This window comes from Natator depressus, chromosome 1, assembly GCF_965152275.1.
Source record: "Natator depressus isolate rNatDep1 chromosome 1, rNatDep2.hap1, whole genome shotgun sequence".
NCBI classification, from domain to species: domain Eukaryota; kingdom Metazoa; phylum Chordata; order Testudines; family Cheloniidae; genus Natator; species Natator depressus.
In genome coordinates, this window is record NC_134234.1 from 15,278,655 (window position 1) to 15,407,902 (window position 129,248).

General features: G+C 47.0%; 1 long non-coding RNA gene across 1 annotated transcript; it reads left to right on the forward strand.

Annotated features, from left to right (window-relative positions):
* The first annotated feature begins 65,373 nt into the window (after positions 1–65,373).
* Positions 65,374–121,405, forward strand: LOC141981292 (uncharacterized). Its single transcript, XR_012637721.1, has 4 exons — positions 65,374–65,469; positions 93,123–93,251; positions 98,256–98,362; positions 121,129–121,405. It is a non-coding gene; the product is annotated as an uncharacterized LOC141981292 (long non-coding RNA).
* The last annotated feature ends 7,843 nt before the right edge of the window (positions 121,406–129,248 follow it).

Consider the following 129,248-nt stretch of genomic DNA (forward strand, 5'->3'; position numbering starts at 1 on the left):
GACAATAAAACCTAGCAACAGCAACACTTCTCTTTTCTTTCTTTGCTTCCCCCCCGCCACACCTCCCCATAGATTACTAGGACATGCCAGGAGTTATAACAAAGAGATTTATGATGAACTAATTTACAGTATGATGAATTCTTACACTTAACCCCCTTAGAGCTGGGATACAGTGCATACACCGGAGCCTGGGGGAATTCAGATGCTACGGTGTCCTTGATATTATCTATATGGATCTTGGAGTCACCAGGAGCAACAAATCTGGGGGGTTTCAGCTCCATACTGCATGGCAGGTCCCCTAAGTGGTCTGTACCTGAAGATCCATTCTTGTCCTTGCAGACGATGTGGGTGCACTGGTGGGCTCCAGCTTCTGTCGCTGAGGCACTACTCCACCTCCTCTTTTCTTCTGGCTTTTACCTTTTTCTGGGATTTTGCCTAGTCTGTGTTCTAGCAAGTGGCCTGTGGGGACCAGCTGAGCTATAATAGGTGATGCAGGCGAAGTCAGGTCTAACACCACATCATGCATGGTACTAGTTTTGTTGACAGAGAGCCGTGCCTTCGTCTGCAATAGCTTGAGGCAGTTGTCTTCTGCTGCCTTGATTATGAGTGTTTTGAGGGAGCTGGTAAAGGACCCCTGGAATCTTAGACGAAGAGGAATACTAACCAGTTCTGCTGCTGCCACCGCTCATCGTCTCCAAACTCTGCAATAGCCAGCACATTGCAAAAGAAGAATTAGGTACCAATCAGGTGCCTCAGCATCTATTCTCCACCTCACCTGTCCAGAGCCATCAGTAATCATGTCCACTTACAACAGGTAACCCTCTAAAGGGTCGAAGTTCTAATTTGTTTTGGGCTAATTGAAAGTCAGATGCCATTACCCTTGCTCATCCTGAATAATACCTCACCCCACGCATAGTCCCATTACCTTCAGTGGGGCACTTCCTGAGTAAGGCGCTGTTCAACGTGAGGAAGGATTTCAGAATCTGGCCCCCCTTCTGCAAAATTGGACGGTAAATCATCCAAGAACAGGATCCTGAGAGTGATGATGCTTCCAACTTCCAGTCACACCTGGAAATTCTGGGCCAACCCCTGAAGACCTTATTTGGTTTTTACTCAGATCCTTACTCAGTTAAAACACCCAATGACTTCAGTAAGGCAGGACTGGATTAAGACATAGACACTATAGGTCCATGCCTAGGGCCCAAGCTCCTGGAGTCATGTGATGGGCCAAAAGAAATCTGATGAGGTTCAATAAGGATAAGTGCAGGGTCCTGCACTTAGGATGGAAGAATCCAATGCACCGCTACAGACTAGGGACCGAATGGCTAGGCAGCAGTTCTGCGGAAAAGGACCTAGGGGTGACAGTGGACGAGAAGCTGGATATGAGTCAACAGTGTGCCCTTGTTGCCAAGAAGGCCAATGGCATTTTGGGATGTATAAGTAGGGGCATAGCCAGCAGATCGAGGGATGTGATCGTTCCCCTCTATTCGACACTGGTGAGGCCTCATCTGGAGTACTGTGTCCAGTTTTGGGCCCCACACTACAAGAAGGATGTGGATAAATTGGAGAGAGTCCAGCGAAGGGCAACAAAAATGATTAGGGGTCTAGAGCACATGACTTATGAGGAGAGGCTGAAGGAGCTGGGATTGTTTAGTCTGCAGAAGAGAAGAATGAGGGGGGATTTGATAGCTGCTTTCAACTACCTGAAAGGGGGTTCCAAAGAGGATGGCTCTAGACTGTTCTCAATGGTAGCAGATGACAGAACGAGGAGTAATGGTCTCAAGTTGCAATGGGGGAGGTTTAGATTGGATATTAGGAAAAACTTTTTCACTAAGAGGGTGGTGAAACACTGGAATGCGTTACCTAGGGAGGTGGTAGAATCTCCTTCCTTAGAGGTTTTTAAGGTCAGGCTTGACAAAGCCCTGGCTGGGATGATTTAACTGGGAATTGGTCCTGCTTCGAGCAGGGGGTTGGACTAGATGACCTTCTGGGGTCCCTTCCAACCCTGATATTCTATGATTCTATGATTCTATGATTACATCAGAATGTCAGGGGTTGTCTACATTAGCAAGTTTTGCCATTTGAATGATACTGCTAAAGCAGCAAATCCTCCTTCGTGCGGACATAGCTATATGGGTATGAAAGCACAGGCACTGAGTTTCTAATCCACGGGGAGGTGTTCCCCCCCAGGCCCCTCCCCCACTCCACCCCTTCCCCCAATAACCCATCCTGGCTCTTCCTGCCCCCTCCCTGCCCAGTTCCTCCCCTCTTTCCCCTCCCCCCAGCACCTCCTGATGCCACAAAACAGCTGTTTCGTGGCAGGCAGGAGGCTCTGGGAGGGAGGGAGGGGAAGGCGCTGATTGGCGGGGCCCACTGGGGGGCAGGAGGCCCTGGGGGAGGGAGAGACATTGATGGGGGGGGCTGCCAGTGGGTGCTCAGTATCCACCATTTTTTTTCCATCAGTGCTCCAGCCCCAGGGAGTCGACACCTATGTTTGAAAGTGCTTATCCAATGTAGCTTAATCCTAGTTCTGGAAGCAGAAGCTATACCAGTATAAGTCACATTTATTCGAGTGGGCACGTGTCCACACTAGGGCTTATACTGGTAAAACGACATCAGTAACTGATCGCACCCCTAACCAATATCATTTTTTTCTAGTGTAGACCAGGGCCTCAGCTTTAAGTTCCCAACCCTCATGGCTGTAAAGAAGAGCTTGAAAACGTGATCCAAGTGTAACCAATGCAGTGGTGTCTGCCTGAATTTGCAGACAGCCTGAAATAATAGCTTGGAGAGGTATGAACAGTCTTTGTGTGTCTCAGCGGGGGTTGACTCCAAGACCCAGTGCTCTAGAGGGCCCCATCAGCACTACTCCGGCAGAGGAGTCTGTGTCTGGCAGGTGGAGAGGCGTGCAGTGGGTCCATGCAGCAGGGCTGGGTAAAAGCAGAGCATGGACTTCAGGATTTGACCCGCTCTCAGGGTGCCATTTCTTGTGGCAATGCTGCACTTTGTGCTTGGGTTCGCGGTCAGGAGGCATGAGGGAGAAAGAAAACCCCCATGTTCTGAACAGTTCAGAACTTTTAAGACAAGTTCCATTTGGCTCTGGTTCTGGAGACGGATGTTGATTTGGACGTGTTTCAGGCACCCATAGGTTGTAAGGCCAGGAGTGACCCTTAGATCATTGAGTCTGGCCTCCTGCAGAAAACAGGCCAGAGAATTTCACCCAGTTACTCCCACATTGTTTGTTCCTAACCCACTGGCCCCATCCTGGACTGCCCACCTGCTCCATACTCCTCCGTGGACTCGGTGAAACAGCAGCAGCTGCTGGGTCCTTGTCCCTGCCCATACAGAACTGTGAGAATTGTCCAAACGGAGAAACTGCTCCACACAAATCATGCCATAAACACTTTCGGGACTCTCCGTGATGCTATTAGAAGACTCTTCAGGAGTAAATTGAGACCAGGCAGCTACTGTTGGATCCTCTTTCTCTCCCCCACCCCCGTTTTCCTTCCAGTGGTCTTTGGTTAGTGCACTGTGTGCACGACTGTGCTGGGACACTCCGCTTGCTCCTTTGCTGTCCGACTCGCCCCGTGAAATAAGGTGGTCTTCCCTGCTGATTCCAGCCAGCGGTTGCCAACTCCACAGACCCCAGTGGTTAAAGCCAATTCTTCTGCAGCCAGCTCCCGCAAAGCATCGCTCTACATGGCACAGGGCAGGGCAAGAGGCAGGCTCTCATCTACCTGTGTGACTGGCACATGCGACCGAGCCATGTGGTGTCTGTTCCTTTGACCACATGACTCGGTTCCCCAGTGAGCTGTGTGGAAAGGCTGTGGGCCATAGCTAGGGCACGGGAGGCCACAGAGGTCCCTCGGGGCGCTGTTGGGAATGAGATCAAAAGCTGAGTGCCTCCGAATGGGGCAGAGGTGGCAAATTTTCAAAACTGGCAGCAAAACTCCTTCCCAGACAGAGGCCCTCTGAGGGGAAAAGCCTGCCAGGAAGGGAGGATGTGTGGTGCAAAGCGGCCACAGCCTCCTTTATATCCAGGGAAGCCGGCACTGTCTCAGACGTGGGAGGCGTTGGCTCAGAAGGGGGTATTGCCAGGAGTCCCTGCCTTCCATGACTGCTACTGTGAACAACCCCTGCGTATGGGCAGAGGGCATGGGGCCAGGATTCAGCCCAGAGCCAGCCACACAGGGGCTCTCGGGGGTGAAGTTATCGTTAAAAGGAGCTGCTAGCTCTGTAAAAAGAAAAAAAATGCACAGGCATGATAGGTGCCTCTGTCTTTCACCCTCCCACCTCTATGCCCTTTCTCCTGCTGCTGCCCCCTGAGTGGTGGGGCTGTAATATCAGAGGTAGGCTCAGTGATGCAGGGAGGGGTGTGCTTTTGTGTGGAACGGCCAAAGAGAAATAGACAAAGAAGGTATTATATGATTATATATTGTGAAGGCAATATAGTATATCACTTAGACTGTGAGGTCTTTGGGGTGGAGGCTATCTTTTGGTTGCATGTTTGCAAGGTGCCTAGAACAATGGGGTCCTGGTCCATGACTAGGTCTCCTAGGCACTACTGCAATACAAATAATCAATACATTATATATTGTATTGTATTACTACTGTGAATGCAGAGCAAAGCCTGTAGTTAAGGTTGCCTGACACATCCGACTAAGTGCCTGTTTTTAACCATCCTACTTTAACCATTTGGGCTGAAATTTTCACTGTCGAATCTCAGCCTCAGACTGAATTTTATTTTATTTTTTTTATTAAGTTTCAGCAAAAAGAATAAAGGTTTCAGAACAAGCAACTTCACTTCTGGCTTTTCCAGACTCCTGAATGTATGTTTGGCTTTGCAACATTAATGTCTTTTAATATTCTGTTTTTGTAGGAAACATTGATTAGGTTAGATCAATCCCTGCATACATAGTCTTAGTAATACACAGAGACAATAAACATTGATTGTATGGAAGACTAATGAATTACCAAAATCTAGAGTGGTCACTTCAAGGTATAACAAATGCGTGCAGTTACACAATTGGGTCTCAGATTACAGACTGAGGAAAATCTCTCTGCTTTCACAAAAAGAAAAGGAATACTTGTGGCACTGTATTTTCCACTGCATGCATCCGATGAAGTGAGCTGTAGCTCACAAAAGCTTATGCTCAAATAAATGTGTTAGTCTCTAAGCTGCCACAAGACCTCCTTTTCTTTTTGCGGATACAGACTAACACGGCTGCTACTCTGATCTCTGCTTTCAGGTTTCAAAAATCTTTCACTGACTCTACAACAGGATTTTAATGACTTGGAATAAATCTCTTTATGATTAAATCGAGAGAATGGAATTCAGAGCTTTGAATGTGAGAGATTTATTTCAGTTTTGTTCAGTTCCCATCCATCTCTGGAATGTCCCTGAATCTGCACTGCTAAGAAGAGCAGCTACATCTCCCACTAATTCTTCTTGACAAATGGTAAATTGCTTGAAGGGCTCAGAAGGTGGAGGAGATTATAAAAGTCCTTCTTGTTTGAATTAAGAGTGGAGCTGTGTGATCAATTATTATTATTAATAATGCTTTACATTTCTAAAGCACCTTCAATCCTGCTGAGCTTTAGAATCTGAAACTGACCTACCTGAAGAAATCCCCTCACCCAGCAATGAAATATAGCCCCGGCTAGCATAACATATTTGTTTTGCTAGATACATAAGAACGAAGGATGGTCTAGGAGTTAGAGTGCTAGCCTGGCACTCAGGAAACCCGTGTTCCTATCCCTGCTCTACAACAGACTTCAGCAAATCATTAAGCCTCTCCGTGCCTCAGTTTACCCCTCTGTAAAAGGGAGAGAGTAGCACTTCCCTACCTCACAGGGGTGCTATGAGTAAGGCTGCGAGTCTGTCACGGAGGTCACAGATTCCGTGACTTTCCAGGACCTCCGTGGCTTCCGTAGCTGCAGCAGCCGGGGGCCAACTGCTGGGGAGGTCCCAGGGTCAGCCATTGGGGCAGCTGCTGGAGCAGCAGAGCCCGGGGCCAGCCACACTGGCCACTGCTGGAGTGGCGGACCCTGGGGCCAGGTACTGAGTAAGCTGCTGGGGCAGAGGATCTCGGGACCAGCCGCTGGGGCAGGCTGCTGGAGTGGCCTCAGGCAGCTGGCCCCAGGGCCGACCGAGCAGCAGAGGCCCCAGGGGACACCCCAGAGGCCTTTGAAGCAGCGGTCCCCAGGGCCTCAGAGCAGTGCAGGGGCTAGCTGTTGGCGCCCGGGGACCCTCCAGAGCAGCGGTGTCCCGGCCCCGCCCCCCCAGAGCAGTAGCACCCCCAGGCCCTAGGAGCTGCTAAGTTTTAGTCAGGGGTATTTATATAATAAAAGTCATGGACAGGTCACGGGCCGTGAATTTTTGTTTATTGCCCGTGACCTGTCCATGACTTTTACTAAAAATACCCGGGACTAAATCTTAGCCTTAGTTATGAGAAATTAAAAGAGTGTGAGGTGCTCAGAAACTTCAGTAATGAGGGCTTTATGAGTACCTTAGATAAGAATTGCCATTTCAGATCAGACCAGGGATCTGGTCCAGTAGTCTATCTTTGACTGTGGCCAGTACCCGCTGCTTCAGAAGACGAAGCAAGAATCTTTGGAATTGTCAGATAGGGAATAGTCTGTCCAAAGGGGCCTGGTTTATTTCTGATTTCCAAAAATCAAGCAGTGGCAGCAGCAAATACATATCACCTTACCTAGACACCTGTGAATCAATTATTATGAATAATAATTGCATCCCAAAAGCAATGTTAGAAGAATGTGAAGGTTGCAAAGTCAAGCACTCAAAAGTTAGGAAATGCCAGAAGTAAAGTTGCCCGTACAACCAAACTCATGATTTCTGGGGGCATGACTCATGAAGGGTCAGAAATACTGGTTATTTCTTTAAGTCCCTGGAAAATGTCTATGGTCTGTGAGTTCCCTTGCTAGGTACTCACCCATCAACCTCATATCCCTTGCCACCTGCTACAGATTATCTCTGCATGTCAGAGACAACTCTATCCCTCTTCTTCTCTCCATGTCAAGGCCAACACAGACTGAAGGCCAACGCAGTGGCAATCTAAATTGCAGGCTACCAGTGGAGAGTCCAGCCTAGCATCCCACAGTCGTTCCCCTGAGGGAACATTCACGTGACTCACTGTGTATCCCTCACAAATCACATGTACACAGAACAGTGCTGCAATATGCTAATACTGTGCCCTTGCTTTCTTGAGAGGAATGAGTCTTCTGAATAAGGCACTGGCATAAGATGCAGGAGAGCTGGGTTGTGTTTCCTGCTGCACCACAGATTTCTTGTGTGGGCAGGTCACTTAATCTCTATGTGCAGGAATAATAACGATATTGTCTCTGTATGTCTTGTATATTTAGCCTGTAACCTCTTTAGTGCAGGGACTGTACCTACTGTACAGTGCCTCGTGCAATGCGGGATCTCAGCTGTAGTTCCTAAGCGCTAATGGAATAGAAACAATAAATAATTCCCTCTTTTTAAACAATGTTGAAAGATATTAAGATCACTGCAGTAACAAAAATGTTTAAAAGAACCAGGGAATACATTATTTTTTGTTTGTCTTTTTGAAAGCCTAACTCTTCAGTTAATATATATGATCTGCATTAAACATGAAATCTCAGAACAAAAGTGAATCCTCTTGGCTGAACTCTGGAACAGCTTTACATTCATCAACCATGTCATGTTTAAATAGACAACATGGGCAAATACAATAAGAGGCTATTATTTACCAGTATAGTAAATTTACTCCCTTCTATTGTCCACATGTGGTGGTTTTCTCTTGGGAAAAGTTCCCTTGACTCTCTTTGATCCTGATCTCCAAACCAGCCCAGACGCTGTGTAAATCCATGCTCCAAAATAGTGAACTTTCAACTCTTTTAAAGGGAGGCATAGGGTCAGTTCTGAACAGCTCTGTTTTCACTAGTCGGAATAAGGGATGATATAAGTGGAGTATTAATGATTTGGATGAAGTCTCAAGCCCAGTAATAAATTACTGAGATGTTAACTCTTCATGTGGGTCTTTAGAGCTCATTGCTCGCAGAAAGTTGGCAGAATGGCTTGTCACAGAGCGACCTCATGTCAAGTTGGATGGAGACTTGACAACACCTGGGACTTTCTACACAGTCAAGGTCCCATGAGCAGAGCTGGTCAAATAGTATGCGGTGAATACATTATTCAAAGGATTTCACCATTTTCCAGTGAGTAATTTATTCACTGAATCTTCTTTTGCTTTATTTGTCGAGCTTTTCCCATGACTCCAGCTTGCTCTTCCTCCCATTACGCACCAGAATTCTGCAGCAAGCATCTTTCTAGAATTCAGAACTGCCCAGTTCTTTTTTGGCAGAGTTGGGCTTAAGCCACAAAGTTCACATCTGAATCTGCCCATAGTTCAAGGAACTAGGATCCATCTTGCAGAAATGGACCTGAGTCACAAAACACAAACCAAGGTCCCGATCCTGCAAACATCTTGGTGTGTGCTTAATGTGACTATTCCCATCCAGTTAAATGGGACTGTTCAGAGGTGTAAAGTCACTCAGGGTAGGTCTACGCTGCAATGTAAGCCAACGGTTAGCAGAACTCGAGTTAGCACACTCTGGATTTATTAACCTAGGGCTTGAGCATCTTCACTCATTTGTAACCCCAGTGAGGAATTGTTGAACCCTGGGTCCCAACCTGGGGTGCCAGCATCTGGACTCAGGCCCTCATGATGCTATGTAATCACCCATATCCCCAACTTCCTAGCACCCTCCCAAAATGTGGCCTCTCTTGCCCTTTGTTCAGTGCTGCAGTGCGGAGAGGCTTGACTGCCCACCAAACCTGACTGTCCAGAGGATAAAGAAAGTCTGTCCATGGGATTGTGGGGTACTTTTGGCAGACGCTCAGATCATAAGTCTAATGGGGCTGCATCTAAACTGCAAAGAAATAAGGCTTGACTCAGTCAAGTCCCAGCTTGACTCAGGCTTGGACCCTCCAGTCCTGTGGGGTCTTGGGACCCTGGGTCAGAGTCCTGTGTTAGTGTGATTTGTGTGTAGATGGAAGGGGAATTAGGCTTGAGCCCTGGGCTTACATTGCAGTGTAGACATACCCTCATGGGTTTAAGAGCTTCAGGGGATTAGGGCCCAGACAATCTTTTACAAAGTCTGAGGGAATTTGGATCTAGTGTCCCAATCTGGGCCCATCTCTGCTTTTTTGTTGCTGTTGTATGTTGTGGGGCTGTTTATTTACTGCATGTTAGAGATGAGATGTGGGCATGTTACAACTGCTGCACTTGAATTTACACGGGCAAGTCACTCACTTGTGAGTGGCAAAGGAAGGCCACAAAAAAGGAGCTCCAGAGAGGGGAATGAGTTACGTGAGAGAAGTGTGGGGTAGACGGAGCAGTAACAAAAGAAACATGAGACAGAGGAAGGAAAGGGAGAATACGCATACAAAGCACAGCGGTTGGCATGTGTTCTCTAAGTAGTACCCAGATACTGGATAGCTGAGATGCGGTCATAACACACGCTAACAGCGTGTGGCTCTGTGTTGCTCCCTAGTGGCTCGACTGTGCATAGCAGACTGCTGCTGCTTCCAAGCTAATGGCCTTGTTGCTGTAGCTCAGAAAGTCAGCTTGATGCAGAGGTCCTGGGTTCGATTCTTGCTTGATGATCAACTGGGGCATTGCTACATTTGTAAAAGTACACACCAGAACCACCGTGACAACGGTACCAGCGGTCTATGACCATTTCGGAGGGTACATGTTTTTCATTAAGGTGCAGACAGAGAGGACAGGAACAGACTGATTCAAAAAGATCTCCTGTGAGTTTATTATCCTTGAGCTGCCTGTACCAGTTTGGCTAAGGAAAAGAATTGCCTTCAGCAGAGTTACATGTTCTGCTTTGTTTTCTTTTACTTGTGTGTAAAACTAAAATGTAACGTAGATCCAGAAGAATGTGATACATTCACGTGTTAAGGGAAGGAAAGAAACACCCAGAGATGATAATTCTTTTAACATCAAGGAGAACAAAAATCCCCAGGAAGGCGCCTACCATCCTGAAATGATATATGGCCTTTTAAATTAAGCATCCTTTTCCTTGGATAAATGCAGGTTTCGGAGTGGTTTCTCTCTGTGAATGCTGGTGTTTTTCCAATCCTTAATTCACACTCACCTCTCCGCCCCCACCATCACTTCCTTTGTCTTGACTCATCAACAGCTGTTGCCATTCCAATGAGCAATGGGATTCTACCATGAATAGCAAGAGTTGTTGAGCCAATGCGCTGCTCCCTGAAAACTCATGCAAGAGGTGTGAGATATTGCTACTAACTCACAACAGGTTCTAATATACTGGTGCTCCATCACATCTGACATAGTCAGTTATTAATTATTGTCCATTCTGTGGCCAGCTTGGCACCTGATCCAAAGCCCGTTTGGTGTCAGTGGGAGTCTCTCTCTTTGTCAAAGACTCTTTGATCCGATCCTGCTGTGTTGCGTACAGAACATTCTTTTCTCCTAAAAAGACTTTCATCCTTTTAATTTAATGCATTGTAAAATTGACTTATGAATTCTGATTTTTTTCAGAGAAATGCTATGAAATGTTTGCAAGTCATCTAGTCAAGACACAAACCATGTGGTTTTTAAAATAAGTTTTTACCTGTGTTAATAATAACTCTGTTAGGGCCAGAGCGTGAACCCCTTACTCCCAACTGTTAGCATTTACCCACATGAGTAAGCCCAGGGAAGTTGGTGGAGCTGTTTATGTGATTAACTGCTCACCAGTGGGAGTCAGGAGTTTGCTATCTGGCCTTAAATGATCAAAGCTAATTTAAAAAAGAAAAAGAATAATCTAGGGTATGATTCTGCAAACCTTGGTCATATGAAATTAGCTTGATTCACACAAGTAGTCCCAGTGCCTCCAGTGGGACTATTTATGTGACTAAGAATTACTCATATGAGTAAAGTTTACAGTATTAGACCCATTGTTTGCTTTTCACCATGTATGTTGTTTACAGTTTGTGTTTCATTCAGCATGGACACTGGCATGACTAGGGCCTAGCTGTACCTCTATCCCCTTTCGGGTCTCCCCTGTTGCTTACCCCCTCTGCCCCTTGCTTTTACTTGTCTCAGAATGGAATCTTGCAATTCTTAGACCGGGATCCGAGTACACTACCCCACGTACCAACTGCTTATCACCCTGCAAGTATGACTGAGTTTCAGGCACGTGTGTTTCCCCCCTTGGGGAACCTGTGAACAGAGCATTTTTATTTCTCAGTTGGAACAAAGCATTAGCACAAAAAGGATTTTAAAATAACAGACAGCCTATGTTACATGTAGTCTCACCTAATCTGACACTTCACCACAGTTAGGTTGGCTTTTCTCTTAAGACACGGGAACAGAACGGAACAGACCCAGGTCATATTGCTTTAGAAAGCAAAGATCCCCCTTTGTGCATGTGGGTCTCTCTGTCTGGCTCTCTTTGGTGCCCCTTCAGAGAATCTGTGTTCTTATATCAGTCACGCACCAATCTCTTTGTCCTCCTGGGTTCTTTCTCAAGTTTTAGAACATAAGAATGGCCATACTGGGTCAGACCAAAGGTCCATCCAGCCCAGTACCTTGTCTACCGATAGTGGCCAATGCCAGGTGCCCCAGAGGGAGTGAACCTAAAAGGTAATGATCAGGTGATCTCTCTCCTGCCATCCATCTCCACCCTCTGACAAAAAGAGGCTAGGGACACCATTCCTTACCCATCCTGGCTAATAGCCATTAATGGACTTAACCTCCATGAATTTATCCAGTTCTCTTTCAAATCCTGTTATGGTCCTCGCCTTCACAACCTCCTCAGGCAAGGAGTTCCAAAGGTTGACTGTGCGCTGTGTGAAGAAGAACTTCCTCTTATTTGTTTTAAACCTGCTGCCCATTAATTTCATTTGGTGGCCCCTAGTTCTTATATTATGGGAACAAGTAAATAACTTTTCCATATTCACTTTCTCCACACCACTCATGATTTTATATACCTCTATCATATCCCCCCTTAGTCTCCTCTTTTCCAAGCTGAAAAGTCCCAGTCTCATTAATCTCTCCTCATATGGGACCCATTCCAAACCCCTAATCATTTTAGTTGTCCTTTTCTGAACCTTTTCGAATGCCAGTATATCTTTTTTGAGATGAGGGGACCACATCTGTACGCAGTATTCAAGATGTGGGAGCACCTTGGATTTATGTAAGGGCAATAAGATATTCTCCATCTTATTCTCTATCCCTTTTTTAATGATTCCTAACATCCTGTTCGCTTTTTTGACTGCTGCTGCACAGTGCGTGGCCTTCTTCAGAGAGCTATCCACGATGACTCCAAGATCTTTTTCCTGATCAGTTGTAGCTAAATTAGCCCCCATCATATTGTATGTATGATTGGGGTTATTTTTTCCAATGTGCATTACTTTACATTTATCCACATTAAATTTAATTTGCCATTTTGCTGCCCAATCACTTAGTTTTGTGAGATCTTTTTGAAGTTCTTCACACTCTGCTTTGGTCTTAACTATCTTGAGCAGTTTAGTATCATCTTAGTATCATTTTATGCAGGTTCTGACCCCCCCCCACCACCACCACCCCAGTTCAAACTGGTTTGGGGGCTGCCCATAAGATCAGGTTAGAGGCACTTAGATCACTGACTCTAATATTGTCTCTTAATGACAGGGCCATAACCAGGGCGAGGCGAATGGGGCAGCCACCCAGGGTGCAAAGCCATTAGGGAGGAAAAATGGGGAGGAGAAATTAAGAGAAAAACACGGTAGGGGATGCAAATATACTTGCTCACCCCAGGCGCTAAATGCTCTAGTTATGGCTCTGCTTAATGACCTTTAAGTGGAAGCTGTTAGGGGAGGGCCTTCTCCCACTCTTGCCTGAGGTGGGTAGGTTCTTGTGCTGGAATGTCCATCCCACACAAGGCCAGGAGTGGTTAAAATGGTTGAGGCCAATTAACTAGTCAGGCTGCACCTGGAGAAGGAGACAGGAAGCTGGCAACAGAAGAAGGCAGAGATAGGTAGTCAGCAGTCACTCCCTGGCAGAAGGCAGGTGGGCTTGGGGCTGAAGGCAAATAGCCCACAGATACTCCCTGAGAGGAGGGAGTTTAGGACTGGCAAGCCCAGAGGAGTGAGGAGAGCCGGGAGGTAGGAGAAGGCTGAGGGGGAAAGCAGTGGGGAATAGGTAGTGCAGACTTTGGCTGCTGACTAGAGGGTCCGTGAGCTGAGCTGGGCCCAGAGTAGAGGGCAGGCCTGGTTCCCCCGACCAACCACTGGAGGAGTGGCATGGTGGGAGCAGTAAAGGGAAGACTGCCATTTTGTATGGAGGGACTTTGATACATCCCCCCCAGAAGGGGAAACCCATGTGGTGACCTGGCCAGAGGGAGCCCCCTGAGTGTCAGATGGTGAGAGAACAGTGGGAGAGATACTGCGGGAGGAGGGCACAATGCCTGGCCAGAGCTAATCTCCAGGATGGCCAGGAGGAGGTGCCATTAGCAGGGAGTGCACCACATCACAGCTGTTCTATCCAGTGAAATCCCTAGCGTGAACCATCCATCCCATACAGAGTACAGAAACATCATGCTAGTGACAGATCCAGACACTACTAATGATTAGTAAAACGCACCCCCACATTCATCACACACTCAGTGACTCCAAATGATTCCTCATGTAACTCCACTAACTTCACCAGGGGTGAATTTGATCCAAAGAATCCAGATCAGGTTTTGTTTTTGTTTTTTTAAACTGCTTTCACTTGTTTCTTCTGTATTAGTGGCACAGGTGCTGTGTTTGAAATGCTGCATGGCAGAGAAATGGAGACATTTTCTCCCGAGTTTAAAGAACTGTTTACAAAGGGAAGCCTCTCAGGTTCCCCCACTATGCCACAGAATATTAGATTTTTTTTTATAACTGTATGTGTTTGCGTGCACGCGCGCACACCCACACCCACACCCACACACACCCCTAGGGGCAGAACCCTACATTTTTGGAACTAAACTATTGGACAGTGCCTCGTTAAGTTGTTTACCTTTTTACACAGACACATGTTGTGTGTGTATATATATAAATTGCACACACATACATGGGTGTTTAGGTCTACAGATATGAGTGCAGGATTGAGAACCAAGAACACCTGAATATAGCCTTAAGTAAATCACTTAACTGCTCCCCTTCTGAAATATGGGGATAATGATATTTAATTGCTTGAGGATTAAATGTTTGGAAGTGTCTTATATAAGTGCTAAAGGTTATCATATATATAAACATACTGTGTGTATATATATGAACATAATGTATATATTCCCCTAAATATTAAATTTTAACAGAAATGTTAGCTTTGGGTGAGAAAAGACAATCACTATTATTTCCTCTTGGGGTGACTACCTGGGAGACAGTCAAAATGTGTATAAGCTATAGATCATAAAGATACTCTTGCTAATTTATATTGTTTACATTTACAGTTCAGCTGTGTTTTGCAAAGTGCATTGCAACATTTTGAGTGAAGCATTTGATAAACTAGATCGTGGATCTGCCATTAATGGCAATGATGTCACTGCTTGTGAGGCTCAGTAGACCATGAAGCCTTCAGTGGACCAAATCTGATAACATCCGATTCAGATTTACTCACTGTCTCCTCTTATGCTGTGACACAGGGCAGGGGTAACAGGGAACACAAAAGAAATTAAATCCTGCAATCTAACCTCTTGCATATTTCCTCTCGACAGCTCTCTATTTTACATTGATAAGAGAAGACTTCTGGCTATGTCTGCCTGGCAAAAAAACAACACACAACTGTTTCAAATTTAAGACATACTGGCCAATAGGTGGGAGAGGGGTAAATGAACTAGTGTTTAGCATATAGGACTGGAATTCAAGTTCAGGCTACCTATGAGCGCTCTGAAATTAAGTCTGGCCTATTCTCTGCTTCAATCCCCATGGAACATAGTCTACATTATCAAACCACCTCACACAGTTTGGCACAGCTGAGCAGTGCTGTTAATCTCCATTCCTCTCTCGGCATCCAGGCCTGAATTTGTGTCTGTTTTCTGGAATGGAACAGGAGATGTGATCTGGTCCTGATCCAAATCTGGTTGGGAGCCGAGGGGTCAGTAGGACATGTGGAGGGAGTGGGAGATCTATCTTGTCTTTTAATTTGAGTCAATTCACCCCTCCCCTCCACTTCACACTCTGATTCTTTTGCACCAGGAGAGTCATAAGGCAATGTGTGTTGGTGAAGGCAGGTTTACGACACTGGGTGTGGGGGGGATTTAATGACAAAAACAAGCTGTTCGAGGCTGAGGTGAGTGAGTGGAGGCAAGATGCTTTAGGAATGAAGGCTCCCAGATCCTGGATCTAGGAAATGGGTTTTAAAAACTGAGCTTGAGCAGTTACCAAAGCCATTTGGCCTAGGAGAAAATGAAGCTAATAAGACTCAAGAACCTCTCACCTCTGGAGAATGAACTTGGGGCTTATATAACATGCTCATTAACAATATGGGCGGGAGGGAAGCAGCACATTAATTACGTTCACAGATGTTACTAAATCAGGAAGTGCTGCAAACACAAGTGAGAGCAGAGGATTAATAGAAAGGTTAGAAAAATGGGCAGAAAAACAGCAAAATGAGATTCCACCTGGACAACATGCAAGCTAAGCCCCCGGGGCCCATCGTACAGGCCTTACACAGGCAAAACTCCTTTTCACTACGATGAGAGTGAAGGGTAAGTGAGATCAAGCTTCTCTTAAGAGGGAGACGTTAATAATGACAGAAGTGCTGGGGACAGTGGTCACGAACATCACATCAGACATGAATTTGCAATGCGGATGAGAGCAAATTAAAGCCCATGCAATGCTCAGCTGCATAGGCCAAGGCTTCACACAGAACAGAGAGGGGTCAGTCCCTCTTGGGCTTAATCTGCCTCCATTAGTCATGTCAAGAGGTACCACCCTCCACAATATTGCAACAGCAATGTACTAGGCCCCCAGAAGAGAGATTTTTATCTAGGTTTTTAATATGAGGAGAATGCCCTCAGATATACCTCAGAGGGGCAAGGTTTTCTTCGCGGGTGGTCATTGGCTGAAAAGGCCCCTGCTAATCATTAGCCCTACCTTTACCACCTTTAGTTCATGATGGAAGACTCATCTGTGAGTGAGTATCTTCCACTAAGAGTAGTACAGTCTCCAGGCAATGTTCTCCATCTGAACCAGACCCCTTTAAAAAAGCAGCTATGACTAAGGAAGTGGAAAAAAGTGTTTCCCATTCACAAAACCCTGGTCTCCAATCTGTGGATAGGATGCCCGGATTCTCTGGTGATGGACCCGTGCCACAGATAGCCAAAGATAACAACATACCTATGCAAACTGCAGGGCACAGGAATGCAAGTGAGCTCCTCCAGAAAACAACCCACTCATATGTTTTTCAAAGCACATTTGCCCTTCATGTCCATACTCTAGGAAGGAGAAATTATCTGGGGGAGTATCAACAGGAATGAAGCTGATTCTCTGCCCTCGAATACCTAATAATCTGCCTAATGGCTGAAAGTAGCCCAGTAGACTGAATGCACCATAGAAGGTTCTGTCTACAAAATCGTGAATGGATTTGCCCTTCTGAAAGGACATATGGTACATGCATTTAAATGTGGTACAAGCTCTCTACAAGGCCATGCCTTGGAGGAGCAGTTTACACTCATACAGATGGCATGTTTATCAGCTGCCCGGGCAATCCTCCCCATGGCTCGTTCTTTCAGAAATTTCTGTTTTCTAACCTATGAAGATTTCGAGTTATGAGCTATACTATTTGAGGACTTCTGTTGGGTACAGCAAAGCCACCCCTGTGCCCTTTAAATACACAGATTTCATTTGCATTACAGGACGACAGTCATTCTGGGTAAACTTTGGAAATATTATGATTATTGCTGATTTACAAACAGTCTTTCCCATGCATCTCGGAGCTGAACAGCAAATAGGACAGCAACATGGCTAACATGAAAAAACCCCATCAAGTCAGATTTGAAAACGATGAAGTGACTCATTGGCACAGAGATCAAATGGAAGGGCACGGCACCAGCTTGGAGCCAGACGTCAAGTAGCTCTTTCCCTGCAAATAGCTCAATACACGGCAGGTACCAGAAGCTGAGACCTATAAATCAGATGCAAGTGACATGGGAAAGAGGAAGCTGAAGACCTTTGGATGTAATCTTGGTCCTGTTGAAGACAATGGCCAGACTCCCTTTGACTGAAGCCAGGATTTGAGAGGAACTGGTAACATTCTGCGTTGCATCCCCAGGCAAATGTACAGCCAGTGGTAAGCATAACTCATAGCAATCCTTGCTAGACAGACCCTTCTACAGGGTGCTGAATGCCCTCAGCTTCAATTGACTTCAGTAGGAGTTGAGGGCACCCAGGATCTTGTTGGCCCTACATTTACATGACCTACTATTTCACTGTGGTTAAATACTTAAACAGTGATCGGGCAAGAAAGAGGAAATGATTCTGCTGACCAGTGGTGAAGGCACCAATCACTCATCATTTATACAGCATGCAACAGCTGTAACAGGAGAAATTGAGGGAGGTTCCACATCAGAATATCCCATTGCTCAGTGGTTAGAGTTCTCTTGCGCCTGAGAGGCATAAGATCCCTGCTCAAATAAGAATTGAACCTGGATCTCCCACATCCCAGCTAAGTGCACTAACCTGGGCTACAAGTGATAGGGTAGGTGATGGCACCTCCCATTGGCTAGCTGAGGCAGCTCCCCGCCCCCAGGATGCTGGCTTTTGTGGATCACATCCTTAGATGCCGGTCTCTCCCCACTCATTGTACAGGGGCCGTAGGTGCCTAACTCAGCCTTGTAGATCGCAGTGCTGTTCCTGTGATTCTCTGGGCACTGACACTCAGCCTTGCCACACCTACATCCCTTTGGGGATCCCACCCAATGTATTACATCTAATACAAATATGCTTTCTTTCCCTTTGACCTGTTCCTATTTCCAGCCAGGCTGGCTCAGTGTCCACAAGTGGCCTCCTCCCAGGCACCCCTGCAAACAGCCCTTTGCCTTAGTTTCCACTCTGAGTTCCTTGGTAAACTGAAAAAGAGGCTTTTACAAGTCCAGCACCAACACCCCTCCTTAGGGTCTGATCTATGAAGTTCACAAATGAACACAAAAGACCTCTTTCCAGCCTTAAGCTGGGCACAGCCCCAAACTCCCTGGTGATTTAGGCTGTTCCCAGCCCTTCCTAGCCGTGGCAACTCCACAGGTCTTCCCTGCATAAGCCTGGCTCCCTCTCTACAGTTCAGTGTTTCTCTCCTTGAAGCAGGCATTTGGCCTCCCAGTCCCAGGCCAGGGTTCCTCTCTGTGAGCCCAGAGCCCCCCCCTTCCCAGCACTGCATTCACTTCCTTTGTTCCCTGCCAGACACTTTCTCAGTCTCTCTACAGTCCCCTAAATGCCCTCCTGCAATGTCATGCTGCCTTTTATAGGGGAATCAGCTTCTCCATACCCAGCTGGTTCTAATAAAGGCCCACACCTCATCCCAGGTGTGGCAAGCAGGGCTAACTGTACAGGGCTGGCCAGCTCCAGGTCTTTAGCCTTTAAAGGCTGTGACAATTACCTGCACAGTTCTCTTAAACCTCCTGCTAGCTAGCAGCTCCCAGTGCTGGTTAAAACTGTGATGTGCTTCACTGCTCTACACCAGTGCGACTGAAGGCCTGAGCTAATGTTCACTGACATCAGTGGGAGTCGTTCCGTTGACTTCAGTGGGCTTTCGCTCAACCCCTAGATCTCTGACCCCTTCCCCTATCGTTCTCAGTGTATATCACCCGTTCTTCTCCTGAAGGACTGCGCTGTAGCTGTCTTGGCCCCTTGAATCCAACTATAGGGAAGACACCCAAATTATTACGGTCTCATCCAGGCTACCTGATGAGTGGCTGAGCCGTGGCTATCTATCCAGGACCTTGCTTTCTTTCCAATAGCCATTTTCTTAGCAAAACATGTTCTAAGCTGCCTCTATCCCCCTGGAAGAAGGATAGTTCTTCCAGCAGCTTGGTGGCTCTGTCTTGCTTTCCTTCCAAAACTCTCTTACCCACCTGTTTGTCTGCCTTTTCCACAAGCAAACAATCAGTAGGCTTTTCCGAGACCCGCATGAAGGCCAGGAGGGAAGGGAGAAGGTAAGAACGGAATAGTGGAAGAAAGGGGACTACCATGGCCATGGATGTGACCGACAGACAGATAAAGAGAGGGAGAGAAGACTGCAATCATGCTAGCACTCCATCAATCCCTCAAAAAAACTGATGTATCTTAGTCAAATCTGTGCCCTCTCTTCAGCCTGGGTCTGTATAAATGTGGTTTATAGAATCTTGTCCCTCTGGTTTGCAGTGGACACAAGGCTAAAATCTTAGAAGGAAGTCTGAGAGTACAGATATTTGTTTCAACTGAAATTCTAACAACCCCCCCTGTCATCTGTGCCGCTTTTGTTGTGGGAACTCGGCGGCTTTGGAACCAGTTTTGAAGAACCAGAGTAGTAAAAGTTTGTTGTTCTCACAGGGCTGCTGTTGCTGCTTGCGGGCTAATCCCAGGGACGCCTTAGATCTTCAGACCGTCCAGTCCAGGGAAAGTCATGACCCGCTGTGGCTTTCATTTCTGTCCTGATGTACTTTGCATATTTGTCTTTGTTCCATTTGGGTGTAATCCAGGCACACATCCTCAATGCTAAACAAGCCAATGCCTTATGAATGCCCCTCTCGCCTTGGCTGGGCCATGTTAGTCTGTGCCGCTCAGTGTGCTGTTTCAAAAAACGTTCAAAGATTTCTAACGTCTTTAGAGCTCAAAGTGGGTATTAAAAAAAAAAGCAGGAGTGAATGGAATCTGTTTGAAGAAGATGCCAGCTTTGCTCTCCTTAGCAAACACATTGCTCTCAGCCATGAAGTGAGCCCAGTGTTACAATTCCAGCTAAGCTGGGTGGGCCTGGCTCTACGGGCCTGCTAGAACGCTAAAATGGACCTTTTATCCACCTACTGAAAAACCTCTGAGCCATGTGTGAGATGCTGGAGAAAAGTTAAGTGTCAGATAGTCTGATGGGAATTTGCATACAAATTATATAGGGCTGCTGATGGTGAAGGGATTGAAAAGCCAGTTGGCAGCTATTAATAATTTGTGGCAGAAGTTTACTTGCAGCAAATGTGTACCTGCCATGCCAAATGCTGTGACTTATGGACTCCTGGTGCGGCAGCGTTTCAAACTTCAAACATCCATCCACATCACACAAACACCACAGCTGCTGGCACTGACTGTCCCCGTCAGAGAGGCCAAGGCCTGAATATTTCATGGAGACAGAACACCCTTCTCATCACTTGCAGGTTCAAGAAGAAGGCCTGGTCCAACCTTCTAAGTTGTTGTTTATTTGCAGTGTGCCTTCTAGGGGATAGGTGCCTCCTTCACCAAAGAGCTCACAAGCCTGAGAACAGACGGACAAGGAGACAGAGGTATGGGAAAGGGGAATAACAACAGGCCATTTATGAGTCTACTCATAAAGTTCACTGTAGGCAACACAGCAATGTCACTCTTTAGGAGGGGACTGAAACATGGGCAGGTGAGGGGCTATGCAGATGAACTCAGGGGCCTGTGACATGCACGGGGGCCATGTGGAAGAGGGCACAGAGGTGATTGTGTCCAAAAGCCAACAAAGAGGCAAGCAAGGCTAGGGACACTGACTGTGCAGAGGAGATGGGAAGCAGCATGAAGCTTATCAAGGGAGGATTAGCAAATTATTTCCATTACATTGGAAAGCCCACACCTCCACCCCAAACCTCAGTGTTCTAGGCTCCCAAGGAAAAGGGCATCCCAGGATCTGGATCTGGAGCTCTGTAACTGCAGCCAATTATTCTTATTTCTAACAGTTCTGCAGCTATTAAAGTCCATGCTTGGTGGGCAGCTTTCCTAGTGGCGACATTTGCTTTTAATTAAAGGAGGCTATGTGAGCACTACTAGAAATTTAATCCGAAGGCCAGTAGAAAGCGGTTACAGTATAAAGTATTGTAATGCTATCCCAGTGATCCTCCCCGCCGATAACATTCTCTCACTAACATTATGTGCCACAGGGAAGCATGTTCCTTCCAAGTAAACCCTTCCCCCTCCTTTGCAGCTGGAAAGCACCCCAGGACAATTACCTGTAGGATGTCTGCACCCTTGGCACAAGCTTACAACACCACAGTGGGGGTTCACAGCACCATAGCACCCATGAATGTGTTAGGGGTGGCATGGGGCAGGGAAAGAGGGGGGGATGAGGCCAGTGGATCTGTAGCTACATCCATCCACCAACAGAAGGGGCAGGGTACAAGTACTGAGACGCACCTGCAACTCTGAGATGGCTGTGCTTATCACAAAGCAGCTCCTTCTCCACCTCCTGCCGCCCTGGGGCAGCAAATATCACACCAGCATTTCAGCCTGTCCCTGCTGAGATGGGCGGGGATCCCTATGAACTGGAGCTTCCTGTGGCTGCAGATTTAGCACTATGGTCTCAAAAGGCTCTGAGAAGAGGTGGATGCGTGGGGAACGTGCTGAAGCATAGCCCAGATTCTGCCACCTTGGCTCACGCTGAGCAGCTCATGAGCTAGTCACGCTGAGTTCAGTGTTTAGCAGGACACTTCCAGCCACTGTTTCCCTGACTCCCACCACAAATTCACATACCAGCCCTTGACACATTCCCTCTCCTCCACCCCAAAGGTCTAACCCTCCCTGACACCTGGCTGGCATGGCTTGGCGGAGCAGGAGGGTGGGCAAGGACAGAATGCTGAGTCCCAACTGAACAGGTTACCAGGGCCCCGGGGACTGACTCCTTTGGCAGGTCTAAGAAATGCAGACACCACAGGATTTCTGGCTACCACCTGCCATAACAGTCCCCAGTTTTCTCTGCTGGTGACATCACCCCCACAGTGCTCAGTGCTGATGGAGTAATATGCCATTGGCAAGGAGGGACTTTGTTTTTTCCCTTCTGGTTTGTGGTGGTTTATTTTGGAATAGACTATTAATGGTGACGCTTGGAAGAGTGTTTCAGTTGGCACTTTGGCATCTAGTGCTGGTGAAGACCATGTTGCTGACAGCGGGGTAAGAACTGGAAAGGAATAGAAGTATCGTTTGTGAAATAAGCAATACGGGAGAAGCTGTGATGCACGTTTTCATCCTCATGTATTGCTGGTTAATTAATCAGAATCACAATGTGGGGAGAAGAGAACATGGCAGGAATGGAATGGGCTCGTCTCAGCCTCTCTGGCCTGTAGTCATTGCAATTTATGCAGCACTGGAAATGTACAATGCACTTCACGAGACAAGTGCGTTGCGGACCCTGGGCTGGATTGTGTCCTCCTGATCTGTGCACAGAGGAGACACCGCACACCTGGATTCTGCCACTCCTGCACCCCTCCTTCTACAGCCCCCCTGGAAAACATCACACTTGCATAAGTGCTGTGGGCCGTAGGCTCATAAGTGCAATGAAGGGAAAGGGAGCAGAAAATGTCAGGAGCTCATTCAAAATACAGAAGATAGGGGATTCGTAGCATTCAAAGCCCATAGGAAGCACGTTATCTTAAGTTACAAAATTCCAATAGCAGCTTCATAAGAAAGATACCCAGTTCTAACCCCTCTTTAAGACACAGAAGCTTTCCCCAAAACCTACCAGCCCTGAGTCCTAGTCCGGGCTGAACTCCTGACCCAAACTAAACTTCTGAAACTAAACTTCTGGCCTCAGGGCCAGATTAGACTCTTAGTGCTAGAACAAGTCCTACGCTAAGCTCCCAGACCGGAGTGAGCCTCCGAGCTATGTTAAACCCCACACAGGGAATGAGCTTCTCAGAGCCATAGCATGCGTCCAACTAGATGGGGGCTTCCAAATTGGAGTGGGCTCCTTAGACACAGAGACTATCTTTATAGTCCCTTAACCCCGCCCCTAATAACAAGCTGTGGCCAACTAGCACCCTTCACCTGACCTACAATGGGATCTGACAGCCAGCAGCAAATTCCCCAGCTTCTCCCAGCTCTAGAGTAAGGTCCAGCAACTTATTACCCCAAGGTAAAAATGCCCAAGTGTCTGAATTTGCAAGATAAGGGGAAGGAGAAAGCAGCTCTGCAGTGTACACCCTGCTGTTGGGGTCCTAGTTTCCTATCTCGCCAAGGAATTCAATCCAGAATACTGGTCATTGTGCCGTCTGTGAGCTCCTCTGTGCCCAACGAACAGAAGGTTTAGGTCTATTACAGTTCCCAGCTACAGCACCAGGCTGTTTAGCTTAAGTAGTAGAAACTTGTGCTTTTACCTCTGGAGGTCCTTGCTGTGTGAGCAAAAATAGAGGCTGTCACACGTGCACAACGGCTCAAGCAGCCTGACACAGGAGGGGGTAGCTCTCACTGCTCCAGCTGGGAAGCTTTAGGGTAGCACTGCTAACCCAAGGCAGGGAGAAGAGCAGGAGCTCTGGGCATGCCACAGTACTGGAGACGGGCCGGAGCTACCAAGTTTGGATTCAAATTGGAACTTCCCCAACGTGAGGTGGTTGTTTGCATTCAGGATTTCAGCTTGGCCCATTGAAGAGATGGGGCTAATCATTACCTTTGAATCTAGTTCTTCCGAAGCAGGAAGCTGTATGGCTCCATGGGTTTGATTCAGCACCCCTGGCTTCCCTCTCCCCTCATCCACATCGCATTTATCCCTCCCTGTTGTTCCCTCCGCAGAATGCACTTCACTGTGTGGCTGGCAAAACATCAAAGAGACAGCTCTGGATTTGAAGTAAAAAGAATGGGATACGACTGGATTTAAAACAACACAAGCGCTCTTATAGCCTGAAATCCCTCTCCCGGCATTAATGAGCTCTTTGAGGGGGTTACTGGAGAGGTAATCTATCTATACGTTAGGATTGGGGGCGATGGGGACGGAGCTAATCTCCAAAACAGCCAAAGTGAAGCTAATTGTTTAGAGCTTGTAGTAATTACCTGCTGGCAAACTGGGAGAAATGCTGAGGACAGTGGGAAAACACGGGCATGTTTTCCACTCAGCCCCGAGGGGCTTGTAGTATTTCACATTTCCTAGGGCCAGCTTTTCAACATGGTGAATTTTCATTGGGCTGCTGGTGTCCCAGAGCCTTTAGAAGAGGGGATTACTGGAGTGGATAAGGCTGCCTGCTTCTTTGATATGGTATATCTAGAGATAAGCACTCATTCCAGTTCCAATTTTAAACTGCCCTGGTGCCCTTTACTCATATGAGCTTTGTACTGATTTGTCCAGCCTTGATCTCACAGCTAGAGATGGACTAACGGGCTGAGGAAAGCTAAGAATCCTCCCCTCCCATTCCCCATAGAACCCCACATCTACTTCTAGTACCAGACTCAAACTGAAGCCATGTCTACGCTACGGTGGCACAGCTATGGGACTCAGCCATGCCGCTGTAATGCTGTAGAGCAGATACTCTCTGCGTCGATGGAAAGGGTTTTTCCATTGATGCAGTTCACCCACCTTTTGAAGAGGTGGTGGTTAGATCAACGGAAGAATTCTTCTGTCGACCTAGCTGTGTCTACAGTGGGGGTTAGAGCAACCTAACTATGTAGTCCAGGGTGTGAAATTTTTTACAGCCCTGAGCATTGTAGCTAGGTCAGTCTAATTTTTAGGGGTAGACCAAGCCTCAATCACTAGGCTAGGAAAGGTTGTGATATGTGTGTCCCTTCTTTTTCACAACTGGAATTAGAAGAGCTGGAAATCCCCTGACAGAGCCTTTTCTCATGAGGCTTCTAGCCCTGCTTTCTAAACACAAGAGTTTTGGATCGTTTCCATGGGGCTCCAAATTGCCGGACGCTTCACTGAAACACCCCACATCTTTCCACCACCGCCGCCCCATGAGCTTGTATCACAGGGTGGCAGTCAGGATATGTTGATCCTTCTCCAGTGTCTGAATGCAAGAAGGTAGCACAGAACAGTAAGTCAGGTGCTCAGGGCTCTATTCCTGGCTGGCTCGTCCTCAGATGATGACATAAGTTATTTTGGAGATCCATATATCTGCTGTGCACGTTTGCAAAAATCACAGGTCATAGGGTTGGAAGGAGCACCCTGGTCATCTACCAAAACCTGAGCAGGGAGAATCCCTTTGCCATAAACATATCTAACCTTGCTTTTAATGCCTCTAATGACTGCTCCAAGGTTGTCTCACTCGGCAAACCATTCCACACTCTGGTCATCTTAAGACCCAAAAAAGACTTACCCTGATACCTGAGTCCTATCATAAGCCCCAACCCTGCACTTAAATACATGTATAACTGGGAGCCCCTGCCTGGTTCTTGGGAAAAGCATGTTAACGAGGGGTATGGAAATTCACTTAGGTCGGAATGATGAGGAAGTCAGGGTGGCAAGTCACAATGACGAAGTTGAGGGTGGGGAGGGGGAATTGGATACTTTCTGTTTTAAAGTATAAACAAAATGAATAGCAAAGCAGTGCTGAGCCTGTGAATCGCTGTGGTACTGGAGGGGCCGCTGAGACGTGGTAGGCGCAGGGCTGCTGTGCCGCAGCAGGAGTCTAGCTACACCCTACTCATCGCCTGCCTTTATACAGCGCCTTCCACCCAATGCATCGCAGAGCACAAATTTAACAACCTGAGATACAAACTATATACTCGGTACAGGAATCGCTTCACACATCGTTGAAACGCAGCCGACATCTGGAATGGGGAGGTGGCAGCTGGCTTAACAGCAATGCAGCCTGGAACAGTTTAGGATGGGGATTGAAGAATATTTTATCCAGCTCCATTGGCAGGGGCAATATTTTATAGCTTACAGAACATGGCTGGAATTCAGCAGGATATACTGGGATTCACAACCCTGTGGTGGTCAAGACCTCAGCTTGACATGACATTTGAGATGGCACTTCCCCCAGTCCAGTGCTCCCCAGCACCAGCGAGGACCTTGGTGAAGTACTGACTCAGACTGGCTTGTACTAGATACTGACCCACCATTTTAACCACTTTGGTGTTCTTGGGGGAGAGTTTCCCATCCAAATACTTACCTGGCCCAACCTTGTTTAGCTGGTAAGAGTAAAGATTTGTTGATACAGGAAACTTTTCCAGTTATACCACGATAATTAAACTACTTCCTGAGTGACATAAGCTAACCAGGGGAACGACCCTCTTTTACTAGAATGAGAGTGGCCACACAGGCAGTTACACCAGTATAACTCCAGCGCTTCAAATCCACACCTTCGCTTATTCCAGTGTAACTTTCCTGTGTGTAGACACACCCTTAGAAAAGAGCACGGCCCAAGCTGTTTGGGCTGTAGAGAGGGATACGCCTTTCAAGTGCTGGATAGGCACCCAAAAGTTTGACTGCCTCTCTAAGGCTACAGCTACACTGTGCACCTTACAAGGGTGTGGCTGAGCCAGTACAGCTGTGCTGTTGTGAGGTGCACAGCGTAGCTGCTCTTTGTCACCAGGAGAGAGCTCTCCTGAGGACAAAATAAAACCACCCCCAATGAGAGGCACTCTCCACACCGGTGCTTGTCAGCGCTAAAACTGTAGAGGGCCGATCACGTGACATTTCTTTGAAAAAGTAAGTGTAAATCCGGGTTCTCCTAACCATATTACATTCTTGGTAGTTACATTCTGCCTACCTGAATTCATCCTGCAGTATTCTCCTTCTCCTCTTATTATGAGCTGTTAAATAGCCCCCATGTTTCACCTAAGAGGTGGCTGCATTTCAGTGGTGAATGAAGTGATCTGGGGTTGTAAATAGATTGCATTGGTAAAGTGATTTGGGAAGCTTCAGAGTAAAGGATGCCATATAAAAGTAAAGACTTAATTATTATTTAGTATTATAGGGCCAAATCCTGAAGTCCCTTCTCAGTCTCTGGTTTCCCCTCCCACCGTTTATCTTGTCTATTTAGATTGCAAGCTTTTTGTTTCTCACTCTGTGTTTGTACAGCTCCTAGCACGATGGGGTTCGCTGGAGCCTCTCAGGGCTACTGTAATACAAATAACAACAGCTTAACAGCCAAATCCCCACCTGAGAACCAAGCACAAGAAGCCAGGTTTGACACTGGAGGTTCAACAGGGATGGGGGAAGGAATTCTTCCCCGTTGGCGGTAGAATCTCTTCACACCCACCACTACGCTCCCACATCATGGGTAGCAATGGCTGGTAAATCCAGGTAGATACAGATCTACAAACTGTATCCCCCCAAACTGTACTGTGAAGAAGCACAGAATGGGGCACAGGTGGTACGGACCCTGCTATATGCAGTAGAAATACACTAGTTCCTCGTCAGGCAGGGTCCTGGGAGGCCATCAGGAGAGAATAGGATGTGCTCCTAAAAGCAGAGTGCTTCTCCCTGCTTTAATTCACTGTAAGGCTCTCCTGCAATACCATCCCTTCAGATACAGTAACAACACCAGAGTCATTTCCTATCCAGAGGAGGCATCATGCCTAAACGTCAGGTAACAGACCAATCAGCACATCATTTGTCAATTGCCAATTTCTGACACCTGTCCTTGTTTACAGATGTTACCTCATGCTCCTTCTAACCCGGCTTTGCACCCACTGTGTTTGCGTTGGTGGCGTCCTACCATCTTAGGGAGAAATGTTCATTTCCTCCCATCAATACAGGTCGCTTCCTGGCTGTGGTTGCTATTTCGCTTTCTACAGTTTAAAATCTTGTGAGATTTCACCAGTTGCTGCTACTTGTAACACTGTTCATTATGACCAGTGTCTCAACAATGAATAGCCAAATGCAGAATTTTATCTCCCTTGTTCAAACCCACCCCAGTGAGGCAACCTTGGGTTTTAAGGTGGGGAAGCTAAGATTATGTTTCTTTCCACACCTGGAGAACTCAGTTGTTTTCCCAGCTGCTGCGTGAATCAGGGCTTGTCCAGCTGAGAAAGAGACGAGGACAAGGGTAGCTGAAAAGAGCACCCCAAGAAGGGAAGTGGGGAAAACCACATTGCTTGAGACATTTAAAACTGGACTGGAAAATGCAATAGAAAATATACAGCAGGGAACAATCTTGCACCAGCAAGAGAAATCAACTAGAAGATCCAATAGGTTCTAACTGCTGTGAATCGATGGACAATGGACCAGATCCTCAACTGGTTTATACTGGCATAGCTCCATTGACCTTAATGGAGCTACCTCAATTGACACTAGCTGAAGATCTGGCCCAGAGAGCTAAAATTCACCCTTGGGAACAAAGAGTGCAACACCATTGCAATCAACTGACTTGTGTCTACTTATGCCAGGGCTGAATTTGGCCCATTGCTTGTGTCGCTTCAAAGGGTCACAAACAGGAATCAGAAGAAGGAGGGGGTGAGTAATTGTTATATTTTATTTGGAATAAAAGACCAGTAAAGCTTTGCTAGCTACTTAGTTTCCCCATCCTGCGCCTCTTGTACCACTTCCAGTACCTGCCAGGATGGTGCTCTCATCCAGCCTGTCCCGCTGCAGCCGTAGCATAACAAGATATTTTGGGATGATTGTGAAGACAGAGTCTGATTCTCCTTTCATTTAAATCACGTTTACACTTCTCTAGCTCCGCTGGCTTCAGTGGAGTTATTCCTGATTTACACTGATTTAAGGGAGAGGCATATCAGGCCCACAGGATACAAGCTGATGGACACTAGCACATTGGGCTTCATTCTCCACTGTCCTGCACTTTGTGCATTTCCTTTCTCCCCCGCTCCCCCCCCCCCCCCCCCGCAAAGTGACTCTATTATACTACCAGGTTTGATAGCATTTCACACCCACTTGACACTCACTTTGCTCAGACATCAGTGACTGCAGGAGGTGCAAGACAGTGGAGAATCAGACCCAGTAAATAACCAGCAATGGGCACATTTTAACACTGTGCTGTGACGTCCGTCCATGTTAAGTCGTCTCCCCCCCCCCCCCCCCCCCGAGGATAAAGGAATGCTCTTACCTAAAGCTAAAACCCAAAATAGACATTGGGCCAAATTCTGATCAATTCTTAGTACCTGCATCTCCCATTAGAGTCAACAGGAGCTATGCCCAGACTGGCAAACATGTAAGGGTCATGTATGCCTGATGCATGATACAAGGATCATGCCTGGAATCTGTAAGAGAGTCCACATCTAGGCTTGATTCTTGCATGTTCCTTGCATAAATCATTGAATAACAGTTACATTCCTTGTATTATCCATAGGTGATCCTTGCACTTTAGCTGGCAAGGCAGGTGCTCAGACCCTCAGGATTGAACTTTACATGATTCTTATAAAAGTTATTCGATTTATTGTGCAGGAGAAACAAAGCTGTTCATTCCAGACCTGGCCAGCTCAGCCCCAGGAGAGATGGATAAGGTAGGGGCCTCCTAGCCCAAAGTCATTTACAACACAGTAAACAATCCGCTAAACTGTCTCTTTGGAAATATTAATTAAAGGAAAAGTTAAACCTTCTGAAATGAAAAAAAATAAAAAGAAGAAGTTATCTCAGGCTTTCAAAGCTGGGGAAGCTCACAAAGATTAATCCCTTGGCAAGACGTGCTAGATTGTTTTCATTAGAGTCCCCGCTTTTGTTCCCAAGAACCTATTCATCCCCCAGTTTTTTCTCCAACTCCAGAACACGTGCCCCTGTATTTTCTATCTGTGTTAGGTTATTTCACCTGTTAGGCCCCTGGTAGATTTTCCCAGCAAGAGATCTCAAAGCAGGTAAGTGTCATCATCCTCATTTTACAGGTGAAGAAACTGAGGCATAGACAGGTGAAGCTCATGCAGCAGACAAGTGGCAGAGTTGTGATTACAACAAAGGTCTCCTGAATCCTGTCCACTAAAACAACCTGCTTCTGGTCGCATATTACTTCTTGCACCTGGCCCTGTCCAATTCACCTGCTAGGCCCATCTCTCCTCGTTAAGGCCTGTCTCTGCACTTCAGGGCTCCCTCCCTTTAAGGCTTTGCCTACCTCACCTACACTCACAGTGTGGTGCTCTCTGGACCCTGTAGCACTTTATGTGATAACACAGCTGAATCACCTGCTTTTAAATCCAGAGTCCTGGGTTCAATCCGTGCTTCTAACGACCCAGCCAGGGAAATCACATTACATCTACACTTAGTGACGCCAGTGTTAGCAATGTTGGGAGCCTTAATTATGATTATTTATTTGTATTACTGAAGTGCCTAGGAGCCTTACTTGTGGACCAGAACTCTGCTGTGGCAAGCACTGTACAAACACAGAACTGAAAGTCGGTCCTATCCCAGTGAGTTTACAATCGAAGACAGGAGACACCAGATGGATACACACAGGTGGGGGAGTACAAGTAAACAAAGAGAGAATATTGGTCAGAATGACAGGCAGTGGAAGAAGGCCTGTGCCATTATTGTTACAAGCTCTGTGCCAGTGAAGCCTGGCACATAGCTTGAATAACCCAATTGTTTAGCAGTTTATGGGAAGTTCATCAGAAAGCTGTATATTATTACTTACTATGTCTGTGACGGTAGTACCTAGTGCCCAGCCAGGTTGGACTCCCCTGTCTTAGGCACCGGGCAAACACATCGTAAATGATGATCATCATCCCAAAACTTACTCCGGACCAAATTCTATTGCTTTGTTGGTTCAGGGAGAAGGGAGTTTCTCTTGTTCCATTCAAGAAAAAGAAACATTTTATGGATACATGCAAATACCAATCTGTCAACTACTCTCAATTTCAGGAACAAACTCTGCAGCCCAATCCAGCCAGAGTTCAAATTATGGGAAGTAAATGGCCAGTGTGTGTGGAATGCATTACTTCCTCACAGAGAAATTGATGTTGACCTGCTGCTAAACTGCTAAATACATTCTTGTGTTCAGGAGAGGGTCCGGATTTCTTTAACTTTCTCCAGATGAAGATTATTAAAGAAGAGGCGAGGCAGCGAATATTTTTGTCAAAAGAATTTCAGAGCAGATGAATCAAGCCTGTCCTCTGCACTGAGATCAGAGAACTCTGAGAGTCACAATCCCTCCTACCTCCCCTTTCACTCCATGGGGGCGGAGGCAAAGTAAGTCACTGCAGCCCTGGAAATGGTGCTCCTTACTCAGACCCTCACACAGGCCGGGGGTGGAGGGGGGTGGAGCCCAGGCTCTGCCCACTCCCCACCCACTGGCTCAAAGAGAGCTGTGTTCCCACCCAGACCCATGATCTGGGTAGGCTGAGGAAAGGGATGGGGGGGGGGGGGGCGGGAATTCCTCTCCTGCTCAGCGCAGTACTGCCAAGCACCATCTAGTTCTAACTAGAGAATGTACAAATTCGGGACTAGCGGTGGGACACAGCAAAAGGCGAGGGGCCAGACTGCGTCGTATGGGTACTGGTCCATGCGGGCATTTGTGCCCTGCATGCCTTTGCAAGGGGCAGGGACAGTCTAGGCCAGAATGACTGAGCTGTGACATTTAGAACATCTCTTGTTAGTTCCATGAGCTTGGTTTGGCGTCTGCACTGTTTTTTGTCTCTCTTGCTAACCCTGCTTTGACAGGAGGCCACTTATAAGAAATGGATTAAGGAGAGAGGCTGGTCGCTCTGATTGGTCTCAAACGTGGGTCTTTGGGTGTCCTAAAAGTGATCACTCTCCAATCCTCCACTCTCCAATCCACCAGCTGGGACCGGGGACACAAGCTCTGCCCCTCTGCTCTAATTGGGAGAGATCCAAGGCACCCGACTGGGCTGCAACCCCTATTTAAGCCAGGAAGGTGCCCATACAACTGGGCTTTATGTTGTCCTGGGCTTGGTGTTTATCAGTTCCTGGCCTCCTGACTTGGCTTGACTCTTGATTGCTGCCCTCTGGTTTGTCTCTTGATTCTGATCTCCTGGTGTTCCAGTCTGGCCTGATTCCTGGCCTGTGCCTGATGCTAACCCCTAGCCCAGGCTGCCCATGCCCTGGCAGAGGTGAAGGAGGAGAAAGCAGAGGTATATGGTTCAGTCCTGCAAGGTGCTCTGCACTCTTGGCCCTGCCCCAGCAAAGCACTCAAGCATATGCTCAACTTGTAATTATGAGGGCTGCCATCTTGGCCAACACACCAGACATTGAGCTAGGGACCTCGAAAGCTAAAAGCGCAGGCTGCTCCGGAGCCAAGCCTCTGAAATGGGGCTGTGACAGATTCACCTGATGTGTGGATTGGGCACAGAGAGGGACCTGTAACACACACTGACCAGCAAAGAACTAAAGTTACATACTTAATTTTATCACTGTCCTGTTAAAGCCAGTGGGGCTACTCCCATGATTGTGGAACCAGATCCCTCTAGGCATAAGTCCTGGATTTGTTCCACCCCCTTTTAAACAGCCCTCTCCTTCCCCACTTTCCATCATCCTTGTCCCTCTTCCCCAGTCTAGACAGATAAAGGGGGCCAGATTTGCCAGCACATCTTGGCTGCTTAGTGACACTCTGGGTGCATTTGTTCTCAGTGGACCCAGCCCTGCTAGCCTCATTCAAGCTGAAAACGTCCCTACTCTGAGCAGACCCATTATGGGAGTAGCTGGAGACGGCTCCGTGCAAGCGAGGGTGGTGGAATAGGAGCCAGGATTTAAAGTAAGGGGAAGCATGGGAGAACACTGCTCCCTATCTGCTAAAACAGAGGGATAGCTCCCCCTCCTCTCCCGGACTTGGGTAAGCAGCACTGCCCCAAACTTCAGTCAGGTCTTTTGAAGTGCTCTCCGACTATGGTCATGTCTTAAAGATACAGGAAATCACCCCACTAAAGAAAGCTGGTGGAGTAATCAAAATCCAAGCAGACTACATGGATTTTATAGCACCATTGGAACTTATTTAAAATTAAAAACCTGAAAACAAAAACAAAAAAGCTCCCTCTCCCTGGCTGATGCAATGGGAGCTCCCCCACCTATTACTTTCCATTTTACCATTGTTAAGGCCCTATATTTGCACGCTGTCCCTGCCATGTAAAGTGGGCTCTGGTGATAGGCGTTGCCAGACTGGATCAGATTCATGATCCATCTAGTCCACTAATCTGCCTCTCCCAATGGCCAAGCCCAGCTGCTTCAGAGGAAGGGGTAAGAAACCCTTCCGCTGGCAGATGTGGGGTCCTCGAGGGGAATCGCCTCCTAACCCCCAAAAGGTAGAGACTGGCATAAACCCAGAAGGCTGGATTTTTCATCTGAACTTTTTTTTTTTAAAACAAAAAATTACTTTACAATGGAAACAAACATTTTCACCTCGATTTTTTGTTGCTGAAATCTTCTAATTTTTCAGTGAAAAATTAAAAGCCAGTTTTTGTTGCTTTTTCCCCAGAACATGGTAAAATTGTTCACTTTTTTGTTTATATTTATCAAAAAAATCTTTATGGGAAATAAGATGAATTTTTTTTTTCCAAAGTTTCTTGTGAAAAAAAATTGGCACTTTTCCACCAGATCGACCTTGAAGATTGTGGGTTGATCTCCTTTTGAAAATTGTTCTTGTTCTTTCAATATTAGTTATTCTCACTCTGGAAGTTCATGTTGTTCATATGCAATGATCAGAGTGTGTAATAATCATGATTGTTATTGTGTGTTTAACTTCTTCCTTATGCTTATAATCAACTTGAGCTTCTATTCTGATGTTTAAATAGTAAATCTACCTCTTTCAAGGCAAAGAAACTTAGTAGAAGCAACATCAAAGGCTGGTGGGTAAACAGAGCTGGGTAAAGATTTCTGCACTCTGACAATGAGAACTTTCAAAAGCTGCTAGGTTTTTTGGACCAATAGCTTTTACATCTGTGCCAACCATCTCTAATACCAGAGCATTCAACTGCAAAATGGTTACAGGAACAAAAAAAAAAAAAAAAAAAAAAATCTGTACCTGGCAAAACCATCATTCCAGTGCAATCCAGCTTCTCCTTCTATCCCTATGGTTCATATCGGAGCAGCAGTAAAAGGGAACTGGGATCACCTTTTATTTAACTTTTCTGTACCTTGATTTATAGCTTAATGCCTAGCACGTGTGCCATGCTTTTCTCCCTCCCCTGTGTCAGAATCCAACCATGTATCTATTTCAGTGAATTGTTAGTGACAGGAAGTTATGACTATTATTGTCAACCATGTGGCACTAATAAAGGAGGATCATTTATCAATAAGACCAGGGGTCTGATCTTCTGTTGAAGTTGATTCCAAAATGGCTATCGATTTCAATGGGAGCAAAACTGGGGCCAAGTGATATATATATCTGAAATACGCACACTCAGATATATAGAATACACCCAGGCACAGAGGGTCCCTCTTACAGTGAGTTTCATACAATAATACTCAATCCAGAGAAAATCCTGCCTCCTTCTGCTTTTGTGCGGAGGGTTCTCTGGATGCTCTAACCTCCCTCCCTCTTGAATCATACTCTCATCCTAGTCATCAGTCAGATTGTCTCTCTTACTTCACTTTCTTCTCTCCTCCACAGCTGACTTTAGCCTTCTTCATCTATTGCCAGTGAAAAATTGCAGGGTTGTTCGGTGGCCCATGTGAAATGAGCCTGGTAGGTCTCGGTCCAGTGCCTAGTGGAGCAGGTGCCCAAATCACATAAGCCATCACAACTCCTGGCACTCTTTCGCTCTGGTCACAGCAGAGAAGCCAAGGATTCAAGGGCTGTGGAGACTGAACCGCTTTCCGTCTCTAAAGGAGATGAAGGCTGCAGTCCTTCCAGCTCAGGGTTAAGGCACACTGAAAGCATGGGGGGGGGGGTGTTTGTGGTGGTGGGGTGATAGTTGTGTCGTTGCCAGTGCTGTATGTGTTTCGTGGAAAAAGACAGAAGGTCTGTCTCTGGTGCTATCCGCTAAATGCGTGCACACAGCGTCTCGGCATTCGTTGAAGGCAGCGCTTTCTCACAGGCTGATCACGTACATGTGGATTTTGCTCAGGCTCTTCTCCCATTTGGGTGTTTACTGCAATTTCTGGTCTGCCAGGCACTGCTGCAAACGGCTGCCCCTGCCTCTCTGGGTCTGCTCCACGCCTCTTTCCCAGCAACAGCGTCTTTGATCCTGGATAATCCCTCTGCGGACACAATCTCTGATCCAAGCCTTGCAAACCTCAGTCTTCTATCATGCATCCTTTGGTAAAAGTTAATAAAATGGCCCCATAGTTTCTGAAGTGTATATGCATAAGGTTGGACCAGCTCTGTTCTTCCTGGGTTTTAATTTAAACAAATCTAGATGGGCTCTATTTCAATCTCTCTAACCCCTTGTCCCACCTCAAGGCTCTGCACTGCATAGCTCTTGCATACTTCCCTGCTTATCTCTTTCATTCTTCTCCTCATCCCTTTCTCTCTGCACTTCATACCTTCATCAGCATGGACCCCTAGAGCCTAGAATCAGGGCTGCCATGCTTTTGTAACAAACCCATCTGTTATCAATAGGATTTGAACACTGAACCTTTAGTACCAAAATACAGACTACTACCACTTGAGCTAAAGGAATACCTTAACTAGCAAGCAAGCAGTACCAGACTGTTATCCTCTCTGTTATCGTCTTTACAAATGGATTAGAATTCCACTTGATCTTCCTTCAAATCCTTTATTCCAAGAATTTGGCACAGTTCAAAGAGGGACTGGATGTTTATATGGATAACAAGAATATCCAGAGGTGTAAGATTAAAACAAGTTTTGGAAGGGACATAGACCCTCATGCCTCAGTGTATAAGACAATCTCTGACTGTTAGGAGTTAGGACCTGGGAGAGGCAGATTATCCCACATCCGTCTACTGCAGGGTTTCTTGCACTTTCCTGTGAAATATCTAGAGCTGGCCACTATCAGAGGCAGGGTGCGGGGCTAGAGGGACCCATGGATCTGATCCTGTCTGACACCTCCCATATTCTGATGCACATTTCAATGTATATGGAAAGCTAGTTGAGATACTTTTAGAGGTATTTATGGTTTCTTTGTTGAGCTGTATAAAATTTGAGATCCCCTGCCAGGGAAAACCAAATGGAAGCTGTGCTGGGAACACGCTATCCCTTCCTCACAGATTCATGTGGTTCCTTCCAGCGTAGGGTTACTGCCAGCTCATAGACAAACCCGGGTTTCTACGTGTTCTGGTGGAGCCTTTAATAACAAACAAGGAGCAAGCAGAACAGCAGACCTTCACCAAGCCATCCAATCCCTGCTGACAACAACTCAGTACAATAGAAGGCGTCTCCAAAGGGAAGGACCATAAATCTCTTCCACAAACCAGCATGTGGCTTTCAGCCCATTCAGAGCAGGAACAGACCTGCTTGTGCTGCAGCAAGAAAAAAGGAAGGAAAAAGTGTTCTTCACCCTGATGAAAGCTGCAAAAATCACTTGTTCCCCTCAGGCACTTTTGCTCCTAAATGGATGAACTGCAGGAAGAGGAGGGGACATGGAACCCCATCTGTTGCTGTCACAGAGCTTGGTTTATGGTCATGGGCAGTGTTTTCTTCTCTGAGTAAATATTGGGGTGGGGGGAGGCACTCGATTGAGTTTTAATTTGCTGGAAATATTCTGGTTAGTTTCAATCAAGCCTGCAAGTATTTGGCGTGCGGCCCGTTGAATATGAAAATACAACAATCTTATCGCAAATGATGTGTCCTCTGGGGATTAATACTGCCATTTGGCATACCTAATAAGTTGAGCTTTTGAGGGACGGGGTAAATGAAAGGTCAGAATGTTATCTAATTATCTGCAGTCCAATCTGACTTCCGTTGGGATCAGAAAAACTAGGCTAAAGCACCCAGAGGTGAAGAGTTCAGAGCAGCTCTCCTGCTCTTGAGAACAATGATTCAGCTAATTAGGGTGCTGACAGGACCATCCATTGCAGCAGCAAGCAGAGTTACATCTGGATTTCCATAAGCTAATCAAAGGGTGACTCTTTGGAGTAGCAGCCACTCTGCAGGGAAGGCAAGGTGGGGAGCGAAAATCCAGCTGAGGTTGAACAGGGTAAAACAAGGTCAGAATTAGTCAAGCATTGGCAAAGGCCTCTCATGTGCTATTGCACACTAGACCAGGGGTAGTCAAGTTTTTGTCAAAGTCCAAATTTCTTGGCCAAGGTATAGTTAAGGCCCAAACTCCAGAGAAAAATTAACAATTATTAATTATTATTAATAATAATAAATAATTAATCATATAAAACAAACAGATTTTGGAGTCCATTCAAAAATGTCTGGTAGTTTAGATTTGGCCCATGGTCTGCCCATTGACTATCCCTGCACCAGAGCATAATACACCTACGGCTCATTGAAATCCCATTGAAGTCAATGGGGAATCTTTCCATTGATTTCAGTGGATTTTGGATCAGGCACTTACCGTACCGAGGTAGATTGTATGTTTCATAAATGTGCTTCAAACCTACAGAAGAATACGGCAGATAGTCTGTCCTTTTACCTGTCCTATCACCATGATTTTAAGACGTTTGGAGCAAAGAGAGGTGCTTAGTTTTTGCGATACCTTTTATCAGCTGGAGAAAAGAGCAACAAAGATGATATGGTCTCAGAGGAATTTACAGACCAGGGATGACTGAGCAAAATGCTGCTTTCTTGGTGTCGGTGGAAGTACCTTGGTAGTGAGTGATGAATTCATAACTGTCTGATGGGTATCTTGGACTATTACTACCTGAATTATAGTAGCACATACAGGCACAGAGATAAGTGTCTCATTGTTCTGGATGCTGTACAAATACCTAGTGAAAGACAGTCCCTGCCCCAAAGAGTTTACAATCTAAGTAGACAAGACAGTCAAAGGATCAGAGAGACGCAAGCACAGAAGTGACATGACTTGCCTATAGGAACACAGAAGGACAGGGGCAGAGTCAGGACCAGAAGCCCGGTCTCCTGAGACCCAATCCAATGCTCAGTGGACTACAGAGGGACCAGTACAGTAGGCAGACAATTTAGAATCAAGATCAGGAAATATTTTACTATCTTTTTTTATCTAGAATATGGATGGAATAGTTTTCCTGTGGTCATCTGTGGAAGGAGCTCCATTGCTGGAGACACCCAACGCACCTGGACCAGCTGGAGGCAAGAAAATGACAGAGGGGTGACCAGATATGTGCTAGCTGGCCAGATCTTTGACTCTGTAACCTCCAATACTATACTTGTGATTCTTCCACCCCAGGTGTAAGGCAAAGCTGTTCTATCTGCTGGTTATTTCATTTTAAGAGAATGTTGTGCAGATTTGGGTTGGTTTGTTTCCCCACGGTTTTTGAACGTTTTAAAACTTGAGCCAAGTGAGAAAGTGATTCTCTCCCTCTGTGGTGGCTTTGAAGGTGGTTGAAATATCATCTCCCACTACTTCGTTACCCCATAGTGTATCCATTTATCATGACTTTCCTGCAGAGTTGGGGCAGGAGGGTCAGAAATGAGTAGCATGCTGTATCTCCGCAGTTTTCAAACTTTTTCTCTGGTGAACCGGTTGAAGAAAATTGGAGCTGGGGATGAGGGGATTGGGGTGTGGGAGGGGTTCAGGGCTAGGGCAGAGGGTTGGGGTGTGGGGGTGAGGGTTGCAGGGTGGGGCCAGGGATGAGGGGTTTGGGGGAGGGCTCAGGGCTGGGGCGTGGGATGGGGTCAGGGCTCTGGGCTGGGGGTGCAGGCTCTGGGGTGGGGCTGGGGATGAGGGGTTTGTGGTGCAGGAAGGGGCTCCGGGTTGGGGGAGGGCTCAGGGCTGGGGTAGGGGTCTGGGGCACGGGGTTGGGGCATGGGCTTACCTTGGGCAGCTCTCGGTCAGCGGTTCAGCGAGGGTGCTAAGGCAGGCTTCCTGCCTATCCTGGCACTGCGGACCACGCTGTGCCCCAGAAGTGGGCAGCAGCAGGTCTGGCTCCTATGCGGAGGTGCACAAGCGGCTCCGTGTGGCTCTCGCCCGCAGGCACCACCACCTCCAGTTCCCATTGGCCAGTTCCCAGCCAATGGGAGTGCGGAGCCGGTGCTCAGGGCAGGGGCAGTGCATGGAGCCCTGTGGCCCCCCCCACCTAGGAGCCAGACCTGCTGCTGGCTGCTTCCAGGGCACAGCGCAGTGTCAGAACAGGTAGGGACTAGCCTGCCTTAGCTGGGCAGCACCGCTGACAGGACTTTTAACGGCCCGGATGGCGGTGCTGACCAGAGCAGCTGCAACCCACTGCCTTACATTCCGCAACCCAGTACTGGGTCGCGACCCGCAGTTTGAAAACCACTGCTGTATCGGATACTGACTTTGGGCCAATTTCTGGTCTGATTTATACCCTATTATATCAACCCCACTAAAGTTTGTGCATTTGCAAGGGAGTGTAAGTCAGTCTAGAATTTAGGTATTTATGCTTCTACAGTGCCTTAAAAACCTATAGTTCATTTAGAATGAGATAGTTATAAAATATAGAGCAAACAATAAAGAAAGTATTTTTGTCCCTGCTATATCTTCTGCTCTTTTCTATGCATTAATACAAAAGAGTCTAATAGACCTGATTCACTGTTGCCCTGCACCTTGAAGTCATTTATACCTGTGCAAACTGAGTGCAAAGTGAAGGTAAAGCACTACTTTATCATAATGGCGGGGCCAGATTCTGATTTTGGTTCCACTGGTGTAAATCCGGAGTCATCCCACTAGTTTCAATGGGTGACTCTGGATTTACACTGGATGAATTGAAATCAGAATGTGGGACTGTGATGGGGACTAGTCTGTCCTTCTCTGACCCCTGACAGAGGCATTGGTGCCCTGGAAAAAAAAAAAAAAAAAACAGTTACTAACCTTCCGTAACTGTTGTTCAAGATGTGTTGCACATGTCCGTTCCATTCTGGGTGTGTGCGTGTCCTGAGCACAGTCACTGGAAATTTTTCCCTCAGTAGTACTCATCGGGGCGGCTCGAGCACCTTCTGTTGCCACACGCCTATAGGGGCAGTATAAAGCGCCCAGCTGCCCCCCACCCCCCAGTTCCTTCTTTCCAGAAAATTCCAATGCAGAGGGACAGGAGGGTAGCTCGTGGAATGGACGTGTGCAACACATCTTGAAGAATAATAGTTACGGAAGGTTAGTAACCATTTTTTTTCTTCTTTGAGTGATTGCGCATGTGCATTCCACTGTAGGTGACTCCCAAGCAGTTGAATGGGTAGAAGGATCAGAGTTCATGGACACACTGACTGAAGAATAGCATGACCACATTTGTCATCCTCTCTGAACTGCTGAGTGATGGTGTAATGGGAGAACGTGTGCACTGACAACCAGGTTGCAGCTTTACAAATTTCCTGAATACGGATCTGCACTAAGAATGCTGCTGAGGATGCCTGTGACCTGGTGAAATGAGCAGTTGGTTTAGCTGGTAGTGAAACACCTGCCTGATCTTAACAAGTGTGAATACATGAAGTGATCCAGGATGAACCTGTCTGTGAAGAGATTGGGAGACCCTTCATCCTGTCATCTACAGCTGCGAACAGTTGGGTGGACCTTCAGAATGGTTTAGTTCTTTCTGTGTAGAAAGCTAGGGCTAGTCTAATGTCTGATGAGTAAAGACATAATTCATTCCTATCTGCATATGGCTTTGGGTAGAAAACTGGTAGGTAGATAGCCTGATTGCTATGAAATTGTGAAACCACTTTCAGGAGGAAACTGGGGTGGGTATGTAAATACACCTGATCTTTAAAGACAACTGTGTACAAGCTCTGATGTGAGGGCACGGAGTTCCGAAACCCTTCTGGGCGAAGTTATGGCCACTAAGAAAACAACTTTCCAGGAGAGGTATAATAAGGATCGCATTGCCAAAAGTTCAAACGGTGGTCCCATAAGCTTTGATAAGACCAAGTTCAGGTCCCAGGGAGGAACAGGCTCTCTCACTTGAGGGTACAACCTTTCTAGGCCCTTGAAGAATCAGGTAGGCATGGCATTTGAAGAAACAGACCGGTTATCCATCCGGGATGGAAAGGCAATTGTCATAAATAGAAAGGGAAGGGTAAACCCCTTTAAAATCCCTCCTGGCCAGAGGAAATCTCCTCTCACCTGTAAAGGGTTAAGAAGCTAAAGGTAACCTCGCTGGCACCTGACCAAAATGACCAATGAGGAGACAAGATACTTTCAAAAGCTGGGAGGAGGGAGAGAAACAAAGGGTTTGTGTGTCTGTCTACATTTTGTCTTTGCCGGGGATAGACCAGGAATGAAGCCTTAGAACTTTTAGTAAGTAATCTAGCTAGGTATGTGTTAGATTATGATTTCTTTAAATGGCTGAGAAAAGAATTGTGCTGAATAGAATAACTATTTCTGTCTGTGTATCTTTTTTGTAACTTAAGGTTTTTGCCTAGAGGGGTTCTCTATGTTTTGAATCTAATTACCCTGTAAGGTATTTACCATCCTGATTTTACAGGGGGGATTTCTTATTTCTAATTCTATTTTTATTAAAAGTCTTCTTGTAAGAAAACTGAATGCTTTTTCATTGTTCTCAGATCCAGGGGTTTGGGTCTGTGGTCACCTATGCAAATTGGTGAGGCTTTTTATCCAACATTTCCCAGGAAAGGGAGGGTGCAAGTGTTGGGAGGATTGTTCATTGTTCTTAAGATCCAAGGGTCTGGGTCTGTAGTCACCTAGGCAAATTGGTGAGGCTTTTTACCAAACCTTGTCCAGGAAGTAGGGTGCAAGGTTTTTGGGAAGTATTTTGGGGGGAAAGACGTCTCCAAACAGCTCTTCCCCAGTAACCAGTATTTGTTTGGTGGTGGTAGCGGCCAATCCAAGGACAAAAGGGTGGAATATTTTGTACCTTGGGGAAGTTTTGACCTAAGCTGGTAAAGATAAGCTTAGGAGGTTTTTCATGCAGGTCCCCACATCTGTACCCTAGAGTTCAGAGTGGGGGAGGAACCTTGACATGGTGGCATAGTGGTGGGATTAACCTGAAATCATTTTGAGATCCAGTTGAGATTTTTTTGAACTAGAAATACAGATTTAAAAAAAAAGGAAGTCCAGAAGCAGCTGAAACTGAAAGCAGCTTGTTTTTCTCTGCTTTGTGGCCAAGCAGAGACAAAAGGGGATTATCTTTGTGAATTGCAGGTTTTCTTTGCCTGGAGGCAGGGTACTTAACTCCTGCAGGGAAATTCACAGTCTTCCAACCCAGAGTTTTTTGTTTCCCTAAAAGTAAATAGAAGGAGGGGTGTTCTACCCATTTGCCTGGAGACAAAAGTGGCAGGGTTTTTTTTTTGGATTTTGATTTTTTACAAGGAGCACAAGTTTAAAAAGGAAACTTGTTTTTTCTTTGGGCTGGGTAAACAGGTTTCAAAGTAGTTGGAAGTTTTTGCTTTGATTTGGGCCCAGAGCAGAGACAAAGGAATTGTCTTTTTCTGTAGGCTGACAATCACTATCAGAGAATAGGTATTCTATTCCAGCACAGCAAAATTTTACAGCCAAGTTTTGTTTGTTTATTTCTAAACCTCGGGTGTAAAGTTAGTTAAAAACAGGTAGGTTAGGATGACAGAATCCACAGCACAACAAAAGATGGAATTAGCCAGATTTCAGGCTGAGGAAAAACAAAAGGAACATGAAAGACAGATAGAACTCATGCGGCTGGAAAAGGAGGTACAGGAGGCTGCCCACAGGAGGGAAATGGAGGCAAGGAAGCATGTGGAGGAGGAGAAGGAAAAAGAGAGGAAGCATGTGGAGGAGGAGAAGGAAAAAGAGAGGAAGCATGTGGAGGAGGAGAAGGAAAAAGAGAGGAAGCATGCACTGGAGATGGAGAAGGTAAAGGCTCAGCAGAATATACCAACAAACCCTAGCAATCCTTCTCCAGGTACCACTCCCCATCCCAGAAAGTTCCCCACCTACAAGGCAGGTGATGATACTGAGGCCTTCTTAGAAAACTTCGAAAGGGCCTGCCTTGGGTACAACATCTCTACTGACCAATACATGGTAGAGCTGAGGCCGCAACTCAGTGGACCCTTAGCTGAGGTGGCAGCTGAAATGCCTAAAGAACACATGAACAAGTATGAACTGTTTAAATCCAAGGCGAGAGTCAGAATGGGGATAACACCCGAGCAGTCTCGTCGGAGGTTCAGAGCCCTAAGGTGGAAACCAGACGTGTCATTTACCCGACATGCCTACCACATTGTGAAACATTGGGATGCCTGGATATCCGGAGCAAGTGTTGAATCTCCAGTAGATTTGCCCTTCCTAATGCAAATGGAACAATTCTTAGAGGGTGTTCCTGAGGAAATAGAAAGATACATCCTAGATGGGAAGCCCAAAACTGTAATCGAGGCAGGAGAGATTGGAGCCAGATGGGTGGAGGTGGCAGAGAAGAAGAAAACTGGTCGCAGTTGGAGCGGAGACCAGAAGGGACAACCCCAGACCACACCCTATTACCGGGGGCCGCCCAAAGCCCCACCTACCTCCCAAAGAACCCTCCAGACCCCTTATCGTCCCACCACCCCGTTCTCCAGCAACCCTCCTCGCCCCAGTGACCCGTCAGCTGGACGATGTTTTAAATGTAACGAGCTGGGGCATGTAAAGGCCAACTGCCCCAAGAACCCCAACAGATTACAGTTCATTGCACCGGAATCGCACCAGAGGTCCACAGGCCCAGATACCTCCCAGATACCCTTGGAGCGGAGGGAAACTGTGAGTGTGGGCGGGAAGAAGGTCACCGCGTGGAGGGACACCGGAGCACAAGTGTCAGCTATCCATGCTTCCTTAGTGGACCTCAATTTAATCAACCCAGAGATCCAAGTGACGATTCAACCCTTCAAGTCCAACTCTTTCGATTTGCCTACAGCCAAGTTGCCTGTCCAGTACAAGGGCTGGTCAGGAATGTGGACTTTTGCAGTCTATGATGATTATCCCATCCCCATGCTGTTGGGGGAAGACTTGGCCAATCATGTGAAGCAGGCCAAGAGGGTGGGAACGGTCACCCGCAGCCAGGCTAAACAAGCCGTGAGGCCTAGCTCTGTTCCGGAAACTTCTATCAGGACCCGGTCAAAGGTGATGGACCCGGACCCCAGGCCAATGTCTGCAACAGCAGTAGTGGATCCAGTCCCAGAGACCCAGACGGAACCAGTCCCAGAACCGGAACCAGCCGAACAACCAACACCAGACCCATTGTCAGCACTGAATCCAGTACTTGCAACCTCAACACCAGAGGGCCCCACCGACCCTGAACTGGCAGCAGCCGATAACCCAACACAAGAGGCTCAGCCGGAGCCTGAACCCCAACATAGTGCACCAGCGGAGAGCGGTTCACAGTCAACAGAAACAGCTCCATCCCCTATATCGCTTCCAGAGGGACCAAGCCTAGGTCCACAATCCAATGAGGAACTGATGTCTCCAGCATCAAGGGAACAGTTCCAGACCGAACAGGAAGCAGATGAAAGCCTCCAGAGAGCTTGGACGGTGGCACGGAGCAACCCACCGCCTCTCAGCTCTTCTAATCGATCCAGGTTTGTTGTAGAAAGAGGACTTTTATACAAGGAAACTCTTTCTGGTGGACACCAGGAAGACTGGCATCCTCAGAGACAGTTGGTAGTTCCAACTAAATACCGGGCCAAGCTCTTGAGCTTAGCCCATGATCACCCTAGTGGCCATGCTGGGGTGAACAGGACCAAAGACCGTTTGGGGGGGTCATTCCACTGGGAGGGGATGGGCAAGGAAGTTTCTACCTATGTCCAGTCTTGTGAGGTGTGCCAAAGAGTGGGAAAGCCCCAAGACCAGGTCAAAGCCCCTCTCCAGCCACTCCCCATCATTGAAGTTCCATTTCAGCAAGTAGCTGTGGATATTCTGGGTCCTTTTCCGAAAAAGACACCCAGAGGAAAGCAGTACATACTGACTTTCATGGATTTTGCCACCCGATGGCCGGAAGCAGTAGCTCTAAGCAACACCAGGGCTAACAGTGTGTGCCAGGCACTAGCAGACATTTTTGCCAGGGTAGGTTGGCCCTCCGACATCCTCACAGATGCAGGGACTAATTTCCTGGCAGGAACTATGAAAAACCTTTGGGAAGCTCATGGGGTAAATCACTTGGTTGCCACTCCTTACCACCATCAAACAAATGGCATGGTGGAGAAGTTTAATGGAACTTTGGGGGCCATGATACGTAAATTCGTAAATGAGCACTCCAATGATTGGGACCTAGTGTTGCAGCAGTTGCTCTTTGCCTACAGAGCTGTACCACACCCCAGTTTAGGGTTTTCCCCATTTGAACTTGTATATGGCCGTGAGGTTAAGGGGCCATTGCAGTTGGTGAAGCAGCAATGGGAGGGATTTACACCTTCTCCAGGAACTAACATTCTGGACTTTGTAACCAACCTACAAAACACCCTCCGAACCTCTTTAGCCCTTGCTAAAGAAAACTTACAGGATGCTCAAAAAGAGCAAAAAGCCTGGTATGATAAACATGCCAGAGAGCGTTCCTTCAAAGTAGGGGACCAGGTCATGGTCTTAAAGGCGCTCCAGGCCCATAAAATGGAAGCATCATGGGAAGGGCCATTCACGGTCCAGGAGCGCCTGGGAGCTGTTAATTATCTCATAGCATTCCCCACCTTCAACCGAAAGCCTAAGGTGTACCATATTAATTCTCTAAAGCCCTTTTATTCCAGAGAATTAAAGGTTTGTCAGTTTACAGCCCAGGGAGGAGACGACGCTGAGTGGCCTGAAGGTGTCTACTACGAAGGGAAATGTGCTGGTGGTGTGGAAGAGGTGAACCTCTCCATGACCCTTGGGCGTATGCAGCGACAGCAGATCCAGGAGCTGTGCACTAGCTACGCGCCAACGTTCTCAGCCACCCCAGGACTGACTGAACGGGCATACCACTCCATTGACACAGGTAATGCTCGCCCAATTAGAGTCCAACCTTACCGAGTGTCTCCTCAAGCTAAAACTGCTATAGAACGGGAGATCCAGGATATGTTACAGTTGGGTGTAATCCACCCCTCTGAAAGTGCATGGGCATCTCCAGTGGTTCTAGTTCCCAAACCAGATGGGGAGATACGTTTTTGCGTGGACTACCGTAAGCTAAATGCTGTAACTCGCCCAGACAACTATCCAATGCCACGCACAGATGAACTATTAGAGAAACTGGGACGGGCCCAGTTCATCTCTACCTTGGACTTAACCAAGGGGTACTGGCAGGTACCGCTAGATGAATCTGCCAAGGAAAGGTCAGCCTTCACCACACATCTCGGGCTGTATGAATTTAATGTACTCCCTTTCGGGCTGCGAAATGCACCCGCCACCTTCCAAAGACTTGTAGATGGTCTCCTAGCGGGATTAGGAGAATATGCAGTCGCCTACCTTGACGATGTGGCCATATTTTCGGATTCCTGGGCAGACCACCTGGAACATCTACAAAAAGTCCTTGAGCGCATAAGGGAGGCAGGACTAACTGTTAAGGCTAAGAAGTGTCAAATAGGCCTAAACAGAGTGACTTACCTTGGACACCAGGTGGGTCAAGGAACTATCAGCCCCCTACAGGCCAAAGTGGATGCTATCCAAAAGTGGCCTGTCCCAAAGTCAAAGAAACAGGTTCAATCCTTCTTAGGCTTGGCCGGTTATTACAGACGATTTGTACCGCACTACAGCCAAATCGCCGCCCCACTGACAGACCTAACCAAAAAGAAACAGCCAAATGCTGTTCAGTGGACCGAAAAGTGTCAGAAGGCCTTTAACAAGCTAAAAGCGACCCTCATGTCTGACCCTGTACTAAGGGCCCCAGACTTTGACAAACCGTTCCTAGTAACCACAGATGCGTCCGAGCGTGGTGTGGGAGCAGTTTTAATGCAGAAAGGACCTGATCAAGAATTCCACCCTGTAGTGTTCCTCAGCAAAAAACTGTCTGAGAGGGAAAGCAACTGGTCAATCACTGAAAAAGAATGTTACGCCATTGTCTACGCTCTGGAAAAGCTACGCCCATATGTTTGGGGACGGCGTTTCCACCTGCAAACCGACCATGCTGCACTGAAGTGGCTTCACACCGTCAAAGAAAATAACAAAAAACTTCTTCGGTGGAGTTTAGCTCTCCAAGATTTTGATTTCGACATCCAACACATCTCAGGAGCTTCTAACAAAGTGGCTGATGCACTCTCACGTGAAAGTTTCCCAGACTCAACTGGTTAAAATCGTCCTTGAGATGTGGAAAATATTGTTAGTCTTTATGTACTTGGTAGCATATTTAGAGATGCATGTGTCTTATTAACTCTGTTTTCCTAGAGCTCCAGGAAGAAATCCCAGCCAGTGTTTCACCCTAGCTGAGATTTGGGGGGCGTGTCATAAATAGAAAGGGAAGGGTAAACCCCTTTAAAATCCCTCCTGGCCAGAGGAAATCTCCTCTCACCTGTAAAGGGTTAAGAAGCTAAAGGTAACCTCGCTGGCACCTGACCAAAATGACCAATGAGGAGACAAGATACTTTCAAAAGCTGGGAGGAGGGAGAGAAACAAAGGGTTTGTGTGTCTGTCTACATTTTGTCTTTGCCGGGGATAGACCAGGAATGAAGCCTTAGAACTTTTAGTAAGTAATCTAGCTAGGTATGTGTTAGATTATGATTTCTTTAAATGGCTGAGAAAAGAATTGTGCTGAATAGAATAACTATTTCTGTCTGTGTATCTTTTTTGTAACTTAAGGTTTTTGCCTAGAGGGGTTCTCTATGTTTTGAATCTAATTACCCTGTAAGGTATTTACCATCCTGATTTTACAGGGGGGATTTCTTATTTCTAATTCTATTTTTATTAAAAGTCTTCTTGTAAGAAAACTGAATGCTTTTTCATTGTTCTCAGATCCAGGGGTTTGGGTCTGTGGTCACCTATGCAAATTGGTGAGGCTTTTTATCCAACATTTCCCAGGAAAGGGAGGGTGCAAGTGTTGGGAGGATTGTTCATTGTTCTTAAGATCCAAGGGTCTGGGTCTGTAGTCACCTAGGCAAATTGGTGAGGCTTTTTACCAAACCTTGTCCAGGAAGTAGGGTGCAAGGTTTTTGGGAAGTATTTTGGGGGGAAAGACGTCTCCAAACAGCTCTTCCCCAGTAACCAGTATTTGTTTGGTGGTGGTAGCGGCCAATCCAAGGACAAAAGGGTGGAATATTTTGTACCTTGGGGAAGTTTTGACCTAAGCTGGTAAAGATAAGCTTAGGAGGTTTTTCATGCAGGTCCCCACATCTGTACCCTAGAGTTCAGAGTGGGGGAGGAACCTTGACAGCAATATTGCTGCTAAATGAACCTTGCTAAAGGAGATTGCTATGCCTTGCTGCTTCAGGTGCAATAGATATTCAGGTATTTCTTGTAAAGATAGCCACGTGGGCGAGACTTGGAACACCCAAACAGAGAATCACTTCCACTTTGAGAGGTAAATCTGGTGGAGGGCTTTTCTGCTACCTAAGAGGACCTGACAAACTTGCTCTGAGCAAGCCGGCTCTCTGGGATCTAGTCATGGAGCTTTCAGGCCATTAGGTGAAGGGAGCTCAGATTCAGGTGGAGCAGCTGACCATGGTCCTGAGAGATCAGCTCCGGGTGTAATGAAGTGGGATTGGAGTAGCCACTGAGAGGCCTAGCAAAGTGGAGAACCGGTGTAGGCAGGGCCATGCTGGGGTTATCAGAACAACCCAGGCCTGGTCCTGCTTGAGCTTTAGCAGTACTCTGTGCGCAAGCAGGATAGAGGGAAAAGCATAGTCGAGATGTCCTGTCCACAGTAGCAGAAAGGCATCCATGATAGAACCCGGACTGTGAACTCATAGGAAGCAGAATTGGTGATACTTTCTGTTGAACCTGGTTGCAAATAGCTCTATCTATGGAGTCCCCCACTGCTATAAAACATCCCTCGCCACATCTGGGTGAAGGGACCATTTGTGACTGGAGAAATCTGGCAGCTCGTTTTGCATTTCCATAAGGTAAGAGGCTTTGAGGTTGATTGAGTGGGCTATGCAAAACTCCCATAGCTATATCGCTTCTTGACAGAGGAGGGAAGAGCGAGCTCCTCCTTGCCTGTTGAGATAAAACATGGCTGCAGTGTTGTCGGTGAGAACAAACAAGTTTCTGCCTGTAATTTGGGGCAGGACTAGAACACCCAGGCAAACTGCTCTGAGTTCCCTGACATTGATGTGGAGCATAAGTTCCACTGGAGACAAAAGGCCTTGATTCCTGAGGGCCACTGGACTGGTGTAGGTCCCCCGTGACCTCCTGCCCATGCACTCGATGGTACTCCTGTGCCCGGACGCATGGAAGGGTAGAAATGCCTGGGGGAGTCACGGGAATGCCTGGGGGAGTCACTCCTCAGATGGGAGGAGTAAGACTCAAACTCCGACTCAGAAAACAATGAGCCTCTGTCTGGTGACCACAATGGTGTGGTTCCCACCGGTGGCATAGCCTGGTGCCGAGGTGGAGATGCTCACACCGAGACAAGCATAGCTGTTTTCCCTTTTAACAGTACCAAAGGACATGGTACCGAATGATGACAGGATCCAATGGGTTCCCTCCTGACCACCAGCCCGATGATGCTGACTGTTGTACTGCAAGTGATACCAGTACCTACAGCAAGAGAAGGTCTCTGGCAGTGGCAAACGCCTCCGGTGTGCTCAATACCAAGATAGCGTCAGCAGAGCGCTGTGCTGCAGATGTGGACAGCTCATCCAGTACCTGACTTGATGGTCCCTGCGTAGGTGCCAGAGTCAATGATGCCCACTTCTGCAGTACCAAGGCAGAGGAGTGCTTTGGTTTAGATTTCACTCTACTGTGATCCCCGTGTCTGGCCGTCTTTGGTGGTGGGGATCATCCCCTCTCGGCCGACTGTTTCTTGTGCCTTTTACTGGGTATGGTGATCGGTGCTGGGACTCTGGTATGGTAGGAGGAGCACTCCTAACCAACATCGTGGCACTCGGTGCCGAGTCTGACTGGCCCGGCTTGGATGGAGGTCTCAGTGCTGCCTCCACGACCAGAAACTTCAGCCTGGCCTCCCAGTCCTTCTTTGTGTGAGGCTTTGTTCGAGCAGCAAACAGCGGAGAGGCGAACAGTGGGAGTTTGCCTGGGATCTGTCTGAGAGGAGGTACGCTAAGTGCTGCATTGTGGGGCTGTGTTGGTGGATATCTGAGTGTCTGTTGCGGGGACAGTTTGTCAGTTTGACCGTGTGCTTGATTGTTTGAAAAGTGTGAATTGGGAGTACTTTGTTCCAGGTGGGCCTTGAGTGGGCCTGACTGTTATAAAAAGCCAGTCAGCTGCGAACCAGCTCAGCGGCGAACAGTGGAGAGGCTAACAGAGGGAGTTCACCTGGGGAGAGCCCACTGAGGCTTTCATCTTGCACGTTTCTCTGAGTAGTTACTATAACACCCGAGGAAGCTCTTAGAAGGAAGGTAATATGGATGGGGAGCGATCCGCTGTTGTTACCTGCACAGGATGTGCCGTGTTTGTCTTTCTTCCACAGGACAGAAGTGACTTTGTCTGTACAAAGTGCAAGCTGGTCTCCATATCGGAAGAGAAGGTTCAAGGTCTGGAGAAACAAGTATCGACCCTGCGTTGGGTAAGAGAAACTGAAGATTTCCTGGACAGACGTCAGGATATGCTTCTACGGGCACAACATTCTGAAGAATCAGAGCAGGCTGCGCAGCGGGGACAGAAGGACGGTGAAGAAATTTGGAGCATGTGACCTCCAGAAGAAGAAAGGGGAGTGTCCATGTACCAGCAATGCAGATACAGGTGAGCAACCATTTTCATGTTCTCTCCACAGGTACTCTGAGTCATCTATCTGCCGCCCCAACTGGGAAAACCGAGAAGTCTGCTGCTTGCCAGGAGCTAGGATTCTCGATGTGACGGAGAGACTGCCGAGACTCATCAAGCCCTCAGATCGCTTCCCCTTCCTGCTTCTCCATGTGGGCACCAATGATACTTCCAAGAATGACCACTGCAGACTACGTGGCTCTGGGAAGAAGGATAAAGGAGTTTGAGGCGCAAGTGGTGTTCTCGTCCATTTTCCCCGTGGAAGGAAAAGGCCCAGGTAGAGACCGTCGAATCGTGGAAGTCAACGAATGGATACGCAGGTGGTGTCAGAGAGACGGCTTTGGATTCTTTGACCATGGGATGGTGTTCTAAGAAAGAGGAGTGCTAGGCAGAGACGGGCTCCACCTAACGGAGAGAGGGAAGAGCATCTTCGCAAGCAGGCTGGCTAACCTAGTGAGGAGGGCTTTAAACTGGGTTCACCGGGGGAAGGAGACCAAAGCCCTGAGGTAAGTGGGGAAGTAGGATACCGGGAGGAAGCACAAGCAGGAGAGTACAAGAGGGAAGGGCTCCTGCCTCATACTGAGAAAGCAGGACAATCAGCGAGTTATCTTAAGTGCCTATGCACAAATGCAAGAAGCCTGGAAAACAAGCAGGAAGAACTGGAAGTCCTGGCACAGTCCAAGAATTTATGATGTGATTGGAATAACAGAGCCTTGGTGGGATAACTCATATGACTGGAGCACTGTCATGGATGGATATAAAAACTGTTCAGGAAGGACAGGCAGGGCAAAAAAGGTGGAGAAGTTGCATTGTATGTAAGAGAGCAGTATGACTGCTCAGAGCTCCGGTATGAAACTGCAGAAAAACCTGAGAGTCTCAGGATTAAGTTTAGAAGCGTGAGCAGCAAGGGTGATGTCATGGTGGGAGTCTGCTATAGACCACCAGACCAGGGAGATGACGTGGACGAGGCTTTCTTCCGACAACTAACGGAAGTTACTAGATCGCAGGCCCTGGTTCTCATGGGAGACTTCAATCACCCTGATATCTGCTGGGAGAGCAATACAGCGGTGCACAGACAATCCAGGAAGTTTTTGGAAAGTGTAGGGGACAATTTCCTGGTGCAAGTGCTGGAGGAACCAACTAGGGGCAGAGCTCTTCTTGACCTGCTGCTCACAAACCAGGAAGAATTAGTAGGGGAAGCAAAAGTGGATGGGAACCTGGGAGGCAGTGGCCATGAGATGGTGGAGTTCAGGATCCTGACACAGGGAAGAAAGGAGAGCAGCAGAATACGGACCCTGGACTTCAGAAAAGGAGATTTTGACTCCCTCAGGGAACTGATGGGCAGGATCCCCTGGGAGAATAACATGAGGGGGAAAGGAGTCCAGGAGAGCTGGGTGTATTTTAAAGAATCCTTATTGAGGTTACAGGAACAAACCATCCCGATGTGTAGAAAGAATAGTAAATATGGCAGGCTATCAACTTGGCTTAAGAGTGAAATCCTTGCTGATCTTAAACACAAAAAAGAAGCTTACAAGAAGTGGAAGATTGGACAAATGACCAGGGAAGAGTATAAAAATATTGCTCAGGCATGCAGGAGTGAAATCATGAAGGCCAAATCACACCTGGAGTTGCAGCTAGCAAGAGATGTTAAGAGTAACAAGAAGGGTTTCTTCAGGTATGTTAGCAGCAAGAAGAAAGTCAAGGAAAGTGTGGGCCCCTTACTGAATGAGGGAGGCAACCTAGTGACAGAGGATGTGGAAAAAGCTAATGTACTCAATGCTTTTTTAAACCTCTGTCTTCACAAACAAGGTCAGCTCCCAGACTACTGTACTGGGCAGCACAGCATGGGGAGGAGGTGACCAGCCCTCTGTGGAGAAAGAAGTGGTTCGTGACTATTTAGAAAAGCTAGACGAGCACAAGTCCATGGGGCCGGATGCGCTGCATCCGAGAGTGCTAAAGGAGTTGGCGGATGTGATTGCAGAGCCATTGGCCATTATCTTTGAAAACTCATGGTGATCGGGGGAGGTCCCGGATGACTGGAAAAAGGCTAATGTAGTGCCCATCTTTAAAAAAGGGAAGAAGGAGGATCCTGGGAACTACAGGCCAGTCAGCCTCACCTCAGTCCCTGGAAAAATCATGGAGCAGTTCCTCAAGGAATCAATTCTGAAGCACTTAGAGGAGAGGAAAGTGATCAGGAACAGTCAACATGGATTCACCAAGGGCAAGTCAGGCCTGACTAATCTAATTGCCTTCTATGACGAGATAACTGGCTCTATGGATAAGGGGAAAGCAGTGGACGTGTTATTCCTTGACTTTAGCAAAGGTTTTGACACGGTCTCCCACAGTATTCTTGCCAGCAAGTTAAAGAAGTATGGGCTGGATGAATGGACTATAAAGGTGGATAGAAAGCTGGCTAGATTGTCGGGCTCAACTTGTAGTGATCAGTGGCTCCATGTCTAGATGGCAGCAGGGATCAAGCGGAGTGCCCCAAGGGTCGGTCCTGGTGCCGGTTTTGTTCAATATCTTCATTAATGATCTGGAGGATGGTGTGGATTGCACCCTCAGCAAGTATGCAGATGACACTAAACTGGGAGGAGTGGTAGATATGCTGGAGGGTAGGGATAGGATACAGTGGGCCCTAGACAAATTAGAGGATTGGGCCAAAAGAAATCTGATGAGGTTCAACAAAGACAAGTGCAGAGTCCTTCACTTAGGATGGAAGAATCCCATGCACCGCTACAGACTAGGGACCGAATGGCTCGGCAGCAGTTCTGCGGAAAAGGACCTAGGGGTTACAGTGGACGAGAAGCTGGATATGAGTCAACAGTGTGCCCTTGTTGCCAAGAAGGCCAATGGCATTTTGGGCTGTATAAATAGGGGCATTGCCAGTAGATTGAGAGATGTGATCGTTCCCCTCTATTCGACATTGGTGAGGCCTCATCTGGAGTACTGTGTCTAGTTTTGGGCCCCACACTACAAGAAGGATGTGGAAAAATTGGAAAACATCCAGCAAAGGGCAACAAAAATGATTAGGGGACTGGAACACATGACTTATGAGGAGAGGCTGAAGGAACTGGGATTGTTTAGTCTGCAGAAGAGAAGAATGAGGGGAGATTTGATAACTGCTTTCAACTATCCAAAGAAGATGTATCTAGACTGTTCTCAGTGGTAGCAGATGACAGAACAAGGAGTAATGGTCTCAAGTTGCAGTGAGGGAGGTTTAGGTTGGATATTAGGAAAAACTTTTTCACTAGGAGGGTGGTGAAGCACTGGAATGCGTTGCCTAGGGAGGTGGTGGAATCTCCTTCCTTTGAGGTTTTTAAGGTCAGGCTTGACAAAGCCCTGGCTGGGATGATTTAGTTGTGGATTGGTCCTGCTTTGAGCAGAGGGTTGGACTAGATGACCTCCTGAGGTCCCTTCCAACCCTGATATTCTATGATTCTATGATAAAGTCCTTCCAGATCTGGCAAGGGTCCCCAATGTGAGCTTCTCCCAGGCACTTCAGGCAGCTTGAGTGTGGGTCACTCAGGGGCATAGTCTTGTTGCAGGAGGTGCAGAGCTTAAAGCCCGGTGACGGAGACATGCCTTGGCACCAGGGAAGAGACAAAAACTCCACTAAAACACAAAGTTACAGAACTTCACTAAAACTGACTACAACTGACTATGTACAGATATAAGAAAAAGAAGACCACAGAGAGCTTGCCAAAGCAAGGATAGCAGTTTCAGCGACCGTCACACGTGGTAAGAAGGAACTGAGCGAGCGTGTAGTCAGTTGGGAGCTTTGTACCAATGCTTTTGGCGCACAGGAGCAGAGAGTGCTCGAGCTGCCCCAATGGGTACACTCAGGGAAAAATTTCCAGTGACTCTGCTTGGGGCACACACACACATCCAGAGTGGAATACGCATGTGCAATCACTCGAAGAAGAACCCCTGCTCAAGGATCACTGACTCAGACCAGGCTACCAATGCGGCAGTCCTCCAAAGATCTAAAAGGACCAGGGGGAAACACTGACCAATCAGGATCCAGCAGGCTAGTTAAGAAGGCTTGGCTGCTGCTTCTTGGTGGTACCATTGGTGGAAAACGTGCTAGAGGAGGAGTATCGCTATTGTAGCCTGGAATGCCAGGGCCAAATCAGGGCCTTGCCTTCTAGTGCTGCAATTAAGTGCTGCCATTTGGGGTTCTTGTTTCTCTATTTAAAGGTGCAGACAGGCACATTTCTGAGTTATTTTGGTACTTAACTATTTAAAAGACTGATACCAAGCTTATGTTACGAGCCACTTTGCTTCAAGCAGGTGGCCAAAAGTTTGCAGACTAAGACAGGGAATACTGGCAGTACCATGCTTGGTTCCACAGGTGTGCTATAGACCAGCCCCACTGGCCACCAAGACCTAGCGGACTGGAAAGGGTTAAAACGATTGAACGTTTGCAAAATTTGCAATATCTGGCATGAGTGAATTATAACTTAGTGCCTTACTATATTGATAGGATTTTATATCCTTAAAGATTTTTGTCTGGAAACTTCCTGGAAGCGGGTGGTTGTTTTTAAGGGTAGCTTAGTGAAATTGACATTATTGGTTCAGAACAGGAGTGGGAAAACTACAGCCCACGGGCAGGATCCGGCCCATCAGGGCTTTGGATCCGTCCCACGGGACTGCCTCCCGTGGCCCTGCGGGCCTCGCACCGCTCTCAGAAACGGCCAGCACCATGACCCTGCTGCCCCGGGGCGGGGGTGGGGGTGGGTAGGTAGAGGGCTCCTTGTGCTGCCCTTGCCTCCAGACACCACCCCCCGCAGCTCCCATTGGCCAGGAATGGGCAACTGCAGCCCATGGGAGCTTGGGGGGAGGTACCTGGCGGCGCAGCAAGGGCAGCACGCGGAGTCCTGTGGCGCCCCCACCCCCACCACCGGTGCCGTGCTGCTGCCACCCTGGAGCCGGTTTAGGTAAGCGGCGCCGGGCCGGAGCCCAAACCCCTCCGGCACCCCATCCCCCAACTCCCTGCCCTGAGCCCCCTGCTGCACCCCGCACTCCTCCTGCACCCCAACCTTCTGCCCTGAGTCCCCTACCGCACCTGCACCCCTCCTGCACCCCAACCCCCTGCCCTGAACCCCCACTGCACCCTGCACCCCAACCCCCTACTGCACCCCAACTCCCTGCCCTGAGCCCCCTGTCACACCCCGCATCCCTCCTGAACCCCAACTCCCTGCCCTGAGCCCCCTGCCTGCACCTTGTACCCTTCCTGCACCCCAACCCCCTTCCCTGAACCCCCTCATGCACCCCGCACCCCTCCTCTGCCCCAATCCCTTGCCCTGAGCCCGTTCCTGCACACCACACCCCCTCCCGCACCCTGCATTCCCTCCCACACCCCAATCCTCTGCCCCGGCCCTGCATGCAATTTCCCCACCCCTGGTTCAGAAGCTTGACACTGCTTGTCTGGGACTCAGAAGCGCTAAAATGGCCAGTCCTAGCATTGTAATCCCTTTGCCAACCAAAAACTATCCCTAAGCCTGCCCCCTTTGTCTTGGCTAGATCTCCAGGCTCTGTAGAAGGTTCCAAACGTAGGATAAATGGAGGGATACTGCCACAAGTCCTGCCATGAGTGCAGGGGACTGGAGTATATGATGTCTCAAGGTCCCTTCCAGTTCTATGATTCTATGATATTGGGTCCCCTCTTGCTGTTTGCTGCTACAAACTCAGAAGAAAGAGAAATACAGTAATTGGTGTCGTCAGCAGCTGGATCATCGATAGTTCCTAAGAGCACCGAGTACATATTGAACGGATGGCGTGAGAGCATGGGACCTGATTGCTGAGAGTGGATTGCACTCTCAGCAAATTTGCGGATGATACTAAACTGGGAGGAGTGGTAGATACGCTGGAGGGGAGGGATAGGATACAGAAGGACCTAGACAAATTGGAGGATTGGGCCAAAAGAAATCTGATGAGGTTCAATAAGGATAAGTGCAGGGTCCTGCACTTAGGATGGAAGAATCCAATGCACCGCTACAGACTAGGGACCGAATGGCTAGGAAGCAGTTCTGCAGAAAAGGACCTAGGGGTGACAGTGGACGAGAAGCTGGATATGAGTCAACAGTGTGCCCTTGTTGCCAAGAAGGCCAATGGCATTTTGGGATGTATAAGTAGGGGCATAGCGAGCAGATCGAGGGACGTGATCGTTCCCCTCTATTCGACACTGGTGAGGCCTCATCTGGAGTACTGTGTCCAATTTTGGGCCCCACACTACAAGAAGGATGTGGATAAATTGGAGAGAGTCCAGCGAAGGGCAACAAAAATGATTAGGGGTCTAGAGCACATGACTTATGAAGAGAGGCTGAGGGAGCTGGGATTGTTTAGTCTGCAGAAGAGAAGAATGAGGGGGGATTTGATAGCTGCTTTCAACTACCTGAAAGGGGGTTCCAAAGAGGATGGCTCTAGACTGTTCTCAATGGTAGCAGATGACAGAACGAGGAGTAATGGTCTCAAGTTGCAATGGGGGAGGTTTAGATTGGATATTAGGAAAAACTTTTTCACTAAGAGGGTGGTGAAACACTGGAATGCGTTACCTAGGGAGGTGGTAGAATCTCCTTCCTTAGAGGTTTTTAAGGTCAGGCTTGACAAAGCCCTGGCTGGGATGATTTAACTGGGAATTGGTCCTGCTTCGAGCAGGGGGTTGGACTAGATGACCTTCTGGGGTCCCTTCCAACCCTGATATTCTATGATTCTATGATTCTATGATTCTGATGGAACTGACAGGAGAATTCCACTAGGCCAGAGGAGCAAATAATCAATAAAACTCTGAGCTCCCTCAGAAATACAGGAGCTGAGCCACTGAAAGACCCCATCACCCTTGTCTAGCTCAGCTGCACTATCAATGCCTCATGCTCAACAGTATCAAAGGCAGTTCACAGGTCTGAAAGAATCAGCATAGATATTCATGAAGCAGCAGGAGCAGATCATTAAGGAAAACCCCCAACGCCATCTCTATCCTACACACATAATGCCCACCTATGACATACTGGTCCTTCAACCTAAGTTGTTTTATACGAAGAATTGGAAGCCACTAGGAGACACTTGCCACTACTGTGTTGAATTAGTCCATTCGTTTAGAGCAAGTGCTACTAACGAGAGCTTAGCACTCCAAGACTGACAGCATAGCAACGCACAATAACTGTGCTCAGCAATAAACTTATGAATAATGATAACCAAGAGTCCTGGCCATGAGTTCGCTGTGCTCAGGGGTCAGATTGGGCCAACTCACCGTAACTCACTAAGAAGATATTTCTTTTCCTTAGTGGCTGTCATTTTGTTCTTCAGAATCAAAGTTTTCTTTTAAAAAAAATCAGTCTGTCTCTCTAGCACTTATGATTGTGACCTGAGTATAATCAATGCAAGGATGTGGGCCTGTGCCTGCTGAGAGCCGGAATCAACAGCTCTTAGTGATGTGAATTGTTACTCTTAATTTCACAGAGTTTTTAATCCTGAAGAGTAATGACAAAAATAAATAAATATTCACATTAACTATTTCCCCAGATGATCAACCCACACGAGAAAGCAAAGGGACAATCATATTAGGAGGATCTGTGCAATCCCCTGCGTTGCATATCATTTCGGGGTCACAAAGCCTTCAGGAAGCACCACCTACTCTGCCTCCTGGCGATGCTTTTGACTAGACTGGAATTCTCGCTCTTTAGACGTCAGAGGATATTTTATGATTTTATGATTATAGCCTCGGAGATAGCTACGGTTTTAGTAAACAGGACAGCTTGGAGATGGGAGGAGGGCTTGTTTTTTTAATGATCAAAATAATTTTAATATAATAGGATTACAGAAGTCAAAGATGGAAGAGATCATTCTAATCCATCTCCATGTAAGTGCAGGATATAATCTCTTCATAGGGGATGTATCAGATATTAAAAGGATACATTTGGTTCTAGCCAAAAAAAAAAGTGCATTTTTCATTATGATTCAAAGGATGACAATTTGCTACAAGGCAGAAAGCTTCTGAGAAAAGCAACTGGAAAGTTCATAGACTATGGCAAATGGTGCCCTGTGCCAAAATACTGAGATGAAACAGCAATTGTAACATCACTCAGGCATTACATTCCCAGCATTCTTTTCAAGGCCACGCTCAGCTGGTGAGTGAGCATTGGGTTGGAAAGCCAAGGTTCAAACAGAACCCTCCTAACAAGTTGTAAACATCGAGAGATTTTCAGCAGCTGTATATTTCAAGGATCATTTTAATCTCCCAAAACTCCTAGTCTGTCTTGCTCATTAATTGCCTGTGTGTTTCCATGCAATGGAATGCTGCAAGACCAAATGTGAAGAGTACGCTCCTGAGTATATGAAGGGCGTGCTCACCTCCAGAGATCGGGTACACTTTGAGGCAACAAAAACGACGACGAGTCCTTGTGGCACCTTATTTTTTAGTCTCTAAGGTGCCACAAGGACTCCTCATTGTTTTTGCTGATACAGACTAACACGGCTACCACTCTGAAATTTGAGACAACAGGCTCTAGTTGAAATGAACAGAGCCCAGAGATTATTATAGTGGTACTGTAGGGATGTGTATCATTAGGATTCATTGCTTAAGGCCAGATTCTGATACCCAGGCTCATGTCAAGTAGTATCTTATTCTGCACTCATAATCCCCTTGAAATCAAGTAAGGGGATACAGAATGGGAATAAGGGGATCAGAATCTTCCACTCAATATTTTCATAAATTATTCTCCTTTTTGCAACTGCTCTGTTTCTGCATTTCTACTGATTTTTTTGACATTAGCACGCACCCTCTTGAAGTGTATTTCCACTATAATTTATAGCCCTATTTCTAGAACAGGTTGGAAGTTTCTTTGGAGTTCCATGGTTCGTGTGATGCTTATCTCATGCTTTAACAGTGAGGGTAATTAAGCACTGGAAAAGCTTACTATGGATCCTGGTGGATTCTCCATCACTGGCAATTTTTAAATCAAGATTGGATGTTTTCCTAAAAGATCTGCACTAGTTCAAACAGAAATGTTTGGGGGGGGGGATGTTCTGTGATCTGTGCTATGCAGGAGGTCAGAAGAGATTATCACAACTGTCCCTTCTGGACTTGGAATCTTGCTGAAGTAGGTCCAGTGGTCATCTGCCTGATAGTCTCACCAGTCCGGGCAGGGTAGGTTAATCAGAGAATGAGTTGTATGCACAAGGCTTACAATGTTCATCTCTGATTGGTTTGTATTTTTACTTAACTAGCACCACACCCTTTTTTCCTTCCTTTAAGATGTACTACAAGAGATCAATGAAAATAGTGCATTTGCACTACTTCCCTGGGGATGAATTGTGAGGTTCATAGTCATCATTATCCATCCCATTCTGTTTCTTGAAAAATTACATTTTTGAAGGTAATACAGATGGTCCAGTAAAAAAGTTAATTAGCTGAGAGGAATCTGGTGATGATACACTTTTGTGTAAGGGACTGAAACACCATTCAATTGATACTGACATATAAAATGTTAACAAGAATAGGTTAATAAGATGAATAATGGTGGAGAAATCTTTGACAAACGATAGCTATGGGAATAACGTAACAAAATCCATATAGGACAAGCCAATAAATTATTGTAAGGATAAGACACCAGCGGTGTAAATCCAAGGTAGTTCAGATTTTTGCACACACATAAACCCCTGTGCCAGTGGGAATGAATCAAGCTCCTGGAGTATATTTATTGTACTATGTGATATTCTGATATGCCCCTAAAAAAGCTCATACACTATCACATTTTCCATTACTTATGGACTGTTGTTAACTCTTCAGACACAATGCTGAGAGACATGCGCCTTCTGTGGACGCAGACTTCTCTGTAGCTATCCATGCTTTTGTCAGCTCTGGGCTGAATTACCATGTGTGTGGGAACTAGGAGTGAAGGGGGTACTGCTGCAGCACCTCAGGTATTACGCAGGGCTCTGCTCCTGGCCCTGCACCTAGGGTCCCAGCTGTCACCTGCACCTGGGCTCCACTCCTGGCCCCACACACAGGGTCCCAGCTCCCAGCCCTGCATCCAGGATTCTGCACCCACCCCCAGCTGTGGACCCATCCTTGGTCCCCTTATCCCTGTCTGCATCTCCCCCTCCTGGAGCCGTGGCCTTGCTCCCGGCCCCAGGTCTAGGGGGTGGAGGTTGGCGCATGGACAGGGGTAATGGGGGGGGGATGAGGTAAAAAGGGGGCTTTGCAGTTTTGCTGGCTTTCAGCACCCCCACTATAAGAAGTGTTCCAGTGCCACTGTGGATTACTGCTCTACATGGGGCTATCACTAGAAAACAAAAGCTTGTGCAGAATGTGGCTGCTACTTGTTAACCATGGTTTCCTACATGAGCACTGTGTTCAGAGATCCTCACTGCCTACGCTTGGTTTCAGGATGAAGTTTCAGGTGGTGTTTTTTGGCCTAGGTAGCACCAAGGGTGGAATTCACCCCTGTTAGGGTTGCCAACTTTCTAATCACACAAAACCGAACATCCCTGTCCCGCCCCTTTGCTGAGGCCCCACCCCTGCTTGCTCCATCCCCCCTCCCTCCACTGCTCACTGTTCCCCACCCTCACTCACTTTCGCTGGGATGGGGCAGGGGGTTGGCGCAGGCCTGCTGACATTTGAGCTGCGCCCGTGCAAACGCAGTCCCCCTGACATTTGAGCGGTGCTGTACCTGGGCTGGCTAGTGCCCAGCGAGCGGCCGGCTGTGCTGCTGGGCTCGCTCTTCCGGCACGGCCAGGGCTTCCACATGCCTGCCCAGTAGGGTTGCCAGCTGTCTAAACACACAAACCCAAAGACTTTTGCCCCGCCCCCTGCTACACCCCTTCTCTGAGACCACACCCCTGTTCCACCCCTTCTCTGAGGCCCTGCCCCCTGCTCACTCCATCCCCCTTCCCTCCGTCACTCACTCTCCCCCACCCTCACTCACTTTCACCAGGCTGAGGCACGGGGGAGTTGGGGTGCGGGGGGGGGGGCGAGGTGTGGGCTCTGAGAGGGAGTTTGGGTGCGGGAGGGGCAGCAGGGTGCAGGCCTGGGAGGGAGTTTGGGTGTGGGAGGAGGTGAGGAGGGCGGCACTTACCTTGGGTGGCTCCCGAAAGTGACTGGCACATCCCTCTGGCAGTGGCTCTGAGGTGGGGGGCCCAAGGAGACTCCGCGCACTGCCTCTGCCCGCAGGCACCGCCCCTGCAGCTCCCATTGGCTGTAGTTCCCAGCCAATGGGAGCTGTGGAGCCAGGGCAGGGGCAGCGCAGGGACATGCTGGCCGCTTCTGGGAGTGGTGCGGAGTCAGGGTGGGCAGGAAGTCCGCCTTAGCCCCGCTGCACTGCCAGTGGCAGCAGCGGCCAGGGGCCCCCAGGCCCTTTTAAATCACCCAGGCCCCTGGGCAATTGCCCCCTTTGCTGCCCCCCATCCGTGGGCCTGGGTTGGCATGTGTGCGCGGGGGGGTGAGGGCCCTGGGCTAGGGGTGCAGGCTCTGGGGTGGGGCCAGGGATGAGGCATTTAGGGTGCAGGAGGGAGCTGCGGGCTGGGGCTGAGGGGTTTGGAGTGCGGGAAGGTGTGTGGGCTCCAGCTGGGGGTGTGGGCTCTGGGGCTGAGGGGTGCGGGAGGGGGCTCCAGGCTGGGCCAGGGGGTTGGGGTGTGGGGGGGTGAGGGCTCCAGCTGGGAGTGGGGCCAGTGATGAGGGGTTTGGGGCACAGGAAGGGGCTCCAGACTGGGGCAGGGGTGTGAGGTCTCAGCGGCACTTACCGCAGCTCTGAGGAAGTGGCTGCCAGGTCCCTGCGGTCGCTCTGTGCGGTGGGTGCTGCCTTTGTGCCCACAGGCACCGCCGCCACAGCTCCCATTGGTCGCAGTTCTCAGCCAACGGGAGCTTCGAAGCTGGAACTCAGGGCAGGGGCAGTGCGCAGAGCGTCCTGGTCCCTGGCCACCAGAGCACCTAGGGGCCACAGGGACCTGGCGTCCGCTTCCTGTGGCAGCGCGGTGCCAGGGCAGGTAGGGAGCCTGCCTTAGTCCCGGGCCCCTACTGCTCTGCCAGTCGGCCTTTTAACGGCCCAGTCAGCAGTGCCAACCAGAGCTGCCAGGGTCCCTTTTCGACCGGCCGACCCTAACCCTTGTGCTGACACCATTCCAATCCGACCCCTCAAAGACAGGATTCACTGGTGCATAGGCCTATGCTGGGTGTCTGCACCTGGGTGAACTTCACCCTAAATGGTTTGGGTCTGTCTCAGAGATCTCCTTGGGTGATACAACAGATGTGTGATCAGCTGAGGTGGAGTATAATAAGCGCTAACAAATCCCCTGATATAAGTGGGATAGGCAGGGTCCTCTCAGTGAAGGGGCTTTAATCTAGAATTCACTTCCCTCTTTGGTCTGCCAGAGCCTGGATTCTGAGACCTCCAGGGCTCATCTTTTTCCCCAGTCTGGATGAGAATTTGAAGAAAGGTTTCTGTAGTGGAAGGAGGAGGAGAAGTTTGCTCTGTTGGGAACATGAGCTCTTTTTGATCTCATTTAAGGCACCAAACTGGGAGTGAGGAAATCTGGGTTCTGTTCTCAGATGCGTTACAGATTTCTTGTGTAACTGTAGACGAGCCACTTAGCCTACACCCATCAAAGGGGATGAAGAATATTAGATGTCCCTTTGGAAGGGCGTTTGAGACCAATGAATGGAAAGTTCTGTCCATGAACACCAATTATTTAGGGCAGAACGAATCATCTATCGGTAGTTATTTACTTAGGGCCAGACTTTCAGAAGAGCTCAGCAGATTGTTGGATGCTAAACACTGTTGAGAACAGTGACAGTAGGGCCAGATTTTCCAAGGTATTTAGGCACCTAAAGATGCAGATAGTGGGATTTTCGAAAGCATCAAAGCAGGTTAGGTACCTAACTCTCATTCCCATGAAATCCCACTCCCACATGACAATAAAAAAGTTGTAAGATATCCAGGTAATAGTATTTAACAGTAAAACTACACCCATTCACTTTCTTCTTTTTAAATTACTTATCTTTCCCTCTCTGGGGGAATGCCTAATCTCTGCCGGACTTTCTGGTGACTGTGCCATATGCCATGACTGGAAGGATATACTGGTTGTTGACCTCCCTTTATAGGATAAGGGGGAGATTGCTTTACATTATGTCTTTCATCTTCCTTAATATGCTCCACACTACCCTAGCTCGCCTCTTGATTTTTTCCATCTGGCCAAAACTTTTGTGTACCTCACCTGAAATATAAAACCTTTCAAAATACACCCTTCCATCTCCTCTTATGATCTAGTGATGGCGGATGTGACTGGAAGGTCAGAAGTCTGCGATTAGTTGTGACCTTGCTCTTGGGCTCCAAACTGGCAGTGGGTTACAGACTTTGAACTTGGCATCCTGACAAATTGTCACTACCACATACCGAAAAACAACCTACTCTTAAGTCTGTGGGAGGGTAAGGGGTAAAAGGAGGAGGGGTGGATTCTTTCAAAGAGCAGAACTATTCCACACAGCATGACACAGAGACAGAAAGGTTTAACCCAGGAACCTCAAGGTAAAACCTTGACAGTTACTAACTCCTAGAATGAAGCAAGAAATGCTCTTAATTGAATCCTAACTGGCTCAGACGATGTGGATTGTGGATACCACCTGAGCTCTTATTTTTAAAGGGTGAGCTGCCAAGCTACAGTGAAAACTGAGTTGAGCCCGGTTTTTTATGCTGAAAGCCTCTCACATTTCACAAATCTGAGGATCAGTAAAGCCTGGCTTCATGGTGCATCCAGCATAGAAATCAGTTTTAATGTAATTAAAATATAGTCATTGTCATTAGTTATTTTTCCATAGATTTTTAAGAGCAGAAGGGACCATTATATCCTCTGCATCACACAAGCCATAGAATTTCATCATTACTCCTGCATTGAGCCCAGTAACTTGTGTCTGGCTAAAGCATATCTTCCAGGAAAGTGTCCAGTGTAGATGGGAGGACATCAAGAGATGGAGAATCCCCCACTTCCCTTGGTAGTTTGTTCCAATAGTTAATCACTGTTAAAATTTGCCTTATTTCTAATATGAATTTGTCTGGCTTTAGCATCTAATCTAGCGAAGAAAGGCACAAGAACCAATGATTGAAGAGTCCTTTGGTACCCTGTGAAAGAACTTACATGCTTTAATCAAGTCATCTCTTGATCTTTTTGGTAAGCTAAACAGATCGAGCTCCACTGTAAGGCCTTTTTTTTCCCAAACCTCGGATCACTTTTGTGGCTCTTCTCTTCACCCTCTCCACCGGGTAACTGTCAGACATATACTACAGGTTTCAGAGTGATAGCCGTGTTAGTCTGTATGTACTAGGCGCTTTAGAAATAAACAGACCTGTCTCCTGCCCCAACCAGCTGGCAATCTCGTTTTATACATGACACAGCAAGCGCAAATGACGCACATTGGGGACGGGATGGAGGAAGGAAGGGGAAGAGTTATAACAATAAAAACATGCCGATATTCAGTTCAAGCCTGTGCACATCTTGGTGGTTCAGTTAAAGGTTTAAATATCATTTGGTGCATTAGCTGACATCATGAAGGGTAGCAAGACAGGAGTGAGTTTTAAGGAGGGATTTGAATGAAACAGAGGTGCTTGACACACCTCAGTAGGGAAGGTGCACTACACACAGGGGGCAGTGTGGAAGATGATACGGTGATGGGAGTGTGAAATCGCAAGTCTCTGACCATATCCCAGAAATGCCTCATTCTGCGACATCAGGGATAGCACCGGGGCAATGAGACTGCAGCTCTGTGCAGTGACGCAGACTGAAGGAGTGCCGCGTGCTCTGCTCGCACTATATAGCCCTAGATTGTGACTTGGGCTGCACATCAACCCCCGTTACATCCTGGGCTTGGGGGTCACAAGAGAAAGCATCGCTGCTTGTCCGTTACTCTCTCCTCGGAGCAGGTGAGCAGGGAGGGGGGATAGACAGAGTATTTGCCCTACCCCCATTATCCAGCTGAGCTGGCATGGAGAGGGGCATCATAATTTATTAACAGCTACAATACATTATTACCACTTGGGAGCAAGGTGGGAAATTGAGGCACCCTGAGCTATAATGTCTTCCCTGGGGCAGCCCAGCTAGGCACCACCTCTTCGATGGGCTGTGCCCTTGGGACCAATCTAGCTCTAACAAATAATAACGTAACACGGAAGATACATTCCAGGGAACCTTCAGGCTTTCATAGAGAGGGAAAGCGGAATGTTAATATTAGTTCAGCCTTATTTCTGTTTTTAAGGCCCCCACAGCCTGGTTCAGGGATTATTCAGCCGCTAAACCTCTGCTTACCTCAGCTTTCATTGTCGTTTTGAAGTTCCTCTTTAAAACAGGAAAAACTGCATCTGGTAGAAATATAAGCCAAGTATAACAATGGCTCAGGGCTTGATCGAAAGCCACTGAAGTCCGTGGGAATCTTTCAATTGACTTCCATGGGCTTTGGATCAGGCCTGTAGTGCGCAGTTATTCTGCAGCGGCACCAAGAAGTAAAGCGATGACTAAACATCACAAAAAGTCATTCTTTTAAACACTGAAAATATTAGAAAGGATCTGAAAGGAGATCTACAAAGAAACCATCTTTGTGTGCCCTCTGCTCAGCCATGAGGTCTCTTTTTTTCCAGTAGATTATTATTATTGTTAGCCTAGGAGCCCTAGGCATGGACCAAGACCTCACTGTGCTAGGCGCTGTACAAACACAGACCAAAAAGAAGGTCCCCACTCCAATGAGCTTACAATCTAAATATATAATGCGAGAGCTATCACATGGACACAGACAGACAGGAGCGAACAAGGGAAGAACGAGATAATATTGGCAATAGGTAGTAGTTACCAGGGTGGAGGCAACTTGTATGCAAAGTTGTTGACCTATCAGTGCTGCCTGGTTAACTTCCAGCTGTGGCCCTAATAGCAAGTATTCCATAGAAAAAACACTGTTTTGTAAGTCCTGGCCAGCACTTAATGATATGCTTATTTTATTACATTGCTGACATGCAAACAGGTGCTCTGAGTAGATATTTTGTCCAGTGGATGCTTCTTTTCAGATCCCTGTCAGTCGAAGTGATCTCCCGCTTCCGGGTGGTAACCTCCAGTTTGTATATAGGCTGAGATTAGACACCCACAAATCCCCCAGCCTTTATGCATAGTAGACCCGAGATGAAGGGAAAACAGAATGTTATGGGGCTATGACTGAAATGTCAAAGATCTGTGGAAAGTGTGAGAGACAGCACTAACAAGGAGAGGAAGAGGGTTTAACCTTTGTTCCAGAAGCTATAAATCACCATCCAGAGGCTAAAGAGTTATTAGGAACGCTGCACTGGTAAGCTACAGGCATGCCATTGGGCTAGGAAAAGCGATGGTGGTGGAAGGAGCAATTTTCCACAGCTCCAGAGGAGTGCTAGAGCTTTCCTCCTGTTTAGAAAGGCAACAGTGCCTCCTTCCACACCAACGCAAGGGAGTAAGGGGACATAATACACCCATTTTGCTATTGTGTGGGCAACGTGGATCACTGGTGTGGGGAGGGGAGAGGAGAGCAGCTTCAGTGGGACTGCTGCTCCCCTTCCCTTGCAAGTTGGTGGAGAATGGATGGGCGTGGGTGAAGCCTTAATTCCCTGCCTCCCCTCCCTGGCAAGTGCACCGGCCAGCAGAGCTGGACCAGCACATATGGTGAAGTATTCTATGCCAGGTATGGGTTGGTGCATATTACTTCCCCTCCTGGAGCAGAGGGGGAACCAGATTGTGACTCTTTAAGACACAGGGCCAAGCACCCTCATCGAGGACTTGTATAGCTCTATTGACTTCTGTAGAGTTCATGACCCTATTGACTAGACTGGAGCTACATCAAGTTACACCTGCTGAGAATACGGCCCACAATATGGTTCCTAGTCAGCTGCCAGGGCAGTACAACCACATACCATCCCTGCTTAGGCCTTGTGGTAAAACCACACTCTAGCCCTCCAGGAGAAAGAATCACTGCAACAGTAGAAGGCTCTGGTTGGGCTCCATAGTGCTAGTAGCCAAGGGTGGCGCTCAGGAGGCAGAGAGCTCAGATTCACGGGGGACACGTGTGCAAAGCTGATCTGAATCATTCAGCCCTCTGATGTCTGGAAAATTGGGAAGGGTAGTTTTGCAGAACTGGGCTTCCTGGCAAGATTTTAGTTCTTTAGAGACTGGCCCCCAAAAGAGCAAAAATGAAGACAGAAGAGAAAAGAAAGGAGCTACCTGAACGCTGAAGGAGTGGCACTGCTTGAGTTTGGCATAGGAGAGCTCCTTCTTTTTGGAGAACTGGGCGGTCCTACCCCTAGCCAGATGCCGTGGCAGTTTATTGGCACTGGCATGTGTTATGCAGGTCAGACTAGATGCTCTAATGGTCCCTTCTGGCCTTAAAAAAAAAAAAAAAAAAATCTATGAATCAGTTTTTCACCCTGCGTGGTGTTTGTGGCAGGGGCTGGGGCCAAAAGGCGTGAATTACCCCTGGCCAAATCCCACCTGGTGCTGCACAGATGCACGAGTGCAGGGGGAAGGGAGTCACTCTCCTTGCATGGCCGCAGGGATGCTAACTCAGCACTAAAGCTCTCACACTCAAAAGGGGCGTTGGCTGGCAGTGAAAGGGTGTGGCCAGCTGACTAATGCTCCTGCTGTGGTCTGCAGCCTGCATTAACAGGGGGTGATGTTGTCCCTTTTCAAAGGAGCAGCCAACCGATCCTGTCCTCTGCCACAGAGATGCCACTTGTAAGTAACACAGAGCCTGCCCTAGCCCATTCTTCTCACCTGCTATAGTGCAACTTCTACCTAAAAGGTCACGGGGGGATAGGGAGAATTATTAAAGCAATTGCCTTTTCTGCCCTGGGATTTCAGACACTTACGTAGCTGCACTGTGCAAATCTCTAATATAGACACAATTTAAGCCAGTGCAGCACTTTTGGCAGTAGTGTAAACAATATGTCCAGCAGGGATTTGCACCAGAACAAAATCACTGTGCCTGAAATCCTAATATAGACAAGGTTTCGTCATATTCCTGATCACTCCCAAACATTTATTTAATTAGGATCATGTTATGTTGGCAAACACTTGCAAAAAAACCTCCCTGGGCATTTCACAGTATGTTCTTATTAGTTTGCAGGAAAGGGCACAGGAATAAACACTTTTTCTGAACTCTGTCCTTCTTTGTGTTTTCACCCAACGAGAGAGATCCTTGCGTTTACACCTTGGGATTTGTTGGTCTCAATTCAGGCTACATCTCTGACAGACAAAAACAATATGCTGGCGTTGACTCTGTCAAATTATAGCTCAAATTTTACCAAAGGAAAATTGCTTTCAAAGTAAATGTAAATTAATTTAATTGGGTCCTATTATCACTTCCTCTGGGAGCCTGCAAGGATAATCCAGCGCTGAAGTAATTAATTGGGTGTGAAGTAGCTACTGTGCCAAAACTCACTTGTATAGAAGGAAATGCACAGACTTCTTGGCTTGAACATTACCTGCCGCGTCTCGGCTTTGTTCCTTGGCAGAGGGAAGTGAATCATTGTGCATAGCTTTGCAATTAAACGCTTACTTAAATGCCACACTATTAAAAAAAAATAGGGAGGTAGTTGCTCATTACAGGCTGAACAGACTCGACTTTTCCCCACCCAGTTAGAGTCTATTCCAGTGGTTCTCAAAGCCGGTCCGCCACTTGTTCAGGGGAAGCCCCGGCGGGCCGGACTGGTTTGTTTACCTGCCGCGTCCGCAGGTTCGGCCGATCGCGGCTCCCACTGGCCGCGGTTCGCCGCTCCAGGCCAATGGGGGCTACGGGAAGCGGCGCGGGCCAAGGGACGTGGCAGGTAAACCAAACCGGCCCGGCGCGCCAAGGGCTTTCCCTGAACAAGCTCCGGACCAGCTTTGAGAACCACTGGTCTCTTCTGCTTTTCAAAGGGAAAGTCCCTAAAGAGGCCTGCCGTTGCTGTAACTGAAGACACACATTTTGTGGTTTTTCATGGCTTAATATGGTCTTAATTTAGTTGCACATTTTTCTCCCCGCCCTGTCTTTTAATGAAGCAATATTGTCCAATGGTTAGAGCAGGAGACTGGGGGGTGTGTAGCAAAGCAACAACGCACCAGTGCGACGCCTCCTGCTGGTCATCTGGGAATTAGCTCTTTTCCAGCTTACAGAGTGCCCTCTGAAGGCCAGTGTCTCACCAGGAACTGGCCCTGCGTCCCTCCCAGACCCCGGTACCCCTTTACTTTGGGGTTCTGCCCCAGCAGTACCCCCACACTCTGGGTCTCCCCACCCAGGGGAACCCCCAACTCTCTATCCCCACCTTGCCTCAGTGGCTACTGCCAGTCATCATCTAGCCCCCACTCACTGGGGCAGACTGCAGTCTGTAAAGGCCACTCATCATTGGCAAGGGGTTAGGACCTGCTGCCTTTACCTATCCTCGGGCTGCCCCTCTGCAGCCCCAGTACCTTTTGACCTTCAACAAGGCCTGCAGCCTGGGGGTTTACCAGGCTAGAGCTCCCCAGCACTGCTCCACTTAAGGTACCTTGCTCCTAGGCAGCTAGCCCTTCCCACTCCAGGGCTAGAGTGAAATTCCTCTGGCTTCTAGCCCACAGCCCTCTTATCAGGGCCAGCTAGGCACTAATTGAGCTGGCCACAGCTGTGGCTGCTTCCCCAATCAGCCTAGCTTGGCTGCTTTTAACCCCTGTTCTCCAGGAGTGGGGCAGCTGCCCCACTACAGGGTGGGAGTGGAGTAATGAGGAATGGGTGGAAGAACACTAGTATTGGGGGAAGAGGTGCATGGGGAAAGGCGGGGTACTCCCTGAAGGAGTAGGGAGAATGGGCAAGGAGACATCCCTTAGGGTCAGCAGGGGGAGCACCCCTAGCCAGCAGCAATGAATGGAGAATGGGATGACTGACACACTTCGGGGCAGCAATGAGAGCAGATGGGGTGACACTCCTATGGGTAGAGTAGTGATTGGGGGGTGATGGGGAGACATCTCTGGGAGTTTTAAGACTCCTGGTCTCAGCTAGGCTGCGTGATCCTGAGCATGTCGTTTAGGTCCCAATTTGGCTTCCGCCAACATCAGTATGAATGCGGACATGCCCTTAACATCTCTGTACCACTGTTTCCACATCTGTAAAGCAAGGGAAATAGTTGCCTCCCTCTCAGGGGTGTGGTGAGGGTTAATTAACACAAAGTGCTTTGAGAGTCTCAGAGGAAAGGTGTTCTCGTGTGCAAAGCACTTATTATTTCTCCTATCCTCTTTCCCTGGCGCCTGTCCCTGTAAAAATACTTCTACAAGTCAGCCTGCTTTGTTTTCTGTTTCACTTAGGGCAAATTGTATATATAATATTCCAGCTCAGCAAGGCTTCCCCACTCCATCTGCTCCTTTATTATAAACTATAGCATTAGGCTAAGAGAACTCTCAAAGGGCACTGAACCCAATTAGAAGGCTGTCCTGGGAGGCATAACGTTTCATGGAGCTGTACAGCTGAGCATGTGCACACTCACTGATACACAGAACACAGTGGACAAGAACCACACAGCTCAAATGTAGTTAAAGGAACAAATCCCAAAGCTATAGCTCGGTTCTTACTCTGTCCTTACGTCATTGTCATAGAATCATAGAAACTCAGGGCTGGACGGAACCTCGAGAGGTCATTGAGTCCAGCTCACTGAGGCAGGACCAAATAAACCTAGACTGTCCCTGACAGGTATTTGTCCAACCTGTTCTTAAAAACCTCCAGTGGTGGGGATTGTAGAACTTCCCTTGGAAGCCTAGTCCAGACCTTAACTACCCTTATAGTTAGAAAGTTTTTTTCTAATATCTAACCTAAATTCCCCTTGCTGCAGATTAAGCCCATTACTACTTCTCCTAACTTCAGTGGACATGGAGAACAATTAACCCCCATCCTCTTTCTAAGAGCCCATAACAGATTTGAAGGCCGTTATGAACCCTCCCAACCCAATCTTCCTTTCTCAAGGCTAAACATCCCAAGTTTTTTTAACCTTTCCTCATAGGTCAGGTTTTCTAAATCTTTTATCATTGTTGTTGCTACCATCTGGACTTTCTCCAATTTGTCCACATCTTACCTAAAGTTTGGTGCCCAGAACTGAGCACGGTACTCCAGCTGAGGCCTCACCAGAGCCGAACCGAGTGGCACAATTAGCTCCTGTATCTTACCTACGACACTCCTGTTAATACACCCCAGAAGATTCGTTTTTTTCACAACTGCATCATGATGACGAAGGGCTACTTCACTAGTCAAGAAGTTAGAGAGGGAATGAAAAGGGGGGAGAGAGGGCAGAATGGATTTTGCAAGCACGTGGTCCACAACTCCAAGGGAGATCTGCTCTGAGCCACAGAGGCAGGGCAGCTGAACAGGCCCCCGAGAGGAAGAGCTCTGTCCAGATATTTAATGGGACTTTGCCTGAGAAAAAAGCATAGGCGCTGGCCCTATAAAAACATGCAGTATCACACAGCTAAAGAACTAAAATAGAAATATATCACCTTTAATTTTAGCATTTGGACTATGGGCCTGAACCCTATTGTGCTAGATGCTGTGCAAACATATTACCAGGCTGAGGAATTAACCATCAGCCTCCCTCTTACCTCTCTCATTTATTTCATTCTTTCCCCCTCCATGTATTGTTTGAGGGCCCAGTTCTTCTCCAGTGAAGTGAATGGGAATTTCCCCATTAAATAAATTCAAAAGAAGCAGGAACAGGACTACATTAATACTCATTTATAAATGGTAAATTAGAGTGTGTGCTGAATAAGACCTAGATCCTCTATACGCTTTTCTTCAGTAGATCTCAGAGCGCTTTACAAAGTAGGTCAGTATCATTATCCCCATTTCACAGATGGGGAAACCGAAGCACAGAGAGGTGAGCCGACTTTCCCTGTATCACCCAGCAGCCAAGCTGTGAACAGAATGCAGGTTCTTGAGTTCCAGGCCACTGCTCAATCTACTAGATGGGAAACCAAGGCACAGAGATAATAAGTTTGAGATTTTCAAAGGTGACTAGGGAATTTTAATAGGAGCTGTGTGACTAATGCCCAGATGCTCAAAGATAGTTAGATATTGAACTGAGAGGGAGTTAGGCACCTAAGTACCTTAAGGATTTACGACCAGATCTTCAAGTCAGCTTTGAGAGTCTCAGCCTACGTGATTTACCCAAAGTCTTGCAGGGAGGCTGTAGGAGACTGAAGGTTTGAACCTAAATCTCCTAAGCCTTTACCCCAAGACCATCCTCCTTCTAGAACGTGTACCTGTAAGGTCCCATACATAGAATCATAGAATATCAGGGTTGGAAGGGACCTCAGGAGGTCATCTAATCCAACCCCCTGCTCAAATCAGGACCAATCCACAACTAAATCATCCCAGCCAGGGCTTTGTCAAGCCTGACCTTAAAAACTTCTAAGGAAGGAGATTCCACCACCTCCCTAAGTAACCCATTCCAGTGCTTCACCACCCTCCTCGTGAAAAAGATTTTCCTAATATCCAACCTAAACCTCCCCCACTGCAACTTGAGACCATTACTCCTCGTTCTGTCATCTGCTACCACAGAGAACAGTCTAGATCCATCCTCTTTGGAACCCCCTTTCAGGTAGTTGAAAGCAGCTATCAAATCCCCCCTCATTCTTCTCTTCTGCAGACTAAACAATCCCAGTTCCCTCAGCCTCTCCTCATAAGTCATGTGTCCCAGTCCCCTAATCATTTTTGTTGCCCTCCGCTGGATGTTTTCCAATTTTTCCACATCCTTCTTGTAGTGTGGGGCCCAAAACTGGACACAGTACTCCAGATGAGGCCTCACCAATGTTGAATAGAGGGGAACGATCACATCCCTCGATCTGCTGGCAATGCCCCTACTTATACAGCCCAAAATGCCATTGGCCTTCTTGGCAACAAGGGCACACTGTTGACTCATACCCAGCTTCTCGTCCACTGTAACCCCTAGGTCCTTTTCTGCAGAACTGCTGCCAAGCCATTCGGTCCCTAGTCTGTAGCGGTGCATGGGATTCTTCCATCCTAAGTGCAGGACTCTGCACTTGTCCTTTTTGAACCTCATCAGATTTCTTTTGGCCCAATCCTCTAATTTGTCTAGGGCCCTCTGTATCCTATCCCTACCCTCCAGCGTATCTACCACTCCTCCCAGTTTAGTGTCATCTGCAAACTTGCTGAGGGTGCAATCCACACCACCCTCCAGATCATTTATGAAGATATTGAACAAAACCGACCCGAAGACCAACCCTTGGGGCACTCCGCTTGATCCCTGCTGCCAACTAGACATGGAGCCATTGATCACTACCCGTTGAGCCCGACAATCTAGCCAACTTTCTATCCACCTTATTGTCCATTCATCCAGCCCAAACTTCTTTAACTTGCTGGCAAGAATACTGTGGGAGACCATGTCAAAAGCTTTGCTAAAGTCAAGGAACAACACATCCACTGCTTTCCCCTCATCCATAGAGCCAGTTATCTCGTCATAGAAGGCAATTAAGTTAGTCAGGCATGACTTGCCCTTGGTGAATCCATGCTGACTGTTCCTGATCACTTTCCTCTCCACTAAGTGCTTCAGAACTGATTCCTTGAGGAACTGCTCCATGATTTTTCCAGGGACTGAGGTGAGGCTGACTGGCCTGTAGTTCCCAGGATCCTCCTTCTTCCCATTTTTAAAGATGGGCACTACATTAGCCTTTTTCCAGTCATCCGGGACCTCCCCCGATCACCATGAGTTTTCAAAGATAATGGCCAATGGCTCTGCAATCACATCTGCCAACTCCTTTAGCACTCTTGGATGCAGCGCATCCGGCCCCATGGACTTGTGCTCGTCCAGCTTCTCTAAATAGTCCCAAACCACTTCTTTCTCCACAGAGGGCTGGTCGCCTCCTCCCCATGCTGTGCTGCCCAGTGCAGCAGTCTGGGAGCTGACCTTGTTTGTGAAGACAGAGGCAAAAAAAGCATTGAGTACATTAGCTTTTTCCACATCCTCTGTCACTAGGTTGCCTCCCTCATTCAGTAAGGGGCCCACGCTTTCCTTGACTTTCTTCTTGTTGCTAACATACCTGAAGAAACCCTTCTTGTTACTCTTAACATCTCTTGCTAGCTGCAACTCCAGGTGTGATTTGACCTTCCTGATTTCACTCCTGCATGCCTGAGCAATATTTTTATACTCTTCCCTGGTCATTTGTCCAAGCCTCCACTTCTTGTAAGCTTCTTTTTTGTGTTTAAGATCAGCAAGGATTTCACTCTTAAGCCAAGTTGATAGCCTACCATATTTACTATTCTTTCTACACATCAGGATGTTTTGTCCCTGTAACCTCAATAAGGATTCTTTAAAATACACCCAGCTCTCCTGGACTCCTTTTCCTCTCATGTTATTCTCCCAGGGGATCCTGCCCATCAGTTCCCTGAGGGAGTCAAAGTCTGCTTTTCTGAAGTCCAGGGTCCGTATTCTGCTGCTCTCCTTTCTTCCCTGTGTCAGGATCCTGAACTCAACCATCTCATGGTCACTGCCTCCCAGGTTCCCATCCACTTTTGCTTCCCCTGCTCATTCTTCCCGGTTTGTGAGCAGCAGGTCAAGAAGAGCTCTGCCCCTAGTTGGTTCCTCCAGCACTTGCACCAGGAAATTGACCCCTACCCTTTCTAAAAACTTCCTGGATTGTCTGTGCACCGCTGTATTGCTCTCCCAGCAGATATCAGGGTGATTGAAGTCTCCCATGAGAACCAGGGCCTGCGATCTAGTAACTTCTGTTAGTTGCCGGAAGAAAGCCTCATCCACCTCATCCCCCTGGTCCGGTGGTCAATAGCAGACTCCCACCACAACATCACCCTTGTTGCTCACACTTCTAAACTTAATCCAGAGACTCTCAGGTTTCTCTGCAGTTTCATACTGGACCTCTGAGCAGTCATACTGCTCCCTTACATACAGTGCAACTCCCCCACCTTTTCTGCCCTGCCTGTCCTTCCTGAACAGTTTATATCCATCCATGACAGTACTCCAGTTATGTGAGTTATCCCACCAACTCTCTGTTATTCCAATCACATCATAATTCCTTGACTGTGCGAGGACTTCCAGTTCTCCCTGCTTGTTTCCCAGGCTTCTTGCATTTGTGTATAGGCACTTGAGATAACTTGCTGTTTGTTCCGCTTTCTCAGTATGAGGCAGGAGCCCTACCCTTTCGTGCTCTCCTGCTCATGCTTCCTCCTGGTATCCCATGTCCCCACTTACCTCAGGGCTTTGGTCTCCTTCCCCCAGTGAGCCTAGTTTAAAGCCCTCCTCACTAGGTTAGCTAGCCTGCTTGCGAAGATGCTCTTCCCTCTCTTCGTTAGGTGGAGCCCGTCTCTGCCTAGCACTCCTCCTTCTTGGAACACCATCCCATGGTCAAAGAATCCAAAGTCTTCTCTTCGACATCACCTGAGTAGCCATTTGTTGACTTCCACGATTTGACGGTCTCTACCCGTGCCTTTTCCTTCCACGGGGAGAATGGACGAGAACACCACTTGCGCCTCAAACTCCTTTATCCTTCTTCCCAGAACCACGTAGTCTGCAGTGATCCGCTCAAGGTCATTCTTGGCAGTATCATTGGTGCCCACGTGGAGAAGCAGGAAGGGGTAGCAATCCAAGGGCTTGATCAGTCTCGGCAGTCTCTCCGTCACATCATGAATCCTAGCTCCTGGCAAGCATCAGACTTCTCAGTTTTCCCGGTCGGGGCGGCAGATAGATGACTCAGTCCCCTTAAGGAGAGAGTCCCCAACCACCACCACCCGCCTCCTCCTCTTGGGAGCGGTGGTCATGGAACCCCCATCCCTAGGACAGTGCATCTCATGCCTTCCAATCGGTGGAGTCTCCTTCTGTTCCCTTCCCTCAGATGTATCATCTAGTCCACTCTCCGTATTAGTACCTGTGGAGAGAACATGAAAACGGTTGCTTACCTGTATCTGCGTTGCTGGTACACGGACGCTCCCCTTTCTTCTTCTGGAGGTCACATGCTGCCAAATTTCTTCACCGTCCTTCTGTCCCCGCTGCGCAGCCTGCTCTGATTCTTCAGAATGTTGTGCCCGTAGAAGCATATCCTGACGTCTGTCCAGGAAATCTTCAGTTTCTCTTACCCAACGCAGGGTAAGAGACCTTGAACCTTCTCTTCCAATATGGAGACCAGCTTGCACTTTGTACAGACAAAGTCGCTTCTGTCCTGTGGAAGAAAGACAAACATTGCACATTCAGTGCAAGTCACAACAGCTGAATGCTCCCCATCCATATTACCTTCCTTGTAAGCCTCAGTGGCTCTCCCCGGGCGAACTCCCAGGCAAACTCCCTCTGTTAGCCTCTCTGCTGTTCTCCGCTCAGCTGGTTCGCAGCTGACTGGCTTTTTATAACATGAAGTTGCTTTGCCTGAATACCTGCCGCACAGACAATGCAGCTCTTAAGCAGCCTTAGTTGTCATGGGGCCAGGTTGTGTTAATTTGCCGTATTACTGTTAAAACAATCCCTTACATGCATAACAGCTTTGTTCGGTCTGATGGATTCCACAGCACTTTGCAAACTTAGGACCTGATCCCACAAACCCTTTCTCATGTGAGTGGTCCAACTGATTTCAGTGGGACTGTGTGTGTGAATAAAAGTTTGCAGAGTTGGGCCCATATATATATATATATATATATATATATATATATATATATGTCTAGATTCTGGACAGTCCTTATGTGAGCATGAAATGGGGTAGGTAGGACAGAGAAAAGAGCCTCCCTCTGACTTTCTGAGCCCCATGTAACAGCCAGTAGTTAGACTTGCAGCCTCTGCTTTTGTAGTGAAGGCACAAGATTAGGGGTGAAATCCTAGCACCACTGCAGTCAGTGAGAAAATTCACCCTGGGTGTCTGGAGAGCTGAGGTTCAATTCCCAGTTCTGTCGGTAGTGCGCATAGTCACCAGGAATGCTTGTATCGGTGTATCATGGGTAGATATCCTAGTGTGCAATCGTCCAGCGCACTGTCTTTTGGGAAGTATTAACAATGCATGGTGGGGCAGAAACAAGTCACACAGGGGTGGCTGAGAGCAAGGAGTCAACTTCCCAGCGTGCAACTGTCTCCATCCCATAATGTCATCTAGATCCCCTAATTTTCGCTCCTTTTTTCAAAATCCCCACCTCCTGTCCCGATTTTTCACACTTGCTATCTGGTCATCCTCTGCATTACCTATGTCAACCCTAACAGTCCTCCAGCAGCTGTCCCACAATGCACAACACTGACTGCTCTGGTCACAATTGTGGACGCCACTGCCCTGGGGTCACGTAGACAGGGAGGCCGCCCTCCCCTTGCAAGCACAGCACATTTTTGAAATGCCTTTCCCTGATTGTCCAACTTGGTGAGCACACCCAGCTCTCTCTTGTGTACGACTGCCCAGCTGACCATGCTGGCTACGTGCTCCAGGTGCGCTCCAGCTTAGAGTAGACAGGAGATACTGGATGTCCTGGGCCAGTAGCACAGCTACAGAGCAGCCGTAGAAACGTTGCCATCTACAAGCAGATTGCACAGGGGGTCCAGGAGAAGGGGTACAACAGGCACCAGCAGCAGTGTCATGTGAAAGCGAAGAAACTGCAGCAGGTGTACCAGAAAGCCAGAGAGGCCAATAGCCAATCCGGTGCCACATTGCAAATTTGTCACTTTTACAAAGAGCTGCATGCCATCTGTGGCAGACCCCACCACCATCCCACAGACCACCGTGGAGACCTCTGAGGAACCTAAGACATAGGCCCCTGGCTTGAACAGCGAGAACGAGGAGAAGACGGGGGATATGCAACCGGGGGGTCCAGTGATATTGTGAGCCAGGACCTGTTTGAAACTCCACCACAGTCCAGTCAGTCCCAAGAGTCGAGCATGGATGAGCCTGATGCAGGGGAAGGACCCAGTATGGCTGTTCTTATGTTCTAGGATTGTGACTTCAGATTAACAGCAGGAGTAGATGAACTCCTGAAGAAACAAAGATCATGTTTTCATCCAAACTTCATTAACACAGAATGAGGAGAGAAACCTACAGTGTAGGGAGAGCGAGAGAGAGCAGCACCGGATACATACAGAATTATTTCTAAAAATGCAATGGGGTTTTTTAAGGTGTGATCTGTTTTTTAACTCCAGTTATTTTTTTAAAAGTCTGTTCACTCTTAATCTAAACCTAAGGAATTGGGTAAGCATGTACGTTTATTTCCCATTATAGTGACGGTGCCCCCAACTTAACAGGACACAACTAATGACTTCTCATTCATTTACTTGTGCTAGAAGAGGTAGGGTTATAGCAAAGAGAGGTAGAGGCTGCTTTTCGTTACCCTGTAGAGTTAGACAAGGGGAACAATGCAGAGCAGTCTGTTTATGGACACAGGTACCTATAGAAGAAAAAGCCCCCAAAATTGGGACTGTCCCTATAAAATCGGGACATCTGGTCACCCTAACCATGGCTCAACACTGCTTGGGGAGATGGTGTTACTATGTCGACATAATGGGATGCTTATACCAGTGAAAGACAAATGTAAGTGTGGACGCATGCACCAGACCTCAATTTATCCTCACTGGATAAATGCATCTGCCTCACAGACGTGATATGATGCTCAATTAAGTAACGGCTGCAAAGCGCTTTGAATCTTAGGATTTTAGGGCCCCAGTTCAAAGCCTGCCTTTATGGTCCCACAGTAAACATGGTTGTAAGTCCTTCCTAATTTGGGGGAGCAAGAAATACAAAGGAGACTCTCCTCTTGGTGAGGAGCTGGTTATAGTAGGGGTCAGGGAGCTGTGCTTAGGATGGTTTGGCAGGTCACACCCCAGGGAAGGGAGAAAAGACTGCTCCCTCCCCCCATGCATTTTCGAGGCTTGTCTCTTCTCTTTTTGCTTTTCCTCGTTCCTCTTCTCTCTCTGCTCCAATCTCCCCTCCCTTTGCTGTTCCCTCACCCCCCGTTGCTCTCCCTCGGCCACATCTGCGCTCCATCACGTCCATTCCCAGCCCTTTATCTCCCCCTTGCTCCCCTCACCATCACGCCCAGTACTCCCGCAGCCCAGTACTTGCCTGTGGTACAGGGAAGGTGAGCAGCAGCAGCATGAACCCTGGCTGTGATAGCAGATGTGATGATGGTGGGGGTGCAGCTGAGCTTGCCTGCAGCCTCCCTGCTTGCAGTGCTGCCCAGCGCCTCTGTGGCCCAGAGTCCTTTGCATTACAGCCCTTTTATGTCCAGGGCTGCACTTGCATTTCTGCAGAGAAACCTCCCTGCCTGCCCAGAGTGTGGATGCTGGGGAAACAGAAGGCTGGATGGTGCCAGGTAGCTGCTGAGAAAGGGTAGAGGCCTTGCAGAGGTATAAGCTCTCCAGATAGATGGGTCTGGACTCCAGCCAATCCCCAAGTTCCATGCAGCTCACAGGGGATCCAGAAGGGCAAAAGCCCCTCTCTGCTTAATGAAATGATATGGTGGAAACCGTGAGGAAAACTTCATGGATATGTCCTTCCCTTTTGGCCCCTCATCAAGATTTTAACCTCAGGGATGGCGAGGCTGGTCTACTCACTGACTTCCCCCTCTAGCCCCACAGTGAACTGCTAAACGAAGGGCTGCCTGGGAAAGATCTCAGCCCACAGGCCAGCCCAGAACTGGAAAACCTCATAAATCATTTGAAAGTGAAGAGTTATGAGTTTCCTAAGACAAACACCGCTAATTGCACTGTGTTCTGACTGCAAGTGTGAGGCCATATAACTCATTGACACATAGTAGAGCTATAAGGAGGCCTCCAGGAGGTGTGTGTGTGTGTGTGTGTGAATGGGAGACAAAATCCGGCTCCTACATTTAGGAATCAGAGGCATAGTACAGTTTAGATCAACATAATACACAGACAGCTGCAACACAGAGCTTGATTCAGCAACTCCCTACTCTGGTGAGTAACATTTACTCATGGGAGCAGTCTCCATCGGCCTGATTTTCCTCTCCCTTAGACTAAGAAGCGTCAGATCAGGCCCCGAGACAGACATCAACGGGAACTGTGTGTGGGAATGAGGATTACTCACCTGTGTAAATGCTTCAGACCTGGGTCATTGTAATAAAACAATCTTTGTGATCACTAGACACCCAAGCCGAGTGAGTCAGAACAAAAAATAATTAAATATGTTAATAATTATCAGGGTGCATTTGATTAAAACAAATAAAGCTTGTGGCGCGTAAGTGACAAAGAATGTGGGCATTTCCATTGTGTGGCAAAGAGCCTCGCTTACAGTGAGAGGCCAGAACAAAAGTGACCTATGCACATTAGTCAGGTGCTGTACGAGTAGTGGGAGGATAGGAACAAGAACTACCAGGGAAACACCTTTCTGAGACCAAACCAAGAGATGGTGTAAACTCTTGGGACCAAGTTCTCTGCTGCAGCTGCGACTCCACCAATGAGTTCACTCCCTATTTCCAGTCATTGCTGTCAATGACAAAACTCCTGTTTATCTCATTAGAAGCAGGCTCGCAGGCCTAATCTGTTTTGGTCTATATGCAGAGATACAAGAGCAAGCTACAGAGAGGAAGGATGGTTCAGCGGTTTGGGTGCTAGGCTGGGACTCTGAGAGCTGGGGTCAAGTCCCTGCTCCACCACAAGTCTCCTGTGTGAGCTTGGGTAAGTCACTTAGTCTGTCTTCATGCCTCAATTCCCCATTTGCAAAATTGGGTTACATGTGCTTCCGTACCTCACTGGGGTGTTATGAGGATGAAGACCAGGAAGTGCTCAGATGCTATGAAAATGGGGGTCATATAAGTGCCTATAGTTTGGTGTGTGAAGGTAAAAAGAGGGCATTTTGGAAGGGATCTCAACCCTCATACTTCAGGACAGAAGCCATGTTCTACCTGTTGGGGTTAGAAAGCAGTTTTCCTTGTGTACAAAGTTATTCCCTAGGTGGCTACTAAAGGCTTTCTTGCACCTTCCCCTCTGAAGCACCTGGTACTGGGTCATTGTCAGAGACAGGAATTAGATGGACCACGGAACTGGACTGATATGACAATTCCTATGTAAAAGAGAATTAGAAGAGGGAGCCACAGGATTCGTGCATCATACAAGGAAATGGCACCTGTGCTCCACAATCAGCACAGGGCACCACTGAGGTTTTGGTGAAGTTTAAGTATTGGTTCTGACCTGTAACACGCTAAATGGTTTGGCACCTCTCTCTCCCTTTAAGGGATAAGACAGCAGTTGCAAACGGCTTTGACTTTCTCACTAACATCTGCCTGCCATGAAGGGGAGGGCGCTTTTGTTCTCAGTCAGATTGTTTTCGAGTCTGGAATTCACTTCTCTTCCTGATTTGCCAGAGCTCAGGTTTGGTAACTGTCACAACACACTGCAAACCTTGTCTGTTTTCTGTGCCTTTGTCTGGGGTGGGATGTGGAGACCAGATTTTGGGGGAAGAACAGAATGAGAGCCATTTGCGTCTGTGTGTGGGGAGGTCCTTTTAAAGTCATTTTAATCTCGAGTGATTTATTTGATAAGGTTTGTATGGTGCCCACAGCTTTGGGTAAGCACTTATATACATACATAAAATAAATATCTAACTTAAGAGGTGATTTCTTATTGGCTCTCATTAGAAATCACTTTCACGAATACATTATGAAATGAATCAAAAAAACTTTTTACAATGAATATATCTCAAGTACACATGTGCATACGCATGTGACGCACATACCTTGGGCTGCACATACCTCTCTGCCCAGGGGTGAATTTCACACTTTATGAACTTCATGCAGCACATTAAGGAATTCCTTTACCTGCCATAGAAATAGCAACCACCTCTAGGCCAAAATGTGACAGCTGTTTAAGGGCACATGGCAAGAGCACACAACGGTTTAGGACAGGAAGTGAAGATGAATACTGCACTCCATTTAAACTGTAAGGGAACTGGAGGGAGGCTGAATGGAGTTACTCAAATTGGAATTTATCCAGGACACTGAAGTTAGCGCCCTATCTCTTGCAAAAAGGGCCATGTGACAGCTACAACTGAATGCTATCTGAAAGCAGGGTACTATATAGCTCTCAGACCTTTTAGTTCCACTCTTGGAAATGGCATGGGAGGAGCAGAAGTAGGAACAGAATACATGGCACAGGGGAACTTTGAAATTTCTCCGCCAGGTATTCAGACTCTGCTACCTTTGATTCTGCCACCACTGCTATTAAAACAAACAGCATCCTTGGTTTGCTTTCCAAGGGGAAAACATAAAAATGCATTCCGTTCATTGATTGTTGGGAGTCTTGTAAAAAAAGAGGATCTTTTCAAGGTTGATTTTCATATGTAACAGAGCACACTGTCAATTTTTTCCCCTTATTCCTTTCCCCCACAAAGTTCTGCCCCACAAATCCCTGCTTATTTCCCCAGCAAAAAAACAGGTGAGGTCACACAGGTATATTGTGTATAAAGCAGCAGTTCCTCAACACATGGTGAGAGTTATCCAGATGGAGGACTGGTACACATTTTAATTAGGAAGCATATAAGAAGATACCTGGAGATCAGTTATGCTTTGATAGTCAGGGCTATTGCGCCACCTAATGGTCCCCAAGGTAAAAACAGTTCTGTAGTGTGGGTTTGTTCTACAATCTATAATAATCTGATCTAATGCCCATTGAAATCAACAGGAAGAAACCTATCAATACATAAACCACCCATAAAGTATTATTTTATAACTCACATAGTTGCAATGGTTGAAAAATAACCCCTTTATACTAAACTTTTAAAAAAGGAATTTCTATGAGAAATCAATGGGAAGCGCTGTTTAAAAATCCATGGCATTATATTGCTCTGTGAGTCTAGCTCTCACTTTAGTTCCAGTGTATAATGTATCATAGAAGAGACAAGACTTCTAGCATCTTTTATTAATACAATTACAGGGCCAGATTCTGCTAAACTTACTCACATTGGGCCAGATCCTAGACTAGTGTAAATTGATTTCAGTGAAGCCACACTCATTTACACCAGCTGAGAATCTGGCCCATTGAACAGTATCTTACTTTGCAACTAGTCCCACTGTAATTGCTAAGAGTGAAGTACTACTCAGTATGAGAAAAGATAGCAGAATCATCCCCATAGAAATTAGAGGTTTCAGAGTAGCAGCCGTGTTAGTCTGTATTCGCAAAAAGAAAAGGAGGACTTGTGGCACCTTAGAGACTAACCAATTGATTTGAGCATAAGCTTTTGTGAGCTACAGCTCACTTAGCTCACGAAAGCTTATGCTCAAATAAATTGGTTAGTCTCTAAGGTGCCACAAGTCCTCCTTTTCTTTTTATAGAAATTAGAGATGCAAACGTCTTGTTAGATCACCCCGTGCAGCGGGAGATTGTTCCCTACAGTATATGCAATGTCCCAAGCACTGGGCCTTCCACTACTTCCTTTTGGATTCTATTCCACAGCCTGGGATATCTCACCATTGTGAATAATTTCCCTAATAATCAGCCTCTGTTCTCCCTTACTTAATCTCACCACATTTCTCCTTTGCACTATCCTGGACAATCCTGCCCTTCCATAGTGTTCACACCCATCTCATACTTATAGTGAATTATTACTATATGTCCCCCGTGAGTTTGTTGAACATACTATACATATTTGATTCTTCCCATCTTTCCTCTTCGGTCAGTCCTTTCAGCTGTCTAATACCATCTGTTGCCCTTCTTTGAGTCTCTTGTAGTTTGTCTTTCTGGTACTTAGATGTCCAAAGTTGAATGCAGTGTTCTTAAGTGTAGAAGCACCGGAATTTCATAAGGAGAGACCGTCACTGATTTGTCTTGTGGCACAAAATGAGTTACACCTGGCAAGGGACATAAAAGGAAATAAGAAGAGGTTCACTAAATACATAAGGAGCAAGAGAAAGACAAAGAAAACTGTACGTCCTCTACTTAGCAGGGAAGCAGAGCTAATAGCAGATGACATGAAGAAGGCTGAGGTGTTTAATGCCTATTTTGCTTTAGTCTTCATTAAAAAGGTTAATGATGACCAGACACTCCACACAATTAATATAGACAGCCAGAGAGAAGGAATGCAAGTCTAAATAGAGAAAGAACAGTTTAAAGAATATTTAGACAAGTTAGATGTATTCAGTCAGCAGGGCCTGATGAAAATTCATCCTAGGGTACTTAAAGAACTGAAGCAATCTTGGAGCCATTAGCAGTTATCTTTGAGAATTCATGAAGGACAAGAGAGGTCTCAGAAGACTGAAGAAGGACAAACATACAACCTATCTTTAAAAAGGGGAACAAGAAGGACCTGGGGAATCATAGGCCAGTCAGCCTAACTTCAATACCTGGAAAGATACCAGAGCACAATATCAAACAATCTATTTGTAAGCACCTGGAGGATAATAGGCTCATAAAGAATAGTCAGCATGGATTTGTCAAGAACAGATCACGCCAAACTAAACTTAATTTCCTTCTTTGACAGGATTACTGACTTAGTGGATGGGGAGAAGCAGTAAACGTGATATACTTTGATATTAAGGAGTACTTGTGGCACCTTAGAGACTAACAAATTTATTTGAGCATAAGCTTTCGTGAGCTACAGCTCACGAAAGCTTATGCTCAAATAAATTTGTTAGTCTCTAAGGTGCCACAAGTACTCCTTTTCTTTTTGCGGATACAGACTAACATGGCTGCTACTCTGAAACCTTGATATTAGTAAGGCTTTTGACACAGTTCCACATGACATTCTCATAAGCAAACTAGGGAAATGTGGTCTAGATCAGAAGGGGGCAAACTACGGCCCGCGGGCCACATCCAGCCCGTGGGACTGTCCTGCCCAGCTCCTGAGCTCCCAGCAGGGCAAGCTAGCCCCCGGCCCTGCCCCTGCTGTCCCCCCTCCCCTGCAGCCATGCCGCCACGTGGGCAGCGCTCTGGCCTGCTGCTCCTGTAGGGCAGGGTGGTGGCATGGCTGACTCCAGCATGGTAAGGGTGCAGGGAGCGGGGGGGTTGGATAAGGGGCAGGGGGTCCCCAGGGGCAGTCAGGGGACAGGGAGCAGGGGGCGGTTGGATGGGGTGGAGGGGGGCAGTCAGGGGATGGAGAGCCGGAGGAGTTGGATAGGGGGTGAGGTCCTAGGGGGCTGTTAGGGGCAGGGGTGTGGATAGGGGTCGTAGCAGTTTGCGGACAGGGAGCAGGGGGGAGGAGGGTTGGATGGGGAGGTCCCAGGGGCAGTTAGGGGCGGGGGGTCCTGGGAGGGGGTGGTCAGGGGTCAAGGAGCAGGAGGGGTTGGATGTGTTGGGGGTTCTGAGGGGGGCGGGAAGTGGGACGGGGTGGATGGGGGGCGGGGGCCAGGCACAGCCTTCCTACCATGGCCCTCCATACAGTTGCGCAACCCCGATGTGGCCCTCAGGCCAAAAAGTTTGCCCACCCCTGCTCTAGATTAATTTATTATAAAGTGGGTACACAACTGGTTGAAAGACCATACTCAAAGAGCAGTTATCAATGGTTTGCTGTCAAGCTGGGAGGGTGTCTCCAGTGGGGTCCAGCATGGATCAGTTCTGAGTCCAGTACTAGTCAATATTTTCATGACTTGGATAACGGAGTAGAGAGTGTGCTTATGAAATCTGCAGCTGACGCCAAGCTGGGAGGGGTTGCAAGCACTTTGGAGGACATGTTTAAAATTCAAAATGCCCTTGAAAAATTGGAGAATTGGTCTGAATTCAACAAGATGAAATTCAATAAAGACGAGTGCAAAGTACTTCACTTAGGAAGGAAAAATTAAATGCACGACTACAAAACTGGAAATAACTGTCTAGGTAGTTCTACTGTTGAGAAAGATCTGTGGGGTAGACAACCACAACCTGAATATGAGTAAGGCTACGTTTTAGTCACAAGTATTTTTATTAAAAGTCATGGACAGGTCACGGGCAGCAAACAAAAATTCACAGCCTGTGACCTGTCCGTGACTTGTACTATATACCCCTAAATCTTGGGGGACCAAGTGGCCTGGGGGTGCTGCAGGTGCTCAGGGGGGCTGGCTCATGGGGGGGGTGCCATGGGTGCTGGGGGGGGCAGCCCAGGGGTGGGCGGTCCAGGGGGTGCCGCAGGTGCTGGTGGGGGGGTGGCTCATGGGGGGGTGCCATGGGTGCTGGGGGAGGGCCGCCCAGGGGTGGGCGGTCCGGGGGGTGCTGCAGGTGCTCGGGAGAGAGCAGCTTGGGACCTGAACTATGAGGAAAGGTTGAAAAAATGGGGCCTGGTTAGTCTTGAGAAAAGAGGACTGAGGGGCAACCTGATAACTGTCTTCCAATATCTTAAGGGCTGTTACAAAGAGGACAGGGATCCATTGTTCTCCATGGCCACTGAAGGTAAGACAAGAAATAATGGGCTTAATCTGCCAAAAGGGAGATTTAGGTTAGATATTAAGAAACATTTTCTAACTATAAGGGTAGTTAAGCTGTGGAATAGGCTTCCAAGGGAGGTTGTGGAGTCCCCATTATTGGAAACTTTTAAAAACAAGTTTGACAAACACCTGTCAGGGATGGTCTAGGTTATTTGGTCCTGCCACCGTGCAGGGGGCTGGACTTGATGACCTCTCAAGGTCCCTACCAGCCCGACATTTCTGTGACTCTACAATGCCTGTAAAATCTCATTGGCTTTTTTATCTCTGCATCACATTGCAACTCTTCTTCTCTCTCTTTCCATCCTTTTCTCTCCAGCGTCTGTATTTATGGGAAGGCTTCTGTGAAACAGGTGGGATTTGCACCAGGAGCTGAGCTCACTTAGGGCTGGACTCCTTCAGACCATTGCTAGCAGGGAGTTCCACGGAAGAGGAGCTTTTGCTGATTACATCCTGTTCCCAGCTCTAGAAAAAACTTGACCACTTTTTGCCTGGGAGCAGGGGTGTGGCTGTCTCAATGGGCCATGAAATATGTGAGCATATGAGATTTACAGGTGCAGGAATTTAGGAGTACAAGCCATTTTTGTAGCAGGAGGAGTCTGTCCTTAGGCAAAGGATTCACCCACTTAGCCTGGCAGAGATGTCCTAGAAATCACATGGGTGAGAAGCACTTCACCCCATGCCAGCCGAGAAAGGCATTAAGAAGAATTATTACATACTTTATTTTTAAAAAGCTGGCATTTCTAAGCCTCCTGCTGGCAGCAGCTACGGGGAAGTGATCACACTTGTGACATCTGCTGTATGGAAACCCAATCTCAGGGACTGTAAATCAATTTTCATTGTGCTTTAAACGTGGTTTGACACCAGGATAAGAACTTTATTAACATAGTGTTTGATGTTTGATTCAATGTTTGATGTCTCTAAAATATGTAATGTAAAATATGTAAAATGACCCTGTTGTAGCGGGATCCATTCACAAAGGATCCAGTCCTGTGGGAATTGTTATTCAGATGGCATCCAAAATGTGTTAAATTGGTGGACAAAAAACTAAGGGGATACGTTCTTATCGCTAAATAGACTAAACACAGATGAGGGATAGGAGAGGGATGGTCAACCTATGGTTCTGGAGCCACATGCAGCTCTTCAGAAGTTAATATGCGGCTCCTTGTATAGGCACCAAACTCCGGGGCTGGAGCTACAGACGCCAACTTTCCAATGTGCCGGGGGGTGCTCACGGCTCAACCCCTGGCTCTGCCACAAGCCCTGCCCCCCACTCCACCTCTTCCCATCCCCTCCCCTGAGCCTGCAGTGCCCTTTCTCCTCCCCGTCCTCCCCAGAGCCTCTTGCACACCAAGAAACAGCTGATCGGGAGGTGAGGGGAGCGGGGGGGAGTCACTGATCGGTGGGGCTGCCGGTGGGTGGGAGGCACTAGGAGGGGGGTGGGAGGGGCAGGGAGCTGATGGGGGGGCTGCTGACGTATTACTGTGGCTCTTTGGCAATGTACATTGGTAAATTCTGGCTCCTTCTCAGGCTCAGGTTGGCCACCCCTGCAACAGATCATTGTATGGTTATAACTACTTAGTTCAATCCTCTCAGAAGACTACTTGTAAACTTTCTCAAATCAGGTTGAAGGCAAGAGATAACTATGCACTCTTACACATATCTTCCTCCTCAGCATCCACCTTGGAAACTGGAGTATAATTAAGTGAACCTGTACAATACAAAAGCCTTTGGATAACTGCAGCTAATTATTTTTATGGGAGCTGTTTCTGGAACAGGAGCTTCTGCACCAGACAGTTCCACTTGTCTTGGCAGAGGTCCTGGAGATGGAGCTACAGAGCCAAGGACTATCTCAGGAGAATCTCAGCCTAGCAAAGCCCAGCAGCGGAGGCGACAAATCCATTTGATGTTACATCACAAGCTAGGATGAAGGAGTTGAATTCAGAGCAAGAGCAGAATCAGCTCTTCATGCAGACAGGGGACGGAGGAGGGAGAAAGTGAGTGAGTGAGGGCTAGAGATTAACAGAGAAGCAAAAATCTCACCAAACGGCTTAGACGGAGATGTGAAAGGCAACCCTACATCATCTGATCCCACCTCTTTCCCCTCTGCATTTTCCATGTCTATGAACCTATTCTGAATTATCTGCTACTATTGGTCAGCTAGGAATCAGAGCGTCCTGTGCAAAACCCACCTAGAGTCCGCGGGAAGGATACCACCTATTGAATGAAGGAACTGACCTCTCTCAGTGATAGACAAAAGACTAAGAAATAACTATGGGCATCTCTTCATCCCAGCTCCTCTCACTGTCCCTGCTGTCTACGCTCCTCTTAAACTCCCACCAGAGCTCCCACTTTTGTTTTCTTCTGACATCCTCACACCTTCTCACGTTCTGCTCTCCCCTCCTCTCCCCATTGGCCACTTCCCTATGCCTGTTTGCATCTCTCCTTTAATGTCTTCCAGGAGCCCTTTCACTGATACAATTTCCATTAGGTGCTAAACATATATTGATAATTGTAATGAAATAATACATGCCCTTTCTTCCTTTCACCTCTCACCGATAATCCACGAACAGGCCTAAATCATGAACTCTCAGAACATACATATTGTTTCTATTAACAGAAGTTACATGCATGCACCACGAGTCTAAAAAATGGATGTCTTCCTAAAAGAATGCTACAATTCAACCACAATTTATTGAGCATATTGTAGAAATCACTGGGTGAAACTCAATGACCTGCATAATGCAGGAGGTCAGACTAGATGATCATAATGGTACCTTCTGGCCTTACATTTGGTGAAGAAAGCTCTGAATAGCACCTTTTAACTGGACACACTTAGGTCCATACTCCGCTTTCAATGGAATTTCTGTAGATTTACAGTAGTACAGCTGACAGCAAAATTTGACATGAGGTTGTTGGAAATAGTTCCCATGCTGGAGAGAGATCAATGTGTATATCTAGGCTTGGAAGGATTAGATTTTTATCTTTAAATATCAGTAAATGGCAATTTCACTGTATACACACAAACCGACTGAAAGATATTTCCACCGATAACAATAAAAATTAACAGCTAAGCAAAGTAAGAAAAACGCTGCTTGGGAAATTAGAATTTGATTTAAGGATATTTAATTTGTATATTTTGACACTGATGTTGACAATTTGTGTTTTAACGGTTCTAGAGCTTTAACTTTTTGAATTTCAACATCTATCATTAAATAATTATGGTCTGACACACACCCCCATAATTTCCCAGAACTGCAAAAATCTAAATAGATAAAAAATAGAAAAATGCATACAAATAAACACTGATGTCCATTGAAATTATAAAAATAAAAACCAAATTTTGCCAAGCCAAGGTATAAATTTCTCTTTGTGGCATGTGACCTGTTACATGTTCCCAGCCCTCCCCTTTTCAACCGATATCACAAATACTCATGTAACTGGCAAACTTCCCCCAAATGCAACCACATTATAGGAAAGAGCCCCAACTTCAAGTATCAGAAATGAAAATGCTATGTGCTTCTGTAGCACCTTCCAATCTCAGTCCATCAATGCTAGTTAAGTATTCTGAATCTCGGCATCCCTCATGGTAAGTATCTCTAAAAGGAAGATAATTATAGTCAAACTGAGGAACAGAGAGGTTAAATGACTTACCCAACGTCCTGCAGCAAGTCAGTGTCAGAGCTGAGAAAGAGCCCAGGAATCCTAACTTCCAGTTATTAATATCAAAACACTTATACTGGGGTACTGCCCAGAGGCCCCAGGCAGGATCCCTGGCTGTGCCAGGTGCCGCACATACACATCTGAAGTCACGCTCCCTGCTCTGAAGAGCTTATTATCTAAGACACCAGGCCAGGAAAGAGGAAATTATTCACCACGTGCGGTAACGATGGTTCTTCAAGATGTGTCCCCCTATGTTTGCTCCACTGTAGGTGTTTGCGCGTCCCTGTGCGACTGATCGTAGATCTTTGCTAGTAGTGTTTGTTTGGCCAGCAGACGTGCTCTCCTCCATCGTACTCTGCCCTGATGCTAATTAGTGCTGCACAGGTGAACCACCCTCACTTCCTTCTCTACCGCAGAGTCCTTATCAAGAACTGTGAAATAGAGGGGAGGTGAGTGGGTCGTGGAACACCCTTATGGACACACATCTCGAAGAACCATTGTTACTGCACAAGGTGAGTAACTTCCTCTTCTTCTCTGAGTAGCGTCCCTGTGGGTGTTCCTCTGTAGGTGACTCTCAAGCAGCATCCCGGATGGGAGGTTGGGGCTTCAGAGTTGAGTCTGTTATGGATGATAATACTGCATGGCTGAAGCTATCGTTGGAAGCAGAGTCCCCAGCAATCACAGTGTTCTGCAAAGACATGCACGGACGCCCGGGTGGCTCCTCTGCAGATTTCCAAGGCAGGCATTCTTGAGGAAGGTGACCGAGGAGGAAACTGACCTTGTGGAGTGTGTGCAGATTCCGGATAGTGGTACTATACTGTGAATTGGATAGCAGTGTTTGATACAATTCAAGACCCATTTGGAGAGCCTTTGAGCCAGTACTGCCGCGCCTTTAGAACTATCTGCAATGGAAAGGAAGATCTTAGGAGATGTCCTAAAAGCCTTCATCCTGTCCAGGTAGAAGGCCAGGGCTCTCCTAACATCTAGCGTGTGAAATATGGCCTCTCTCATCACCGTGAGGCTTAGGATAAAAAGTCGGGAGGTGAATTGGGTGGTTCATGTGAAAAGATGAGGAAACTTTGGGTATGAACTTTCGGTGCGGCCTGAGAGTAACTTTGTTGTGAAAGAAGACTGTAAAAGGGGGGTGCACCATAAGTGCTGCTACCTCCCCTATTCTCCTCGGCAAGGTGATGGCGACCACAAATGCTGTCTTCATTGGCATGTGTGTGAACGAACAAGTGGCCATAGGTCCAAAGGGAAGTCTAGTCAGACTCTCTAAAACTAAGTTCAGGTCCCATGTTGGGTTGGAATGTCTGGGTTGGGGAAAGAGGATCGCTATGCACTTGGGTGTGAGAAAACAGAATATCCCTCTCTTTGTTGATGGAAAGTCGCTATGGCCACTAGGTGTATTTTGAGCAAACTGAGAGATAACCCTGACTTCTTGAGAGTCAGTATGTAGTCTGAACACCACAGGGAGAGTAGCAGATGCCAGGGTAATTTGCCTGGAATTGCACCAAACTTGAAACCTGGTCCACTTTTGTAGGTAAGTACGACAGGTAGCCGATTTCCTACTGTATAGTAACCAGTGATGACTTGTACCCAACAATAGTGGGGGAGCACAAATCAAAGGTTGGGGGGACATATGACTGCCCCACGCATTGCCTCTAGGAGGAACCTTCCATCCCCACCTCCCTGGGCCAGGACAACCAATCCTGCCAGCTCCTAGGGGCTGGGGCTGCAGGAGTTGGGAGCACGTGCCTCTGGGCTGGTCTGGGCAGTGTGGGAGGAGCATGGGCAATACCCCTAATTCAGAATGAATGGAGGGAACTTGTTCCCGGTGCCTTCCCCAGTGACCCCCTCGCCCTGCACCTGGTACTGGGCCAACGCACTCTCCCCATCCCACCAGAGTTACCTGCTGGGGGAAGAGGGACTCTGTCCTCACACTGTGCCTCCCCCTTGGCATGTTTCTGGCTCACTTGGCCCCTCTCCCTGGCAGCTGGGTCCAAGTGGGGAGTAGAGTGGGTGAGCTGCCACCACCTCCCCAACAGGCAGCCACCATGCTGCACAGAGGCAGCAACCTGGACTGGCCACCCCCACTCGGCAGGAAAAGCAGCTCCGTCCCACCGCATCCACTCCCCACACAGACTCGGCTTCCAGGAGAGGGGCCAAGTGAGCCAGAAACTTGCGGGGGTGGGGGAGAAGGACAGTGCCCCACCCTGTCCCAGCAGGCCAAGCAAAGCAAGACCTGCAAGGGCAGCTTGGCGCTTGCAGAAATCTGGGAGGGCATGTGACTCCCTACGTCTCCCCCACCCCTACATGTCGTCTCTGGTAGTAACACTTCCTGTACTCCTCCAAGCAGAAGCTCTCTGTGTGTTGAAACCATGAAGGAGCCAGACCTTGAGCCAGAGTATGCACGGGTTGGGATAGTATGTGTGTCCTTTGTTCTGCGAGAGGAGATAAGAAGTGGGTTGAAGAGGGATCAGTGGACATGCCACCAACTGTGACAGGTTTAGGTACCACATCTCTCTCGACCAGGTGGGAGCAATCAGTACGACATTTGCTTTCTCTCTCTATTTTTAACAGGACCTTCAAACAGGAGAGGGAATGGGGGGAGGCATAGAGCAGGCCTACGTCCCATGGAAGGCGAGCGTGACCTAATGAGCGCTGTCCAAGGCCTACCCTGGAGCAGTAGCATAGCCATTTCTTGTTCAGGTAAGTGGTGAAGATCACAGAATATGCTGTGAAGTACTGCAGGATTCATTTCCCACTCGTGTGAGAACTTGTGACTGAGACTGTCCACTGTTGCGTTCTGCACTCCTGGTAGGTAGGCCACTGATATGAGAACATTGTGGGTAATGAACGAGTTTCAGAGCTTTAGCACTTCTGCACAGAGAGAGCACGATCTGGCACCCCCCTGATGATTTATGTAGTACATGCACACAATGCTGTCTGTCATGCCTTCCGTGTGGATACCTTTGCTCAGTGGAAGAAAGTGAGTGCAAGTGTTTCTGACCACTCTGAGTTCAAGGAAGTTGATGTGCACAGTTGTCTCTGTGGATGACCATTTGCCCTGTGCCATGAAGTTGTTGAGATGTGCAGCACCCCAAACTATGAGGGATGAGGCCATAGTGAGAAGTGTCAGAGGGGGAGGGCGAACAGGGCCCCCATGCAAACATTGGTTGGGTCTTTCCACCAGTCCAGGGAGTGGTTGACCTGGGAAGGCATCAAGCGAGGTTTGTCTAACATGTCTTTGTTTGGTCTGTAAACCAAGCTGAACCACATCTGCAGGCAGCTTATGTGAAGCCTGGCATGAGATATTGCTAATGTGCCCACCACCTAAGTTCCCTGTAAGTAGTGCGGCCATGCAGCAGCCTATTTAGCACCAGGCAGGTGCTTAGGGAACCCACCTGGCTGAGACCTGCTGTGGCCAGGGGAGGGGTGGCCTGAACCAAGCCCTTGCCCTCCCCTGGCCCCAACTCAGCCCCAGACATGCCGCGGCTGGGGCAGGGTGCCCCTCCCACAGACTCAATTCAGCCCTGGACCTGCCTGGGATGGGGGAGGAGTGTCCTGAACCCAGCCCTGGTCCAGAGCTGCCACGGCCGGGGGAGGGGTGCCTATGCTGTGGCCCCAACCCCAGAGCTGCCGCAGCAGGGAGAGGTGCCTCACCCCTGCAGTCCAGGTGCTGCTGTAGGGAGAGAGGTGGGGGGAATCCTCCCACCATAGTCCCGGAGCACCCTTCTGCACTCCAAACTCCTCATCTCCGGTCCAACCCCATAGCCCACAACCCCAGCCAGAGCCCTCACCCCCTGCACCCAACCCTCTGCCCCAGCCCTGAGCCCCTCATCCCCAGCCCCAACCCTAGTTTCGTGAATACGTCCATAATTCAGTGGGTGGGCACGCAGGGCTTCTTCGAAGGAGCAGACCCTGAGGAGACAGTCATCTAAGTATGGGTAGATCACGATCCCCGGGTACGTAGGTGTGCCGCCACTATGGAGAGAACCTTGGAGAATACTCTGGAAGCTGGCAAGAGGCCATGAGGGAGTACTCTGTACTGGTCATGGTCCTGACCCCGAATAAATCAGAGGAATTGTCAGTGGGGCTGCAGGATTGATGTGTGGAAATATGCAGCTGGGATGTTGAAGGCTAAGAACCAATCTCTCTGTTCAAAAAATGGAATAACTGCTGCTAGTGTGACCATCTTGAATTTTTGAGCCTTGGTGCATTTGTTCAGTGCTCTAAGATAGGTCTCCAACCTCCATTTTTCTTGGGGATCAGAAAATAGTGAGAGTAAAACCCTTTGCTTTGGAGATGAAGTAGGACCAGTTCTATAGCTTTTAGGTGGAAGAGGTGATCTATCTCCCTAACAGTCTCTCATCAGAAGGGTCCCTGAAGAGGGACGGGGAAGAGAGTGGGGGGAGGGGGAGGGAAGGAAAGTGAAATAGATGGAAATTATCTCCCATGGGTATTCTATAACCTGTCTGTTGGATATTATGTGTTTCCAGCTGGGACGGAACAAAGTAAGGTGGCATCCAAAAGGGATGTGAGAGGTTGGAAAGTGGCAGCTGTAGTCAAAGGGAGGGTCTCTCAGGGCCTTGATCAAGGCGTTAAAACTTATGTTTTGAGGTAGAATGTTGAGGATTGAGGGCCTGACGGTTTGTGTCTCTGAAACGTGGACGTTTTTCTCTGTGGTTTGTAACAGCTTTGTGATGGGAACTGTGGTGTACGTAGTTTGTGAGAAGACTGAGGACTAAATTTTCTTTTTTGTCCAGGCTTATAGATCCACAGTGACCAAAGTGTGACTCTGAAGTTCTTAAACATGTGGAGTCACACATTGGTCTGGTCATCAAACAACTTAGAGCCTTCAAAGGGGAGGTCTTTCACAGTTGTCTGAACCTCTTTTGAGAGGCTGAAAGATGCAACTATGAAGCTTGCTGTATCACAACTGTCATTAAGATGGAATGGGCCACTGTATAAGCCACATCAAGTGTTGTCCGGAATGTTAATTTTGGCCACTAACTGCCCATTGTTGATAAGGGCTTGGAATTATTCCAATTATGACTCCGGTAGATGATCAATCAAGGTGTTGAATTTGGCATAGTTCATACAGTCGTACTTTGCTGGTAAGGCCTGGTAGTTTGCAATTCTGAATTGCAAAGTAGCAGAAGCATAGGCCTTCCTCCCAAATAAGTCAAGATGCTTCTGATCCCTATCATAAGGGGTGGATTTGGAATGATGTTGGAGGCCATGGGCATTTGCCACGTCAATCATGATGGAATTAGGCGGAGAGTGGGAAAAAAATTCCGTATCCTTGGGGGATACTTTTTAATTGGTGCTTTTGCATGTTGGTGTGGCCAATGCTGGCATTTGCCACACAAGCTTAGCTGGATCTAACAGCGCCTTGTTGACAGGGAGGGCTATCCTCAAGGAGAATATATGTAAAATATCTAGCAGCTTATGGTGAGCGTCTGTTACCTTACAAATACCTCTAGAGGAGGTATCTGCCACCCTCTTCGTAAGGTCTTGGAAGAGTTTAAAATTGTTTGCCACAGATGGTGGAGGGGGCATAACTGTCTCTTCTGGAGGGGAGGAAGAGATGTGGTGTAACATCCCCCTCTAGTCCAACGTCCTGCTCCTCCTGGATCTTCGGCTCTAGACATGGTGGCTGTGGAAGAACGCCTCACAGTGTGTGACACTAGACGCTCGGGAAACATGATGCCTATAGGCTGCCATTGGATCCCAGTAGGCCACTGTGGCAGTGGGAAAGGTATGGGTGGCTGAGTCCATGGTTGGTCATACCATGGGGTTTGTCCAGAGCAAGAATATGACTGGGGAGGGCTGGGCTGATAGCGGGAAAAAGAATAGTTGGAGTAACTAGAGAACCTCCTCCTGGTCACTGTCCAAATCTCCACTGGAAAGTGGTGGTGCCGAGGCAAAAACTGGAAGTACAGCGCTTGGTACCATTGGTGAGCCCTGGACTTGAGATGCATTCAGTACTGGAGCCCTGGTACTGAGTAGAGGAGACTCTGGTGCCTCAGATATCATGAGGCCCTTAGAGAATCTAAACTCTTGTGGTGCCGCAGTAACTGTTACCATCCGTGGTTGCCAGCGTTGAGTCGATGGTATCAAAGGGACCAGAGACCTTGGCCACACCGAGCGGTCCGATCATGGTTGTCTCTCAGTAATCGGTACCAGCGGTGTATGTACCGATGCCATCTGCCTGGAGTTGGTACAGCCTACACTCCTGTCTGTGATTGGTGGTTCTGCTGCTTCGGTGCCTGTGCCCATAAGGTCCTTAGGCTTACCAGCAGTGTCTGTTTTAGGGGGCCATGCAATCTATGGGTACTGTGCCTAGACGCCTTTGGTATTGTTGGTACCAAGGAGACCGAATTTGTCAGGGATCTCCTCTGGCTGGTTTGGGTCTCACTGTGAGGTCTCGAAGCTCTCTTTTTAGAGGTCTTATGTGGGGAATCTGAGGGTTTCTTCCTCGGTTCACCATCCTTGGAGGTGGAAGGCTGCGGAGATGACCCACATCACCTGGGAGACTTGGGCCACAGGTCAGTCGCAGGCGGAAGAATTCCCTCCCTAAGGAAGGATTTCAGTTTCAGTTCTCATTTTTTTCGGGATCTGGCCTTCAGCTGCTGACAGAAGGTACATTTCTGTGGAATGTGGCCATCGCCAAGGCAACAGACACAGTGGGAATGCCCTTCTGACATTGGAATGGCCTCCCTGCAGGAGAGGCACCTCTTAAACTTGGTCAAAGCAGGCATGCCTCTGACTGGGGGCAATCCTCAGGATAGGTGGGGGGGAAGGGTTAAAGAAAATAATTTTTAAAATTTTTTTTTAAAACAGGGGAAGAAAAAACCAAGGGAACTCTGAGACTAAGAAAAAAATAAAGCACTAAAAACCAGCTAAGAACACATTTCTAAAGAAGTAAAATAGTGAGCAGACTGCTAAGTGCTCTGTCTCTAGCCAGGGGAAGTTGAGAAGGAACTAAGGCTGGTTCGCCTGGGCAGCGCTAATTAGCCTCATGGCAGAACACAAGAGGGGAAAGCGCATATGCAGGCTGAACCGACACACTACCAAAGATCTCTGTTCAGAAGCACAGGGTCACACATATACCTCCAGTACAGCACCCATAAGGACTACTCGAAGAAGAAAGATCCCTTGCAATTCAGGCCAGCACAAATGGTTGCTTATCTTTAAGCATGTGTTTAAAGCAGCGGTTCTCAACCCACGGCCCAATTAGCACACAGCTGCAGCCCAGCTCTGCTGTGTGCTAAAGGCTGCCAATGTGCCAGAGTTGCCAAGTTCCCAGCTGCCCGATGTAGAGGAGTCTGGGCTGCCTGGCAGGGTTGGGGCTGCCAGCCGGCCCCGAAGGGTTGGGGGGTCCCGGCCGGCCTCGCGGGGTCAGGGGCAGCCACCCAGCCCCGAGAGCTCCAGGGGCTGGAGCAGCCGTGTGGTGGGGTCTGGGGCAGCCACTGTCCTGCCACCCGGCCCCTGCAGCCCTGGTAACACATTGTGGGCTGCATTGAGAGCCACTGGTTTAAAGCACATGTTTAAGTGCTGACCTGAACTGGGATGGAATTTATTTCTTAAATTAGGGCCTAAGATGACAAGTATCATACCTGGGGGAGGGGTGAAGGACAGAGTCAAATATACACCATTTTTAAATGTACATACACATTTGCAGTTCTTTTTTTTTATCATCATAAATAGGTAAAGAGATAAGAGATCCACAGGACAACATGTTTTCATTTACAAGAAATGTGAGCAGTATGGAGCATGAGAGAGAGAAGCAATTGGTTCTACTACAGTTTGTCCAGGTAAGTAAGTTCCCTGATTCTAACTAAGGATCAAGTGCATTGTCAGTTTGGATTTTAGCAAATATAGTGAGAACATTTTCTAGTCACAGGATTCATATCCTAATGCTGTTTACTGAGGCCCCACCTATCCCTTGCAGTACTTCCTTTCTGATAATTTCCAGGGAGATACTGAGCTATATAATGGAAAGTGGACAAGACTTTCAAACTCTCACAGTTATCTGAGAGCTGCCCTGTTAAAACATGGACTCTCTGGTACTTGATACCATGCTCAGGTTCTGAGATATGCCTCAGAATGTTTTTGGAACTTCCTTATGTATTGGCAGCTGCCCCAAACTGTCGTGGGAACACAAAGAAAGGGCATTGCAGGTCACTATCAGAAGCCTTCTGGAAGCAGTGAAATTATGCTCAGTATTGTTTGGCATTTTTAAGCAGTAAGGCCAAATGTGCACTTCCCAGGCTTGTTCTGAGGAAGAAATAAAAGGAGTCACTGAAAGGTGATCTTCAGAAGGAAAGGAATATTTACTACTACCACCACCAAGACAGCTTAGGAAAACATACCCGGATATACTATAATCTGCATTACCATTCAGGTGAAGCAAAACTGAGCTGCATGACTTCCAGTGCTTACAGCTGGAAAGTCAGCACACAAAACACGGAAAACCCTTCATCTACCATCCCCCAGAACGAATGAGCTCATTAACTTGGAGTTAGTTTGTTACTTTAGAGAATTCTTATGAAAATTCTAGCAGCACCATGTATCAGTTACTTTCAACAAATTGTGTCGTTCACACATGGCAATAAATTGGCTGAAGAGCTGTTGTATTGCTGACATTGATAAAAATGGGATTTGGGACCCTCCCATCATTAACTCACTTACTGTGGCATTCCTCCCACCCAATCCCTTTTCTGTGTCATTGCTTCCCCCCAGAATGGGGCCAGTTTCTGCCTAGCCATAGAGACTGGGCACCTTTAGCTACCCAAGATATCCCAGAATGCTTTGCAGTTGCAGCGCTGCTGATTTAAAGGAACTGCTACAACAGTTAGTGCAAAGGATGCTGGGGTGTATCCTGTATATAAATAGGTCTATTACCCAAAAATAAGCAGAGACACCCTTTTGGAGTGGAGAACTGGGTGCACTGAAACTACACAGCTGGTGATGAGTGATTTGGGACTGGAATGTTGGTGAATGACCACAGGGATGCACAGGGAAAGCACCTATAATGATATATTGAATCACAGTCTGTCTTATACAGGAGGTGTATATTACTGAAGAAAACTACTACAAACCACAGGCACAACCAGGCTTCCTCACAACTTGCCTTCCAGCTTTGTCTCCCTTGTTTACCAGGGAACACTACTTAGCAAACAGAGACATCTAGTGGCAAAATAATATACTGCCAACAAACATATCATTATAATACCCGTTTACTCTTAAGGACAGTTCTGCTACCATGAGCTTTTTAGTACATACTAAAAAAAGACTATGTGGAAACTCAGTGATATTTTTAACTGAACTGTTGCAAAATGCAGTATTAGAATGATGCATTTCTAGTTCTCACATACCCCGAGGCTGGAGATAAAAACCACCACCACCACCACACCTCCTACCAATATGTCTCCTAGATCTCATACTGAGGAGTTCGTAGCTGTCTGTATTATGCCTGGTTCTGGTTATGCTTTTAGATATGCATGATGGTTCATAGATGCTATTGCTGTTGAGCTGATTGATGGGATATTGTTATACAGCTCAGAACACCATTTTTCCCATCTGTTCTTCACAAATATGGTTTCTGTTAAGACCTTTTCAGATTTGGCTTTGATGGCATTGAATTTTTGTCCGCAGGACTCAAGTTACCTGTTACGCTGAACATCTTTATGCAGCTTGTTCCATTTATTTCTGTTCTTTACAGGATACAAACCAAACCAATTACTATTTGGCTTTAGTAGCTATTAAAAAATAATCTTCTTAAGAACTCAACAAAACAACTACAAAATGTAACCTCAGAGAGAACCAGGTTCTATTGCCAATTACACTGGTGTAAATCCGGAATATCTCCATTAGATTCAGCACGAGTGCCCTGGATTTACACCAACATTAGTGACAAAATTTGGCCCAAGATGTTTAACATTGCAAAATTAATGGTGCAACAATTCATTGCGAGCCTGCTCTAAGTGCAGCTTTCTTATTATTGCTATGATGAAATAAAAAAATAAAAGCGGTGTCTGTGTCTATTGAACTAAGGGCCAGATCCTCAGCTGGTGTGAACTGGCATAACTCCCTTGAAGTCAGTGCAGCTATGCCAGTTCATGCCAGCTGAGGATTTGGCCCACAATGGCACAGTTGCTATATCAGCATGAAAGTGGCGCAGGCAAGAAAAAGCTAAGAGTTAGTTACAAGTCTTTAAATAAGTCCTGACCAGACAGGTTATTTGATAGCTGTGACTGCTGTAAAATATTAGGAAGATAAAAGGATTTGATGGAGAATAGAGGCAAAATTAGGGGTTTTTTAAGTCCTATTTATGGTTCTCAAAGTTTTCTCTTCTTTTTTGGTAGCATGTTTCCTCACTCCAACTGATATTAAGTTGTAAGTAAAATAAACTCTCTTTACAAGTGAGGCCCATGGACAAACAGATTTGTTTAGCTAATAATAATGGGAAAAACAGTTCTAAATGGACTTGAAACCATTAAGATGTGCATGTAGCTAATCTTTGGAGCACTGTGTTCCTCTCACTGTTATTTTCATCGTCTTTGCTCCTTTCCTTCCTTTTGTTACATACTTTTGTTGATGAAAATAATTAAGAGCACAGAAAAACTCTCAGCTGACTGAAAAGATTGAGACAGTTTACCTTAAAGAGGAGACGCATGCAAGGGAACATGAGAAAAGTGTACAAAACAACTGGTCTGGAGATGGTAGATTGGGTCAGTGTGTAGTGCGACGCAAACATATGAACAGACGACCAGGTGGCGGCCCGACAAATCTCTTGGATCAGCACCTAAGTGAGGAAGGGTGCCTGCGCTCTAGTGGAATGAGCTGTCACGGTTGCTGGCGGGGGCACCTTCGCCAGCTCGTAGCAGTAGCGGATGCAGGCCGTGATCCGAGATAAGATTCTCTGGGCAGAGATCGGGCAACCTTTCATCCAGTCTGTGACAGCAATGATCAATTGCATTGACTTATGGAACGGCCGCATTCTATCTATGTAGAAGGGCAGCACCCGCCTGACGTCTAGGGAATGCAACCTACGCTCCTCATCCGTCGCATGAGGCTTAGGACAGAGGACCAGTAAGTAAATGTCTTGGCCAATGTGGAACTGGGAAATGACCTTGGGCAGAAAAGCCGGGTGTGGACGCAGATGGACTTTGTCTTTGTAGAAGACCATATAAGGTGGCTCCAACATGAGCACCCTGATCTCAGATACCCACCAGGCCAAAGTTATGGTGACCAAGAAGGAGACCTTCCAGGAGGGCAGCAGAAGAGAGCAGGAAGCTAAGGGTTCGAAGAGGTGGCCATGAGCTTCAACAGTACAAGATTCAGGTCCCATGGGGGAACCGGGTCCCGGACATGTGGGTACAGGCACTCTAGACCTTTCAGGAACCATGCCGTCATGGGATGGGCGAAGATCGACCTGCCCTGGAGTGGAGGATGGAACGCCGAAGTGGCCGCCAGGTGCATCTTGACCGAAGACAATGACAAGCCCTGGAATTTAAGATGCAACAAGTAGTCCAGGATGCCCTGCAGAGAGGCCTCCTCTGGACGAATGTGCTGGTCTGAGGCCCAACCGGCAAAGCACTTCCACTTTGCCACATAGGTAGCCCTGGTGGAAGGCTTCCTGCTGCCCAGCAGGACCTGTTGGACCACAGCGGAGCACTCCCACTCATTCATACATAGCCACACAGCAGCCACGCCATCAGGGGCAGCAATGCCAGGTTTGGGTGCAGCAGATTGCCATGGTTCTGGGACAGCAGACCTGGCCGGAGAGGTAACTGCAGTGGGTCAGTCACCGAAAGACTCAGCAGCATGCCGAACCAGTACTGGTGAGGCCACATCGGGGCAATGAAAATGAACCATGCTCTGTCTTGCTTCACTTTTAGTAGGACCCTGTGGATAAGTAGCACTGGCATAAAGGCATACATCAGCGTTCCTGACCACAGAATCAGGAAGGCATCCGACAGGGATCCTTTGTCTCTGCCATGCAGAGAACAGAAGATGTGGCACTTCCCAGGTGGACCTGTTTTTGTCCAGATGGAACAGGGAGTCCCCCACTTTTGGAAGATCAGGCAGACCGCCTCTGGATGGAGGGACCATTGGTGGCGAGACAAGAAGGTGCTGCTGAGGTGATCTGCCAGGATATTCTTTGTTCCAGGTAGGTAGGCAGCCACCAGCTGGATTGCATGCTGCAAGCAAAAGTTCCAGAGCCTGAGCGCTTCCCAAACATAGGGCCGAAGACTTGGCACCACCCTGCCTGTTGATGTAATACATCATGGCTGTATTGTCCATGAGAACCTGCACCAGTTTTTCTGTCAGGTGGGGCAAGGACGCTTGACCGGCCAGGCACGCTGCCTTGAGCTCACTGACGCGGATATGAAGGGCTAGATCGTGCTGCAGCCAGTGGCCCTGAGTGTTGAGCTCGCCCAGGCGGGCCCCACAGCCCAGTTCTGACACGTCTGAGACCAGGGTGAGCGACGGTGATGGGGACACAAAGGGAACTCCCTGCAGCACTGACTTGGGGTCTAGGCACCAGTCCATGGACGAGAGGATGTAGTCTGGTACCGTGACCACGTGGTCCAGGGGTGCCTGCTGGGAATGCAGACCATTGCCAGCCACATCTGCAGGGGTTGCAGATGAAGCCGAGCGTGATTGACCACGTACGTGCATGCTGCCATGTGGCCCCATCAGCCACAGGCACGTGTGTGCCGTGGTGATCGGATGCCTCTTTATGTGGGCAATGAGATCCGACATGGCCTGAAAGCGCGCTTCCGGAAGGAAGGCCCTGGCTTGCGTGGAGTCAAGAACCGCTCCAATAAACTATGCGCTGGACCGGCATTAACATGGACTTTTCTATATTAAACAGGCCCAGATCGCTGCAGGTGGAGCACACCAGATCAAGGATTCTGTGCACCTGCTCCGGAGACTTGCCCTTGATGAGCCAGTCATCGAGATATGGAAAGATCTGCATCCCCCGATGCCTGAGGTAAGTGCTACCGGCACCACGCATTTCATGAATACCCTGGGGGCCAGGGACAGGCCAAGGATAGCACCATGAATTGGAAGTGGCACCCCGGCCACTATGAAATGCAGAAAACGTCTGCGCCCTGGGAAAATGGAGTCATGGAAGTAAACATCCTTTAAATCAAGAGCGGCATACCAGTCCCCTGGATCCAGGGAAGGGATAATGGAGGCCAGGGAGACCATGCGGAACTTCAACTTCTTGAGAGACTTGTTGAGGCCACGGAGGTCCAGGATGGATCTGAGGCCCCGCTTGGCCTTCGGGATTAGGGAGTATCAGGAATAGAATCCTCTTCCTTCCATTTCCTGAGGAACTGCCTCCACAGCCCCCAACTGGAGGAACTTGTTGACCTCCTGAACCAGGAGTTGCTCATGAGAGGAGTCCCTGAAGAGGGAGAGGGAAGCGGTAGGGCGGGAAGGAGCAGTATCCACAAACTGCAGGGTATAGCCTCAAGCTACTATGTCCAGGACCCAGCAGTCCAGCATAACCCATGACCAGGCCGAGCAGTAGGAAGAAAGGCAGTTGAGGAAAGGATGGGCAGGATTCGGCAGGATGACTGGGGCATCGCTCTTGAGCGCACCCTCAAAAATGATCACTTTTGGGCCTCCAGGTGCTTAGTGGGTCCGAGCTGTGCTGGCGAGCGGGAGGAAGAAGGGCAGCGATAGCTAAACCCAGTGTCCCTTCTCCTCACAGATCCCTGCTGGGGTTGCCAAGGCCTTGATGGCAGTGGAGGCCGGAATGGCTTTCTGGCCGCCTGTGGGGGGAATGCATGCCCAATGAGTGAAGGGTAGCCTTAGTGTCCTTCAACCCATGTAGCCTGGTGACAGTCTGATCGCAGAAGAACCCAACTCCATCAAAGGCTAGGTCCTGAATTGAGGCCTGCATCACCTGGGAGAGGCCCACTGTCTGGAGCCAGGAGCTGTGTTGCATGACCACAGCCGATGCGACCACCCTCGCTGCCAAGTCCCATGCCATTTGCAGGGAGCATGTGGCTGCCACAGTACCTTCCTCCCCCAGGGTGCCAAACTGTTGAGCCTGACCCTGAGGAAGGGAATCCTGGAACTTTTTAAGACCATCCCTAAGATTAAAATTATATCGGCCCAGCAGGATGGTCCGCCACCTGGAGCTGTAGTTTGGCTGTTGAATAAATTTTTCTGCCACATAAATTGAGTGTTTTTGGCTTCTTTATTTTTGGGAGCGAAGGCGGTGGGGACCTGCTTATCCTTTCAATTGGCCGCAGACACAACCAGTGAGCCGGTGGTGGGTGGGTACTGAAAACCTTTGGCTGGCACAAAGTATTTTTTTCTTGGCCTGTTTTGAGGTGGATGGGATGGAGTCTGCCATAGTGACCTGGCAATCTTGAGGACCCCATTGTGTATGGGCAGGGCGACATGGACGGCTGTGGAGTCCGAGAGGACATTGAAGAGGGTGTCCTCCTGCTCTGCCATCTCCTGCACCTCGAGCCCCAAGTTCTCAGCCACCCGCCGGAGAAGGGTTTGATGCTCCCTAAAGTCCTCCGGGGGGGTAGTCCTGAAAGGTCCTGCGACCCCCTCATCCGGGAAAGATGAGGAAGACTTAGCCACTGGTGGAGGAACTGAGGGCTTGGCCGCCGCTGGAGAGAGAGGTTTAGGGGTGGGTGGGTACAGGATCTCTACCCCAATCTTGGAATGGGCTTCTGGTACCGGGCCCAGTGCTGGTGGGGCTGCTGACCGTTGCTCCGACGCAGCCACCAAGGAGCAATGCGAAGGGGGCATCGTCATCACCAGAACGCCACATGCTCCCCAATACGGCCACTGCTTTGGCCATTGGCCGTGCTGCCACTGCGGTGCCATGGATAACTGAGCAAACTTCAGTGCCAAATCCCGTCGCTGAGACTGGGCCTCCGTGCCAGAGGAACCACCTTCTGGCAACCAAGGAGAAGCCATCAATGCTTGAGTCTGTTTACTGGTCGTGGCTACTGGTGATCGTTGGCCAGGCGTAACTGATCAGTGACTTTACTGGGGAGAGTGGTCCCGGTGCTGGGGAGACCAGCATCGGGGAGGAAGAGTGCCGGGGGACTGGTGCCATGGAGAACAGTGGTAAGATGCGGCACTTTCCCATGGTGCCAGAGATCAGGACTGACGTCTGGAGGTAGAACGGCGAGAGGGTGAACGACACCGTTCATAGTATGGGAAGCATCGACCCCGTGCCAGAGAGTAGCGCCGAGGAGATCAGGAGGAGTGCCCGGGTGACTGACAACATAATTGGGACCTGCCTTGGGATTCTATGCACAGTGGAGATCGGCATTTCTTGTCTGGCGACCAGCAGTGCTCTCTTGCCCCCTGAGGGGCCTTAACGGTGGGCTTGCCCTCTCTGGGAGCCTTAGCCTACTCCTGCGACACCAAAGACATCATAGGAGCAGGTGAAGACCTGTACTCACCCTGCACCTGGGCTTGGGATGACAACGGTGCAGGCAGAGTTGCAGGTCCCATACCGCTCCCAGGAGTTGGTGGAACTTTAAGGGGGTAAGAACCCCCCGAACATGGAGACACGTTCATGCAGCTCCGGAGAAGGCTGGGAGACAGGCCTGGGTCCTTGCTGGATGACCCCTGGGCCTTCTTGCTCAGTGCCGGAGAGTGCTTTTTAGCCTTCTTCTTCGGTACCGGCGACAGCGAACGGTGCTGGGAAGAGCCAGGTGCCAGTGGCATGCTGTGAGAGGCCAAGGCGCTCAGTGCAGCCTGTATGGAAGGCTCGGAAGCTGGGCAGAGGGTGGACTCCATCAGGAGAGCCCTGAGGTGAATATCCCTCTCCTTTTGGGTGCAAGGCCAAAAGTTCTTGCAGATCCAGCAACGCTCCTTGACGTATGAGTCCCCCAAGCACTTAAGGCAGCTGTTATGGGGGTCACTCACAGGCATTGGACTGCTGCAGTCCGAGCAGGGCTTAAATCTGGGAGCCCAGGGCATGCCCCACCTGGGGCAAAGTCTCTGCTGGGACCTTAACTATTAACTAACGAACTCTTAACTACTTAACACTATCAGTGATGCACAAAAAGGCCTGAAGGCCCGAAGTCCAAGGAAGAAAAAAACGTTAGCTCTTGCCAAGCAAGAGAGGCGCTCCGACTGACCACCTTGGGCGGTAAGAAGGAACGGAGAGGACCTGTGCCGGTGGCTCCTGAAATACCGCGGCATGAGTGCAGCATTCTAGGGGGCACCACAGCTGGCCCTACGGGTACCGCTAAGGCAAAAATCTCCAACGGCCATGTACGTGGGCGTGCGCACACCTAGAATGGAATAGACATAAGCAAGCACTCGAAGAAGAATTTCTATTCACCCTCTCAGATGACAAAAAGAAAAAGGACATGCAATTAAATTTATTCATAGATTTTAAGATGGCCAGAAGGGGCCATTATGATCATCTGTCCTGACCTCTTGTATGTCATGGGACATAGAATTTTACCCAGTGATTCCTGCAGCTAGCTCTGCAAACTGTGATTGATGTAGAACATATCTTTTAGGAACACATCCAATCTAGATTTTAAGGAGCCAAGTAATGAAGAATCCACCACACCCCTTGCTGATCTGTTCCAAAAGTTAATTACCCTCACCGTTAAAAAATTTCCATCTTGAACTTTGCTGACTTCAAAATTCCAGCCACTGGATCTTGTTGTGCATTTTTTCTGTTAAAGAGCCCTCTGATATCAAGTATCTTCTCCCTATGTGGGTAATTAAGGGGCCATACAGTGAAACTGAAACTCATTGCCACAGGATATCACTGAGGACAAGAGCTTAGCAGGAGTCAAAAAAGATTAGATATGTATACGGATAACAAAATTATCCAGAGTTATTACAGTCAATATTAAATTCAGGGACAGCTATAAATCCTCATGCTGCAGGACATGAACCAATCTCTCAATCCTGCAGGTCAGGATGAAACTTTCTGTCCAGGCAGGTTCTCTCATAACTGCCTGCTACAGAGTTTTTTTTTGCAATTTCCTCTGAAGCATCTAGTGCTGGCCACTCTCTAATGCAGAATACTGGGCATGGGTCTGATCTAGTGTGGTAATTCCTCTTTCCTTCTTGTCTTCAATTGAATTGTAAATGGTTTGTAGACAACCACAGATATAATCCATTCATATTTAATGTTTTAAATATCTTGGGATGTGGAAAACAAACAAACAGTCTCAAAAACTAAAACATTTAGCCCCCAGTGTAATGCCATTATGCAAAAGCCAATATTTCTGTATGTAGCTGCTGTAATTGTGTGCACAATTACTGCAAATGTACATGCAAAGGGAAGTCAGCTCTTCTATTACTCATTTTTGTGTGCAATCGTCCCCACAAATGTAGACATGCAATTACACTCAAGTAGACCTCTACCCAATGAAAATTTGAGCTTAAGTAACTTGCCCAAAGTCACATATGACCCAATGCTGGAGTTGGGAAAAGAAACTAGATGTGCTTTAAAAACTAATCAACACTCCCTTCTTTAAAAAAAATAAAAGTGTCAGTGGTCCAGTAAACTTATTCTCTTAGCACCGGAAAATAGCAGGACTGGATCTGATCTGATTTCTACAATGTTCCCTTACCTATTTTTGCTTTACAATGTCTTCATCACCCAAGCTTTCAATGACCAGCCTAGATAAGACACGTGACCTACACGGCAAAGCCTTGAATTTAACCGAAATGTACCTAACAAAGGATATTGGATGAAATGATGCTAAGAAGTGATTAGGAAAGAACAAACAAACAACAGTACAAAGTGTCATACAACAGTGCAGAGAATCAATGCAAGCATGTGCAATTGCGCCAGGCACTACTGCCAGATACCCAAGAGGGAAGTGGTTGAGTGGATTCTATCTGGAGAATAGAATCCAAGAGTAAGCAAAAGTGGGCTTGACCCAAAAATTTAATTTCCCTCCACAAAATAAATCTAGATGAGTGTCAGGCAAGACAGGTAAAGGTGGAATCAGGCTGAAGACCCCCTCACTTTGCAGCGGGCTGAGCATAGCTACAGATGACATATGCTATGCAGATAGATCAGACTTACCCTCTGTGCCCTGATACAAAATTAGCACCTTTCTCAGTTAAAGTTCCTAGTTACAGGGGGGTTTGCATTAAATATGGGCCCAGTTCTGAGAGTCCTTACTTATAGCTCTGACTTTCATGAGTAATGACTTCAGTAAGACTACTCACATGAATAAGGACTATTCAGTTATGGCTTACAGTACTGGGCCTTAAAGCTGTATTGTATTTTAGAGATTGACTAGGCTTTTAATACTTCTTCCATGGATGAGGTAATAATTGTCTATAAATATGTTTAAATGCCTTCAGGGAAGGGGAGTCCAGAAGATGTCCTGCCACAGCAGGGCAATAGACATGGCAGCGCAAAGCCACCATCAACACTTCCAGCATCAAGGGGGTCACAGTCCGAGCACACCTTAATATTGTCTCCACACTGCAGTTTTCTGTCCTTTGTGCAGTGACAGTGAAAGGATTTGGATGGATGCCCCAGCTACATACTTGCCTTTGGTTGGGACATTGAGGGGAATCCCAAATGAAGGGAGAAATCCTGCAGCCTTACTCAGATAAAACAAGTATGAGCTAGGGACCCTTTGTTAAGGGCTAAGACAGGCTTTGTGCATTCTGAATGCAGTCTCGATATAGCAAAATATCTCTCTCCCACCTGTCAAGTATTTCAGCTTCAAAACGCTGGAGGTGGGAACCTTCAGCTAAGAAAATCCCAAGGAGGTTTCCCTCCGCTCCCAATATATTTCACCTTGCAACTGCTTGACAGCTAGCACGGCATGTGGAAAAGAGGGGGGAAGAGCAGGAAAGCCAAGAAGGAACGAGGTAACGAAAGCCTGAAAACAGAGCTGGACCTGAGATGCAAAGTGTGGAACTGAACTTAAAAAAAAAATCAGCACATCCACGGGCACGGTTTTGTTTGGGCCCATTATAGGGAGAAAGACCAGCCACCAAGCTAAGCTCTTGAGCCAGTCTCCCTCAGAGTCGGATATTGTCAAATCTGGGCTCTTGGTTCAGGTCTATTTCTAAATGTAACTATCAGTCTGGAGAGAAGAGGGCAGATTATACTTTTTCAGAACTGTCTTTGGATCATGTGCGTAAGGGCTTGATTTAGTAGTTATTGAGCATCATCAACTCCCAGCAAATGCAGTGCTCGTCATTAAAATCATTACTTCAATAGGAGTTCAGGGATCTCAGTGCCTCACAGGATCAGGCCCTAAATAAAGGCGTTCAATGGACAACCCCAGCCACTGTTCCCCGAACCCTCCTCTTCCTTCTCTCACATGTTATTGAACATGTTCTTGTGGTGTAGATCCATGAGATGCTGGGAAACTCTTGGCTAAAGTGTGGGAGCCTCCCATATTTACGAGGTTGTCTTTGAATCTATTCTTTCAATTTATTAGCATTATTTTTATAATAAAGTATGTCATTCTGAAAACTCAGTAAGGAAGCTAGACAGGAGGACTATTTCTGAGATTCACAGAGCTCAAGTCCTATCTGGAGTGCTGTTCTGCAAGAAAGCCAGGAATCCATCAGGCCCATAAGTAAAGGATAAAACCGAAGGCCTTCAGCACAAGCCCACTTAACCACAACGACTGCTTCTTATTATGCCAATGTTCCTCTCTGCTGCCTCCATTTGATGCATCTCTTCATATACTTAGATTGTAAACTGTTTGGGACAAGGATCATCTATTTGCTATGTTTGCATACAGCACCTAGAACAATGGAGCCCTACTCCCTGATCGGGACCTCTACCAAAAATACAAATAATAAACTACAGTATTGAGCTAAAACAAGGATACATTTCCCAGTGTTTCTTTAAACTCAAGGAATTTGAGATACAAGTTTAAGGCCATTAAGCCACTCGTAATTTATTGATTTAGGCCCAGAGTTTCACACTTGAGTGCCTAAAGTTGTGCATCTTAATCCATAGGCCCCTAATTTTCTCAGCACCTCGAAAAACCAGGCCACTTATTTAGGTGCTTAAATATGAATTTAAGTGCATAACATTAGGCTCCTAAATGTGAGGCTGGGTGTTTATTATTATTTTGTCTTTTTTGTTGTTGTTTTTTAATTGATCAAAGCACCTCACTATAAAGACTTCAAGGCACCTTTAGCTAAGTGCATTCTCGCATTAGTGATATTTTCAAAAGTGACCAGTGCTGGGGGTGCCTACATTTCTGAGTGCCCAAAATGAGACACTTTAAAGGGGACCAATTTTCAGGAAGAGCTAAGCACTCAACTGCTGAAAATCAGGCTCCTTTCAGGAATCAAATTTAGCAGTCAAAAATGGAGGACCCATAATCACTAGTTACTTGTGAAAATCTTGGTGTTTAAACTGAGGCAAGTTAATCTGTGATCAAAGCTTTGCTTCTTGACTTAAGAGAAAAGAAACCTCATTTCTGTAGTGTTTGAGATTAACTGTATAAAGGAAAGGAAGGGTAATATACTTAGAGAAGGGTAACAACCTTATGAAGCTGATTTACAGAGTACTCTCTTTTGTCACGTCTGAGGCTGCCAAACATGAAGTAACCATTGTCTGTTTTTTATAGAAGCAGCATCAGTGACTTGGAAAGCACAGAATAAGGAAATGTTTTCTCCATGACATACTGTAGGCTGGCTACAATGTTCTTCCTCAGCAGCTGGGGTTGATAAGCGCTGTCAGCATTCTGTGACTCTTTCTGGGATATTGTTGTCAAGGATGAATTTGAAGCAATCAGATAGAGACAAATACCAATATGCCAGAATAATTCAATCATGCTGAAGAGAATCCTGCACAACTTGATTGTAGGTCTGAGTCCTTTAGAATAGATGTACTAATTCAATTTGAGCGGCCTACTGGGAATAATCAATTTTACATATAGCTCCTACTGAGTTTTCCAATGCAGGTATGGGTATTACATTTAAAAATGAAAAGAATATTCATATACCACCATATATATATATATATATCTATGCAACCCAGTAGTGTTACCATAAAACTAGGCTGCAATCCAGAAACAGCATTAGATGCTTCGTATACTCATCAAAATGGTTCTCTTATAACAGCTTTAACATATTTGAAGACCTATCAAGACCCTACTCAGTCTTCTTTTATAAAGACTAAGCATGCCCAGATTCTTTCTTCATAGGTCAGGTTTTGTAAACCTTTTATCATTTTTGTTTCTCTAGTCTGGACTCTCTCCAATTTGTCGTCATCTTTCTTAAAGCATGGCTTCCAAAACTGGACACAAGGCTCCAGCTGAGGCCTCACCAGTGCTGAGGGTAGCAGAACAATTACCTCCCATACCTACCTCTGACATACGACATTCCTACTAATGGGTGTCAGAATCTTAGTTTTTTCACAACTGCACCACACTGTTGGCTCGTATTCAATTTGTAATCCATTAGAACCCTCAGATCCTTTTCAGCAGTCCTATTGCCTAGCCAATTATTCCCCATTTTGTAGTTGTGCATTTGATTTTTCCTTCCTAACTGTAGCTTACACTTTATTGAATTTCATCTTGTTGATTTCAGACCAATTCTCTCATTTGTCAAGGAAGAATTTTTGTTCCCTTTGAAGCTTATGAGTGTTTCCCCAAGTGCTGGACAGGGATGGGGATAGCTTGAGAAGAACATGAAACATTTGACAACCCTCTGCTGGCCCAGGTAGTGAGAACCAATCTCTGCAGAGAGACACATCCCAGAAAGAGCTTGTCTTCACTGCTAAAAAAGAAGTTTTTTACCTCGGGATAAGTGAAGACAGGGCACTTTCATTTTACCACGAGGTAAACTCAACATGGTCAGTCCTATTCCCCCACCTGGAGCTGATCTTGACAAGTTTACCTCATGAAACTAAAATGCTTTGTCTTCTCTGTGTTTTTACCGCAGGATAGCTCACACATGTTAGCTATGATTAGGTTCAGGGGCATTATCTCATACATAATTGGAGATAGTTTATACATAAAAGCAACAAAACCACAAGAAAATTCATAAAAACCAAATGGGGAACTAAAAAGACGTGTGCCTAATGTAACATTGGTCACTTTGCCTTTCTGTTGCCGCATGTTTGTACTGTATAGTGTCTGGCACATTTTGGGCACTGCTACAAAATAAGGGTAAGACCCTTCAAAGACAATTAGTGATTTATTCTATTCTTGGTCATTAGATTTTTTTTCCTCTAACACAGATGCTTTCATTTAAATAGCTGGCCAACATCACATGAATCTACATATTCAGACATGCAGTTAGCTAAATATAAGCTGAATGACATCACTGAAGTGAATTGGTAAATGATAATGAAGTAATGCAACAAATTAACATCAAATGCACATATTATGCACAACTATAGTGAGCTGCTTTTCAACATCGGTTTGATGGAAGCTTGGAAAATAAATTACTGATGGGTTTATAGACTGCTGAAATTCCTTAACTAGGTCTGCCTGTGTTGCATTCCATTCAGAGTCTTAAATATAGAATAACCTTACAGTTACAAGAAAAGGAGTACTTGTGGCACCTTACAAACTAACAAATTTATTTGAGCATAAGCTTTCGTGAGCTACAGCTGAAGTGAGCTGTAGCTCACGAAAGCTTATGCTCATATAAATTTGTTAGTCTCTAAGGTGCCACAAGTCCTCCTTTTCTTTTTGTGGATACAGACCAACATGGCTGCTACTCTGAAACCTTACAGTTACAGTTTCTTAGGGTTCAACTATAGCATCTGGAGAGTCCTTTACAGAATTGAGCTCAGAAATGCCAGGAAATTTGCACACACAGATAATCAGAAAGTATTCCTCAAATGTATTTCAAGATCTTGCAACACAAAGCTTCACCTGAGCTGGAAACAGAACTATCCACCTGCATTACATTACTGGTGAGAGGAATGCTGCTGCCACATTTGTTTCTATGGAACTGATGCAGCCTCTTCAGAAAGAAAAAGAAAGAAAGACAGACCATGCTGATCCTTCCCTGCTCCACCACAAAGATCTCTCTCCTGGAGTTAAAAGAAACACTAAAAATGTCCTTCCACCTGAGCAACGCACATTGTTGTAAAAATTGTGTCAAGCAAATAAAAATCCTGAGCCCAACAGACTTACTCATTACGCACAAACAACACTAATTAGATTTTAAAAAGCTGAAGGAAGATTAGATCTGCTTTTGCATGCTAAGGAAACAGGCTGGATTTTGTTAGCTTTGAGCAGTCAAACAATTCCCACGTTCTCTGCCAGAAAGCCCTAGGAGTGGCTACTCGCTGTTACTATATCACTACTTACGTTATAATCAGAGATCTTTAAAAAATTTAGTAAGCTGCTTTTTAATGCTAGTTTCCTCACAGTTCCTTGACACAGTGGCATATTCAGTGTACTGTGTAAGATCTCTGAGCATAGCTAGAAAAATCCAAGACACATTTTTATCTAAGCTAGGACAATCCTTGTATGTAATAAGATATTACCAGTTTGGTTTTAAGAATGTCTGTAAATTAAAATGCTCAGGGAAAATGTCATGATCCTGCAGGAAATACTGATTTGTTGAAAATTATGAAGAGACTGTATTACAGTTTGTAACTGGATAAATATAGGAGGATGGGTTTCTGATTTAGTGGTCAGGATTTAATATCCTACACTTATGTTCTAATTTAAGTTGGTAACATTAAAACGGCCATACTGGGTCAGACCAAAGGTCCATCTAGCCCAGTATAGTCTCTTCTGACAGTGGCCAATGCCAGATATATTGGAATTGGAAAAGGTTCAGAAAAGGGCAACAAAAATGATTATGGAACAGCTTCCGTATGAGGAGAGATTAATAAGACTGGGACTTTTCAGCTTGGAAAAGAGATGAATAAGGGGGGATATGATAGAGGTCTATAAAATCATGACTGGTGTGGAGAAAGTAAAGTATTATTTACTCCTTCTCATAACACAAGAACTAGGAGTCACCAAATGAAATTAAGAGGTAGCAGGTTTAAAACAAATAAAAGGAAGTATTTTTTCACACAATGCACAGTCAACCTGTGGAACTCTTTGCCAGAGGATGCTGTGAAGGCCAAGGCTGTAACAGGATTCAAAAAAGAACTAGATAAATTCATGGAGGATAGGTCCATCAATGGCTATTAGCCAGGATGAGCATGGATGTTATCCCTAGCCTCTGTTTGCCAGAAGCTGGGAATGGATCACTTGATGCTTACCTGTTCTGTTAATTCCCTCTGGGGCACCTGGCATTGGCCACTGTCAGAAGAGAGTATACTGGGCTAGATGGACCTTTGGTCTGACCCAGTATGGCCGTTCTTATGTTATTAAGGAATTATTGGGGCAAGGGGAACCACAGAAACCTGATGTTTAGAGCAACTGTATTGTTACAATAAGAAGAATGGTCCAGAAGTTACGGTGCTGGCCTGGGACTAGAATTCAATTCCATGCTCCATCACTGATTTCCTGTGTGTCTGGACAAGTCACTTTAAGGCTCAGGTCCTCAAAAGGTCCTTGGGCCCCTAACTTCTACTGAAACCAGTGGAAATTAGGAGCTGAAATACCTTTGACAACCTGGGCCTTAGCCTCTCTGTGCCTCACTCTGCCATTTGTACATTGGGGATAACAACACTGCTGTACACCACAGGGGTGTTGTGAGAATAAATTCATCAAAGATTATGATGTGTTCAGATACTATAGTGATCAAGGCCATAGACAGATAATACATGACAAGGCTTGTAAATTTATGCAGGGGTATAGGAGGTTAAAGAGTGCTAATAAAAATCAGAATTTTAAAAGGGGAGAATAGGTTAGAAATTTGGGGGGATGTGGAGAGGAGGCGAAGTAGATCGCATTAATGAAACTTAGGTTTGAATGTTAAAATACCTGACCCAGCTCCACATCACTCTAATGCTTTTCCATGAACTCATGCTGCAGTTGATTGCCTATATGACCTCAGTGGCTGATACTGTCCCAGGCCTCATAATATTGTTGACTGCTGTGGAGATAACAAGTAGAAACTTAATTACTTTTCAGCCATTCAGGACGGTTTTCCATGTATTTAATTTAAATAATAGGCAATGCATTTCTATGGAAAAAAACAGGCCAATCAACCAAGTAAAGCAACCTGAGTAAGGAAGAGAACTAGCTGTTCCAACTTAATCCTAATGGTTTGGGTTCATATACTTGGCAAACAGTGTCCTCTGGGAGAAGTGATACACAGGATATAATTGCATACTATGGACGGTTTCCTGTACTTGCAGCAGAGGATTTACTTAAGGGACAATCCAATGTCAAGCCTGGGAATTTTTTATGGATTCTAACTTTTGTTTGTTATTGCAAATGCACCTATTATCAGGAAAAGGCTGATGGTAAAGGGAGTTTTATGTTTCATTGTTGAGGAGTGCCCTCCAACAGAATTTGCTTCGTTATGTAAGAATCGAAGACCATTACAGCGAAAAGTTGCCTCACCTCTGATGATGGTTCTTGAAGAAACTGAAGAGCTTAGCCTGTGGAGTATTCTATGATCTTCTACAATTGCAGTTGCTAAAAGGAATGTTACACAAAACATCCAGCTTAGACAGTATGGACAATTTTTTGTGTGTGTTTTGAATAGGCGTTAAGTCTCAGCATAAAGGTCAGAGATTATTCATGCACAATGGTAAGACCCACTGCAAACTTAAAAAGCAGGGAAAATTCATTCTGAAATGTAGCAATCTCTCCTCTGGGGAGGTTGCAATATTTTATAAAGCAAAGTTCAAAAGGGCAATTACTGTATGGTGAAACCTCATACCACAAATGTACATGACACTTGAGAAACAGAAGACATAATTTCCACCCTAAAGAGCTCACATTGTATATTAAGGCTTAACCATGAAAAGCAAAGAGCTGTTATGGGGAAAGAAAGTATGAGGATTACATTGATATTGTTGCTTTTGTTAGTAAGGTCTTGCAGAGCTTCTTTTTTTTTTTTAAATGTTACTATTTCTTTGATGGGAGGACTAGGGGTTGTAGGGTTGCGTGTCAATTTGTGGTGACCTGGCTAGGCTAGGCTAGGCTGTGAAAAGGGGCAAACCAAGACAAAGGGATCATTTTAAATTTTTTGAACTTTTATAAAGGAAAACCCCAAAATTGTACCAGAAGCATCAATAATATAGAACGTTACCAAAAGACTTACTATTTATAGTAATAAACTATAGGTTACCAACTCATTAACCTTTATGAGCTTTTACCTGGTGGGCAGTTAGTACCAAATGCATTGTTACTAACAAGAACAAAAGAGATTACAATATACTATGTCACTTCAAAGAACCAACTTTTCCTCTCCTTGACTGCAAGTCCAACTCCACTCTTGCTGTCCTGTTCTTTGCTTCTCTTCAGATTGCTCCTTAGATTCAGTGTTTGTGTGGCTGTACCTCTTTGTCACCGAGTTTATCCACAAGCGTGGTTTCTTCACCTCTTGGGTTCTCACTTGTCCATTAGTCACCTTTGAACTGTATTCCATCAACAAATGTTCAGTAATTCTCTCTGTTCATGTACTTTAGGGGTGGGGGGGTGGGGAGGCTCTCATTATTGCTTCCAGGATGTTTGCATCTAACCCAACTTTTTGATCAATTACCTTTTTCACCAATTCTGTTTCCCTTCAGTTTTTTCCCCTTGAGGCTCACTCTCTGGTAAGTCTTAAGGGTTTATTTCCCTCTTCTTTAAGTGTCTGCTCACATATCCAGGTTTTGTTTTTGTTTTTAGTTTTTTTTGCTTCTCCTGACCTTAAATCTTTCCTATTTTCCTTCTTTCCTCCTTCTCACTTCCCAGTCCCCTACTTTTATTCTCCTGTTCTTCTTTTATTGTTCCCCTCACCGCCTAGCCAGGCTCTGGTTCATCCACTAGCTCAGCAACTCAATTCTTCACCTCCTCCAACGGCTTTTTCCAACTGCCCCTTCAGGCGGATTCCAAGCCCGTGGCCCCAGCTCGAGCTCCCCTCTCATTGGCCATCTCTCCCACCAGGACAGCATCCCTGCTGCAGCACATGGAAGTGCCAGGAGGTGGGTTACTACACCTCTCTTCCTATTAGCCACTGATCCCATGAGTTTCTTCAGGCTTATGTAGCATCTGTTTTTAGCAGCCAGAAATATGACTGTTACGCGAAGAAAATAAAGGCTATCTATGCAGAAACAATTATAATTGTATTATAGAATTCATGCCCATCCATACTTCCTACCGTTACTACAGTGATCACCGTCTCTCAAACTGGTCAGTCAAAATAGGAAAGCTTCAGTGAAGGCTAACAGGAAAGACTAGAGCAGTGGTTCTCAAACTTTTGAACTGGTGACCTCTTTCACATAGCAAGGCTCTGAATCCGACCTCCCCCCCTTATAAATTAAAAACACTTTTTAAAATATTTAATACCATTATAAATGCTGGAGGTAAAGTGGGGTTTGGGGAGGAGGCTGACAGTTCGCAACCCCACATGTAATAACCTCACGACCCCCTGAGAGGTCCCAACTCCCAGTTTGAGAACCCCTGGATTACAGTATTATGAGGAAGGGAAGAAAAGATATGGTTTTACATATAAAGAGATTAAAAAGAGAATAAAAGGAAACATTTGACATTCAAGGCAGCAAGTTTAAAAAAGATTAAAGAGATTTCATCATCAAAATACATACTATAATCAACCTGTGCAATTCAAATAATATTCAGGTAGTTAAGCAAAATACAGCCCTGATCCTGCAAAGATTTACACACATTTAGCTTTACTTACCATGAGTAGTCCTGTCTGTCAAAGTAAAGTTAGGCACATGTTGAGGTTTGCAAGACTGGGTGCTAAAAATATTTAACGTTTTAAATGAATAGGGAAAATATTTACAACGTCACTAGCTGAATTAACAATTTAGGCAAAGATTTTAGAAAGTGACTAGTGATTTCAGTGTCTCGGATTTTGTATGGCCAGTTTGACACATCTTTAAGGGAGGGTGCTCAGCACTTTCTGAAAGTCAGGCCCCTTTACAGAGTCTCAAGTTAGGCATCCCAAAAATCATTATTAGCCACTTTCCAAAATCTTGACCTTACAGGACATTACTGTAGGCATAAGTCAACGAGGATCAGGAAAGTTCCACCCAGTCCTACAAAACGGTCCCGATATATTGAGGAAAATTCACCTTCTTTGAAGATACAGGGCACTGTTTTTGGAACATGCTACCAAGCTCGATGGAGCAATAGTCAGCCCTCAAGGACCATATGACAGCTGAGGATCAACATCCAAACATCCCAATGGAGAGCCAGAGCTGGCTCTGCAGGCTTTATTCCTGCTGAGAGCTCCCCATTGATAGGGGAAATCTCAACCAGCCAGTTACATCCAGACTCGGCTTCTTCTTGCTGCCTGAGAGGTATAGAGGTTGGATCGTACTGGCAAATCTCATACTAATAAAATGGCTGTTAAGTCAGATGTGAAAAACTATGGAAAAACTAGAATACATTAAGTTAAATTGTACACATACCAAGTACTTGCCAAACCAAGCTTTTACAGTAACAGGAAATGGCACTTTACCAAATGCCAAGGTCTCTACCCTAACCACAGATTTCTCAGTAAATATCTCTTCTATAAAGCTGATCTACTTACGAGATTAAAATTTACAACAACAGCTAAATGGGGAGAACTCTGCTCACCTGCTAAGAAGTAATTCTTTCAAGCTTTCCACAATAATTTCTGATGCTGACCAGGGTACCCTGTATTATGTATGACACTGATGTGGGATCTATAGTTCTGTATCATGTACTTGGTGAAAGTCTTAAAAGCAATGCTCGACTGCATACTTACACAATCTTTCAGTACTATGAAGCAGAAACAATCTAATAAATTCCATGTTTTTCTACTCATGTGTTTTGCTAGCATAACAATGCTGAGATCTCAGATCTTCAGTAAAAGGGTACAGAAGGGCCTGCATAGTTGCTTTAAAATTTCTTAGAAACAAGCTGTGTAGATTCCACATAAACCTACTTTTTGATTAGAGTCACTAACCAAAGTTGACTTTTGCAAGACAAAATATGTAACTTCCTTAAATAAAATGATTACTAACCTTTTCTAAACTACTGTTCTTTGAGATGTGTTGCTCATGTCCATTCCACGTTAGGTGTCTGTGTGTGCCACGTACACTGTTGCCAGAGATTTTTCTATCAGTACTATTCATTGGGCTGGCTCTAGCGTCCTCTGGTGCCCTACGCTTATATGCAGGTATAAAGGGCGCCACTGGCCCCGCACCCTCTCAGATCCTTCTTGCCAGTCAACTCCCACAGAGGGGTAGGAGGATGGGTTATGAAACAGACATGAGGAACACATCTCAAAGAACAACAGTTACAGAAAGGTTAGTAACCATTTTTTCCATGTTAAGTGACTCACAAGCAGTAGCCAGAGGTGGGATCAGAGTTCCATGGGGACTGCAAACCAGCTCTCCTGAACCTAGCATCAGTCTCAAGCCTGTTGGGTGATGGCATAGCAGGATGACAGGTTATGCACTGATGACCAGGTTGCGGCCCTGCGGATGTCTTGGATCAGAATCTGGGCGAGGAACACTGCTGAAGAGGCCTGAGCTCTCGTAGAGTGAGCCATCACGATAGCTAGAGGTGGGACATTCACCTGCTCATAGCATGCCTGAATACAGGACATTATCCAGGATGAGATTCTCTGGGCTGACATCCTTTCTGCTACTGCCACAAAGAGTTCTGTAGATCTGCGAAAGAGGGCAGAGGGCGAGGGCACACCTAGCATCTAATGGGTGAAGCCACCCCTGTTCTGAATTCTTGTGAGGCTTCGGGAAGAAGACTGGCAGGAAAATGTCTTGGTTGCTATGGAACTGCGAAATCACCTTTGGTAGGAAGGTCTGGTGGGGGCGCAGTTGGACCTTGTCCTTGAAGTACACCGGGTACGGTGACTCTGGTGTAAGGGCCTTGATTTCAGAGACCTTTCTGGCTGAGGTGATTGCTACCAGGAAGGCAACCTTCCAAGAGAGAAGCAGTAGAGTGCACGATGCCAACGTCTGGGGAGGACCAATGAACCTCAACACATTTCGGGGGGGGGGGGGATCTCTCCAGGACTTTAAGAAAGCGGACTGTAATTTCATCAGAGAACACTGACCTGCTGTTCACCTGTGGGTGAAAAGCTGAAATTGCTGCTAAATGCACCTTGATAGATGCAAGGGCCAGACCTTGTTGCTTAAGATGGAGCAAGTAGTCCATGATAGACTGAAGGGAAGACTAAGTCAGAGAGAGGTCTCGTTAGGATGCCTCTATCAAAAAACACTTCCATTTGGTGAGGTAGGAAGCCATCCATTAGGGCTACCTACTACCCAGCAAGACCTGTCAAACTTGTTCTGAACAAGCTTGCTCCTCCGGGTTCAGCCATATAACATCCAGGCAGTTAGGTGAAGGGAGCTGAGGTTTGGGTGGAGTAACCGACCATGGTCTTGAGAGATCAAATCGGGATGGAGCAGGAGTGGAAATGGGGTTGCTACTGGTAGATCTAGCAGCATGTCGAACCAGTGTTGGCGCGGCCATGTCGGGGCTCTACAAATAACTCTCGCTTTGTTGCGTTTGATTTTCAGAAGGACCCTGTGAACCAGAGGAACCGGGGAGAATGCGTACAATAGGAATTCTATCCAAGGAAGCAGGAAGGCATTGGAGAGGAAGGCCAGGCTGGGCCCATTCAGTGAGCAAAACTGATGGCACTTCCTGTTCTGCAAACAGGTCCTCCTGGGGAGACTCTCCCTTTGGAAGATAATCTTGGTGACTTCTGGGTGAAGGTGTAGGCCTCAGACCTGATCAACCCCTTCCACCTGCATATTAAAACAAAGAGGGGTAACAAAAGGGACCACTCATGGTGAGAGGAGTAGAATCTGCAGAGGTGATCTGCCAGTGCATTCTGGGTTCCCGGAAAGTCTGAAACCTTCATGCACAAGTCCCATAGATGGACGGCCTCCTGACAGAGGGCGGAGGAGTGAGCACTTCCCTGCTTGTTGATGTAGAAGATGGCTGTGGTATTGTCCATCAGAACTTGCACGACCTTGCTTGCGATCCGCGGAAGGAACACTTGGCAAGCTAAGCAGACCACTCTGAGCTCCCTGATATCTTTATGCAGGGAGTTTTTTTCCTGGAACCACAGGCCTCAAGTCCAGAGGCTGTTGAGGTGCGCTCCCCAACCTAGGTCCAATGCATCTGAGACTAGGGACATTGATGATGGGAGTCCCCTTTATTGCTGCCCCTCCTCTTACCCCCCTACCCCCAAGCCATCATCGACCATGGGTCCTTCCACCAGTCGAGGGAGGTGAGGACTGGGATTGGAACAGTAAGTGCAGAGTCCAAGTGGTGTCTGTTCAGAGAGTGAACTGAAACTATCCATGTCTGCAGGGACCTCAGGCGTAACCTTGCGTGCTGGACCACGTACATGCAGGTGGCCATGTGTCCCACTAGCTTGAGTCAAATCCGGGCTGTCATGATTGAGTGCACCATGACCTTGGATATCAAATCTGACAGTCTGGAACTGGGCCTCCGGAAGGAAGGATGGCTCTGGCTTGGATTAAATCGAGCCCTGTCCCGATACTCCAATTCGGAGAATAGAGTTTAAGAGTTGACTTTTGCAGATTTAATCAACAGGCCCCAGTGCTTGAAAGGTGGCTTGGACCAGATTAATGCTGTTCTTTACTTGAGCCTCTGAACGACCCTTGATCAGCCAGTCTTCAAGATATGGGTAGACCTGAATGTCTTGCCATCAGAGGAAGGCAGCTACCACCATCATGCACTTCATGAAAACCCCAGGGGGCTGCAGACAAGCTGAAGGGAAGATCAGTGAATTGGTAATGAGTCTGGTTTACAATAAACCTGAGAAATCTTCTGCAGCCATGGAAGATAGAAATGTGAAAGTAAGCATCCTTCAAATCTAGGGCGGCATACCAGTTCCCTGGATCCAGGGAGGGAATGATGGAAGACAGGGAGACCATATGGCACCTCAGTTTCCTGTTCAGGTGACAGGTCCAGGAGGGAACAAAGGCACCCTTTGGGATTAGGAAATAACAAGAGTAAAACCCCTTCCTCCTCAAGTTTCAAGGTACCTCCTCCACAGCCCCCAACCTGCACCTCTTGAGCAAGGAGTTACTTGTGAGAAGGGTCCCTGAAGAGGGATGGGGTAGGAGGGAGGTATGGATGAAAACTTAAGGGTTATGCAGGACCATGCCAGGCTGAAGTGGGACAGTCACTGCAAAAATAAAAGGGGAGGCAGGATTTGAAGCAAGAACTGGTACAGTACCCTCAGGTGCACCTTCAAAAAGGCCTGCTTGGGCCCACCATAGCACCTATGTGACCACCGCTGGGAGGCTGAGGTGGACAGAAGCGGTTGACGGCGCTTGTAACCTCTCCTTTTTCTCTTATAGGGGTCCTGTCTTGGAGTCAGAGCTGAGAAGCGTGGCAGCTGTTGGGGCCTGAAGTGCTTCCTCAAAGTGGACTGAGCATAGAGGCCCAGGGACCTGAGAAGAACTCAAGGGTTACTAAGGCCATGTAGCCTCATGTCCGTCTGTTCTGAAAATAGCGAGGAGCCTTCAAAAGGGAGGTCCTGGATAGACTGCTGGACCTCCTGAGGGAGTCCCAAGGACTGCAGCTAACAGCATTGTCTCATGGTGACAGTGGAGGCCACCATGGCTGTTGCGTCCAGTGCTGCCTGGAGATAGAAGAGGGCTGAGAATTCCTGCCTTAAGTTTTGGGGCCTGGAGTCCTTTAATTTGGCCAAGGAGTCCCACAAATTGCATCTTATCTCCCCAGTAAGGCTTGCTGGTTTGAGATAATTAGCTGTAGACCACTGTCAGATAACCCTGACTTCTTTGCATCCCTCTGTTTGGGGGTGCTCGGACTGACACGGTTTGTCCCTTTCATTAGCTGCTGATACACGAGCGACCCCGGAGGATGGTGAGAGCAGAGATACTCATACCCACAGGCTTGCACATAACATTTCTTCCCTGCCCTCTTCAAAGTAGGGGGAAGGCAAGATGGGGTCAGCCAAGGCTCTGACCAGACCCATTACCACCTCATTAGTGGATCAGGCCACTTTATATGGAGCTGGTTACAGCCAGAATGTCAGTGAGGCTGTGAAATGATTCTTTGAGCTCCTCAATCTCAAGCCCCAGGTTAGCTGTATCTGCTTTAGAAGCTCTTGATGAGCCCGAAAGTCATCTTGGGGAAACAAGCTGCTTGGCTCCGAGACAGCCTCGTCTGGGGAAGAGGAGGAGGAGGAGGAAGAAGAGTTCTGTACTGGAGGAGGGGCTTCTTCCTCTTCTTCAGGCTCAATAACTTTCATAGGCGCCACGTCCTGCAACTCAGTAGCAGGGTTGGTACTGGAATCGGGGTTCGGTGCTGAACCCGCCTCTTGGAAGCAACCAAGTATAAGTATAAGTAGGGGCATAGCGAGCAGATCGAGGGACGTGATCGTTCCCCTCTATTCGACACTGGTGAGGCCTCATCTGGAGTACTGTGTCCAGTTTTGGGCCCCACACTACAAGAAGGATGTGGATAAATTGGAGAGAGTCCAGCGAAGGGCAACAAAAATGATTAGGGGTCTAGAGCACATGACTTATGAAGAGAGGCTGAGGGAGCTGGGATTGTTTAGTCTGCAGAAGAGAAGAATGAGGGGGGATTTGATAGCTGCTTTCAACTACCTGAAAGGGGGTTCCAAAGAGGATGGCCCTAGACTGTTCTCAATGGTAGCAGATGACTGAACGAGGAGTAATGGTCTCAAGTTGCAATGGGGGAGGTTTAGATTGGATATTAGGAAAAACTTTTTCACTAAGAGGGTGGTGAAACACTGGAATGCGTTACCTAGGGAGGTGGTAGAATCTCCTTCCTTAGAGGTTTTTAAGGTCAGGCTTGACAAAGCCCTGGCTGGGATGATTTAACTGGGAATTGGTCCTGCTTCAAGCAGGGGGTTGGACTAGATGACCTTCTGGGGTCCCTTCCAACCCTGATATTCTATGATTCTATGAAGTATGAACAATGGGAGAGTGGACCTGGTTCTGGGGGAAACCCCCAAAAGTTCCAGAATGGCTATTGCATAGGCTACTGTCCTCCTGTCCAGGTACCAGCGGGGGATCCACACCAAGGTATAGTGGCATGTAGGATGGGTACCAGTGACCCTTAAGTTGAACACAGGGCTCCGCATCAGACTCAGATGAAGAATCCTCCCTAGGTGACCACAGAAGAGCGGTACCTCTCACTGCCTCTGATCATCGCTGAGGGTCCTGTGACAGATAGCAGGCCAGTGATTGACCTCACAGAGGACAGAAGAGTTGGCTTGCCACTAGAAGGAGCTGGTAGGCCTGATGCCAGGAAGGAGCTCAGGGCACCAGGCTCTCTCCTGCTTGAGGATGATGAAGCCGGTGGCTGACCTATCATGGTCAGTGGGACTGAGAATGACAACAAGTGTCTGGCTGTTGCAAAGGCCTCTTAGGTTGAAGGCATCACAGTTCCACTGATACCACCATGACTTCCCGGTGTTGGGTCCCACGCTGGACTCAACGATCTCAATGGAGTCGATGGTGCCATCATGAGACCAGGGTGGAGGAGTGACCCAGTGCAGGTCGTATTCCACTGCTTTCTCCTGGCTTGCCTTTCTTCAGCACCGGCGAGAGCCCTGTTGGTGTGCTGCTTTTTACACTTCTCTCTTGGCACCAGAGGCATGCTTCACACTAAGGCTTAAGTGCCTGGTGTTGAAGCGAAGTGGCTTGCTTCCGAAGCCAGTCTAAGAGCAGCTCCCATTAAAATAGCCTTAAGTCTGACTACTTTGTCATTTGTACCAAGTTCAAAGTCCCAACAAATTTGGCAACAGTTTTTCATGTAAGAGTCTCCCAGACACTTCAGACAACTAGAGTGTGGGTTGTTCATGGCCATAGGCTTGCCACAGAAGGCTTGCCCCAGGGGCGAAGGGAGCCCCTTAGTAACAGGGGAAGAAGTACTAATCTACAGTAAAACTACTTACAATATATACACTAAACTATTAAACAGAAAGAAACCACTGGTAATCGCTCTGCTAACGCAAGAGGAGATGTTACAGCAACTGTCACAGGCGGCAAGAAGGAAAGGAGAGGGTGCGGAACTGGTGGCACCCCTTATACCAGCACGTAAGCATGCAGTACCAGAGCCAGCCTGATGGATACCACTGAGGGGAAAAAAATCTCTGGCAACAGTGCAAGCAGTATGCACACATCTACCCTGGAATGGACATGAGCAAGCACTCATAGTACTAGTTATTTCAGATATCGTCCAAATATCAATTTACTGAAAGTTCACTTTCAGAGCTTATTACACAGCAGGAGAAACACTTTAGTCTATAAAACCTCTTTTCTCAGTAAAGTTCCTGGCTCTGATGGCTTTCCATTAGTTTTATTATAAAATTACTTTCTCCCTTTTTGGTAGATTCCTTTATAATGTTCAGTGTTCCAAACAACTCCTACAACTGTATCATCAGCCTGTAATTCCTCGAGAAAAAAAAAAATTATATATATTATATAGGCCAGTCTGTGATACTCTTGCTCACATTGAAGAGTATATTAGGGTATGTCTACACTGCAATTAAAAACCCGTGGCTGCCTCAAGTCAGCTGACTCAGGCTAAGGGCTGTTTAATTGCTGTGTAGACATTTAGGCTCAGGCAGCAGCCTGGGCTCTGGGACCCTGTGAGGTGGGAACGTCCTAGATCCCAGGCTGCAGCCCGGCCCAAACATCTAAACTGCAGTTAAGCAGCCCCTTTGCCCGAGCCCTGCAAGTCCGAGTCAGCTGGCATGGGCCAGCCACAAGCATCTAATTGTAGCATAGACATACCCTTAGAAAACAAGCAATCACCGTGAAGTCAATGGGACTCATTGTGGGATAAAATACTTATAATTGTTTAATTACAGATATCGCAACCTGGGTGACGGAACACTGTACCTTGTATAGGTCTCTTGCATATCTAAAACGCTTGATAAATAAACTCTTGCCAAATCCTGTAAGCCAATGTGTGTGTGCAGACATCTGAGTCTATACTTGTCTGGGGTTCTCTGTGGCTGTAGGGATCTGCCCATGATAATCAGTTTGCAGGAATTTATCCCGTGTTGTTGGGTTTTTTGTTTGATTTCTAGGAAGATGCTCTTCAGGATATGGACTGTCCATTAGCATGTTTGTATAGTGTCTAGCATGATAAGGCCCCAATCTTAGCTAGGTGCTACTATAATAAAATTGTATTAACAAACACCAGTATCTTCAATTCTGTCAGATTAATGAAAATCCCATTGATTTCGCCTAAAATTACCCAAATTAGATAAAAGCTATATTAAGTCTGCCATTTCTAATGTTATGGTGAATCCAATGGGAAGGTTCAAATTTGGGCAGATAGTGGGACTGTTCAGTTTTCACCCATACTGCTATATCAGTACAACCACTTGTACTAGTCAGAAGGGGTGCCCATAATAAAACAGCTCATTAAAATGAAATTATTACAACATTTGGAAGAAATACAACAGCAACCATTCAGATGACAGTTTTGAAATAGCTTCAGACATTTCTGATTTCAGAATTATGACAAATTTCTGTCCCTTATTAGTTTGCCGTAACCCCTGTAGTTAAGGTTGCATAACAATTTATCTTCTAGCCTCTGGTTCTCAGTCATTCATAACTTTCTAAAGCTTTTCAACTACTGAGCTAAATTTTTCCAGGCTTGACCTCTGCCCCAAGGTGAATTTATATATAAAAATGTGGGGGGGGGGGAGGGGTGGGGGGTCTGAACAAAAATGGTATAGCAATTATGGAGTGCTAAGACAGTGGGGGAGGAGAAAGCAAAAGAAATCCAACTTTTCCCATTTATTTTATTTTTAGGACGAGCACTACATGGCCAAAATGGCTGAAGTGTGGAAGGTGAAATACAGCATGGGGAAAAATAGCCCTGACCCTTTACTAAGAAGCAATGCCTGTTCTGAAATACTTTGGACAAACTGAGCCAGTTTATTTGCCATTGAAAATCTCATACTCAGTATAAAGTAGAATTTTTTCCCCACAGCTCAAAAAGTACCCCACAAAAGTTGCATACACCTGCACAACAAATCCTAACAGGGTGAGGCATGGGGTCCAGCACTCCCCCTCCTACCTCCCAATGGCTGCTGCGAATACTGGGGACAGAAGAAATAGGTATCTCCATAGCTTTCCTCCTCCTCAGTCTAGTTAATGAGTTTCACAATTACCGGCCTCATCCCTTGCATTACATTTTAAGACCACTGTGCTGCTGAATTAAAAGGGGAAATGTGACACCAATCTTAAAGAAGAGAACTTACCACAAACAGTCTAATTCAAAGATATGCTGGACCCTTATGGCAATACAATTAACAAGTATAAAAACCAAAATATTTCATTAGGATACATGTACATGTATATTATAAGAGTATTATACAAATTTTTCTACTTAATAATGTAATCATGTAATTTAAAAGACTGTTGTAATGAATATACAAAACAGGATAGCATTCAGGTTGCATTTATTGTACTGAGTGCTTAACCATGCAATATGTATGTTCTCTTAAATACTGTATCTAGAAGCTTTTTAAAAAGCTGTATCAAATACTTTAAAATAATTTTTAAAAATTATAATATACCTACTAATTCTTTCTGATGTCTTGCTACTTTTATAGGCAAGACATATGGAATTATAATGTGCATACTGTAAGACCTCTTTCCTTGAGGGGGAAGGAGAGAGTATTAAAGGTCTGGACATTAATCTAACGTTAAGCCTACTTTGGGATCACACTTATTGTTATTTTTAAGTTAGTAATTGCTTCTTGAAACTGATCCAGTAAAGAGATTTATTTTCATCTATATGAAAGTAATTTGGCTGTTTCTGGCAACTCTGGTCTGGTATTCACAGCAACTTTTGAGTGCACTTACAACCAGTCAGCTGCATCTAGAATCATTAAGTGGTTCTGGTTCTCTGTTCCTTTGCAGCCGTGCTCTAGCAGCCAAACAAGAAGTGAAAGGTTTTCTACAGTCAGTGTTCGAAAGTGTGTTCCAGGAGATAAAAATCTGTGCTATTTTTCAAAGAACAGTGAATTGTAATGGGAGTTCTCTGCTGTGGTGAAGTATTTGAATATAGGAAAAGGAAATAAAAGCAGCATATTCTTAAAACAAGAATTATTGTCATTAACAGAAGTCAACCAGCTAGGACTAGCTAAGTTAGAATCAACTAGTGAGTTAGGACATTCATCCTCTATATTTCAGTGAAAGCAGACTATCAGAGTAATTATATTTAAATTGGTTTAAATGGGCAAGTTATTTGATTATGCAGAAAACAAAACAAAAGATTTCCACCCAAGTCTTCCAAGTTAGGAGGCCTACTATGGCGATTTGCCATTCCCTCATTCCTCTACCTCTTGTGTTTTGCCATTACTGTATATAAACTCTTTCAGCGGCTCAGAGGGAGCAGGCCACTTGTTTCCCCCTTCTGCTCACTAATCCTTCGTCTCAGCTTGCCTGCTAAAATTCTTTTTTTAAGGGGCCTGTAAGTTGCTCTCTCCAGCTCACTATTGGTCATAAATTATATGGTGTTAGCAGCATTCTATTAACATACATACAGTGCATTAAAAAATATCCCATCAAAACAACTTTGCCTGATATTGTGCATCAGGGAACTCAATAAATGTCACCAGAATTGCTCTTCAGTTTGG